General features: G+C 48.7%; 1 protein-coding gene and 1 long non-coding RNA gene across 2 annotated transcripts; one reads left to right on the forward strand and one right to left on the reverse strand.

The window, feature by feature from the left end:
- Positions 1-56070: 56070 nt before the first annotated feature.
- LOC119977566 lies at positions 56071-119777 on the forward strand. Its single transcript, XM_038818657.1, has 2 exons — positions 56071-56300; positions 119120-119777. The coding sequence occupies exons 1-2, from the start codon at positions 56250-56252 to the stop codon at positions 119753-119755; spliced, it is 687 nt and encodes a 228-aa protein (XP_038674585.1). The 5' UTR covers positions 56071-56249; the 3' UTR covers positions 119756-119777.
- LOC119977567 lies at positions 74527-78878 on the reverse strand. Its single transcript, XR_005463222.1, has 3 exons — positions 78760-78878; positions 78411-78559; positions 74527-74595 (listed from the first exon to the last, which is right to left on the reverse strand). It is a non-coding gene; the product is annotated as an uncharacterized LOC119977567 (long non-coding RNA).
- Positions 119778-121896: the final 2119 nt, after the last annotated feature.

The raw sequence follows: 121896 nt of genomic DNA on the forward strand, positions 1-121896 counted from the left end.
AAGGAGCACTCAGCATAGCGGGTGGCATCCAGATTGGGAGATGAAAAAAATAATGACCACCATTTACATGAAGCCTTGGAGAGAACGAGGAAAACTGGGATTAACTAAACACAGACAAATGCATTGTAAAGGTGACTGAATGCCATTCCTTCGAAATGAGTTAAGCCGAGTCGTGAAAATAAAATCGCAGATATCTTGGAGATGGAATCTCCAAGAGACAGGAGAGGATTGAGATGTTTCCTCGGTTTGATGAGTCCTTTCATTCCTCACATATCAGAATACACAGCAAGAATTGATGAGAGAAGATGGTGAGGACTAATGATCAGAGTCACATGAGAAGAGTTTCAACAATCTCAAAGAAGTAGTATGCAAGGAGACTGCAGCAGAGTGAAGCCTGTCACTCTGTAAGTAGATGCTTCTGCAAAAAGACTGGAAGTAGCCCTGGTACAAGAGGGCAAATACATCCAAAGCACTAACATCAGTTGGGAGAAGATATGCCAACGTAGAAAGAGAACTTTGGGCTTGTGAATGGATGTGAGTAATTCCATACTCCGTGGGAAAGAGTTCATAGTGAAGAATAATCATTGTCCACCGAGTAAGAAGTCTTACAACACCAGGTTAAAGTCCAACAGGTTTGTTTCGAATCACTAGCTTTCGGAGCTCAGCTCCTTCATCAGGTGTCTACTGAAGAAGATCTACAAGAAAAATCTGCGCAAAACATCACAAGGCCTTAGGGGGCCTCCTGAGCCATGGGGCAGGATTCTCCGCCGTCGGGATGTTCCATTTTGCCAGCAGCCCGGGGGTTTCTCGACGGCGTGCTGCCCCATAATGGGAAACCCCATTGACCAGCCACCGAAATGGAGCATCCCACCGGCGTGCTGAACCATAAATCTGGTGCGGCGAGCCGAAGAATCCAGCCCATGAAATTTTGAGCCAGGAAGAAGGTGATGTCGATTGTCACGACCTGGGAAATGCAAGATAAAAAATGTAGGCGTAAAGACCTAGGAAGCCTAACACCACCAAAACTGAATCAAATTCGATACAGGGCCAGCAAAGGTGAAGAGTTACAGATACCCTCTCCAGCAAGTGATCCAGGAAGGGCCTGATGAGATACCGTTTAACACAGCCAGCAATATGACAGGTCTATCAGAGATGCCACTTACTGGAAGATATGGTTCTGCTTGCCAGATCCAGAGACACCAAAAACACTTCAGAGTAACAGAAGATACATGAAGTGCAAGCTCAGAGCCAGATAAGATATGAACTAGAATAGCATGTGCAAAGATGTTGAAAGAATGGTATGTACATGCTGTAGCCACCGAAGTTGGCCATTCCCTCAATACAAAATGGAGGAACGCAAAGCTTGCAGGGTAAAATGGACAAAGTTTGCAGCACAAGCAGGTTGCAACAAGCCAATGTGTATTCTGTCTGCTAAGAGAGCAGACAGCACTGAAACGAACATTCCGCATACTAATGAAGCAATGTCCGGGACAGTTAGCATAGTAATGGAACGATCCCAGGGACAAAGGACACAAATAGGGAAGTGATTGCAACATTGTATGGGAAGCCAGACACCCCGGCACCAGCGGGGTTCAAAGACAAAGCACCTGAAGGCCCGCCCAGTAGTCGAGTCTTGGGGGGATTCAAACAAATCGATTGGGAAGAGACCCAATCGATCCCCAGCAGATAGAGGGTCCGCCCAAAAGGGCGCGAAGCCCTGGGACCTATAAAAGACAGGTCCCAAACTCAGTTCGTTCTTCTTGACCAGCCCTCGTCTCTTGACCAGCCCTCTCGACCAGCCTTTACCGAAGAAGACCTTGACGGAGAGAGAGGAGAGGTTCGGACAGCAGCCGCCAGCAAGTAAGTGTCTCACAACGATCGCTACCAGAGATAGACACTCCTGACCCCTTTTAACCCGTACCAACCTGAAGTCTGCGGACCCAATGCAGAGCAAGAGGCCATTGCCCCCCTGATCCGGCAGTCCCTTATTCAGATAAGTATTGGTCTATTTAGTGGTAGGAATAGTTTAGTCATCTTAGCGTGTGCATGAGTAGTTTATAATTGTATTATAATAAACTCATTTGTTTGAACTTACTAATTGGTGTATGGTTTTATTGCTTTGAACTTGATCTTGAAACTTGTGGCGGTATCTTAACGATACCTGGCGACTCCAAAGCTAAGTAATGAAACAGAGCCATATCGAGTGTTAAGCACACTCACCCAGAACGAGCAACAATGCCGTGTTGTATGGAGAAGTATAGAAATGCACAGCAGAAAGAGGAGATTATTGTTACTGAAGTACCACTCAAATCATGATGTACTGGAGAGGCCGATTATTCACACGCAATCAAGAAAGGCAACGCATAGTAGCAGACTATTATTGTAAATCCTTGCTTTAAGTTTTCCCATTTTAAGTCATTTCAATCTAACGTGTTTTTAATGGGGCCGGTTTGGCTTTAACTTTGTCGATTTGCATTAATGTTGTTCGTGCTGGGTGTGATATCAGATTGCCTGACACAATTGGCACCATTTTGGAGCAGCCTCTACTAATCGCCAATCTTCCTGTTCCCACCTCTCCCACTGGCTAACCTTGTTAATTGCTGACCCTGCTGTTCACCAACCCTCCCCGCTTGCCCACTTTCCCTTTGCCAACCTTCCCGCTTGCCGCCTCGCTAGCTTGTGACCTATCTTTGTGACCCTGAAACTCGAAGCTGTTTTCACTCCATAAGTTGCTTCCTTCCTCTCACTGCTTATGTCTTGAACCCTCACTCACAGAGAGGGTTCTGGAGAGGGAGATGGCAAGTGGGAGGGTAGAGTCGGCAGGCTAGGAAAGTCAATCAGAGATTGGGCCAATGTGAGAGTTGGCACCAACCAGGGGGTCAGTGAACAGGAGTGTTGGTCAGCAGCAGGGTCAGCAAGTGGTGGGTTGGGAAGGAGACAGCGTTTTACAGGAAGATACATCCATATGATGAAGAGAAATCTCATGAAATAGAGATAGAAAAGAAGATCCAAATCTTTTGATATTGTCACTTCGAATGAATTTAAGGTTTACATGAAATTGTCTGCAGAGCTACTTCATGGTGGAAGAAAAAGACAACTTTGCCAAGCACAATACATCTTCCAAGTGATTTGGAGGAAGCATGTCAATGACCCACTGGTGTGCAAGTGGAAGGAAGTCAACATTTCAACAAGCATACCAAATGCTTGCCTGAGTTGTTGGAGAGGACAAACTGTACATGTCTAGGATCCAAGCCTGAAAACCTGGAACCAAGAAGAAATGAATGTCGAAGCAGAAACTCAAAAGTCTTGTTTCATCAAGGGTGTTAAACAAAATCTGTTTATTTGGGTTTTCTAACAGTTTGGCAGTAGCTTTAACCCTGATGTTTTTTGAGGAAGGAGAGGACATCTTTGCACCAAAGATCCATTTATTATTATAATGTGAAGATAGTCTAAGTTACTAAGATGCTGAGAGTAGGGACTCCATCCCAGATCATCAGGAAGTTAATGTTTACTGATACTCACCATGCCTTCCTGTTGGGGAAATATACAATTGGATACATAATCACTTATCTCTGTGACAAGGTCCAGTCCTGATCATAACTTTGAAATAAATTTGACTTTGGGGAACATTGAAGAGACAACTCTATAGATGAGAGAGCACAAGCACAAGGGTTAGGAGTGTCCTTGTAATGAACTCCAATTGGCTTTATTGATTGGCCAATTGGAGTATGAGCTCCCTCAATGATAGCTCATTGAGGGGGCCCATATAATCACCTGTGTAGGCTTTGTGAGACAGTCTTAAGTTGACTGGACTGCTAGCAGCACTGTTTGTAGCTGCTCCTGTAATATCGTTATTGTAAATAAATATTGGTGTGGTGACGGAACTCCTGCCTCCCGTGGATTACTACAGTCCTCTTCAAACTTTTCCTACTTATTGGAGGTGAAGGACCAGTTAAAATCAGAGGTGACAAGGGTCATTTTAAGTTTGCTTCATGGCGTAAAACAGGCATTAATGAAGTAGCTGCATTTTACAGCCTGCCTGAATTCCCTTCCCAGTGAAATCAATGGGAAGGTAAATTGGATGTGAAATATACAGGCTGGCCAGTTCAATAATACCAGTTTTACTCCATTAACCAAGGTTAAAAAAATCACTCCCAATGATTCTTTTAAGTTCCAGAATTTCAAAAAGCCTTTGAAATTACACCATTACTTACCAATAGAAGAGTATTGACACTTGTTTTATGAGAAGTTATTTCTCCAGGATTTTAATGGCTATGTGGCAAATGGAATTCAATCCGGATACGTGTGCGGTGATGCACTTGGGCAGGACAAGCAAAGCAAGGGAAGCACCCTGGGAAGCACCGAGATTCAGAAGGACCTTGGTGTGCATGTACACTGGTCCCTTAAGGTAGCAGAGCAGGTGGATACAGTGGTTAAGAAGGCATATGGTATACTTTCCGAGGTATAGAGTTTTAGAACAGGGAACACACCCCCCATGATGGGCAACCCCGCCTGATCGCGCGTGGGTAAAAAATGCCAGCTTGGCACCTTGGCTGTGCTAACCTGGCAGTGCCCATGCCAGCTGGCAGTGCCACCTGGATATCTTAGAAGTGCCAGGCTGGCACTGCCAGGGTATCCAGTGGCACCAACAGTACCAGATAACCACCCTGCACAAAGAGCATGCAGCTGGTGACCTCCGAGCCCCTGGAAACCCCCACGTGGGAACCAGTACCAAACCGCACTTGCCAGAGGTCTCCAAGGTGAAAGGATTGAATCCCAAAGCCTCAGATACCTCGAGAATTTGCACATTAGATTAAGGCTTGCTGCCCCGTTCTAAGATGCAGATTTGCCAAAAAGTAATCCCGATATCACAGCACCTCGCGAGATTATGTTGAATCTCGGACGGGATCTCCCGGCTTTCCACGGCCACGCTGCGATGCGGCAACCTGCCTTTCCGGCGCAGTATGGCCATAGGATTGCACTCATTGTGTCTTCATATTTGGATATCCTATGGTGTAAATTCAAGGCTAGAGACTCAAACTGAAGAAAATGGCTGGGTAAAACCCAGGTGATTTATCATGCCTGTCCCATATTGCCATGTAGTAGCACCAAAGTACCATTGTGTCCCTCTGCACCCAGCCTCCAGCCCCACTTCCCATCCACCAGCCAGTCACACAATCTCCAGTTGTTAATTTTAAATCTGAAATTAACCATTTTTATTGTGCGAGGATATTATGACACTGGAGAAAAGACAGGATAGAGTGAAAGTGAAAATCACTTATTGTCACAAGTAGGCTTCAAATGAAGTTAATGTGAAAAGCCCCTAGTCGCCACATTCTGGTGCCTGTTCGGGGAGGCTGTTACGGGAATTGAACCGTGCTGCTGGCCCACTTGGTCTGCTTGGAAAACCAGCAATTTAGCCATGTGCTAAACAGTCCCTAGAGAAGGGCAGATGGTAGTATGCTGATAATGTCACTGGGCTAGCTATCCAAAGGCCCAGGCGAATGCTTTGGGGACATGGGTTCAAATCCCAATATAGCAACTAATGGAGTTTAAATTCAATAAATAAATCTGGAATTGAAAGTGTGTTTTGGTAATGATAGCAATGCCATTTTGAACAATTGCAATAAATCCACATTCACTGAGAAAAGAAAATGAACCCATCTATTCAGACATGTGGGTTCTGAAACACACAAGCAAATTATGGAATGTGAACATAACGGTTAATAAAGAAGCCAATCAGACAAAACTTGAAATTAGAAAGAGGGCTGAATACATGAAAGAAACCCTAGTCTAAATCATTTAGTCAAAATCCTGGAACTCCCTCCCTAACCGCATTGGAATTATACCTACAGCACAGGGACGGCAGCTGTCCAAGAAGGTGACTCGCCACCACCTTCCCAAGGGCAATTAGGGATGGGCAATAAATGTTGGCCTAGCCAGTGACGCCCACAACCCACAAGACAAAGAATTGGAACAAGTTTAATCGTACATTATAGAATCACACTTTACTTACAATAAAACATTTAAAAACAAGCCAGTTATTTCTTCCAGCAGTTCCCTGGCTTTGAAGAGGAGCCAATGTAGATGCCTTCAATTGACTATGGGATGTGCTTATGAGGTATTTGCCTTTTGTTATATAAACAAGTTAATTCTTTTAGGTCATTTCAAGTAGAAGACATATTAAAAGAGCCAACATAAACATTGGCATGAATGCATTATGTAATCAGACACTATTGCAAGGCATAATTTCCGGGCTACAGAATGATGCTGCGATTACATCACAAAACACATTGGGTTGAATTTAATGCCCACCCCTGTGTTGGGTGTGGTGATAGGGCCATTTAATCAGGCAGGAGGGTGGTGGATGTGAACCCTACCACATTCTCATTTCCACTCCACTATTTCTTTGATGGAAAAGCCAGTGGACAGCCTTCCTGTGCCACCACCAATTGAGGCCCTTAAGTGGGCAATTAATGCTTACTGAAGGGCCTCATTCCCCTGCCACTGGCGTTAACCCAATGGATGGTGGGAGACTCGCCATATGGGGAGGACCACAAGCAAATCCATTCTGGGATTGCTTGTCAGCTCCTGGATAGGAGGGGGCATTCAGTACCTTATCGAGAGACCCAGCATTGACAAGGAGGTAGGTGGGTGGGGGGTGGGAGGACAGTCTGAGAGTCACCCCACTGCCCTCGCTGCTAATCCCCCTTCTCCTCCCTCCCCCATGAATCCCCTCCCATCGTCACTTACGTGTGCATATGTCCATCCATGATCTTTGGTCTCAAGGTCATACTTGCAGCAGCCACCACCTCCCCAGTGCACTGCCGTTCAATAGAGCTGCCAGCCTGCCAATGTGGGGCTTCCATCCCTGGGGTCCTGGGTAAGGCCTGCCACTGGCTTGTCAAGTGCCTGATTAACATTTAATTTGGTGGGCCTTTCCTAAAAAGTGACACGGGGCTCCTGCCAGCTGGAGAGCCAGTGGGTGAGAACCCATTGCCTCCATCAAATACCATCTATTGGCCTTCTCTTAGTCTATGTTACCAGTTATTCCTGGCAATTTAATGAGTGGACACCACACTACAGCTGTATACCAAATACTCTGAATATTTTGATTAGAATCCTCCAGAGTTCAAATGTACTCCTACAGATGCCACCTTTTGTGATGTGCAATGGCATTTATCAGTGTCCGTTCTGAACAAATGTGTGCAGAAACATTGTAATGGTGCACATCAATTGACTCATTAAAACGGTTCAGAGTATTAAAATAACATGAGGGCAATGAGTCATTTCAACGGAAAACCTGACTGGCATCATATTCATAAGAACTGAAGTACAAGATAATGTACCTTCGTGCGTGAGGATCAGTAATCTTCTTGGAATTTGCATTAAATTTCTGAGGGATTAATTGCTTACTCTTTTTGAAAACTGGTGAAAGAAAGGATAATAATTATCATTTGAGTTTGTGGTGTACCTTTCAGTAAGCTTACTTTTTTCTGTGATTGAGATCACATAAAGTAGGACAACCAATTACATTAAAAAGAAAGCTCTCTATAATTTATTTAATGTTAGGTTTCATTCTCTCCTAGTTTATCGCACAAGATTGATTATCCGAGTACACTTAGTCTCTCTTTACACATCACTGAACTATCATTCGCACCGTTCTCAAGGTTACACGTTTATCTACATACGGACAAGTGTTTTAATCCTGGTGTGTTTAATGTGCATCGTACATGGTTTGGGTCAATTCAAGGTCAAACAAGCCTTAATCAAGGTGACAGCACAGGGCGAGATGGAGCAGAAAAAGATCATCTGACCAATCAAAAATCTTCATTCCTCAGAGAGAAGTTTTTTGTATTATTTTTCCATTTGATCTCCTGAAGGATGACCTGCAATGTCTCAATTTCCATTTCATATCAAAGGATACCTCAAGGAAAATTCTGGAAAGGGGGACTTCTAGACTTGCATCTCACATTATTCATTGTTAAATCAGTTACCTTTGTTTATAGAGTTTAAAAAGATACCTCCCATTTTCATAGAATTCATAGAATTTACAGTGCAGAAGGAGGCCATTTGGCCCATCGAGACTGCTCAGGCTCTTGGAAAGAGCACCCTACTTAAGCCCACACCTCCATTCTATCCCTTATCCCTATAACCCAGCAACCCCATCTAACCTAAGGGCAATTTAGCATGGCCAATCCACCTAACCGGCACATCTTTGGACTGTGGGAAGAAACCAGAGCACCCGGAGGAAACCCACGCAGACACGGGGAGAACATGCAGACTGCACAGTGACCCAAGCACGAATCAAACCTGTGAGTTTGGTGCTGCAAAGCCATAGGGCTAACCACTGTGCTACCATGCTGCCCAAAGAAGGCAGGCATTTGCATTATATTTTATAGCTTTTCTAACTACTTCACTCATAATTAATTATGATTAATGTGGTAGTATGGCTAGAGAGATCATATTACCGGAGAACCAAGCTGCCATTGGTAAAGCAGCCTCGCTGCCCATTGGCCCAGGCAAGTCATGTGTCTCTCTGCCAATTGGTTGTGGCTGGTCATGTGACTCCCCGCCGATTGGCTGAGAGGTTGGTAGCTCTGCCTACAAGGTGGGGTATAAGAGCTCGTACTGGCTGGCAGTCGGCCTTACCCTGTATGACCACTGCCAGGCTCACATCCAGCGTATTAAAGCCTGTTGTTTGGAACTTCACTACGACTCGAGTCCAATTGATGGTGCATCAATTAATTAGTGTTATTCTTACATGGTTAAGGAAGGTGACTCTTTTGGTGTCAGTTGTGCTTCAGTGGTACTTGCTGAGCCAGTAAATAGGGGGTTCAATCTCCACTCTAGGGATTTGAGAACAAAATCCAGGCTGACATTCCATGACAATACTGAAAGGGGAAAAAACGCTGTCAGATATTCCATCTTTCAGATGAGGTGTTAAAACAACATCCTGTTTGGTACTTCTGAGGTGGATGCTAAATATCGTGTAACATTATCACATTGTTATTATCACAATATTGGTTGATTGGTTGGCATGTTTCCGACATCTCAACAGTGACTACTTCAAAAGTTTGTCATTGGTTATATAGGGCGCAATTCTCCCAAAAGAGAACAAAGTCCCCTCGTGAGCGCATTTAGCCCCATGATTCCCAGTACTCGCAGTGCCAAGAAACACATGGCTGTTCAACGCAACTCGCTTTGAATAAGGGGCCTGAACAGGGACTGCGCGGCCAAGGCCGCACATTTTGTACAGTGGGGAGATCCGCTCGCCGGAACACCCCAGTGTAGCACAAGATCGGGATGACGTTTTTAAATGGCGTCCTGATCTCCAAGGCCCCCGAAACAATCCCCAATGTTTCCCCCCAGCCTGAACACACTATGGGAGGGTCCCCAGCCCCCCATACACCCCTAACAACTGCACCCACGTCAGGCACCCCTGGCCTGATCGCATGTGTGCAAAAATGCCAGCATGGCATCTTTGCAGTGCCAACATGGCACCCTGACAGTGCCCATGCCACCCTGACAGTGCCCATGCCACTCAGGCTGACACCTAGGTGGCACAGCCAAGGTACCAAGCTGGCACTGCTAGGGTACCCAGGTGGCACCAGCAGTGCCAGGACTCCACCCTGCCCAAAGGACATGCTGCTGGGGCATCTGATCCCCTGGGTACCCCCACGAGTGCCGTTCCGTCTGGTCCCCGTTTCTGCTGACCAGTGCTGAACTGTGCTCCCCCGAGGTCTCCGAGGCAAAGGGGTTGAATCCGAAAGCCTCAGGTACCTCAGGAATCTGTACATTAGAGTGAGGCTTACTGCCTCAAAATTCCTAGAGGTTTTCCCGGATGGTTTGGGCACTATCAGACAAGCCGCAGCCAAAATTTCTGTCCAGTAAGAAGTCTTACAACACCAGGTTAAAGTCCAACAGGTTTGTTTCAAACACGAGCTTTCGGAGCACGGCTCCTTCTTCAGGTGAATGGAAAGGCTTGTTCCAGAAATGTTTATATAGACACAGTCAGAGATGCCCCGGAATGCGAGCACCTGCAGGCAATCAAATCATCAAAGATGCAGAGAGAGAGGTAACTCCAGGTTAAAGAGGTGTGAATTGTCCCAAGCCAGTTCAGTCGGTAGGCCTCTGCAAGTCCAGGCTTGTTGGTGGGGGCCGAATGTAATGCGACATGAATCCCAGATCCCGGTTGAGTCCGCATTCATGCGTGCGGAACTTAGCTATAAGTTTTTGCTCAGCAATTTTGCGTTGTCGCGTCTCCTGAAGGCCTCCTTGTAGAATGCTGACCCGGAGATCAGAGGCTGAATGTCCTTGACTGCTGAAGTGTTCCCCAACTGGAAGGGAACAGTCCTGCCTGTTGATAGTCGCACGATGCCCGTTTATTCGTTGTCGCAGTGTCTGCATGGTCTCGCCAATGTACCACGCTTCGGGACATCCTTTTCTGCAGCGTATGAGGTAGACTACATTGGTCGAGTCGCACGAGTATGCGCCGCGTACCTGGTGGGTGGTGTTTCCACGTGTAATGGTGGTGTCCATGTCGATGATCTGGCATGTCTTGCAGAGATTACCCTGGCAGGGTTTTGTGGTGTTGTGGTTGCTGTTCTGAAGGCTGGGTAATTTGCTGCAAACAATGGTTTGTTTGAGGTTGCGCGGTTGTTTGAAGGCCAGTAGTGGGGGTGTGGGGATGACCTTGGCAAGATGTCCATCCTCGCTGATGATGTGTTGGAGGCTGCGAAGAAGATGTCGTAGTTTCTCCGCCCCAGGAAAGTACTGGACGACGAAGGGTACTCTGTCAGTGGTGTCCCGTGTTTGTCTTCTGAGGAGGTCGGTGCGGTTTTTTGCTGTGGCGCGGTGGAACTGTCGATCAATGAGTCGAGCGCCATATCCCGTTCGTACGAGGGCATCTTTCAGCATCTGTAGGTGTCTGTTGCGCTCCTCCTTGTCTGAGCAGATCCTGTGTATACGGAGGGCTTGTCCATAGGGGATGGCTTCTTTAATGTGTTTCGGGTGAAAGCTGGAGAAGTGGAGCATCGTGAGATTATCTGTGGGCTTGCGGTAAAGCGAGGTGCTGAGGTGACCGTCCTTGATGGAGACGAGTGTGTCCAAGAATGGAACTGAATTTGGAGAATAGTCCATGGTGAGTTTGATGGTGGGATGGAACTTATTGATGTCATCGTGTAGTCGTTTCAGTGATGTCTCGCCGTGGGTCCAAAGGAAAAAAATGTCATCGATGTATCTGGTGTATAGCATCGGTTGAAAGTCCTGTGTGGTGAGGAAGTCCTGTTCAAACTTGTGCATGAAGATGGTGTTCATCGACATGGACACCACCATTACACGTGGAAACACCACCCACCAGGTACGCGGCGCATACTCGTGCGACTCGACCAATGTAGTCTACCTCATACGCTGCAGAAAAGGATGTCCCGAAGCGTGGTACATTGGCGAGACCATGCAGACACTGCGACAACGAATAAACGGGCATCGTGCGACTATCAACAGGCAGGACTGTTCCCTTCCAGTTGGGGAACACTTCAGCAGTCAAGGACATTCAGCCTCTGATCTCCGGGTCAGCATTCTACAAGGAGGCCTTCAGGAGACGCGACAACGCAAAATTGCTGAGCAAAAACTTATAGCTAAGTTCCGCACGCATTAATGCGGACTCAACCGGGATCTGGGATTCATGTCGCATTACATTCGGCCCCCACCAACAAGCCTGGACTTGCAGAGGCCTACCGACTGAACTGGCTTGGGACAATTCACACCTCTTTAACCTGGAGTTACCTCTCTCTCTGCATCTTTGATGATTTGATTGCCTGCAGGTGCTCGCATTCCGGGGCATCTCTGACTGTGTCTATATAAACATTTCTGGAACAAGCCTTTCCATTCACCTGAAGAAGGAGCCGTGCTCCGAAAGCTCGTGTTTGAAACAAACCTGTTGGACTTTAACCTGGTGTTGTAAGACTTCTTACTGTGCTCACCCCAGTCCAACGCCGGCATCTCCACATCAAAATTTCTGTCGACATGTCAGCACAACCCCGCTTTTTCCTTGCCAGGCCGTTCTGGAACTGAAGGCCAACGCGGAACTCGACCGCTTGGAGCAACTGGACATCATCCGCCCTGTGCAGTTCATGGATTGGGCAGCTCCGGTTGTACCCATATTGAAACCCGATGGTTCACTTTGCCTTTGCGGAGACTATAAAATGACAGTCGTTGGGGTATCCCATTTGGACCATTCCCCATCCCACATATAGAGGCCATTTAAGCAAAGCTCAGCAGCAGTCGCACTTTCACAAAGTTGGATGTGAGCCACGGCTTACTTTCATCTGGTCTTGGACCCAGGATCCAGGAAGTTTGTTACGATGAACATCCACTGCGGGCTATATGAATAGACCCGTTTATCCTTCGGGGTCTTGTCGGCTTGTACTATCTTTCAGCGGATCATGAAAATTATTTATATAGTGATAATCAGTGGAAATTATACATGCATCGCGGTGTACCTCAATTATGTGTTGATTACTGGGGCCACGGAACAGGAGCATTTACAGAAATTAACTGAGGTTCTCCGATGTTTTCCAGCCCCCAGGGTTTGACTTTGCAGGGAAAAGTGCATAATCCCCGCCAACGAAATGATGTACTTGAGTTAGCACGGTACCGCCATGCCCTTTACCCATTCAAGGACAAGGGGCGGGCAATATGGCATCCCGGAAGGTCCGACGGAGCTCCGTTCTTTTTTGAGGCTCATTAATTATTATGGAAAATTAATACTGAACCTCTGGACCTTGCTAGGCCCCCTGCATTGACTGATGATGAAAGGCCTGGCGTGGGAATGGGCTCGGCCGCAATGAGAGGTTTTTTTCAGAGGTGAAGAAGCAGCTGACATCTTTGAGGTTCTTGACCCATTTTAACCCCACCAAACTGCGGCTGCTAACTTATGACACCACTGCGTAAGGATTTGGGCATTTCGGCCCACCGCATGGATGACGGGGTGGAACACCCCATCACATTCGCCTCTCAGACGCTCACCACGGCCGAGTGGAATTACGCTCGGATTGAAAAGAAGGGGCTGGCCGAGGTATTCGCAGTCAAGACATTCTACCAGTATGTTTATGGCCATGCTTTTACAGTGCTGACAGACCACAAGCCCTTGCTAGGGCTGTTTAAAGAGGACAATGTTATATTCTGTGTTGTGGCTGTGGTAAAGATGCACACAGAACATAAAGTTCTTTATTAGTAAGAAAGTTTATTCATAAAATGAACACGTGAAAGATAATCAAAGAACCATAATACAAATGGTAATGATAAGCAAATTCTCCTGCAGCGACTTCCAATGCGACACCTCCTCTGATACGACTTACTACCGACTGCCCGATCTGTGGAGTCACATGGTGGATTACGGTCCCCACCTACTGGTCGGAATTCATACATCCAAGTATATACTTTGCTGTACTTCCCTCAATAGCCTCTTGCGTACCTTATCATTTGATATCATCCGATATCCCAAACACTATCTGATTGCGGATCATCAATGACTTTAAAGTACTAAAATTGCATGACTGCGCCTTCAATCGTATGTCAGTTAGAAAACTATCGAAAGCTTCACTTGCCTTCTAAGTACGCGTGCAAAAGATATAGGGCGAGATTCTCTGCAAATGCGGAGAATCGTAAAGGCTGCCGTGGGACAGGCCGTGACCCATGGCAGCCTTCACGGCCACTTCCAGGGCCGATTCTCCCCCCCCCCGGGCGGGACTAGGAGCGCGGCCCCGTGCGTCATGGCGGCGCGGCCTTGACGATGGTCGTCAAGGCCGCACGTCAAGTGTCACGCCGGCTGACGTGGCCGATGACGTCAGTCGCGCATGCACAGGTTGGACAATGCCAACCCGCGCATGCGCAGTTGGTGACTTTCTCCTCAGCCGCCCGGCAAGATGTGGCGGCTTGATCTTGCCGGGCGGCGGAGGGGAAAGAGTGCGTCTGTTTTGGACGCTGGCCCGACGATCGGTGGGCACCGATCGCGGGCCTGTCCACTCCCGAGCACAGTCGTGGTGCTCCTGTGCCAATCGGGCCTCTAGATGCCCCAAACAGGCATCTGCCGCCCATTTCACGACGGCAGCAAGCAGGTGTGTTTGCTGCCGTGTTGAAACGGGCGTGAAGGGTCGGCCGCTCAACCCATCGGCCTCGGAGAATCGCCACTCGCCGTAAAAAACGGAGAGCGCCGATTCGTGGCGTGGGTCGGGCGTGGGGGGAGGGAGAATAGCGGGAGGGCGTGAAAAAGTCGCGAGGCCCTCCCGCTCTTCTCCCACCCGGCATGGGGGGGATAATCGCGCCCTTAATGCTTGAACGTTTCTTTTTTTTCAGGGAGCAATGTCAAACAAAGTATTTTATTACTTCATCAATGGTTTTGTTTTCTGTTGAACGCAAAGGTATTATAAATTTTGATGGTTTGAAGACCTGCTACCGTCAGCAGCAACGCAATATGCCTCTCCTCAGGTTGTGCCTGCAGGCCAAGGGCTGCAACTTAGAGTTTGAATTACTGCTTAAAAATACGCCAAATCTCATCTACATTCCTGGTGACTTGAAGCTGGTGAGGTGACTTCAGACCTTCCATCTCTAACTTCACAGTCTTTCTGTGTATTGAGTTCCAGTTCCCGGTGGACTGCACGCGGATGACAGCCAAGTACCATCCCCTGCTGAGGCGAACAAAATAACCTTCCCGATGTTCTGCTGCAATGGACGCAATTCAGGGCCTGGAGGGAGGAGCGTTGCATCGCTCACAGAAGTCATGGGATATGGATATGGTTCCCTGTGACCTCAGCAGAGTATCAACATCCCCGTTAACAAGGGACGCCTGTTGGGTATAAGAACCCCAGCCTAAATGTAAGTCAGAGCGGGAGAATCCTTTGGAGAGTGGAGAAGAGTAGTTGTATATTTATTTAAACCTTGTTTTGTCTCCAACATCTGTTTCCTTGTGGTCACTCTGCTCGGATCCAACAGTCACTGTCTTAAAGCGATAACCGCAAGAAAAAGAAACCAGCCAGCACCTGCAGAAGCAAAATGGAAATAGACCTGCTGATCCTACCATCGTTCAGGAATGTCAATCCATACGATGCCGAGGATTGGAGTCAGGGTGTCGAAAAACATGGATTTCTATTTCATTGTGAATTAAATTATTGTTGAAGATAAACGTAGAACTGTCCTGCAGAAGAAAAATGTATAATCTTGTCAGAAACATGATTGCCCCAAATTCACCCAGTACTAAGCCTCATAATGAGTTAGAGGAGCTCATGAAATTGGAATTTGAGCCAAAACTGTCTGTAATTATGCTATCCTTCAAGTTCAATACGAGAGTTTGTGCTCCAGGAGAATCTATTTCTACCTTTGTGGGGAACCTGAAACATCTCATCGAGTACTGTGAGTTTGGCGATGCCTTGAATGATATGCTGTGGGGTGGACTTGTTTGCGGGGTGAATGACAATGATATATTGCGCCATTTTTTTAACATGCAAATACAGAAATACAAATTCAATTTAAACTTAAAGCTATACCTTATTCCTAACATCCAAAAATATAAGTATAGATTACTTAAAACTATATCTATTTACTAACACAATGCAGCAGTAGTATCAATAGTTGCACACGAGTTACAATCTCCACGCAAAAAGCAAGTATTTCAAATAAACTGACCATCTCGCAAAGTGGCAGATACTCTGATGACAATGATTTTTTTTCCAGTATGATCAGCAAGGAGGAAAATCTCCACCATAGTCTCTGAGTACTATCAGGATACCAACCAAATTATGAGGATCCACCGCCTCTTTGACTTTTTTTTAAAAAGGTAGGTAATTAGCCATAATCGACAAAGGATCACAAACATCTCTCTCTCTGTTGGAGAGATTTATATAGCACCACTCTACATCAAGCATGAAGCAAGGCTAGGAGGCGCGACCTCCCTGGTCTACCACAGCGAGTACAAGGATTGATTGAACCTGTGCTGTTCACCGTGCATCATTCTGCACTGTACTCTAGCCATCTGAGCTAATGTAACATTTATTGCAACATTAAAGTGTCAGGATGTTTTTATCTACAAGGCATCAGGGGTAAGGGCCTCTATTTACAACCAGAACAGGTCTCTTCAAATCTCTGTTATATCCTTGAATCCAAATTCCCAGTGTGCACATTCACTTACACATTGACTACATAGCTTTGTAGCACACTAACAATGTATGGACTTTCATCACACTTTGAGTTAGGGTTCTGTAATATTGTGTGTGTGTTGTCTTGGGGGAAGTGAGAAAATATTGGCTTGCAGGGAAGAGGGAGGAAAAGTCATGATATTTAACACTAACAAGCGATATGATGGTGTATTGTGGTGAGACATATTTTCACACTGAGTCTGTGCAGATTTGCCAGTTTTTCATGAAATTAATACTCTTCTAATTGCTGTGTGCATATCAACAAATAACTCAGGCCTTTCAGTATTCCAAATTCACTGAGAATGTTTCTGTTCCTGCAATGTATCTAATTGTGGTAAAGCATTGTACAGAGAATAACAATGTTTGAGGCTATATGACCAATATTGTAACAAGTATTGTCAACATTCCCAGGCTTCATTCACAGAGAAAATGCATAAATGAATGAAAACTATCAGCCAGGTAAATAGTGGGCTGGATTCTCCGGTTCCCCAGCCGTGTGTTTCTTGGTGGCGCACCATTCACTAGCGGCAGGGTTCTGTCTTCCCACCGCTTGTCAATGGGATTTCCCATTGAAGCCAATTCACGCCACCGGCAAACCTGCCAGTATCCCGATGAGCAGAGAATTCCGACCGCTGTTTTTATTTGTTCGTGTCTGTGAGCATCGCTGGTAAGGCCAGCATTATTGCGATGTTAGTGTCACTTGATCACATTGTCAATGACAATTTACGTCCCTTTGTTCATGATTGAGTGTAGACTGATGGGCGGTAATTGGTCAGGTTGTATTTGCCGTGCTTTATCTGGACAGGACACACATGGGCAATCTTCCACATTGCTGGGTACATGCCCATGCTGAAGCTGTACTGGAACAACGTGGCTCATGGGGCAACTAATTCTGGAGCACACGTATTCAGTCCTATGGCTAGAATTTGTCAGGGCCTATATCCTTTTCTATAACTAATGTCTGCTGCCAGTTCTCAGTCTCACACAGAGTGAATCAATTTGGCTGAAGACTGACACCTGTGATGTTGGGGACATCTGGGCAGATGCATCTGTAACACGAAGAGTAGAAAAGTCCTCTCACATCCGCCAAAGGTAGATATGCCGTTTTGGACAGTTATGAGTCACATTTGGTAATGGATATTGAAGACCCCCACTTTGATTACATTCTATGCCATTGCCACCCACAGTATTCAACATGGAGGACTTCTGATTCATCAGCTGAAGGAGGGCGGGCATGTGATAATGAGAAAGTGATATCCTTGTTCATGTATGACCTGATGCCAGGAGAGTTCATGGGGTCTGGATTGGATGTTGATAACTCCAAAGGCCAAACCCTTTCAACTATATACCACTGTATTGCCACATCTGGGGCGAAATTCTCCGACCCCCAGCAGGGGGTCTAAAATCCCGCCCCCGCCGTGGCAGAGATTCTCCGCCACCCGGGAAGTGGCGGCGGCGGAATCTCGCCACTCCGATCGGAGAGGCCCCTGCGGTGATTCTCCGGCCTGGATGGGCCGAATTCGCGCTGCTGGGAGGCCTCTCCCGCCGCCGAGGTTTGAACCACCTCTGGAACGGCGGGATCAGCGGCGCGAGCGGGCCCCCGGGGTCCTGGGGGGGGGCAGGGGGCGATCGAACCCCGGGGGGTGCCCCCACGGTGGCCTGTCCCGCGATCGGGGCCCCCCGCTCAGACTCCGGGCCAGTGCCCTGGCGGCACTCTTTCTCCTTCCGCGTCCGCCATGGCGGAAGCGGAAGAGAACCTGACATCGCACATGCGCCGGCAGTGACGTCAGCGGCCAGCTGCCACTGATGTCACTGCCGGCGCATGCGCCGACCGGCGAAAGCCTTTCGGCCAGCCCCGCTGCCGGGGGCGCCGTTTTTTTGGGCCAGTCTTCTGGTGCCAAACGCTCCGGCGCGTGGCTGGCCCCCAAAGGTGGGGAGAATTCCCCACCTTTGGGGAGGCCCGACCCCTGAGTGGTTGGCGCTACTCCCCTACGCCGGCACCCTCCGTCACGCCGGGTAGGGGAGAATGCCACCCCTGGTTAGATTGTCCTACCAGTGGAACTGGACATACTCAGGGATGGTGATGAAGATACCTGAGACATTGGTAATAAGGTATGATTTGGTGAGTATGACTATGTCACATTGTTACTTGAGTATTTTGTAGGACAGCTTCCCAATTTTGGCACATGAGCCCAGATGTTAGTAAGGAGGATTTTACAGGGTTGGCTGGGTGTTTCGTGCCTTTGTCATTTCTACTATCTAAGTCGATACCAAGTGATCCATCTAGTTTTATTCTTATAAGTCTTCATGGGCAACGTAAGACTTAGTGGGGTAGAAATTAGCATGAGTTGCACTTTTTGGGCCTACTACTAAATTTAGAGATCCTTCTAAGACAGGCAATCGGCACTTTAAATATGTAAATTAGGGGTCAATACAGGTTGATGGATCCCATTGGAAAATTTCTTGGTGACACTTGAATGGCCCCTATGTCTGACAGCCACGTGGAGCAGGAGTAGACACATTACAGGAGTTACAATCACAGCTGCCCCCCCCCCCCCCCCCCCCACCCCACTCCAAACAACAATCCCCCTCAACTCCATTCCCACAGCCCTTCCCAAGATTTAACTGAAGGCCTCATGGTGAGGCTGGCAGTCCAACATTGATCTCTTTTCCATGGAGACTTGAAAAACAGCTTGCACCAAAACATGCTGATGAGGCCCAAGCCTGGTTTCTATTAATCCCAGTGCCTCTCAATTCAGACCTGAAAATGGGCTCAGAACAAAATGTACGTTTGTGCACCAATATCGCAGTTTAAACTGAATCTGTATATGTAACAGTACACTAGAAATATGCTGTAGTGTTATGTTATTTTATATAATTTGGCTGTTAACTGTCTATGTGGGCAGACAAAGGCACTTACAACCTGAAATCTGAATCATTTTGTTTTCTGAACTGGTAGCCTGTAAAAGCCTGAGATTAACAATTATCCCACTTGAGTGGAAGAAAATAAAGAATTTGCATTTATACAATACCTTTTGTTTCTTCAGTGAGTCCCAAAGTGTTTTAAAAATTACTTCCTGAAGTACTATTCTGCTGCAACCAATGTGCACATAGCCAAGTCTCCTGAACAACTGATCTGCCTTGGTTCACTGCTGTTCTTTGAATGGATGGGATATCTTTTACATCAGCCTGTAGAGATTGATGTGCCTTGGTTTAATGGAAAGAATGAGTAAGCATAATTTTAGAACTATGCTATTGAGTGAAATCAGTCGGCACTTAATGGAAAAATGGTATTCCCTCCCCTGAAAGGCTTGGCCCATTCACATTTTCAAGGCTGAGATCGATAGACTTTTGTTAGCTACACCAGGTAAATGGAGTTCAGGCACAGGTCTGTTGTAACCTAATTGTCCAGCAGAACATGTTTGATGGGTAAATGGCTGCCTTCTGTTTTTGCTTCTATGTTCCAACTGACAGGCTTCAATTGGACACAGTGTCGGCCTTTGTTTCAACAACCAAGGTGATGTGTGGTAACTACTAATGTAATTTAAAACCTATAAACTTTAACATTAAAAAATTATTTCTGACAAGGTCAAAATAGGACATTTATTTATTAATTGTACACCTATTAAAGGAACAGTTTGGGGATGGAAAAACTGACCATTTATCTGGAAAAGTGAAATCCATGATGGAACATTAGAATCTCATAGAATCCCTACAATGCTGAAGGAGGCCATTTGGCCCATCGAGTCTGCACCGGCCCACGGAAGATCACCCCACCCAGGCAACCCTGTCTAACCTTTAGATGCCAAGGGGTAATTTATCATGGCCAATCCACCTAACCTGCACATCTTTGGACTGTGAGAGAAACCCAAAGTACCCGGAGCAAGCCCACCTAGACACACAGGGAGCAAATTCCACATGGATAGTCACACAAGATGGGAACTGAACCCGGGTCTCTGGTGCTGTAAGGCAGCAGTGTTAACCACTGTGCCCCCTTGCCACCCTTACTACATGGTAAAAGATAAAGCAAAGCATTCCTAATAAAGTTGATTGCATTCTAGACTATTTCAGCTGGAATTGATTTAATGTGTATTTTTTGTCAAATTGCCAAGTGAAATATGTTATAAGAATTTAATCATTTGTCCAGATATCTTTTTTAGCCTTCTCCTGAAGCTTTGAAGTAAAGAAATAACTTGCATTTCTATTGTGTCTTTCAAGACATCACAAAGTCCACACAGACAATGAATTATTTTTGAGGTGCGGTCCTTGTTGCAAAGGTCACGGAAACAAAGTCAAGGTATTGATAAGATGATTTGCTTTCATGATGCCAGTGTGGAACAGGCACTGAGTTCGAATCTGCTGCTTTTCTTTCAGCTGTGTCATGGATCATTTAGCTGAACCTCAAGAGTGAAGACAAGGCCTTAGTTTGACACTGCAAAAAGATAGCACCAAGTTTCTTCTGTACGGCTGGGACTTGTTAGTCTTGATGATGTGCTCAATTATCTGAAGTAGGACGTAAACGCCTACCATGTGACTCAGAGGTGAGAGTGCTACCTCTAAGCTACTGTTGGCGGCTCATGTAGATGTCTCTTAAATCTTGCAGACTTGTCCAGATATTTTCCAGCCTGCCTTAAAGGAATACCACGTTGGTTAAGAAAACTAGCAACTTGGTTTGACATGTTCTTTGTCCTTCCAGGTGAAGGTGACCATTTTCATCAATTGCAGTGGTTGGTAGGAGTTCAGTGGTGACTGTTTATCACTCAGGCGAGTACATTCCCATGTACGCAGATGATCAATTCTGCCTACGGATAACCTTGCAGGTTGCTGCCCCTGACACTCATGACAATGATTGCTGCAAACCCCTCCTGCTTTAGTTTGTACCCTCTTACATCTTGCAACAAGCCTGCATCCTGAGTTCATGAAAAATCCCATTATTATGTGACAGTGTTTCAAGGGGAAAGATTCTGGCTTATCCCATCCTTAGATTGGTGACTGAATTTCACCCGAATGAAACAGTTTTTTAGATTTGCATTTTCAGGGGAATGTGGATACACACCCAGATATACTGGAAGACACAACTTGTAAGTCCAGGGTATGGCCAAGACAAATCATTGAAATCATTGATGATATGGTTGTGTGATCTGATTGCCTCTACCACCTCTGGGTTAGAAGTTGCTTCATTGTGACTACCTTTTGTTTCAAGGATATTTTAAAATCAAATTCCAAACCCCTGTGCAATGCTGGGTGTTGCAACCCTTGCGGAGGTCACAGGCTGTGGACCATCTACAGAGTAAGCATTTCCCCAGTAATGGGGTGGGGCTTTCTCTTTAGCAAAGGGAGCCCACACAGTATTAAAACCCCAACGTTAGTGTACGTCGAGGAATGGAGAGAGTTAGTATACGTGTCAATAAATCAGTATTTTTGCATCCTACCCTGCATTGTGTGTGTTCACTCTGTGCGGATTCTACACTGGCGGCAAGGATGGGATGTAGCTGCCTTTGACACCAAGTGCTGCTTACTTGAACCACTTTGCATAGGCCTCAGGAGGTCTCTCTTCAACCAGCAGAGATGCCTCACAATGGAAAATTAGAGCCATATGATGTTGGCGCTGATGATTGGGGACAATACATTGAATGAATGCAACACTTTTTTTGAACCAACGCTATAATCGGGGATGAACAAACAGTAACACAGCTCACAGATTGCCGTGGGCCTACCTCACCTACCCAGGTGCACTTGAGGTCTTTCATGACCTTAATGGTCCTAGTGAGGGTACATTTTAACCCAAGCCTCCGATAATCATCCGCCGGTTCCGATTTTACATGACCACCCAGGTTCAGGATGAAGCTACTCCTGACTTTTTGGTTGACCTTTGGGAACTCGCTGAGATCAGAGCGATGTTGAAAGAAGCCCTGAGAGACCATTTGGTCTGTAAAATCCACAACACAGCAATGCAATGTTGGCTCCTAGCGGAAACTCACTTGGATTTACAGCGGCCAGTTGAGATAGCCATCTCCTGCGAAACGCTGAACAGGGAGTCCAGGAACTCCAAGGCATGGCGGTCCTGAACTTAGGCCACCCGAAGAAGCACCGCATGGCCCTTTCAAGGCCCAAAGAAGTGGACCCCCGATCTTTGGATCATTACTGCAGGGATGCAAGCCACCACCAAAGAGGACTAGCGAATCATCAAGCTGTCTCCCCCGACCAAGAAGACCCAGATAATGATACGGACCAGTGACAGGTCACTGAGACTGAGGCAACAGATGGCCCCAACCCCCCATCATTCTATCAGTCGTGGCCATCCCCCTTGTGACAGGGCATACTACTTGGACGAAGAGGACAACTCGTATCAGCAGCTACACTGTGTAGCACCAATCCAGGTCACACTTCAGGTAAATGGACACTCAATACAGATGGAGCTGGATACCGGAGCGGAGGTCTCAGTGGTCAGCTTCTCAACAATGTCTGGGCCGGCATCCAGGCGTTGGCTCAGGTACCTCAGTGTTCCTGGTCACATATGGGCAGCAATCGGTAAATCTATCATTGGCAGCGGTATGCGGAGGTGGACTGGGTTTGCTGGGCAGCGACTGGTCATAGATTGGATTGGCAGCAAGTCCGCTGCATGTACCTACACAGGCCCAAAGCGATCTTCGCAAAATTCCCCAACGGCTTTCAGGAGGACCTGGGCACTATAAAAAGGGCAATGGCCAGGATTAGTGTTGATCCAGTGGCACAGCCGCACTGTTTTCATGCTCAGCCAGTTGTATGCACTGAGGTCTAAAGTGGATTGAGAACTGGATTGTTTGGGACATTATAGGCCCCATACAGTTCTCCAACTGGGCAGTCCCAGTTGGGGCCCCAGTTGTACCTGTGATGAAGTCTGATGGCTCTGTACATCTTTGCAGGGACTACCAGAGGACAGTAAACGATTCTCCATCCCGGCAGCCGGCCAATGGGGTTTCCCATTGTGACCACGCTGTCATGAAATCTGCGGGCGTGAGTATGCTGCCGGCGAAGCGGAGGATCCCGCCAATGGAAAATCCCACCCCATGTCTCTCATCTGGACGGTTATCAGGTTCCGCGCATTGAAGGTTTATATGTAAAGCTCAGTGATGGTCGCACCTTTATGAAATTAAACACGAGCCATGCATATCTCCAGCTAGCTTTGGACCCCGGATCCTGACAGGTTGTGATGATCAATGCACACTGAGGGCTAAATGAGTATATCCAGTTGCCTTTTGGGGTATCCTAGGCATGTGCTATCATCCAGTGAGTAATGGAGAACATCCTGGATGATGTACTGATTACAGGTCCATCCAACCAGGAGCATCTACTGAACCTGGCCAAAGTTTGAGGAGGCTGACAATCATCTACGCCGAGAGAAATGTGTATTCTATGCCACAGAAGTCATGTATTTAGATACCGAGTGGACCGTCATGGCCTGCACCCATTGAGGACAAGGTGCGAGCCATCCGGCAGGCCACTATATCCAATGGAACTTCATTCTTCCTTGGGATCGTAAACTATGACGGGAAATTCATCTCCAACCTGGTGAGCCTAGGAAGAAATTCCTCCTCATCTCAACCTTAAATGGAAGATCCCTTATTTTGAAACTTTTCCCTCCTGTTCTAGATTCCCCCATAAGGGGAAAAATCCTCTCAACATTTATCCTGTCAAGCCCCCTCAGAATTTAAATGTTTCAATAAGATTTTCATTCCAGTGAACATAGGCCCAGCCTCTTCAACATTTCCGCTGAACACAACATCTTCATCTCAGGAATCAACCAAGTCAACCTTCTCTGAACTACCTCCAATGCAAGTATGGCTCAACTTTAGTGAGGTGACCAAAACTGTATGCTGTGTTCTAGATGTGGTCTCACCAATAACCTGTACAGTTGTAGTGAGACTTTCTTAATTTTATACTCCATTCCCCGTTCAATAAAGGCTAACATTCCACTTACTTTCTTCATTACTTGCTGGACCTGCAAGCTAAGTTTTTGTGGTTCATGTAAAAGGTCGACCAGGTCCCTCTGTACCGTAGCATCCTGCAGTCTCTCTCCATTTAAATGATATTCAGATTTTCTATTCCTCCTGCCAAAGTGGACAATCTCAAATCCCCCCACGTTACACTCCATCTGCCAAATTGTGTCCATTCACTTAACTATCTACATGCCTTTGTAGACTCTTTGTGGCCTCTTCATGGCTTGTCTTTCCAACGATCCTTGTATCATCAGCAAATGTAGTTAAAATGCACACAGTCCCTTCATCCAAAATTGCACATAGAACATACAGTGCAGAAGGAGGCCATTCAGCCCATCGAGTCTGCACCGACCCACTTAAACCCTCACTTCCACCCTATCCCCATTAAACAATAACGCCTCCTGACCTTTTGGACACTGAGGGCAATTTAAGGACACCTAACCTGCACGTCTTTGGACCGTGGGAGGAAACTGGAGCACCCGGAGGAAACCCACACAGGCAAGGGGAGAACGTGCAGACTCCGCACAGACAGTGACCCAGCGGGGAATCGAACCTGGGGCCCTGGCACTGTGAAGCCACAGTGCTATCCACTTGTGCTACCGTGCTGCCCACGAAGTTAAGGCCCCAGCTCTGATCCCTGTGGCACCACATCAATTCCAGTTCAGAAACCTGGAAATGACTTATTTATCCCAGCTCTCTGCTTCCTGTTAGTTAGCCAATCCTCTATCCACACTAATGTATTAACCTCAAAGATGCATATGACAAATGTTGACTCATAATACAAGTGATAATAGAAAGTCCAGAGAGAAAGTTAAAAAAGAAATAAAAGAAGCAAAGAGAAAGTCTGAGAAGTGACTGGCGGGTAATATAAAAGGGAATCCAAAAGATCTTTTCACCAGTATATAAATAATAAAAGGGGAGGGTGGGTAAATTTACATGTGGAGGCAAAGGACATGGCTAAAGTACAAATGAAATCTTTTCATCTGTTTTTAAAATTCACTTATAGGATGTGGGAGTCACTGGTTCGACCAGCATTTATTGCCCATCCCTAGTTGCCCTAAAAGTTGGTAGTGAGTTGCCTTCTTCAACCACTGCAGTCACTGGTGTAGGTTCACCCACAGTGCTGCTAGGGAGGAAGTTTCATGATTTTGCCCCAGCGACAGTGAAGGAACGGTGATATATTTCCAAGTCAGTGTGGTGAGTGACTTGGAGGGGAACCTCCAGGTGTTGGGGTTCCCAGGTACCTGCTGCTCTTGTCCTTCTAGATGGTAGTGGTCGTGGGTTTGGAAGGTGCTTTTGAAGGAACCTTGGTGAGTTCCTGCCGTGCATCTTGTAGATGGTACACGCGGCTGCCACTGTTTGTTGGTGGTGGAGGGTTTGAATGTTTGTGGAACGAGGAGCAATCAAGCGGGCTGCTTTGCCCTGGATGGTGTCAAGTTTCTTGAACGTTGTTGGAGCTGCAGTCATCCAGGCAAGCGGAGAGTATTCCATTACACTCCTGACTTGTGCCCTGTAGATGGTGGACAGGCTTCCGGGGTTCAGAAGGTGAGACTCACCGTAGGATTCCTAGCCTTTGACCTGTCCTGGTAGTCACGTTATTAATGTGTCTATTCCAGCTCAGTTTCTGATCAATGGTAACCCCAGGATGTTGTTTATGGGGGATTCAGCGAAGGTGATGTCAAAGGGCAATGTTTAGATCCTCTCTTGCTGAAAATAGTCATTACCTGGCACTTGTGTGGCATGAATGTAACTTGCCACTTGTCAGCCCAAGCCTGGATATTGTCCAGGTCTTGCTGCATTTGGACATGGACTGCTTCATTATCTGAGGAATTGCGAATCGTGCTGAACATTTTGCAGTCATCCGCAAATATCCCCAGTTCTGACCTTATGATGGAAAGCAGGTCATTGATGAAGCAGCTGAACATGGTTGGGCATAGAACACTAACTTGAGGAACTCCTGCAGTGATGTCCTGGAGCTGAGATGATTGACCCCCGACCACCACAAGCATCTTCCTTTGTGCCAGGTATGACTACAACCAGGAGGGAGATTTCTCCTTGATTTCTATTGACTCCAGTTTAGCTTGGGCACCTCGATGACAGACTCGGTCAAATGCTGCCTTGATGTCAAGGGCAGTCACTCTCACCTCCTTGGGCATTTAGCACTTTGTCCATGTTTTAACCAAGGCTCTAATGAGGTCAGGAGCTGAGTGACCCTGACAGAACCCAAACTGAGCGTCTGTGAGCAGGTTATTGCCGAGTAAGTGCTGCTAGATAGCACTGTTGATGACTCCTTTCATCACTTTACTGATGATGGAGAGTAGACAGATAGGGTGGTAATTGGCTGTGTTGGAAATGTCCTGTTTCTTGTACACACGGCACACCTGGGCAATTTCCACATGGCCAGGTAGATGCCAGTGTTGTAGCTGTACTGGAACACACCCTGGCCAGGGGTGCAGCAAGTTCTGGAGCACAGGTTTGCAGTACTATTGCAGGAATATTATCAGGACATATAGCCTTTGCAGTATCCAGTGGTTAATAGGTGTTTTGCGGACTAGAGGAAGAAAGAGTATGAGGTGCCGAAGGAATCAACATGAAGAACTTTGCATTTTTTGGCCTATAATAAATAATGAGCTAAACATAAAGTTTTGGTCCCCTTATCTGCGGAGCCTGGGATATACTTGCCTTAGAAGGAGTGTAATGGGGCTTCATCAGATTAATCTCTGGGGTGGCAGGGTAGTTTTATGGGGAGAGTTTGGGGAGACTGGGTCTGTATTCTTAGAGTTTTAAAGAATAAAGGGTGATTTCATTGAAGCTTACAAAATTCTGACAGGGTCTGACAGGGTGGGTAAGATCCTTTCCTAGGCTGGTGAGTCTAAAACCAGGGCACATGAACTCAGAATAATGGGTAGTCCATTTCAGACTGAGACAGGAGGAATTTGTTCACTTGGAAGTCGGTGAATCTTTGAAATTCTCTACCCCATGGGTACTGAGCATGTTCAAGACTGAAATCAATAGATTCCTGGAGACTAATGACATCAAGGGGCATGGGATGGCACTGGAGGTAGATGAGGTAGATGATCAGCCATGATCTAATTGAATGGGGGAGCAGGTTCGAGGGGCTGAATGGCCTGCTCCTAGTTCTAGGCACAAGTTCAAAAGTTGCAGATGGCACAAAACTTGCAAATATTGTGAACTGTGAGGAAGACAGAGGTAAACTTCAAGAAGAATAGACAGGCCTTCGAGTTGGGCTGACTCATGGCAGATGAAATTTAATGCAGAGAGGTATGGTGAGGAAATGGGAGAGACAATTATATAAAGGATACAATTGGAAAGTGGGTGCAGAGCAGAGGGGCCTGGGAATATTTGCACGCAGATCATTTAAGGTGGCAGGGCAGGTTGAGAAAGCAGACTCGATGGGCCGAATGGTCTCCTGTACTTTAAATGCTATCATTCTATAGGTGGTTAGGATCTGGAATGTCCCTCCTTGCATTGTGATGAAGACAAATTCAATTGTGGCCTACAAAATAAAATTGAAGAGAAAACACTACAAAGCTATGGGGAAAAGGCAGGGAAGTGGGTGCAGCTGACTAGAGAGCCAGTATGAACATGACAGGCCAAAAGGCCTCGTTTTAGAACATAGAACAGTACAGCACAGAACAGGCCCTTCGGCCCTCGATGTTGTGCCGAGCAATGATCACCCTACTCAAACCCACGTATCCACCCTATACCCGTAACCCAACAATCCCCCCATTAACCTTACACTACGGGCAATTTAGCATGGCCAATCCACCTAACCCGCACATCTTTGGACTGTGGGAGGAAACCGGAGCACCCGGAGGAAACCCACGCACACACGGGGAGGACTTGCAGACTCCACACAGACAGTGACCCAGCCGGGAATCGAACCTGGGACCCTGGAGCTGTGAAGCATTTATGCTAACCACCATGCTACCGTGCTGCCCAGTTTTGTACTGTAACCATTCAAACTGTGATTCTATGTGGTAAAGATGGACTTCCAAAAGGCATTTGATGAAATGCCACATAATTGGCTTGTCAGTAAAGCTAAAACCCATGGGTTAGAATGGCTTGTGGCAGCATTATATTGAAAATTTGGCTGAGTGACAGGAATCAGAGAGTGACAGAAGGAAGGTGGTACTCGGACCACTGTTTTTCTTGATATATATTAATGACCTGGACTTGGGTGCACTGGGTACAATTTCAAAATTTACTGATGGGGCAAAACTTGGCAGTATTGTAGGGAGGATAGTGATGGACTTTAATGTGCATAGACTTGTTGGTGGAATGGGCAGATACATGGTTTGTGAAATTTAATTCAGAGAGTTATGAATATATACATTTTGGAGAAACAATGGGTGCGATCTACCAGCCTTGCCAGAATGGGGGTGTGACCCAGCTGGTAGATGCCTGGAGAATCCTCTTACCCGGATTTACCCGACTTCCCACGTTAGATATCGCGAGACATTGTGGGCAAAATTCTCCCCTACCCGGCATGGCGGGGGGTCCCTGTGTAGCAGAGTGGCGCCAACCACTCCGGCATCGGGCCTCCCCAAATGTGCGGAATTCTCTGCACCTTTAGGGGCTAGGCCCACGCCGGAGTGGCTCCCGCTCCGCCGACTGGCGCCAACGGCCCTTGGCGCTACACCGATCGGCGTCGGGGCTGGCCGAAAGGCCTTCGACGGTCGGCGTGAGTCCGCGCATGCGCTGGAGTGTCAACGGCCGCTGACGTCACCACCGCCGCATGCGTGGTGGAGGGGGTCTCTTCCGCCTCTGCCATGGTGGAGGCCGTGGCGGCCGCGGAAGGCAAAGACTGCCCCCATGGCACTGGCCCACCCGCCGAACAGTGGGCCCCGATCGCGGGCCAGGCCATTGTGGGGTGGTGCTTTCGAAGGAACCTTGGTGAGTTCCGATCGCCCCGCACGCCCCCCAGGACCCCGGGGGCCCGCTCGCTCCGCCAATCCCGCTGGCACAGAGGTGGTTTAAACCACGTCGGCGGGAGAGGCCTGACAGCGGCGGGACTTCGGCCCATCGCGGGCCGGAGAATCGCCGCGGAGGGGCATGCCGATCGGCGCGGGGGCTCCCGCCGATTCCCGAGTGGCGGAGAATTCCGGACACGACGGGGGTGGGATTTACGCCGACCCCTGGCGATTCCCCAACCCTCCGGGAGGTCGGAGAATTCCGCCCCGTGATCTGACTTTTGCCCATTGTGGGCGGCATTAGTATTTGGCAAATCTGAATATTAGAGTGAGTAGCTAGTCTCACTGTAATATATGGTTGCCTGATCTAACTGAGCCGTTGGGATCTAATCCCTTTGCTTCGGAGACCTTAGACGAGCACCATTATGTACTGGTCCCCACAAACATGAACCAGGCAGAGTGGCACATGGTGGGGTCTCACAAGGGATCGAAGGCACCTGGGTGGGTGGCCTATGGACAGGGTGGAGCCCTGGTACTACTGGTGCCACCTCAGTACCTTGACACAGCCAGCCTGACACCTTGGCAGTGCCACCAGGTGGCCAGGTTAGCAGTGCCAAGGTGCCAGGCTGGCATTGTGCCTGCACCAGGGATCGGGCCTGGATTGCTTTGGGGGTTGAGAGATTAGGGTGTCCCGATCTCCTCCTGCACGAGGAATTCTGGAGATTAGGGTTTCTCAGTGCAAGAAACGAGATTATGTGAGGTCTCGGTGGGGTGTTCCCCACCCGGAGTCCCGTTCGGTAGCGTGATCTTGCTCTGCGCTGCGAGTGCCGGGAAATACCCGGCTAAACGCATTCAACACTGGACTCTGTTGCAACTCAATAAGATTGCGCCCAATAGAAAATAAAGGATACAAATTGAAAAGGATTGCAGGACTAGAGAGACCTGCAGCTGTAAATGCATTAATAATTGACACCAGCATATCAGGTTGAGAAAGCAGTTAACAAGGTGAATGGGATCCTGAGCTCTACAAAAAGAGATATAGATTATAAAAGCAAAGATGTTATGGTGACCCTTTGCAAACATTGGTTCAGCCTCAACTGAAGCATTCCAAATGTGGGCAGCACACTTTAGGAAAAGGATGTGATTGCTTTAGAAAGAGAGTGTGCAGAAAAGGTATCCGAGAATAGTTACAGGAATCAGGGACTTCAATTATCTGAATAGAGAAGAAAGAGAAGCTGAGACTGGACTGAGACCCCGATAAAGAGAAAATTGAGAGAAGATTTACTGGAGGTCTTCAAAATCAGAAGAGTATAGACGGAGCAGGTAACTGATCCCATTGGTGGAAGGGCGCGAACTAGAGCTCACCAATTTGAGGAGATTTACAAAAGAAGCAACAGAGACTTGAGGAAAACCTTTTTTTAACACAGCAAGTGGTGAGAATCTGGGATGCACTGCCTGTTCAATGTGGTGGAGATAGATTCAACCATGGCCTTCAAAAGGGAATGTTTTGAAAAAGAAAAAAATATTCCGGACTACGGCGAAAAGACGGGGTAGTGCAACGAGCAAAATTGCTTTTCCAGAGTGCTAGCATGGACAGAAGGGCAGAATGGCCTCCTTCCATGCTGTGACTATTCTATGATGTTATGATTCTATGAGAGTCAAACATTCCCTAAAGAAGAAGGGACCGATTATTCCATCAGTGACAAAATAGCTGCCATTGCTGAACCTATCAACCAATCAGGCTTTTTAGAAAGCACAAACTCCTTTGTCAAACCACCAGCAGGTTCTAACGGGGTTAGTTTTCACTTTGAAGGGGCATAAAACTCATGGAAACAGGTCAGCCGCCTGTTGTACACCTCGCCTAATTTTATTTTCATGTGACTTTGATGGGAGTGGAAATCAGGCAGGATGTATGACTGGCAACCAATCCAGTATCAGCAATATCACTCCCACCCCCCCGCACCCCCCCCCCCCCCCCCCCCCCCGCCCCCAGTATCTTATTTGACCCTTTTCAGTATGCAATCTTGAAGTTGAGGCCATAGAGTTATAGATGTTTACAGCATAGAAACAGGCCCATCAGCCCAGCTAGTCCATGTCACCCAGTTTCTATCACTAAGCTAGTCCCACTTGCCTGAATTTGGCCCATATCCCTCTATACATCACCCCCACCCCCACCCCCACCCCCACCCCTCCCCACACACACACCCATGTAACTGTCTAAATGCTTTTTAAAGGACAAAATTGTACCCGCGTCTGGCAGCCTGTTCCAGATGCTCACCACCCTCTGTGTGGAACAATTTCCCCTCTGGTCTCTTTTATATCTCTCCCCTCTCACCTTAAACCTATGCCCTCTAGTTTTAGACTCGTCTACCTTTGCGAAAAGATATCGACTATCTACCTTATTGATTCTCCTCATTATTTTATACACCTCCATAAGGTCACCTCCTAAGCCTCCTAAGCTCCAGGGAAAAATGTCCCAGTCTATCCAGCCTCTCCTTATAACTCAGACCATCAAGTCCTGGTAGCATCCTCGTAAATTTCCTCAGCACTCTTTCTAGATTAAAAATATCCTTCCTATAATAGGGTCACCAGAACTGAACACAGTATTCCATGTGTGGTCTTACCAATGTCTTGTACAACTTCAACAAGACGTTCCAACTCCTGTATTCAATATTCTGACCAATAAAACCGAGCATGCTGGATGCCTTCTTCACCACCCTGTCCACTTGCGACCCCACCTTTAAGGAGCTATGAACCTGTATTCCTTGATCTCTTTTTTTCTGTAACACTCCCCAATTCTCTACTATTAACTGAGTAGGTCCTGCTCTAATTTGAACTACCAAAATGCATCACCTCACAGTTATGCAAATTAAACTCCATCTGCCATTCATCAACCCTCTGGACCAATTGGTCAAGATCCTGGTGCAATCTTATACAGCCTTCTCCACTATCCACTATGCCACCAATCTTAGTGTCATCTGCAAACTTACGAACCATGCCTCCTACATTTTCATCCAAATAATTTATACATATCACAAATAACAGTGGACATAGCACCAATCCCTGAGGCACACCGCTGGTCACAACCCTCCACAACGACCCTTTGGCTTCGGTCACCAAGCCAATTTTGTATCCAATTGGCTACTTTGCCCTAGATTCCATGAGATATAACTTTTTGCAACAACCTACCATGTGGTACCTTGTCAAAGGCCTTGCTAAAGTCCATGTAGCCAATGTCGACCACACTGCCCTCATCTACCTTCTTGTTTACCCCTTCAGAAAATTCAATCAAATTCATGAGACATGACTTTACCATAAGAAAACTCTGACAGTTTTGAAGCATTCGTAACATTCCATTGTTAAATTTACAATATATGTCACACAACACAGCCCTGTAAATTATCACCTCAAGAAGCTCAGTTCATAGAATTTACAGTCCAGAAGGAGGCTATTCGGCCCATCGAGTCTGCACCGGCCCCTGGAAAGAACACCCTACCTAGCCCATACCTCCACCCTATCCCCGTAACCCCACCTAATCTTTATTGGACACGAAGGGCCATTTAGCATAGCCAACCCACCCAACCTGCACATCTTTGGACTGTGCGAGGAAACCGGAGCACCTGGAGGAAACCCATGCACACACGGGGAGAATGTACAGACTCCACACAGTCACCCAAGCCGGAATTGAACCTGGGACGCTGGAGCTGTGAAGCGACTGTGCTAATCACTGTGCTACCGTGCTGCCCTGGTCAAAGTAGAAATATCGCAGAGTCCTAATCTGTTTTGAATGACATAGCTGTTATGGTGAAATCAGGATGTAATTGTACTGCAATTCTGAACATTCACTCCTTCATCACCTATAGATCATAATGAGCAAAGAAGCCCACCTCATAAATCAAATGAAACTGGTGTCGTCAGCTTTAGAGGTGCTAAACTTGAAACCAGACAGTAAACTGGTTACTTAAGTACTTCAATTATCTTGTAATTAATATTGATGATGAATAATTGGCATGAATATTGGTCTCGGAAGGGAGGCGTCTATTTATGTTGGAATTACCAAATCATCCCTGTGGTAAACTGAGGACTTCCAAATGGGTTTTTAAGTTGTTTTCAAATTCTTCAAATAACTGTTTCTCTTCCTGTAACTTTAAACCAGCAATTATGTAATCCTTCAATTTTATGGAATAATTTATATGTTGTCAACTGTCTGTGTTAGAAATTTAACAAACATGAATGACAGAGAAAGGGGAAGAAAGTGGGAGAAGAAAAAGATCGAGAATAATCAGTGCAGAGTACAGAACTTGAGTATTGCTGATAAAAGAGAAATGTTTTCTAAGCTGGTCATATTTCATTCATCAGGATAGCTTTCAAGAAATTACCAAATGTTAATTCGGAAACAATTTATACTGCATGGGACGAGAATGCTGATGGATTGACAAGTGCACTTTGATTGGTGGGTGCATGCTGTGGAGAATGGAGCATGGAGCAGTTAGCTGCCCAGATTTATTCAGATTCAAACCAGGTAGGTCAACTCTGATTGCTTCAGCCATTGCTCTGGGGAATGCACCAGGGAATGACTGGTCCCTAAGCTTTTGTTCAGGTGAAAGATGTGTGAAATGTGCACATGGTCAGTCTGTTTGCAAAGGTTAGTTCTTTATGTGTGAATAAACATGTCTTTCAGAATGTGTAAGTGAGCCAAACTGCAGGTCTGACTGATAATCTTAAACTAATTTTCAGGCACGATTTCCCCTTTATGAAGACATGCTGACTCTGCTTGATTATATTATGTAATTCTAAATGCTCTGCTATTACAAGGGTGGCGCTGTGAAGCAACAATGCTAACCACTGTGTGACCACTGCATAGTGGTTAGCACTGTTGCTTCACATCGCCAGGGTCCCAGGTTCCATTCCCGACTTGGGTCACTGTCTGTGCGGAGTCAGCATGTTCTCCCTGTGTCTGCCTGGGTTTCCTTCGGGTGCTCCGGTTTCCTCCCATGAGTCCCGGAACATGTGCTTGTTCGGTGAATTGGACATTCTGAATTCTCCCTCTGCGTACCCGAAGAGGCGCCAGAATTGTGCGACTAAGGGTTTTTCACAGTAACTTCAATGCAGTGTTAATGTAAGCCTACTTGTGACAATAATGATTATTATTATTATTATTTATAATGGACGCTAACATTTTCCCAATGACAGATGTTAAATTAACTGACCTATAGTTACTTGCTTTTTGTTTCCCTCGCTTTTGAATAAGAGTGTTACATTAGTAGTTTTCCAATATTCTGGGACTTTTCCAGAATTTAAGGATTCTTGGAAGATTTTTACCAGTCCATCCACTAGCTCTGTAGCTACTTCCTTTAGTATCTTAGGATGCAACCCAACAAGTCCAAGTCGGCCTTTGGCCCCATTAAGTACCCTTGTACGTTTTCCCTAGTCATGATATGGAGATGCCGGCGTTGGACTGGGGTGAGCACAGTAAGAAGTCTTACAACACCAGGTTAAAGTCCAACATATTTGTTTTGAATCACTAGCTTTCGGAGTGCAGTTCCTTCATCATTATTCACCTGAGGAAGGAGCAGTGCTCCGAAAGCAAGTGTTTGAAACAAACATGTTGGACTTTAACCCGGTGTTGTAAGACTTCTTACTGTGCTCACCCCAGTCCAACACCGGCATCTCCACATCACCACTTCATCAGGTGAGTGAAGAGATGCATTCCACAACCGCATTTATAGACAAAGTCAATGATGCAAGATGATACTTTGAAATATGTGCAGGTAATTAAGTCTTTACAGATCCAGATGGAGCAACTGGTGAGAGGGATAATCACAGGTTAAGTAGGTGTTAATTGTCTCAAGCCAGGGCAGTTGGTAGGATTTTGCAAGCCCAGGCCAGATGGTGGGGGGTAAATGTGTGAGACATGAATCCAAGGTCCCAGTTGAAGCTGTACTCATGTGTGTGGTCTTGGCTATCAGTTTCTGCTTGGCGATTCTGCGTTGTCACGCGTCCTGAAGGCTGCCTTGGAGAATGCTTACCTGGAGATCAGAGGCTGAATGCCCTTGACTGCTGAAGTGTTCCCCGACTGGAAGGGAACATTCCTGTCTGGCGATTATCGCGCGATGTCCATTTATCCGTTGTCGCAGCGTCCCTAGTGATAGATATTGTATTTATTTCCTCCCTATCCCCACTTTTTCCCCTGTTTATTTAGTATTTTTGGAATGGTATTAATGTCTTGCACCATGAATACTGATGCATAGTATGTATTTATCTCCTCTGCCATTTTCTGCTTCCCCATTCTTACTTCCCCAGTCTCATTCTCTAAGGGGCCTCTGTTCACTTTGGCCTCTTTCTTCCTTTTTAGATACTTAAAGATGTTCTTACCGTCATTTTTATATTGCTTGCTAGTTTACCCTGTATTTTATCTTCTCCCTCTTTATTAGATTTGACATCTTTTGTTTGGTTTTAAAACTTTCCCAATCCTCTGGTTTACCACGAATCTTGGCCACATTGTTTTTTTTCTTTCAGTTTAATACTATCTTCAACTTCCTTGGTTAACCATGGTTGATTTATCCCCTTCCGAGAATCCTTCTTCTTTACTGGGAGATATTTTTGTTTTGAGTCATGAACTATTTTCATAATTGTCTGCCATTGCTGATCAACCATCTTTTCTGCATAACTCCTTTCCCAGTCCACTCCAACCAACTCTGCCCTCATTCCTTCATCTGATCCCACTCCAGTCCTACCCCCACTGGCTCTAGAATCATTGAACCATATACTCCCTACAGTGCAGAAGGAGGCCATTCAGCCCATCGAGTCTACATGGAGCAACCCTACCTAGGCCCACTTCCCTGCCCAACCCCAGTAATCCCACCTAACTTGCACATCTTTAGACACTAAGGAGCAATTTAAGCATCCACCTAAACCTGCACATCTTTGGACTGTGGGAAGAAACTGGAGCACCCAGAGGAAACCCACGCACAATTGGGGAGAACGTGCAAACTCCACACAAACGGTCACCCAAGGTCAGAATTGAACCCGGCTCCCTGGCTGTGAGGCAGCAGTGCTAACCACTGTACTGTCCTTCTAGGTAGACAGAAAACCCACCTCCGTAACTGCTGAGTGCTTGTGCAAATCTGTACTTTAATCAGTTTCCTACTGGAGGCAGGTTTCTGACCTGGCCCCAGTTTCCTGACTCCATGGTAAAAATTCACCCCAATGATCCTGGCAAACCTCCACCTGTTACATGGTCTAGCAGGACAAGCCCTGAGAAAATTCATCCCCAGCAGGAGTAAAATTACACAAGGTTACACTGCTGCTTCACCCTCCCCTACCTTCTTTAAGCTCTTTACTCTGACAATTTGCGGGATCGTCTTCTCTAACAAGCAATGATCTTAAATGGCTGGGCTCGTTCTCATGTCGACTTTAATTATTTGTTATCTTGTCTTGCATGCAATGAAACAATGTTGAGATCCTGAAAATATCAAGAACCCACAGAAGAACCCATTAGCCACCCTGCCCACCTCAGGTTATGGCAAAACAACCTTTGCGTAGAATCCATTTTTAGATGCCAGGGGAACATGGACATCAGTTGCGAGTTGTATTTAGAATCCGTGCTGTGCTGGGTAGTGTATCCATGCATGGTTGGCAGTCACAGAACTGGAAGGATGTCTACATGCTTGGCACAGGCACAGCATTCCTCTGGGTCCCACAAGGAAACCATGAACTTCCCTTGTGCCACTCCTTTCCCGCCCACCATCCACTGCAGGCAACAGGGGAATGGAGTGCTGGAAATGGATGGGGAGGGGCAAAGAGAAGATATATGCCCAAACATGCCATGGGAGCCAGTTAGAGAGAGTTAAGGCACCAAGGAGGCTATTGGTTATGCAGCCTGCACTTTGACAGCACAACACAACATTATTGACAAAACAAGGGACAAACACACAAACAAAGAAAGACTACCCAGATATAATCAAAGAGAGAAACTATCAACAAGCCTGTTAAAATATATTTTTTAAAAGTTGGGCTTCAGAGCCTAAAGATCAAAGTAGCATCATGGGAGCAAAGTCATGCCACAAAACACTGGCTACATTGAAGGATAAATTGCAAACATTTTTGCTCCAGAAACAGATGTTTGGTAAATTTAAGTTATGCGTTATCATTCCAGCACAGTAAGAGAAATTACTTGGAAAGCAGTCAGTGTATCAACAGTCTTTGTAGCAGGCTACCAACAGGAAATCTTCCAGATGAATAGGAAACATCTTTCGAACAATAGGTCTTTGTTACATTCCCTAGATTGATACCAAGCAGCCTAATTGGAAAGAGCTTATTCCAGTTTTAAATTGTGGTATGTTTTGATGCATCTCACTTCCGAAAAATAAATACAGCTTCACATATTTATGCCCTTCACATGAAAGCTTGTTTTTAAGATCATAAGTTGAACAATTATTCTCATATTGTGCATGTGAGTTTTCTAAACTTTCTTACATTCACAGAAATATTTTCCAAATTCAATCACAAAGGACCCATGGAAAATGCTTTGGAGCAGATAGTAGTGGTTTGAGAAAAATGCTTTGAAGTGACTTTTGATCAGATTTCACTGTTATTTTGTCTCTCGCAAGCAGGTCTGGATGAAAACGCACATAAGCAAAAAACAATAGCCTGGCACACTTTTGTTCAGGGCTGAAGAAAAGTCATATGGACTCAAAACAATAACTCTGTTTCTCTTTTCATAGGTGCTACCAGACCTGCTGAGTTTCTCCAGCATATTATGTAGTAAAAACATGGTGGTTTTATTCAGAGGTTCTAGCTTCATATAGAGTAGGATAAGAGGACTAGCTCATGTCAGAAAGGTAGTGAATTTCTTGAGTATGTTCATAGTAGTGGTCTGCAATATTTACTAAAGCCTACAAGAGAAAGACTTCGATTTAGTAATGAGTAATGAGCCAGATTCAGTTAACGGCCTAACGAATGTGAACTCTTGTACTACAGCTTAATATGATCAAGTTCAATCTATTTTTGCAAGGGAGAAACATGAAACAACTATGAAGAGGCTTGATTTGGGCAGAGATAACCTCAGTGCAATGAGACAAAGATTGTTCACAGAAAACAGTAACAGCAAATTTGTTAATGTGCAAAACACTGGAAGGTCAACGTGAGGCATTCAGGAACATTTAATCTAATAAGGAACCAGTTTATACTGGTAAGGGACAAGACCTCTGTGGTGAATGAGATTCACACGGTATTATAGTTACCAATGTCACTCTGTTCCAAGTATATACATGTATCAATATTGTATGTGCAGCTGCACTACCTGACCACCAGGGGGAGTAGCTCTGGGAGTACTTGAGAGTTTGTACTGGGCTCCCCCCTTGGCTCCGCCCAGAACTCCTCCCCCTGGAGCTGCTGTATAAAGATCCGTGTCACAGAGTCAGCCAGCCAGTTCACCGAAAGTTCAACGGCTAACAGGCTGGCTCTGTTGTAAGTATATTAAAACCGCTATTCTAATCCTACAAGCACGTGTCCGTAGAATTGTTGGTTCCATCAACCTCTACTTACCAAAGAAAGGCATCAACCATTAAAGAGGCAGAGAACAATTTAAATCTATAAGAAGCAGCATTCAGAAATGCGAAAACTAGCATGGACCCTGGCTTCTGTGAGAGGTACAAAGAACAATAAAAGATGATGAAACAGATAGTAAGAGCTACAAAAAGGAAGCATGAAAACAAGTTTGATGTTAAAATCAACACGGTAATTTTTACAATTCAACAGGAAGAAGATGAGTCAGGGATATTGTGAGCCCTTTGTAAACTGATACTGTTGATGCTGTTAATGAAAAGGAGGAAAGGATGATCCGGCGAAATCATTAGTTTGTGTCAGTATTGACAATGAAGGAAGACAATAGCATGCTGGACATTCCAAGAAAACTAATATTGAATCAGGGCCAGGAACTCACCAAAATTAACATAAACAAAATAACAGAAATGAAATAAAAAGTTACACTAATGGGTAACAAATCCTCAGGGCAAGATAGTTTCATCACACCATTTCAAAGGAAGTATGTGACTACACTGCCGAAGCACTGACTGTAATCTTCCGAAGTTCTCTCAATTTGGGAACTGTTCCTTCCAAGTCGAAATTTGGGCATTTCGCTCTGCTATTTAATTTCTTTTAACAAATTTAGAGTACCCAATTATTTTTTTCCAATTAAGGGGCAATTTACCATAGCCAATCCACCTACCCTGCACATCTTTGGGTTGTGGGGGTGAAACCCATGCAGACATGAGGAGAATGTGCAAACTCCACACGGACAGTGACCCAGGGCCAGGATTTGAACTCTCAGTGCTGTAGGCAGCAATGCTAATCACTGTGCCACCATGCCGCCCCGCTCTGCTATTTAAGAGAGGGAAATAAGAGAACTATGAACCAGTTACATCTGTTTTCAGGAAAATGCTACAGTTTATAATTAATGATAGGAAAATTGAACAACTTGAAAACTTTCAGCTGATCAGATAGAATACACATGGAATTGTAACGGGTAGGTGATTTCTGACAAAACTGACTGACTTTTCTGATGGATGAGGTGACCTAAGTAATTGACAGGGGAATGTTTATGGGTGTTTTTTACATGGATCTCAAAAAGGTGTTTGATAACTTCCCTCATGATAGTGAAGTGGAAGCTCATGACAGCTAGTCTCACTTTAATGTCCAGATTCCTGATGTTCCTGAGGTGCTGGGATCTATTCCCTTCTCATCGGAGACCTCGGGTGAGTGCTGTTCAGTACTGGTCTCTACAACCTGTCAGAGTCATCTGGCAGAACACCTCATCACCAGAACTTACAAACAAGCACCAAGACCTAGCTTGGCTGGTGGTGAGAAGGGCCCTCCCCGTCAGAGTTTTCATGTACACCTGAAGGCTCAGCACCATTGCACGCTGCCCTCGGAGTGGCTGTGGGGGAAATGAGACGGTCACCCACCTCCTTGTGGAATGTGCCTTTGCACAGAAGGCCTGGGGAATAAGAGAAGGTTATTTGTCAAGGTTCATCCCGAGCAGCTCTGTGACACAGGACTCTGTGCTCTATGGACTGTTTCCAGGGACACACACCGAGACAAACATCAACTGCTGCTGGAAGGTCATCAACTCGGTGAAAGACGCTCTTTGGTCTGCCCGAAACTTGCTGATCTTCCAGTGCAAAGAATTGTCCTCGACCGAGTGTTGCAGACTGGCACATTCCAAGGTCCAGGACTACGTGCTGAGGGACGCACTCAAGCTTGGGGCAGCTGCCGCCAAGGCGCAATGGGGAAAGGTCCTCCAACAAATGTACACCGAGGGGCTGTCAACTATGTAACACCCCTCGGTCTGTGCCATTAACACTCCAATGTACAAAAGAAACATGACAATGTAAATATTTAAGAAAGAATTGTAACGTAAAGAGGGATATGTGTGTAATGTCATCCCAATTGAATGGAAGAAAGTCAAGGGAATGTGTAACTTTGATGGAAATGTACAGGCACAATTTGAAATGTTCTGTAATGTTTATTAGAGATTTTATGAATAAAGTGTATTTTTTGGAAAAAAAAACTGGTCTCTACAAGCAGGACCAAATGGAACTGTGCTCGTGAGGGTCTCCCAGGGCATCAGAGGCCCCCAGGTGCATGACCTTTGGGCAGGGTATACCTGGCATTATTGGTGCCACCTGAGCACCATGGTACTGCCAGCCTGGCACCATGGCAGTGCCACTTGGGGGTCAGCCTGGCAGCGCCCAGATGGCACTACCTGCTGGCAGGGGCACTGCCAGGGTGCAAGATTGGCACTGCCCAGATGACATTTTGTGCGTGGTGATGATCAGGCTGGGGTGCCCTGCTTGAATGTTGGGGAGGGTGCCTGAAGTCCCTCCCATAGTGCATTGGGCCTTGATGGGGTTTGGGATCACTTCAGGAGGTCCAGAGATTGGGATGCCATTTACAAATGGCTTCCCGATCTCTCACTGCACTGTAAGGAGCTCCTCAGTGCACATAAAGGGGCTACATCATGGAACCTAGGCCACAAGTTCCCTGCTGAGGCCCATATCTAACCCGGTTGCCATTTTATAGTGTTGTACCAGGAAACGCGTGGCTAAATGCGCTCGCTATGGGACTTTGTTCCCATTTAGTAAAATCCCACCCAGTATTTTCTATGACGTAGGTGATGGAATAGAAAATAACATATCCAAATTTATTAATGTCACAAAGACTGATGGCATTGTAAGCAGTGTAGATAGAAGCCAATAATTACAAAGGAATATTAATAGATTAAACAAGTGGACAAAACTGTGCCAAATGGACTTCCGTGTAGGCAAATGTGGGGCCATCCACTTTGGATCTAAAAAGAATAACACTGAATACTTTCTATCAGTCAAAAGGCTAGAACCATTGACTTGGGGATTTCCTGCAGATGGATGGCCTGAAATCCCAGAGAATAATCCAAAAGGCTACTGGCAAGCTAACCTTTATACCCAGAGTACGTGAATACAAAGCACTACTGCAGCTAAACCAGAATAATGTAAGTAGTTATGGGCACTAAACTCATTATACTTTAAAAATAGTGGACGGGATTCTCCGTTGGCTGACACTGAAATCGGGAAGCGTGATTGGACGCCAAATCGCAATTCTCCGTCACCTCAACAGCAGTGTCAATGCATTCCGGAACACATGTATAGTAAACACCATTTGAATATCGTTAGCGGGACCGACCCAGTACTCTCTGGAGCCGCTGCAATTCTCCTCCTCCGATGGGCCGAGTTCCCGATGGCGCAGTTCACTTGTGCTTTTAAAAATCGTGAAAGTGGTGTAGTGGCTGATGAGGGAAGAGAGAGCAGGTAGGGCACAGAGTGGAGCGGCTGTGGGCATCCTGGCATGACACTGGCCGGGCTGGCTGGGATTGGGGGTGACCCTGCCAGGGCCGGAGTAGTGCGAGGTGACAGGGGAACAGACCGAGTCACCAGGATGCCCTCCCGCGGCGATTCTCCGGCCTGCAATGGGCCGAAGTCCCGCCGCTGACAGGCCAATCCCGCCGACGGGAGTCAAAACACCTTTGGTGCCGGCGGGATTGGCAGCGCGGGCGGGCTCCGGGGTCCTGGGGGGGGCGCCATGGTGGGGCGGAAGAGAACCCCCTCCGCTGCGCATGCACCAGTATGACATCAGCAGCCGCTGACGCACCGGCGCATGCGCGGACTTCCGCCGCTCGGCGAAGACCTTTCAGCCCCAGCTTGCGGGGCGCCAAAGGCCGTTCGCGCCGGTCGGTGGAGCGGCAACCACTCCGGCATGGGCCTAACCCCTCAATGTGAGGGCTTGGCCTCTAAAGGTGCGGAGAATTCCGCAACTTCGGGGAGGCCCGACGCCACTCCAATACGCCGGGAACCCCCGCCCCGCCGGGTGAGGGAGAATCCCGGCCCTGGTTTTATAGAAACTTTTAATGGAGAGAGAGGGCGAGAGAGATAGCAAAGACGAGTATTTGGGGGGAAGATTGTGAAGTATGAAGCAAAGGAGGATCAGAAAGGGTGAAAGTGGAAAGGAAATCAGAGTCAACAGGAAATGGAAGTGTGTTGAAACAGAGAATCAAGTTGAGACAGCACGATGTGCAGACAAGAAGCACAGTAAAATTAATAACTTGCATTTATAAAACTCTGTTGAATCCGCGATAAGTAGAACGCATAGACGATAGAAGAAATTTACAAACAAGATTTATTTCAATACAATTCCAATACTCTTCCACTGCTCTAAGGGTCTCCTTCCTCGACCTGCAACCAGGTTGGGGTTTTTATGCAGCTGAGGCTTTCTTTGTTAAGGGGAAGCCCTTAAAGGGGAAGTCCCACCCTCTTAAAGGGGAAGTTCATATTCCATGGAGGTCATGGGAAACCGTGTCATCCTGATCCCGGGACCTCCATTTGGGTTATAACACTGCTCCCCCTAAGCCCGGAGCAACGTCCACATTTATGGGCAAGTGTGCTGGGTCCTTCGACTGTTTCACCTGTGTACGGCGTTCAGGCAAAGAGCTCGTGGTGTCAGGGGGCCTATATCGGATCAGGAAGTGGTGTTTGCGCGATGAGTGACTGGTCAGTGGCAGCATTGCTGGTGCGGTCACGAGAGCTGGCACGGGCGCCTCCTGCAGCAGAATGTCCATCCCGGTTTCGGAATGTCCATCTCGGGGCAACGGTGAAGATTAGTCGCTGATCCTTGATCTTCATTGGGGTTATAACATTTTCAATATATTATAACATCCAAAGATGCTTCACAGAAAATGAAACAGGTAGCGAGGTATAGGATGGAGTTCCAAAATGTAGCGCTAGGCCAGCTGAAGACTTTCATATTTTGCAGACATGAGTAATGGGAAATGTCAGATGAGATAAATAAGGTTGAAGGTGGTGGCAGACAGTTGAGGTCATGGTGAGATCTATCGACAAAGACATGTACTACAAATTCAATGTACCTCCACCTAAAAGTTCCAAGCCACCCACCGTCTCCACTTGGAAAATTATTGCTGTTCCTTCAGTGTCGTTGGGCCAAATTTCAGGGGCTCTCTCTGTAATAGCACTGTGGATGTACCTACAATACATGGACTGCAACAGTTCAAGGAGGCAGCTCAACACCACTTTCTCCAGGGCAATTAGGGATGGGTAATAAATGCTGGTCAGTCAGTGACACCCACATCCCATGAATGAATTAAAAAATGTATTTTGCTTTTCTCCTGGTAACCTGTGAATAAATCATCAGCATCTAACCGTCAAAAGGCCAACCATCTGAAAACACATTGCTCTATGATGTTGCAAAGAAAAAATATAAATATGTAACACAAAATATTTCATACCTACAGGAACATAGGGTGCGATTCTCCGACCCCCACGCCGGATGGGAGAATCGCGGGAGTGCCGGGCAATTCCCGCCACGTCGCCCTGGCACCCGCACGCGATTCTCCCCCCCCCCAAACGGCGTGCCGTGTTTTACGACAGGCCGCTCGGAGAATCGCCGCTCGCCGTGTCAAGCGGTAATTCTCTGGCCTGGATGGGCCGAGCGGCCTGCCCAATACGACCGGTTCACACCGGCGACACCTGGTCGCTGCCGGCGTGAACAGCGTGTGAACGCTGCATGTGCGGCCTGTGGGGGGGGGGGGGGGGGAGGGAGGATCAAGCACCAGGGGAGTACTCAGCGGGGTTCTGGCCCGCGATCGGTGCCCATCGATTGTCAGGCCGGTGTCGCTAAAAGATGCACTCTTTTCCCTCTGCCACCCCGCAAGATCCATCCGACATGTCTTGCGGGGAAGACGGCAACTGCGTATGCACGGGTTGGTGCCGGCCAACCTGCGCATGCACGGGTGACGTCATTTAAGCGTCGCCGGCCACGTCATTTATGAGGCGCCGCTCCTAGCCCCCTGGGGGTGGGAGAATCTGGGGCGAGGAGCGGCCTCCGACGCCGGAGTGAAACACTCCGGTTTTCACTCCGGCATCGGCACTTTGTCTCCCTTTGGGAGAATTTTGCCCATAGTGTAGTAGTCTTACAGGATTTTAACATATTTATTATACTCCCAAACCTAAACACAAAAAAATGCTTATAAATTGATGGAGATTAACTGAATTCAATTTGAAACATGTTTATCTTAGTATGCACCAGTTAGAGAAACTAAAATGTCAGCTTTTGCTTCCTTGATACCTTTCTACCTGAGGTGCTGACCTATGCAGCATTTAATTGTGTGACATTTTACAGTTAGATAGAGCCTAGCAATCCATGTTCTGTTTACTTACTTTGGAATATGGAAGGTTAATGTTGCCTGTATTTAGAATGCCACAGTGAATTTTGTGACAGATGGGAACAAGTCCTCTGCCAATAAGCAAATTCCAACAGTCTACACCAGTTGAGCTGTTTAATTGTTGCCTTCAGCCTGCTCAGTGGGTTTGCCTTTTTGATTGCATAATGGATTAAGAGGCCCTTCAACCTAAGTTACTTTTCCCAGGTGGAGTTGAAAAACCTTTGCAACTTGAGAAGATTCCGTAACCCAAGTAGAAATGTTTTATGCTTTCTAAAATCTTTCCTCGTATAAAGCAACATTTCATCAGCCGCAATCCACACAACAGAATACGGGGATCTTGTTATAACAAGCTTTTTGTCTACTCTGCAGGGAACTGAATCAGAAGGCGAATTACTCAGTTACAAATGCCGCACACATCATGGTGTTTGGTGGGAAAACACCCTGTTCATTTCACATTCCCAACCTAAAACTTATGAAATTACCAAACGTTAAAGAGATGATACTTTGTGAACTGAAACATGCATCAAAAGAATTAATGGACTGCAAGTTAATAGCAACCAATATGCATCGTCATCTGGTTGGACAGAACTTGAGTATTGCTGAACAAAAGAGACATTTTTCGGCAAGGCTTTTTGTCTTACAATTATCAGGACAACTTGCAAGAATACCAAATGTAAAAGGAAAAGCAATGTATACTACATGAGAAAGAAGTGCCAATTGGTTGGCAAGAAAAAAACTGATTGGTAGAACCATTGCCATGGAGAATGCACCAGTTGATGGTGACTTACAGTTAACTGCCAAGCATTATTTGAATTTTAAACTAGGCAGCTTGTCTCTGATTAGTCAATGTATTGTCCTAAGGAATGAACCAGTGAATATCTGTCATTTATTTTGTTTAGCTGAATCTTGATTGCTGCCAAGATAATGGGCATTCACTAGGATGCCATTCTGGGCGTGATCGCACACCAATTGTATGTTTATGGAATGGTAGCCCTTACGGGCAGTTCATCTTAACAGCTATTTTTGGTCTGCAGTCAATGACACCCTGCATCACTAGGCATCATGTTGGTCTGGCAACGCCATAAGCTCACTCCTCTTACTTCTCACCAGTAAGAGAGAAAATAAAGAGATCCATTCTCCTGAACCGGCCCTCAGTCAACTCCCTGGTAGAGCAATGCACAGCAAGCTGTGAAAGGTTAGAAATGCCACTTGCTTCTACCTTCATCGCAATTGACATTGCCACCTTTTCCCTGTTGTGCAGGTTCAGATTGCATTACAGGAGATGGCTTGGTTCAGTCACCATTTCCACCGTGAAACACAAACAGTGCAGACATTGTGTTGATGTCTTATTAATTACATTGTTAATGTTTAATGGAAAACACAGCATTAAACAGGTGGTGGGTATTTGTACACTTATATATCGGGACAGCTAGGACACTGGGAAGCTTATAGTGCTGACACTAAACCAAGCCATTGATCTCTCTCCAGTAAAGAAAGTGGCTGTGTCTTAGTTTTAACTACATCACCTGTTGTGGATCTGGTTAACACATTGCTCCTGAGTGATGTGAAATTAAGTGAAGTTCTCTTTGAAGATCTTTGGTGGCTGTTCCATTCTACCACAGAAAGAAAGCCTTCTCCTGACAGATATTCAAGCTGCTCGAATCTCTTTGTCCTAGTCCAACACCACTGCCTTATAAATCCAAAACACTTTTCCCAACTCCTCCGTTAACGCTCAACACAGTGGACAGGGGTTTTCTGCACCCCCCTCACTCTCCCCCCACCCCAGCAACATATGTCCTGCCCTGGGCCGGCAGTGGGATCTTCCGGTCCCTCCAATGTCTATAGGGGTTTGTGTGCCCTGCACTCTCAGTCGCTGGGGAACACTCCATGGTCGGGGGGGGGGGGGGGGGGGGGGGGGGGGGGGGGGGGGGCACCATTGATGCAACCACCAGTGGGTCGGGTCTGAAAATTTTGGCCATTAATTCAATTAAATCTGCTCCATCAGAAGAGAGTCAAAAGTACCGCACCTGAAAATTGAACGGTAGTTTTTTAAATGCCACTAGTGGGAGTTGGGAGAATGGTTCGCTCATGAATCTGAACATGCCCAGCTCTGAGTGACTGACGGACGGCATTAACAGGTTAGCAACAATCCAAAACACCAGATTTGTTGTCAAATCATGATTCGGTTTGGATATGATGGCACCTTTGCAGTCACCATGTATTGCACAGATTATGACTAAAAGTGGTCTAGCCGGTATTTCTAGACTTTCCGGGTTTCATAGCATCAGCACCAGTTTGTAACCGTAGGCCCATAAAACTGACCCAATTATCTGCATAAATCAGAACATCCCAAACATTGGCCTTTTTACCATGAGTGGGAACTTAGATTGTTACAATCTCAAATGAGAACCCAACAATTTTGCAATTTGTAAAGTTGTGAGGAAAGGATACTTCAGCCCCGCAATGGTAACACTGACCATTTTTAATGTTAAAACAAACTTTAATTTAAACACTGAATTAATCGCGTGAGCAATAAAGTAATAGCTTCACAGTTAACAGTTAAAAGAGTTCTCAATTAAAAGGAAAAACTTTAACTTACTCCCTACACCTGCAACTATATGAATATTCCAATTAAGCAATCCAATATAGTTCAAAGAACACTAATAAATAAAGTTAACAGTCAGGTTTACTTGCCTTTCTCTGTACAAGGACCTTGGAGAGAACCATTCAAGAGCCAGCTGAAGACCCGTCTTGCCAGACTAAAATCCTCTGGCAAACTGCAAATCTACAGACAGACCTGGCTCCACTCCTTAATTACATCAAAAGGCATTCTGCGGTCTCCTCCCCCGAAGATGTCCCATGACATATTTATCCGGGACTAAGCAACATCCCTCAAAAATTATCTACACCTGAGGGATCTTCCAAAATCAAAACAATGTTCCATGAGCCATCTTTCTGTAGACAGGTAAATGGTTAAAATCAATGATCTAAGGACACAGCGTCATCTTTGCATTGCTACAACGCATTGATAAACCTGCCAGTACATCTTCCTTAAAACCCAACTGCCTGACCAAGCTTTTAGTCACCCTTTTGATTGATTTTCCCCTGGATTAGTATTCATTTTTGCCTGATAACACTACTAAGAGGCACATTAGGAATATTTTTTACTCTTCCACTAGGTGTTGGTGTTGCTGCCTGGCCAAGCATTTTATTACCCATCCTTAATTTCCTTTCAGGCTGTAGTGGTGAGCTGCCTTCTGAACCACTACAGTCCATGTGATGCAGGTACACCAACAGTGCTGTTAGGGAGGGTGTTCCAATTTTGATCCAGTGATAGTGAAGGAACAGCAATATAGCAATTCTCCCGCCAGCGGAGAATCGGGACTTGTCTCCAATGGCGCTTGTAAGGGCGCTCAAGGACGAATCTCACTCCTTAACCATGCAAATTTATGCATGGTGGAGAACTCGCCAAAATCCATTGGGACCCGGTATCGGGCTGCAATTTTTCTTTTTTTTTAATTTAGAGTACCCAATTATGTTTTTCCAATTAAGGGGCAATTTAGCATGGCCAATCCACCTAACACGCACATCTTTGGGTTGTGGGGGTGAAACCCACGCACACATGGGGAGAATGTGCAAACTCCACACGGACAGTGACCCAGGGCCAGGATTCGAACCCGGGTCCTCAGCACCGCAGTCCCGGTGCTAACCACTGCGCCACATGCCACTATTTCGGGCGGCAATTTTGAAAAGCAGTCAAGTGTCCTCCTGCCGGTGGGCGGCGGGTAGCGCCAACAAGGTGGCAACCCGAAGTGCGGCACCCTGATTCACAGATGCAAAGCTCGAGACCCTGCTGCATGCTGTGGAGGAAAGGAGGGGCACCCTGTACCCCGGTGTGGGAAGGAGGTTGCCACCTGCCATGACGGACTGGGCATGAGTGCAGGTGGTAGAGGCCACGAGTGCCATGGTCTACAAGGTTAGGACCGGCCAGCAGTGCCAGAAGAAGTTGCACAACCTCCTCAGGATGGTAAGGGTGAGTAGCCAGTACCATGCCGATAGCACTAATTCAGTCCCACAGACCCGTAATCCATGCTCCCCACCTTTCCCGGAGGGCAACCAAACCCACACCTACATCATGTCTTAGCGATGAGGCAGGCCTTCTGGTGGTCCCAGCCCCGGCCACAACAACAAGAAAAGTCGAGTGACAAGGCAACAATGGGCAGTGATGCAAGCCCCCAAATGCCAGCCTGCGACACCCGGAGCACAAGCCTGAGAACATCAACAATTTCCCATCACAGCCTTCTCCAACACCCTCCACCATCCCAGAGACACTCACCTCAGCTGGGCACTGCAGTGAAGAGTTTCCTGTGGCATTATCTGGTGCGCACCACACACGTGCAGGGGTACATCAGGTGGAGGTTGGAACCACTGAGGGGGTGGACAGTGGAGGGCGGCCTGACGTGTTGTCCAGATGTCAGGACGTACCTGAACACTACCTGGGCTATCTGCAGAGTTTTTTTTTAATTTTTTTTTAATAAATTTAGATTACCCAATTATTTTTTCCAATTAAGGGGCAATTTTGCGTGGCCAATCCACCTACTCTGCACATTTTTGGGTTGTGGGGGCGAAACCCACGCAGACACGGGGAGAATGTGCAAACTCCACACAGACAGTGACCCAGAGCCGGGATCGAACCTGGGACCTCAGCGCCGTGAGGCGGTTATGCTAACCACTTGGCCACCGTGCTGCCCGGCTATCTGCAGAGTTGAGGATGGAGGCCACTCACAACGCTGGATCCCAGAACACCACAGCAGTGGGTGAGTAGAGTATCTACAGGTGGACATTCCAGTTTCATGAAGGAGGTCTATGTTCCAGCCTCTGAGTGTTCCTGGAGATCTATCTACAGTTTTGGGAGGTCAATATTCTTTCTTCAATAGTGGGTTGATGTTGGGCATCTTTTCAATATGACGTCCAGATAAGATGGCGGACTAAGAATCATCACACGAATTCAGGGTACAACACCCTGTTGCAAGATTCATGCGATCGGGGCCAGAAGATATGGCGTGTGTTCCCAGTGACCTCCACAGTGGGAAAAACTCCACCATGTTCCCATCCCTGCCACAGGACTTAGTCCCTGGATGGGAGAATTCCTCCCCGCATGCCTATTTGTGTTCAAGTTTGCATTTAACAGTTAAGTACCCCGGGGTTGTATGAAGCAGTTAAGGACATTCCCTGTACACATTCCTAATTGATATTTAAAAGCTGAAACCTCCAGTGGTTGCACTTGTGGTTTTAACAGTGTGTTGGATTTCTGGAGTACCTCAGAAAAATAAATTTCTTCGTGGTTTGAACATCTCTGTGCTTCGAAGTTAAAAACATTAGGATTTATTTTCAAATAGACACGAAGAAAAAGTCCAAAGATGAGTTAGTGGCACATTATAACACGAGTCACAACTACAGGGTATAGTCTGGTCTCCCTGATACCATTCTTTAGTTCTTCATTCCCTCAAATAAGGGTGGCACAGTTGAATGTCTAAAATGAATCCATCATGAAAGTTCTGAGAGAGCAGACATTCACCGTTATGCTAGTGATGGTGTGCTTTCTGAACATTTAAGACTGTCAGATAGATCATACAAAGTGGTTTGCAGAGGTGCTTAAATGACAAAATGAGTGCGATCACTGATGTCTGACTCTGGGAAAATCAACAGATCCATAGAATTTGTGTTGCATAGAACATACAATGCAGAAGGAGGCCATTCGGTCCATCGAGTCTGCACCGACCCATTTAAGCTCTCACTTTCACCCTATCCCCATAACCCAGCCTAACCTTTTTGGTCACTAAGGGTAAATTTAGCATGGCCAATCCACCTAACCTGCATGTCTTTCGACTGTGGGAGGAAACCAGAGCACCCGGAGGAAACCCATGCAGACACAGGGAGTACGTGCAGACTCCGCACAGACAGTGACCCAGTGGGGAATTGAACCAGGGACCCTGGCGCTGTGAAGCCGCAGTGCTATCCACTTGTGCTACCGTGCATTGCGACATTGAAGAACTTGTTAGCTCTGATGGATAATGCATTCATAATCCCCTTTGATACAGCTGTGTACAGCACACTGGCCAACACATGAGATGCATCGTGTCTGCTTTCATCACTATTTCATGTTCAGAGTAAGTCAGTGGAAATATAATTCTGTCAATTTCATGCTGTAGAAATAATGATTTTTCTGAGCAGTCAACCTGAAGTCATAGCAGAAACTTTTCATATTTCTCCAGCTTTTAATCTGCAGGTATCCATGCAGTATCCCACCTTTGTACCAGAAGAGATTTCTTTTTCATGTTGATTGGATGATTGGAGTTGCTGGGATTTATTTTCATTCTATTTCACAAAGAGAGCTGCGAACCTGAAAAACCTGACGTGTGCATAATGGAGAGAATTTGAAACTGGACAATAGGGAAACAGATGAGATACGTTACCATGCTCTGCAATTTCAGATGGAAATATATACAGCTATGTGCAATAGAGGAAAGAACAGGGAAAATAGGGCCTCAGTCTGCAAACGTTGGATTAATAATATGTAAAAGAACAAAAGTTGCAGGTAGAGCAATGGCCCGGTGTTTAAGACTCAATGCTTGGAAAATGCTCTCGTCCAGCATGACTTCATAACTGCTTTTATTCAGATGTTTGCTCACAGCTGAAATTTCACCCCAGGATAAAGAAGGAAATTGGTGTCGATATTCAAAATAGCATTCAAATTTACTAAAATTGGAATGGAAGTTGTGCTCTTTTGCCAAAATGTTTGGAAGCATTGGAGACAAACCAAAGCAGAGGGCAATAAATCACAGTGCAGTTAGCTCATGCCATAACTTCTGCCGTAGTACTGAATTCAACGGGCCTACGGGGAATTTACCTCACTCTTCACCTCATGAGGTGTTTGAAAAATGTTTTTTTTAAAAGCCTGCTGCACAAATTGCATTAGAAATATGTTCTAATGAATATATTTGAAACCCTTTGTGGATTGATTCTGGCACTACTGCATTCTGCAATTGTACTCTCCGGTATCTTGTCATACCTTATTCTTTCTGTGTATGATTCAACCTGCAGACAAATCTGAAATAAAAACAAAATACTGCAGATTCTGGGAAGTGTTGGAAAAGCTCAGCAGGTCTCACGTTACCTGTGGAGCAAGAAACAGAGTTAATGTTCTGGGTCCAAACGGTTCGCCTTTCAAACCAGTTTAGATTCAAAACGCTTTGTTTTTCTCTTCACTAATGCTGCCAGACCTGATGGGTTTTTCCAGTACTTACTATTTAATATTGTAAATAAATTTTACTTAATCTTGTCGCTATATGTTGCTCCAATGACATGACAATTTTTTATGTGTCCAACAAAAGAGATTTATTTAATTTAATTCAGGGTTAATTTGTGTATGCAAACATAAATTTGAAACTTCTATATGAAAGTGTCTTTGTCCAATTTTCCGGACAATAACTGGAGTTCAAAACATTCAAGTGGGCACCAAGTGTATGTTCATTAAGAGTTTGAAGTGTGAGCCACCCACCACATTGGCAAAGGCAAAAATAAGTGGTGTCCTGTGCCCACATCTCAAACAGGCTTAGACTCTTTGAATATGAAAATAAGAGGACAAACACTTCAAATATTGGTTTCCACTGAGGCATTTGGAACCAGCAACATTCAGATAAAACAAATCTACAAGGAGGACTGCTGGTCACAACAAACAAAGGTAAGAATTTAAAATATTCACAATTGAAAGTGAAGCCCTCTGCACCCTAACCCAGTCACAACCCCGTACCTCCTTTCTGGTTTCCCCTATCCCTGTTCCCAGTTACCCCACTTATGGGCAGCACGGTAGCACAGTGGTTAGCACAGTTGCTTCACAACGCCAGTGTCCCAGGTTTGCTTTCTGGCTTGGGTCACAGTCTGTGCGGAGTCTGCACGTTCTCCCCGTGTCTGCCTGGGTTTCCTCCGGGTGCTACAGTTTCCTCCCGAAAGACGTGCTTGTTCGGTGAATTGGACATTCTGAATTCTCCCTCACTATACCCGAACAGACGCCGGAATGTGGAGACTAGGGGATTTTCACAGTAACTTCATTGCAGTGTTAATGTAAGCCTACTTGTGACACCAATAAAGATAAAGATTATTATCATTCAAGGGCTGCTGCCAATATTGCAGCTGCCCAAATGTTCATTCTTCTTCATTGGTGAGGTTTATTAGGTTGCAGCTCCCAAGTTCAATAATAGTGAGATCGAGACCCAATATCATATCTATTTCAGGCACAGGAACACTCTGCGTGCCCATTTTTGGACACATAACCTAATCCCTAAAGAAGTATTTGCACGGAAGGACCTACTCAAGTTAAGGTGTTATTGTTACGCATACTGGTTGTACTGGATCTGGTGGAATGAGTGAACTTGTTCCAATAATTTGCAGATAAAGATGCGGCTAATCGCTGGGTAATTTCCAAGAGAAATGAAAATCAGTCAGACACATTGGCATCAGGTGATGAAGCATTAGATATGAATAATACTTTCCGGAATAATTATCTTTAATTGCCAGTTTCAGGAAAGGCAAACTACTCACAAATAGTTCAAAATCAATAAAGCTGGATTCGTCTTAAGTACAGGGTTAAGACTACTTTAGCAGTAACCATAGATACATTAAGCTGTTAGTTCAGCTTAGGGGTTCCTTTCTTGCATGATAATTTACCAGTGGCAGTAATTTAAATAATATAAAGAAATATAATACAGAGTAATATAAGCTAAGCACCTTAATGTAGTGAACAATCTGTTTTAACACTGCAAACTACTGAGACTTTGGGATTAATTTTGACTTCCTGATGGCAACCCAGCAAGAGGAAATGAGGGCCGCACGGTAGCACAGTGGATAGCACTGTTGCTTCACCGCGCCAGGGTCCCTGGTTCGATTCCCAATTGGGTCACTGCGTGTGCGGAGTCTGCACGTTCTCCCCGTGTCTGCGTGGGTTTCGTCCGGGTGCTCCGGTTTCCTCCCAAAAGTCTCGAAAGATGTGCAGGTTAGGTGGATTGGCCATGCTAAATTGCCCTTCGTGTCCAAAAAGGTTGAGAGATGTTACTGGGTTAGGAGGGTAGGGTGGAAGTGTGGGCTTAGGTAGAGTGCTCTTTCCAAGGGCCGGTGCAGTCTTGATGGGCCGAATGGCCTCCTTCTGCACTGTAAATTCCATGATTATTATTATAAAATCAGGTGGCAGGAGGCTATCATCAAGAGTATAATTCCTGGCACAATGCAAGTGGTCCAAGAGAGGAATCTCAATTGGAGGAAGGGAGGGAAACTCAAGCAAGGGTATCAAAAGGACACCAGAGCAGGGAGGAGAGAATCCTACTTCACCTGGTCCACAGGAAACTAAAAGTCAAAATTCACCTCTTCTGGCATAGGGTATTATTCCCTGAAGGATTTTCCTGACAGGGAAGTGATTAACCCTCCCCTGTTCAGGTCTGAGGTTAGAATAGCAGATTAAGTCTCGATGATGCAAACAAAGTGCAATTTGCATGTTTAAAGAGGAATTGACAGACTTGGGTATAGGTGGCCTTGTCAGCTGCAATTTAAAGTTGAAATCAACCAGATTACAGCAGAACAGAATGAACAAGACCCCCATTCTACTTTAACTGTCCCCTATCTGGTTTTCATTCATGGGAGGAGCTAAAATTGAAACCAAAATTTTAACTGGGGCAATGCATATTTCAAGCTGAAGCTTCACATTTCATTGAAGCTACTTTGTAGGATCAATATTTTTAAGACACTAACTGTTTGGGTTTTGAAATGAAACCATTACCAAGTCTTCTAACTGGCTTGTAATAAGTCATCTGAGGGCAGCACATTGGCACAGTGGTTAGCACTGCTGCCTCACAACTCCAGGGTCCCGGGTTCAATTCCAGCCTCGGGTGACAGTCTGTGTGGAGTTTGCACTTTCTCCCCGTGTCTGCGTGGGTTTCTTTGGGGTGCTCCGGTTTCTAACCACATACCAAAGATGTTCAGGTTCGGTGGATTGACCATGCTAAATTGCCCCTTAGTGCCAAAAACGGTGGGTGGGGTTACTGGGTTACGGGGATAGGGTGACGGTGTGCGTTTAAGTCAGGTGCTCTTTTCAAGGGCCGGTGCAGATGTAATGGGCCGAATGGCCTCCTTCTGCACTGTAAATTCTATGATTCTATGATATGACCTCTACCATGAGGCATTCTCTGGGGGCAGCCATGACACATTTAATTAAGTAAATACACTGCACTCGGAAAACTGTAGCCTTTGAACGTGTAACATGGGGCGGGATTCTCCGACATCCAGCCAGGTCGGAGAATCGCCCGGGGCCGGCGTCAATCCCGCCCCCGCCGTGTCCCGAATTCTCCGACACCCGAGATTCAGCGGGGGTGGGAATTGCGCCGCGCCGGTCAGCGGGCCCCCCGTGGCGATTCTCCGGCCCATGATGGGCCGAAGTCCCGCCACTGACAGGCCTCTCCCGCTGGCGTGGATTAAACCACCTACCTGACCGGCGGGATTGGCGGCGCGGGTGGGCGCCGGGGTCCTGGGGGGGGGGGCGATCTGACCCCGGGGGGCTGCCCCCATGGTGGCCTGGCCCGCAATCGGGGGCCCACCGATCAGCGGGCGGGCCTGTGCCATTGGGGGCACTCTTTTTCTTCCGCCTTCGCCATGGTCTTCACCATGGCGGAGGCGGAAGTGACCCCCTCCCCTGGGCATGCGCCGGTATGACGTCAGCAGCCACTGACGCTCCGGCCTATGCGCGGACTTATGCCGGCCGACGAAGTCCTTTCGGCCCCGGCTGGCGTGGCGCAAAAGGCCAGTCACGCCAGCCGGCGGAGCGGGAACCACTCTGGCGTGGGCCTAGCCCCTCGGTAACCATTGTGCCAGGTTCCCACTTTTGAAAAGAAATACTAAATGACACTTGTCAGACTTCCCGCTAGGGAGTCGGGTAATTCCTGGGAGGCCGCAGCATTCGGCTTCAATCTCGTTCATAAAATTGAAATGTATGCAAATGAGGGTTAATGATATCCTTGCCATTTTTGGGCGTGATCCTGAAGTCGTCATCGGCAGCTGGCAGGTGAATCACAATATGGTTTGTGTCTGCCACGAATCCTGTTACTGCACTCTCCCGCTATTCACCCGGCGCCCCCTGATGGCTGAATCGCGCCAGATATGATTTAATACCTATATAGTCCATCTAATATGCTCAAAATTAAGGGCATGTTCGACTGTTTACACTAGAGCTCTCACTACCTGGCTAGAACAAGCAACTTTCTAATGGCATATTGTATAACGTAGCTCACATGTCAGGAGTATGCACCTTAACAAGATTGGTTAGTCAATGGGGATGTCATATCAGGTGGAATTCCTGCTGCTCATCGTGTTTATAATGGTGAGCTTAAGATTTGATTCATAGTTTTATTTAGTTAAAGGCCTATTATCAGACTGTTTGGTTTTTGTTCTAGTGGTTTGGGAGTGTGATGATTGTTCTGAAGATGGAGTGGGGTGGGAGGGATTTTCTACATTGATAGTAATCCAAAATCTTTTTACATTTGGCCCATTTTCATTATGTAATGGGTTCTCTTGGCTTTGCTTTCTTTTCTATTCAATTTACTGATCCTTTTATAAAGTCTTCCTTTACGTATGACTAGCTCAGGCAGTCAGGGTGGTGCAGGGCTCTCGATCAGATTAGTCACATGGAATGTTCGGGGGTCAAATGGCCCAGTAAAATGTTCCAAAGTCTTTTCACATCTCAAGAGCCTTAACACCAATGTTGCAGTCCTTCAAGAAACACATCCTCATGTTAGAGATCACACCAGATTACGTAAAGCATGGGTTGGCCATGTGTTTCACTCTAGTTGTAATAGAAGAGCTCGGGGAATGGAAATTTTGATTAACAAAAGAATACAATTCTCTCCATTAAATGTAATTTTAGTCCCTGATGGACATTATACAACAGTTAGTGGCATACTTTTTCAAACCCTTGTAGTTTTGGTAATTATCTATGCCCCTAACTGTAACGATACAAAATTAATCACATCACTTCTATCTTCCCGTCCTAATCTAGACATCCACCATCTAATTTTCAGAGGGGAGCTGTGTTATAGATCCAAAGCTGGATTGCTCAAGACTAAAGACTTTTGGGGCAGCGTGGTGGCACAGTGGTAGCCCTACTGCCTCACAGCGCCGAGGTCCCAAGTTCAATCCTGGCTCTGGGTCACTGTCCGTGTGGAGTTTGCACATTCTCCCCGTGTTTGTGTGGGTTTCGACCCCACAACCCAAAGATTTGCAGGGTAGGTGGATTGAACATACTAAATTGCCCCTTAATCGGAAAAAATGAAGTGGGCACTCAATATTTAAAAAAAGCTAGACTTTCACCCTCTCTGGCGTTTCCGAGTCTCTTTATGACTCAAATGGGTTGTGTGGACTCTTGGCGTTTCCTCTATCCAGTCACAAGGAACTGTTCCAAATTCTCTCATGTCCACCAAGCTTATTCACACATTGATTATTTTTAAATGGTCAGAGCTCTTCTCCACGCAGTTAAAACTGCCGAGTATTCTGCCATAGTTGTGGGTGCGAAACCCACGCAAACACGGGGAGAATGTGTAAACTCCACACGGACAGTGACCCAGAGCTGGGATCGAACCTGGGACCACGGTGCCGTGAGGCTGCAGGGCTAACCCACTGCGCCACCGTGCTGCCCCCTATATCCTCACTCCTAACCGTCCAAGATTACAAACACGCCTTTCAGGTAAAGAAGCATTTCACTTGAATCTCCTTCAATTTGGTCTATGGTATTCACTGCTTCCAATGCCATCTCCTCCACATTGGGGAGACAATGATATAATGGCCCGTAACTTCCTATTATCGGCGGAAAGCTACAGGACACCAATTCTGAGATAGAAAAATGCGCACTTACCTGCCCTCAGAAATTGCAGTGAACCTTCCTCTTCCAGCGGCGGCCTTGGGCCTCCAGCACGACAGTTTGCATACGCTCCAGCGCAGTGCAGTTTCGATGTAGCCACACCCCCTTGTGACGCAGCGACCATGGGAACGCCCATTGAGGGCAGGCATTTAAACTGCAGTTTTATATTGGAGACTACAGGCAACAAGTGTTTTAAAGGTATGTAGACATTTTTTTAACAGTTTTATGATGCTCTTTCTTTTATCATGCATTGCTGTTATTGGTCATTCTAAAGTAATTTTTAATTTTATTTTTTATGATTAACAGTGATTATTTATAAGTGAACATAAATTTTGTTATTTGTTTTAAATCTGTGATACTATTTAAATCTGCACTATATTATTATATAGCTGTAAATGTGGCATGCTTAAAAAGCTTATGTTTTGGGCAGTACGGTGGCGCAGTGGGTTAGCCCTGCTGCCTCACGCCGCCAAGGTCCCAGGTTCGATCCCGGCTCTGGGTCACTGTCCATGTGGAGTTTGCACATTCTCCCAGTTTCTGCGTGGGTTTCGCCCCCACAACCCAAAAGATCTGCAGGGTAGGTGGATGGCCACGCTAAATTGCCCCTTTATTGGAAAAAAAATAATTGGGTACTCTAAATTTTTTTTAAAAGAAAAGTTTATATGTTTTTAATTTACAAACTCCCCAGGGCTTTTTGCTGTCACTGCCCTAGTGACATCAGATATTTTTTGACTTGTGTTTATAGAGTCATAGAATCACTGCAATGCAGAAGTAAGCCATTCAGCCCATTGAGTTTGCACCGACGCTCTAAAAGAGCATCCTACCCAGGCCCCAGCTCTCATCCTATCCCTTAACTCCATCTAACCTTTGGACACTAAAGGGCAATTTAGCATGGCCAATCCACCTAATTTGCATATCTTTGGATTGTGGGAGGAAACTGACACACCCGGAGGAAACAGCAGCAGCATGGTGGTGCAGCGATTAACGCTGCTGCCTCACAGCGCCAGGGACCTGAGTTCAATTCCGGCCTTGCGTGACTGTCTGTATGTATTTCCTCCAGGTCCAAAGGTATGCAGGTTAGGCGGATTGGCCATGCTAAATTGCTCCTTAATGTCTTGGGATGTACAGGTTAGGTTCCCCCAGGATAGGGCGGGGGAGTAGGCCGAGGTAGGGTGCTCTTTCAGAGGGTCAGTGCAGACTCAATGGGCTGAATGGCTCATTCTGCACTGTAGGGATTCTATGACTCTATGAACAAAAATCAAAATAAATCATGTTCTAATCTAGGCACGGGGAGAATGTTTGAACACCAGACAATCACCCAAGGCCTGAGTTAAACATGGGTCGCTAGTGTTGTGAGGCAGCAGTGCTAACTAGTGTTATCCGTGTTATTATATTTCTGCCTTGTTTGCTTCAATGATCTTATTCATTTATAATTATCTCATAATTAAATGCTCTGTTTTGATGTTTCAGTATGACATTTGTAGAAGCTTGTAAAGTTTAATGGAAAACATTTATCACCAAAAATAATTTTATAAATACAAAACTTTCAAACCGGTTAGCATTTAACTTAACGTTTAATTTTATCAGCTGAATAATGACATTTTGTGTAATAACCTCAATTTTTACAAATTACTTGCAATAAAATATATATTCTCACTTAAACAGAATGGCCAATAAAATATATATTTCCACATGAACACAATTCTGTCTATTTGTAAAGGGGAAGGGAGGGGAGGGAAGAGGGAAAGGGGAGGGAGGGTGGAATGGGAGAGGGGAGAAAGGCAGGAAGGGGAGAGAGGGGGGGAAGGGGAGAGAGGGAGAGGAAGGGGAGAGAGGAAAGAAAGAGAGAATTTAAACATATAAATTGCTAATTTTACAAGCTCAAACTGCAAAAGCAGCAGCTGCTGGAGCACAGTATCCTGGCACACATCTCCTCTGACATCATTTTTGGATGTCCTTTGTCTGTATACTCTTCGGGGTGGGTAATTGATTTGCTTCCTCGTCAGGCGGAGATGATGCCTGACTCTCCTCTCAAGATCCCTGGGCGGGATTCTCCGATGATGAGTCAGAGTGTCCGAGCCATCGTGAACGCCGTCGCGTTCCACCACGGCGCTAACAGACCACTGACACCATCGATTCGGGCCCCGAAAAGGGGCCAGCAGCGGGGCCGCGAGAAACGCGGTGGGCGTGGCGCCAGAGCAGCGCTGTCATCGCGTCATGCCCGGATGACGCAGCGCCACGTCATTTTATGTGCGTGATCTGCGCACACGCCCCGACACAGAGAGATGGCTAGGCCCCGCCGTGCTGCTCCTAGGTTCCGGAACAATGACCTGGAGACAGTGCTGGACACAGTGGAAGAGCGGAGGGCGATCCTGTGCCCAAGACGTGGCCGCCGGCACCCGGCCAGCACAGTCAGGCGCAGCTGGTGTGATGTGGGCATCGCCGTTAGCGCTGTGGGACACACCCCACGCTCGGGAGAGCAGTGCCGCAAGAAGCTCCACGAGGGCAGCCAGGGTAAGTACCCCGAGAGTTCCCCCGGGCCACACCCCACCCCTCCCTCCACCCAACCATGTGACATGCATACCCCCCTGCCCACGCAGGAGGGGGGCACCATGTACCACCCGACCTACGTGGGCACTACACCGCTCTTGCGAGCTGCCATGGCGTGGTGCCCAGTGTCCCGTCCCCCCCCAGTCATAATGTTGCCAACATCTGCGCGTCTTGCTGTTGACCGCCTAACTCTAATGGTTCCCCCCTTCCCCCACAGGATAAGACAGCCCAGAACCATCGTGAGTGTGCAAGAACCAGAGGGGGAATCACCTGTTCTGCACCCCTCACCGTTCATGAGCAGAGGGCTCTGGACCTCGCTGGGAAAGCTGCCACCTGGGAGGTAGCGCCATGCCAGCTCAGAGGCGCAGTACCAAGTGAGATACCCCTGTCTGGCTACACTCCCTCAGCCCCTCATCTCCTCCCTCCCCCTCATACTCCACCCCCTCGCACTGCCCCCTCCACCTCTAAAGCCCCCCCTCACACTCCACCCCTCACACAGCCCCCTCCATCCCTAAAGCCCCCCTCACACTCCACCCCTCTCACAGCCCCCTCCACCTCTAAAGCCCCCCTCACACTCCACCCCTCTCACAGCCACCTCCACCCCTAAAGCCCCCCTCACACTCCACCCCCTCACACTGCCACCTCCACCCCCTAACCCCCCCCTCACTCTCCACCCTCACACATCCCCCTCCACCCCCTCACACCTGACTCCACGTGTCTAACGATAGATGCTTTATTATGCATTCCAGGGCCAGCTGCCGAACGTCCCAGAACGTCTCAGACAAGCCACCGCCGTCCAGGTCCACGTCCATCTGCCCACAGGGACGCACGCCAGGGAGGGAAAGGAAGATGGACAGGAGGGCTCTCTTCCGAGGATGGGGCACAGTAAGTGGACGCACAGAGGACCGACAGAAACGACACTGATGAACATAGGGCGGACAGTCAGGACACTGACGGCCATGAGGCGGACCTAGAGAGGACGGAGAGCCAGGACAGTGACGCACAGAGGACGGCCAAACAGATGATGGACAGACTGGACACGGCACCTCACCTGGGCCGGGGACAACGTCCATCGGTTCAAGGTTCGACCCAGGAGACCCCAGACCTGGGCTCCGATGAGGACATGGACCTTGAGTCACAGCTGCCACCCACACCCTCCACCATCGCAGATACCCTCGCCTCGGTTGGGCATATTAGTAATGAGGCTTCTGGGACACTGACTGGTGTGCACCACACAGCCGAACCGGTACAGCAGGTGGAGGTAGGTGCAGCCGAGGGGCTGGACGGTCAGAAGGCAGCCCAGCAGCCAGCTGCCACCCAGACGGTTCCCGGGTTCCTGGACTTACTAGACCCACCCACAGACCCGATGCGTTTGAAAACCCAGGGAGTGGACAACGGGATGACGGCCGCCTTCCAGCATCTGCAGACGCAGTTGGAGGAGTCCATCCATGTCCAGCAGCAGGGCGTGGTGCCGGTCATGGCTACCACCCAGGCCGACACCGCACAAGTGGCGTCCGCGGTGGAGGCAATGGGGGCTACAGTTTTGGCCATGGGTCAGGTTCTGCAAAGCGTGGTGCTTCAGGTGCACCCGTCATCTATGGCCCAGTGCAGGGCTGCCTTCTCACAGGCAGCCATGTCCCAGAGCCAGCTGGACATTGCCGCCGCGCTCCGTGGTCTGGCCGAGTCTCAGAAGGCCATGGCCCAGTCTCTGCAGGCCATGGCCCAGTCTCAGCAGGCCGTGGCCCAGTCTCAGCAGGCAGTGGCCCAGTCTCTGCAGGCCATGGCCCAGTCTCAGCAGGCAGTGGCCCAGTCTCTGCAGGCCATGGCCCAGTCTCAGCAGGCCGTGGCCCAGTCTCAGCAGGCCGTGGCACAGTCTCAGCAGGTAATGGCCCAGTCTCTGCAGGCCATGGCCCAGTCTCAGCAGGCCGTGGCCCAGTCTCAGCAGGCCGTGGCACAGTCTCAGCAGGTAATGGCCCAGTCTCTGCAGGCCATGGCCCAGTCTCAGCAGGCCGTGGCCCAGTCTCAGCAGGCCGTGGCCCAGTCTCAGCAGGCCGTGGCCCAGTCTCAGCAGGCCGTGGCCCAGACTCAGCAGGCCGTGGCACAGTCTCAGCAGGCCGTGGCCCAGTCTCAGCAGGCAATGGCCCAGTCTCTGCAGGCCATGGCCCAGTCTCAGCAGGCAGTGGCCCAGTCTCTGCAGGCCATGGCCCAGTCTCTGCAGGCCATGGCCCAGTCTCAGCAGGCCGTGGCCCAGTCTCAGCAGGCCGTGGCCCAGACTCAGCAGGCAATGGCCCAGTCTCTGCAGGCCATGGCCCAGTCTCAGCAGGCCGTGGCACAGTCTCAACAGGCCGTGGCCCAGTCTCAGCAGGCAATGGCCCAGTCTCTGCAGGCCATGGCCCAGTCCCAGCAGGCCATGGCCCAGTCTCTGCAGCACGTGGCCCAGTCTCAGCAGGCAATGGCCCAGTCTCTGCAGGCCATGGCCCAGTCTCAGCAGGCCGTAGCCCAGTCTCAGCAGGCCATGGCCCAGTCTCTGCAGGCCATGGCCCAGTCTCTGCAGGACGTGGCCCAGTCTCAGCAGGCAGTGGCCCAGTCTCTGCAGGCCGTGGCCCAGTCTCAGCAGGCCGTGGCCCAGTCTCAGCAGGCCATGGCCCAGTCTCAGCAGGACGTGGCCCAGTCTCGGCAGGACGTGGCCCAGTCTCAGCAGGACGTGGCCCAGTCTCAGCAGGCCGTGGCCCAGTCTCAGCAGGCCGTGGCCCAGTCTCTTCAGGCCGTGGCCCAGTCTCAGCAGGACGTGGCCTAGTCTCAGCAGGACGTGGCCCAGTCTCAGCAGGACGTGGCCCAGTCTCAGCAGGCCGTGGCCCAGTCTCAGCAGGCCGTGGCCCAGTCTCTTCAGGCCGTGGCCCAGTCTCAGCAGGACGTGGCCCAGTCCCAGCAGTACGTGGCCCAGTCTCAGCAGGCCTTGGCCCAGTCTCTTCAGGCCGTGGCCCAGTCGCAGCAGGACGTGGCCCAGTCCCAGCAGGACGTGGCCCAGTCTCAGCAGGCCTTGGCCCAGTCTCTTCAGGCCGTGGCCCAGTCTCAGCAGGACGTGGCCCAGTCCCAGCAGGACGTGGCCCAGTCTCAGCAGGCCTTGGCCCAGTCTCAGCAGGCCGTGGCCCAGTCTCAGCAGGCCGTGGCCCAGTCTCTGCAGGCCGTGGCCCAGTCTCAGCAGGACGTGGCCCAGTCTCAGCAGGACGTGGCCCAGTCTCAGCAGGACGTGGCCCAGTCTCAGCAGGCCGTGGCCCAGTCTCAGCAGGCCGTGGCCCAGTCTCTTCAGACCGTGGCCCAGTCTCAGCAGGCCATGGCCCAGTCTCAGCAGGCAATGGCCCAGTCTCTGCAGGCCATGGCCCAGTCTCAGCAGGCCGTGGCCCAGTCTCAGCAGGCCGTGGCCCAGACTCAGCAGGCAATGGCCCAGTCTCAGCAGGCCGTGGCCCAGTCTAAGCAGGCAATGGCCCAGTCTCTGCAGGCCATGGCCCAGTCCCAGCAGGCCATGGCCCAGTCTCTGCAGGCCATGGCCCAGTCTCAGCAGGCAATGGCCCAGTCTCTGCAGGCCATGGCCCAGTCTCAGCAGGCCGTGGCCCAGTCTCAGCAGGCCGTGGCCCAGTCTCAGCAGGCAATGGCCCAGTCTCTGCAGGCCATGGCCCAGTCCCAGCAGGCCATGGCCCAGTCTCTGCAGGCCATGGCCCAGTCTCTGCAGGACGTGGCCCAGTCTCAGCAGGCAATGGCCCAGTCTCTGCAGGCCATGGCCCAGTCTCAGCAGGCCGTGGCCCAGTCTCAGCAGGCCGTGGCCCAGTCTCAGCAGGCCGTGGCCCAGTCTCAGCAGGACGTGGCCCAGTCTCAGCAGGATGTGGCCCAGTCTCAGCAGGACGTGGCCCAGTCTCAGCAGGCCGTGGCCCAGTCTCAGCAGGCCGTGGCCCAGTCTCTTCAGGCCATGGCCCAGTCTCAGCAGGACGTGGCCCAGTCTCAGCAGGACGTGGCCCAGTCTCAGCAGGACGTGGCCCAGTCTCAGCAGGCCGTGGCCCAGTCTCAGCAGGCCGTGGCCCAGTCTCTTCAGGCCGTGGCCCAGTCTCAGCAGGACGTGGCCCAGTCCCAGCAGGACGTGGCCCAGTCTCAGCAGGCCTTGGCCCAGTCTCTTCAGGCCGTGGCCCAGTCGCAGCAGGACGTGGCCCAGTCCCAGCAGGACGTGGCCCAGTCTCAGCAGGCCTTGGCCCAGTCTCTTCAGGCCGTGGCCCAGTCTCAGCAGGACGTGGCCCAGTCCCAGCAGGACGTGGCCCAGTCTCAGCAGGCCTTGGCCCAGTCTCAGCAGGCCGTGGCCCAGTCCCAGCAGGACGTGGCCCAGTCTCAGCAGGCCTTGGCCCAGTCTCAGCAGGCCGTGGCCCAGTCTCAGCAGGCCGTGGCCCAGTCTCTGCAGGCCGTGGCCCAGTCTCAGCAGGACGTGGCCCAGTCTCAGCAGGACGTGGCCCAGTCTCAGCAGGACGTGGCCCAGTCCCAGCAGGCCTTGGCCCAGTCCCAGCAGGCAGTGGCCCAGTCTCAGCAGGCCCTGGCCCAGTCTCAGCAGGCCATAGCCCAGTCTCAGCAGGCCATGGCATGGATGGCGCACTCCCTAAGCTCCATCGCTGCGAATGTTCAGACCCTGGTCGATTCGACAGCGGGCATCCAGGACTGGCAGCGCCAGTTGTCGGTGGTGCCACGGCGCTTGTTTCCGCTCGCACCACCGTCCCATAGTGAGGCCCAGGGGCCACCGGGCTCCCCGAGGGAGGAGGAGGTTTCTAGTGACCGTCCCGGTGACCCATGCAAGGGAGGTTCCGGTACACTCGGTCTCCCCCCGTTCCGTCCTTGGTGCATCTGGTGGGCAGCGGGCAGAACAGGGTGGCACCACACCATCCAGCACGCCCACCAAGCAGCCTGGCTCATCCAAGCCCCGCCACCTCAGGAAACATGCGCTGACGGGGAGCCAAGTCACAAGGCAAGAGTGTCAGCAGTCCGCCTCCATTCCTGCTGTACCATCTGGGGACACTCCAAGGCGTAGTGGTAGGGCCCGTAAGGCAAAGAAGTTCAACAGTAGTAAGTTGGCAAGGGTGCAGGGCACAGCTTATTTATAGGGGCTAGGGCACTTTTCTGCGAATGTCACTATTAAAATCACTGTTACACCAAACCTCGATGCCTCTGTGTTATGTCCAGTGCCTGAGGGGTCGTGAAGGGGACCGAGTGGCATTGGGGTTCAAGTTCGTTACAACGGTGAGGCTGGGTGTGTGTTCCCCCCCCCCCCCCCCAACCATCCATTGTCCTCAGAACACCGACGCCAGCTACCCCACATGGCCATGTGGTGGGTTGTCTGTGACGCATACAGGGCCCACCGAGTTGGAGGGTGCAGCTGTGGCCATGAGTCAGACATTGTCTGACGTTCCGGAGCTCACAGCTCATCGCAGAGCGGGTTGTCATCACACCCGCTTACACAAGCAATTGAGACCATCCCGTTGTGCCGCAGGTGTAAGGTGCTGTGAAAGTGGTGGTGTGAGGGCTAGGGTTGTCTGATGGTGCGGGAGGTGGGGGGTGCTGGGTGGTGCGTTTGGGTGGAATGGTGGTGCAAGTGCATTGCTCAGCGATGCCCTCCCCCTAGTTGGTGAAACGTTCAGCGATCAACGCCTCGCATGCTCGCTTGCCAAGCCGGTGGCGTCGTGCAGCGTCCCAGCCATATCCAGCCCCCATGTCGCGTCTGTGCCCCCCTCCCCCCCCCCCTCCCCATCCTCCTCCTCATGTACAGATGCATCGCCCTCATCGGGCTCCCCCTGTGCCTCCTCCTCCAGGACATCGCCCCTCTGTTGGGCTATGTTGTGCAGGATACAGCAGACAACAACTATGCGGCCGACCCTCTCTGAATGGTACTGGAGGGCCCCTCCAGAGTGGTCCAGGCATCTGAAGCACATCTTCAAGAGGCCAAAGCACCTCTCGACAACACCGCTGGTGGCTGCATGGGCCTCATTGTAGCGGGTCTCCACATTGATCTGTGGACTCCGTATAGGTGTTATTAGCCACGACTGCAGCAGGTAACCCCTGTCGCCCAGCAACCAGCCCCTCAGCCGGGGGGTGGATGTCCCTCAAACATGGCGGGGATGAAGGATTGCACCACTATAAAGGCATCATGTATACTGCCGGGGTACTGGGCGCACACGTGCATGATCTTCATCCGGTAGTCGCAGGCCACCTGAATGTTCATGGAGTTTCCATTCATGAACATGTCCCTGTTCTCCGATGGTGGGCGCATGCCAACGTGCATCAATCGCCCCCTGGACCATTGGTATCCTGGCTACGGAGGCAAATCCCGCTGCCCGGGCATCCTGGTGTGCGCGGTCCTCTGGAAACTGGATGTGCCGGTCGGCGATGGCATACAGGGCGTCGGTGACTGCTCGGTTGCACCAGTGCACCGATGCCTGGGAGATACCGGACATGCCCCCGATCGGCACCTGGAACGGCCCCGTCGCGTAGAAGTTGAGGGCAACCGCCACCTTGACGGCCACCGGGATAGCATGTCCTTCCTCACTTCCACGTGGTGCCAGGTGTGCCATGAGGTGGCATATATGTGCCACGGTCTCCTCCTGCATGCCCTATCCAGCAGGTCCTCGAAGGACATGAGGTGATGGTACACTCGAGACCTCATGGGGCGCCTCCGATGCCTTGGCACCACCACCTGCTCCTCCTCCTCCCCCTGCGCCCCATCAAGATCAGAATCCCAGAATCCTCATCCTGTGCATCCCCAATGATGTGGTGGTCATCCTCCCCTTCTGCCTCCTCCTGCACCTGGAGGGCAGGCGGGCCTGCAGCCTGAGCGGGTGGCACGGGGCCCTCTGCAGCCAGTCCCTCTGCTGCAGCCGCCACTGCCGCAGCTGCCCTGAGCCTCCTGCGTCGACGCTGCCAAAGCGCCACCTGCAGGGCAGCGGCTCCCGCCACGGCGGCAAACATCGCTGTCTGGTGCCCAAACATTACGATCTGCATGGGGGGGGGGGGGGGTGATACAACATGTTTAACGATGGTGCATTGACAACTTGACAGCCAGGTGCCATGGGATACATGTGTGCCCCGGTTGACTGGTGTCGCTACAGACATGCAGGCACCCTGACCCCTGCCCACAGTATCCGTCCAGTCCACCGCCCAGTTTTGCCCATCCCCCCTCAATGCGCCACTGTGGGCTGGTCATGCCCTCACGGGGGTGGCATGTGTGTCGCCTTGGCCCTTCCCAGAGATGGTCTCCGTCAGCTGGGTGTTGCGGCACCTGTGTGTGTGTGTGGGGGGGGGGGGGGGGGGGGGGGGGCTGGGCGCACCCAAGGTCAAGATTTGTGGCCGCGTGGGATGGAGGCACCAGTGGCCTTTGACCATCAGCATGACCTCAACTTTCAGACGTGGCTTTGCCACCGTCCTGCTTGTGCTAGCAATTCTTTTTTTTTTTTTTTAAATAATTTTTATTGAAAGAGTTTTTCCATACAAACATTTACCCCTACTAATTTTTAAATTATTTACAACACAATCCCTCTAGGCAAATGTCCCTCCCTCGCCCGCCCTCTCGCGCGCACCAGTCCTCCCCCCCCCCCAGGCAACCTTAACAAACAAGGCAGCCTACAGTTTCAGACATGAGCAGCGAGCAGACTTGCCCGCGTTACAGTCGTGCATGTCCCCCCACGACCCTTGCTGCCCTCCCCTCCCCCTCCCCCTCCCCCCCCCCCTCCCCCTCCCCCCCCCCCCCCTCCCCTCCCCCCTCCCCCCCCCCTCCCCCCCCCCCCTCCCCCCCCCCCTCCCTCCCCCCCTCCCCCCCCCCCGGGTTGCTGCTGCCACGACCCCGAACGTCTATCTCTGATCTAAAAAGTCAAGGAAAGGTTGCCACCGCCTGGAGAATCCCTGTACCGACCCTCTCAGGGCAAATTTGATCCTTTCTAGCTGAATATAGCTAGCCATATCGTTAATCCAAGTTTCAAAGCTTGGAGGCCTCGCGTCCTTCCATTGAATTAATATCCTTCGTCGAGCCACTAGGGACGCAAAGGCCAGTATTCCGGCCTCCCTAGCCTCCTGTACCCCCGGTTCTACCCCGACCCCAAAGATCGCAAGCCCCCATCCTGGTTTGACCCTGGACCCCACCACCTTCGACACCGTCCTTGCCACCCCCTTCCAGAACCCTTCCAGCACCGGACATGCCCAGAACATATGCACATGGTTCGCTGGGCTTCCCAGACATCTGACACACCTGTCCTCACCCCCAAAGAACCGGCTCATCCTTGTCCCCGTCATGTGAGCTCTATGCAGCACCTTAAATTGAATGAGGCTCAGCCTCGCACACGAGGAGGAAGAATTGACCTTCTCCAGTGCATCCGCCCACGTCCCGTCTTCTATCTGCTCTCCCAGCTCCCCTTCCCACTTGGCTTTCAGCTCCTCCCCTGATGCTTCTTCCGCCTCCTGCATTATCTTGTAGATGTCTGATATCTTCCCCCCTCCGACCCAGACCCCCGAGAGCACCCTATCACTCGCCCCCTTACTGGGGAGCAGGGGGAACCCCTCCACCTGCCGTCTAGCAAATGCCTTCACTTGTAAATATCTGAACATGTTTCCCGGGGGGAGCTCAAACTTCTCCTCCAGCCCTCCCAGGCTCGCAAACCTCCCCTCTATAAACAGGTCCTTCAGCTGCCGTATGCCCACCCTGTACCAGCTCTGAAATCCCCCGTCGATGTTCCCCGGGATGAATCTATGGTTCCCTCTTATTGGCGCCGCCAACAGACCTCCCATTTCCCCCCTATGTCGCCTCCACTGCCCCCATATCTTGAGGGTGGCCGCCACCACCGGGCTCGTGGTGTACCTCGTTGGGGGGAGCGGCCATGGTGCCGTTACTAGGGCCCCCAGGCTTGTGTTGCCACAGGACGCCCTCTCCATTCGTTTCCAAGCTGCCCCCTCCCCTTCCATCATCCACTTGCGCACCATTGACACATTTGCCGCCCAGTAGTACCCCGAAAGATTGGGTAGTGCCAGCCCTCCACTGTCCCTACTCCGCTCCAAAAAGACCCTCCTCACCCTTGGGGTGCCATGCGCCCACACGTAGCTCATGATGCTACTCGTCACCTTTTTGAAGAAGGCCCTAGGGAGGAAGATGGGCAAGCACTGAAATAAAAACAAGAACCTTGGGAGGACCGTCATTTTGATTGACTGCACCCTCCCCGCCAGCGACAACGGTACCATGTCCCACCTCTTAAATTCCTCCTCCATCTGTTCCACCAGCCTGGAAAAGTTCAACTTGTGGAGGGTCCCCCAGTTCCTTGCCACCTGCACCCCTAAGTACCTAAAGCTCTTTCCTGCTCGCTTGAAGGGGAGTCTCCCAATACCCTCTCCCTGGTCCCCCGGGTGTATCACAAAAACCTCGCTTTTGCCCAAATTTAGTTTGTACCCCGAAAAGTCCCCAAACTCTGCTAATAGTTCCATTATCTCCGGCATTCCCCCTTCTGGGTCTGCCACGTACAGCAGTAGATCATCCGCATACAGCGATACTCGATGTTCCTCCCCTCCCCTAGTCAGTCCTCTCCACCCCCCTGAACCCCTCAGTGCCATCGCCAACGGTTCAATCGCCAGTGCGAAAAGTAGGGGGGATAGGGGACATCCCTGCCTGGTCCCTCGGTGGAGCCCGAAATACTCCGACCTCCTCCCGTTTGTCACTACACTCGCCGTCGGGGCCGAGTAGAGCAGCTTCACCCACTTAATAAAGCCTTCCCCAAACCCAAACCGTTCCAACGTCTCCCACAGGTACTCCCACTCCACCCTATCGAATGCCTTCTCCGCGTCCAGCGCTACCACTATCTCAGCCTCCCCCTCCACTGCCGGCATCATAATTACATTCAGCAATCTCCGCACGTTCGTGTTGAGCTGCCGCCCCTTCACGAACCCCGTCTGGTCCTCATGGATTACCCCTGGCACACAATCCTCTATTCTAGCTGCCAGGATCTTTGCCAGCAACTTGGCATCCACGTTCAGAAGCGAGATAGGCCTGTAGGACCCACACTGCACGGGGTCTTTATCCCGCTTCAATATCAGGGAGATCAGAGCCTGCGACATTGTCGGGGGCAGAACCCCCCCCTCTCGCGCCTCATTAAAGGCTCGTACCAGTACCGGTCCCACCAAGTCCACATTTTTCTTATAGAATTCCACCGGGAACCCATCTGGCCCCGGCGCCTTCCCCGCCTGCATCTGACCTATTCCCTTGACTAGCTCCTCTAGCCCTATTGGCGCCCCCAGCCCTTCTACCAGCCCCTCCTGGACCCTTGGGAACCTCAATTTGTTTAGGAAGTCCTCCATTCCCCCTCTCCTCGTCGGCGGCTCAGACCGATACAACTCCTTGTAAAAATCCCTGAAGACCCCGTTCACTTCTTGCCCCTTCTGCACTACCTTCCCGCCCCTCTCCTTCACTCCCCCAATCTCCCTAGCCGCATCTCGTTTGCGAAGCTGGTGTGCCAGCATCCTGCTCGCCTTTTCCCCATACTCATAAACCGCGCCCTGTGCCCTTCTCCACTGCGTCTCTGCCTTCCTGGTGGTCAGCAGGTCGAACTTGACCTGCAGGCTGCGCTGTTCTCCCAGCAGCCCCTCCTCTGGTGCCTCCGCATATCTCCTATCCACTTCCAATAGCTCCCCCACCAGCCTCTCCCTCTCCTGCCTCTCCTTTCTTTCTCTGTGCGCCCTTATGGAGATCAGCTCTCCCCTGATCACTGTCTTCAGGGCCTCCCAGACCATCCCCACCTGCACCTCACCCGTGTCATTCAAGTCCAGATAGCTCTCAATGCTCTTCCGGACCCTTTTACACACCTCGTCGTCCGCTAACAGCCCCACATCCAGCCGCCACAGCGGGCGCTGGTCCCGCGCCTCCCCCATTTCCACATCCACCCAATGTGGTGCATGATCAGAGATCGCAATGGCCGAGTACTCAGCTTCCCGTACCCTCGGGATCAGCCCCCTGCTCAACACGAAGAAATCGATTCTGGAGTACACTCTATGGACGTGGGAGAAAAAGGAATACTCCCTCGCCCTCGGCCTACCAAACCTCCATGGGTCTACTCCTCCCATCTGCTCCATGTACCCCCTCAGCACTTCTGCCGCTGCCGGCCTCCTATTGGTCCTTGAGCTCGATCTGTCTAGCCCGGGGTCCAGCACTGTGTTAAAGTCCCCCCCCATGATCAAGCCCCCTGCCTCCAGTCCCGGAATGAGGCCCAATAGGCGCCTCATAAAACCCGCGTCATCCCAGTTCGGGGCATATACGTTGACCATCACCACTTTCTCCCCCTGCAGCTTACCCTTCACCATCACATACCTACCCTCCTTATCCGCCACCACCTCCTCCGCCACGAACGACACCCTCTTTCCCACCAGAATCGCCACCCCCTGGTTCTTTGCGTCCAATCCAGAGTGGAACACCTGTCCCACCCACCCCCTTCTCAGGCGAACCTGGTCCACTACCTTCAAATGGGTCTCCTGTAACATTGCTACATCAGCCTTCAGTCCCTTCAGGTGTGAGAATACCCTTGATCTCTTGACCGGCCCATTCAACCCCCTCACGTTCCAAGTGATCAGCCGGGTCGCGGGACGACCCGCCCCCCTCCCCTGCCGATTAGCCATGTCCTGTTCCCTGCTCGCCCCGGGTCGACCCTCCCCTTCTGACCCGCTCCCCATGGCGATGTCCCCCTCCCCCCACCTCTCCAGTCCTCCACTTCTCGTTTCTGGTCTTTTCAGCAGCAACCCGGTGTCCCTCCCTAACCCCCCTCCCCCCCAGGCTAGGACCCCTCCTAGCCGCGATGTACCCTCCATCGTACTCCCGTAAGTCAGCTGGTTCACGCTGACCCGGCTGCTCCTGCCACACTCCGACTCCCCCCGGCTCGGGGGGGGGGGCCTCCCCCCCCTTGCCACTCCTCCCTGGCCCCGCTCCAGCGCGGGAAAGGTCGCCATTGCTAGCCACGCCCCGCACTCCTCCCCTCCCCCCTCCTCTGCCCCGCGCGCGGGAAAACGGAGGAAAGCCCGCGCTTTCGCCCTGCCACACCCCACCCCGCCATCTTCAGTTCCACCCCCGTCCCCGTCCATGCCTGTAAAGAACCCCCCCTAGGAGCCCATATCCCCGATCTGCTCTCCCCCCCCGTCCCGCCTCCCCAACTTAACATTATAAATAACAGATAAATAACAAATAACATTGTACTTAACAGTCGCCCTCTACCAAACAGCATAAATAACCATAAATAACCATGAATAACCACAATAACAATAACTAAGGGAAGTTGGCAAAGGGGGAAAAAACATCAGAAGAAAAACCACAGCAAGAGTTCAAAATCCAAACAAAGAATTCAGCTGAAAGTACCCGAGTGGCTACGGCCGCCAAGTATCCCCTGGGTCTAATTCGAGTCCAGTTTCTCTTCCTGTACAAAGGCCCACGCCTCCTCTGGGGACTCAAAATAGTGGTGTTGGTTCCTGTAGGTGACCCACAAGCGCGCTGGCTGCAGCATTCCGAACCTGATCCGTTTTGCATGTAGCACCGCCTTCGTCCGGTTGTACCGGGCCCGCCGCTTTGCCACCTCCGCACTCCAGTCCTGGTAGACCCTCACCGTCGAATTCTCCCACTTGCTGCTCCTTTCCCTCTTGGCCCACTCCAGCACTCTTTCACGGTCGCTGAGTCGCTGGAACCGCACCAGCACCGCCCTCGGGGGCTCATTTGCTCTTGGCCTCCTAGCCATGACCCTGTAGGCCTCTTCCAGCTCCAGGGGCGAAGGGACGGCCCCTGCCCCCATCAGGGAGCTCAGCATTTCTGCTACATATCCCGGGAGGTCTGACCCCTCCAGGCCTTCTGCCAGGCCCAAGATCCTCAGGTTCTTCCGCCTCATTCGGGTATCCAGCTCCTCAAAACGGCTCTGCCATTTCAGGTGGAGTGCCTCGTGCACCTCTACCTTTCCCACGAGGACCGTGGCCTCCTCCTCCCTCGCAGTCATCTCCTGTTGCAGCTCCCGAATCAACGCCTCTTGGGTCGCCTGGGCTCCCATCAGCCTGGTGGTCGTCGCATTCATTGACTCCAAGAGCTCCATTTTCAGCTCCGTAAAGAAGCGCAGGAGAGCGGCCTGCTGCTCCTCCGCCCATTTCCTCCATTCCTCGGGTGCACCACCGGCCGCCATTTTGGTCTTCTTCCCCCGCTTTTTTTTGGGAGCTGCTGTTGCTCTCTTTACCACCCCACTCCGGGTACCGACCATAAAGTTGGTCTGGTTCTCTTCAGGGAGCCTTCCCCCACCGGGATTTGTCCTTACAGCGCCGTTGGGGCCCTCCAATCGGCCCGAAAACACCTTTGTAGCAGGAGCAGCCAAACGTGCGACTTAGCTGGTCATAGCCGCAACCGGAAGTCCCTGCTAGCAATTCTTGATGACATCTTTCCTGAAAGCAGGTTTGCTCGTCTGTAGTGTAGCAAACATGCATTGGTAAGATGCATTAACATGTCATGGTATGTTTGCACTCTCTCCATTGCTCTGAGCTGAGCAGTAACATTGTCCTTCATAGGCAGAGTTGTACCATGTCGTACCAGTTGTTGTTCTATTGTTGTTGTCATTGTTGTTATTGACGTGCTTGTTGTTGTGTTTGTCACGCTCAATGACCACACCGAGTGGATAAGTCGAGTCCTTCACAAAGTTACTTGTGTCAGTGTCGTTTGTGGCATCTGCTGTTGCATTGAGCGTGCCGTCTCTGATTCCTCGGCGCTCCCCCTCTGGAATCCGGTTCAACGTGTTTTCTAACCCTGCCTCTTTATTCCATTTGAGCAAACCCACATATATTAAAATACCACTGGTGAATAATGTTAACAATCAGGTTTTACTTGCTTATCTTGAGACTGTCTTTGAGAGAGAGATTTCTTTCGAACCAAACTGAACCCTGTCTGTCCAGCTTGGTGCTCCAGAAGCAAACCTGGCCCCTCCCTTAAACGATACAATCTAAAAACACATCACATCCTTGTGTCTTGTTACAAAAGGTTCCATTGCCCCAGCAAAAACCAATGATTCTCTCCATTTACTATATCAAAGGTACTAAATAAACTTTAAAATATGAAAATTTATCATATTTGTCGCACCTATGAAAGACTCAGTTCTTTGAGGAATCGCTGTCACCTTCACTGCCTTCTGCCGCACATCGGAAAGCTCTGTCAGAGATTAACATGAATGAATCCAGGTAAGGTTACAATATTGCAAGTTATCATTATGAAGATGATCACATCTTATTCACTATTGAAAGCAAATTAACATGACATAGAATGTAGGAGTTAGTGGGTCTTTTTCAAAGTGGCAGGCAGTGACTAGTGGAGACCCACAAGAATCAATGCTTGGGTCCCAGCTATTCACAATATACATCAATGATTTGGATGAGGCAACCAAAAGCAATGTTTCCAAGTTTGCTGATGACACGAAACTGGTGGGAATGTGGATGGTGAGGAGAATGTTAAGAGGCTTAAAGGTGATTTAGAAAGGTTAAGAGTCAGTGGGAATATACATGGCAGATGCAGTATAATGTGGATACATGTGAAATTATCCTCTTTGAATGGAGAAACAGAATGGCAGAGTATTATATCAATGATGACAAATTGGGAAATGTTGATTGTCAAAGGGATCTGGGTCTAGTAGTACACAAGTGACTGAAAGCAAGCATGCAGGTACAGCAAGCAGTTATGAAGGCAAAGAGTATGTTGGCCTTCATTGCAAGAGGACTTGAGTACAGGAGCCAATATGTCTTACTGCAGCTGTTTAGGGCCTTGGTGATACCATACCTGGAGTATTAGAACAAAGAACAAAGAACAAAGAAAATTACAGCACAGGAACAGGCCCTTCGGCCCTCCCAGCCTGCGCCGATCCAGATCCTTTATCTAAACCTGTCGCCTATTTCCAAGGATCTACTTCCCTCTGTTCCCCGCCCATTCATATATCTGTCTAGATGCATCTTAAATGATGCTATCGTGCCCGCCTCTACCACCTCCGCTGGCAAAGAGTTCCAGGCACCCACCACCCTCTGCGTAAAACACTTTCCATGCACATCTCCTTTAAACTTTCCCCCTCTCACCTTGAAATCGTGACCCCTTGTAATTGACACCCCACTCTTGGAAAAAGCTTGTTGCTATCCACCCTGTCATACCTCTCATAATTTTGTAGACCTCAATCAGATCCCCCCTCAACCTCCGTCTTTCCAACGAATACAATCCTAATCTACTCAACCTTTCTTCATAGCTAGCACCCTCCATAACAGGCAACATCCTGGTGAACCTCCTCTGCACCCTCTCTAAAGCATCTACATCCTTCTGGTAATGTGGCGACCAGAACTGCATGCCGAAACCAAAGTCCTATACAACTGTAACATGACCTGCCGACTCTTGTACTCAATACCCCGTCCGATGAAGGCAAGCATGCCGTATGCCTTCTTGACCACTCTATCGACCTGCGTTGCCACCTTCAGGGTACAATGGACCTGAACTCCCAGATCTCTCTGTACATCAATTTTCTCCAGGACTTTTCCATTGACCATATAGTCCGCTCTTGAATTAGATATTCCAAAATGCATCACTTCGCATTTGCCTGGATTGAACTCCATCTGCCATTTTTCTGCCCAACTCTACAATCTATCTATATTTTGCTGTATTCTCTGACAGTTCCCCTCACTATCTGCAACTCCACCAATCTTAGTATCATCTGCAAACTCACTAATCAGACCGCCTATACCTTCGTCCAGATCATTTATGTATATCACAAACAACAGTGGTCCGAGCACGGATCCCTGTGGAACACCACTAGTCACCTTTCTCCATTTTGAGACACTCCCTTCCACCACTACTCTCTGTCTCCTGTTGTCCAGCCAGTTCTTTATCCATCTAGCTAGTACACCCTGAACCCCATACGACTTCACTTTTTCCATCAACCTGCCATGGGAAACTTTATCAAATGCCTTACTGAAGTCCATGTGTATGACATCTACAGCCCCTCCCTCATCAATTAACTTTGTCACTTCTTCAAAGAATTCTATTAGGTTTGTAAGACATGACCTTCCCTGCACAAAACCATGCTGCCTATCACTGATAAGTCTATTTTCTTCCAAATATGAATAGATCCTATCCCTCAGTATCTTCTCCAACAGTTTGCCTACCATTGATGTCAAGCTCACAGGTCTATAATTCCCTGGATTACCCCTGCTACCCTTCTTAAACAAAGGGACAACATTAGCAATTCTCCAGTCCTCCGGGACCTCACCCATGCTCAAGGATGCTGCAAAGATATCTGTTAAGGCCCCAGCTATTTTGTCCCTCGCTTCCCTCAGTAATCCCATGATAGATCCCATCCGGTCCTGGGGACATGTCCACCTTAATGCCTTTTAGAATACCCAAAACCTCCCCCTTCCTTGTGCCGACTTGACCTAGAGTATTTAAACATCCATCCCTAGCCTCAACATCCATCATGTCCCTCTCCTTGGTGAATACCAATGCAAAGTACTCATTAAGAATCTCACCCATTTCCTCTGACTCCATGCATAAATTCCCTCTTTTGTCTTTGAGTCGGCCAATCCTTTCTCTAGTTACCCTCCTTCATCACAGCTGTGATATCATCTCTGACCAGTAATGCAACTCCTCCACCCCTTTTACCTCCCTATCTATCCTTCCTGAAGCATCTATACCCTGGGATATTTAGTTGCCAGTCTTGCCCTTCCCTCAAACAAGTCTCAGTAATACGAATAACATCATTTTCCCAGGTACTAATCCAAGCCCTAAATTCATCTGCCTTACCTGCTATACTTCTCGCACTAAAACAAATGCACCTCAGACCACCTGTCCCTTTGTGTTCATCATCTCTTCCCTGTCTACTCTTCCCCTTAGTCACATTGAGTTTATTATCTAGTACCTTACTGGCTTTAGTTGCTGCCTCTTTACTGACCTCTAACTTCCTAATCTGGTTCCCATCCCTCTGCCACATTACTTTAAAACCTCCCCAACAGTGTTCGCAAAAGCACCCCCTAGGACATTGGTTCCAGTCCTGCCCAGGTGTAGACCATCCAATTGTAATGGTCCCACCGCCCCCAGAACCGGTTCCAATGTCCCAAAAAGCTGAACCCCTCCCTCCTGCACCATCTCTCAAGCCACGTATTCATTCTGACTATTCTTGAATTTCTACTCTGACCGTCGCGTGGCACTGGTAGCAATCCTTAGATTACTACCTTTGAGGTCCTACTTTTTAACTTATCTCCTTTCATTTTCATTTCATTTCCTAACTCCCTAAATTCTGATTGTAGGATCTCATCCCGTTTTTTTACCTATATCATTGGTGCCTATATGCACCACGACAACTGGCTGGTCACCCTCCCCCTTCAGTATGTCCTGCAGCCGATCTGAGACATCCCTGACCCGTGCACCCGGGAGGCAACATACCATTCGGGAGTCTCGTTTGGGTGCAGCTTTAGTCTCCTTATTGAAGAATGGATATATTAGCAGTGCTGGCTCACAGCTCCAGGGTCCCAGATTCAATAGGTCGGGTTACTGGGTTACTGGGGTAGGGTGGAGGCGTAGGCTTAAGTAGAGCGCTCTTTCCAAGGGTCAATGCAGACCTGGCGGGCCAAATAGCCTTTCTTTGTACTGTAGATTCTATGATTGCCACAGAGGGGGACTTCCGGTGACATCATGTGAAAGCAAGTCGCACGAAAGGTGGCTCCCAAGAGATTTTGATCCCCTTTGCCCATTTCCAGGGGATTTTGATATCCAAACCCAGTTAGTTGATTACGAGAACTTTTCCCAACTGAGACATGTTGAGAATGCCGAAGAAGAAACCCAATGTGAAAAAGGCCCAGGAGGATAGCCCATCTAAAGAAGGAGGGAAGATGGCTGCCGTGCCCATTACATTGGACACTCTGGCTGTGGTGATGGCGCAGGAGCTGGAAAAATCTATCAAGCAGATGGATAAGCAGATGTCTTTTATTTACTTGACCTACCAGGTAGCTGACAGCTCCACATCTCTTCATCTTTGACAGTCAAGGATGACAAAGCTCCATTGATTTCCAGTGCCTTCCCCTCTGCACTTGTCAGTTGGGAATTATGTTGGGACCGTTCTTCTGTCCCTCATGTTCTGTTCTATCTACTCCTGAAAGGATAAAAGAACAGACCTGTAAGCGTTGCTGCACCAAGACAAGGAGTCAAAACCTCCCCTCTTTGTCCTCTCCTCATTTGACTACAACAGTTTTTTTTTGGAAAAGGATATATTTGCCACTTCAGTGAAAACGTAGCTGGTTACACATTGTGATCTTTATTAAACAATTAGATATTCTATCTTGGAGACATTACTGTGGAGCTGAGTCCTTTCTTTAAAACCTCTGTCTGCTGCACATGGAGAGAGAATCAATCAACGGCAGACTATGAGGTTGGGTGGAGAGAGAGGGGACGAATCGCTCTCAGCTTCTCAGCTACTTGTCTTCTGCTCCACTGAGAAATACAAAGGGTTGACTTGTCACATGATCACCCTCTCCAACTGACCAGTAATTCAAATGTGAGTGTGTATTCCAATTCCAACTTGATTAGATCAGGTCTGGGAATGGCCCCTTTTTACCCTGGGGCCCATTGTTCAAATGATTAAGTTTGGTGGTTTGTCTCCACCAAGCAGTAGAGCTAATGGAATAAGAAAAATAATTTATTCACATCCCTTTGAGATCAATGTCTTTGATGGGCTCTGCAGACATGGGGCGGAGAGGCAGCTCACCATTGGCTGCCAGTGGTATCCGGGGAACCCGTGGCAGGGGTCAATTTCGACAGGACAGAAGATCCTGCCAGTGGGAAGGGCCAGAAAATCATGCCTATGTGCCTCCATCTCAGTGAGGTTGGAATGTGAAATGTGCAGTAAAGCAAATTAGGTAGCCATCTTGGCTGTGAGTTAGAGCCACTTTTGTATGTGTTTTAAAATAGTCTGTTTTTTTTAAAGGTCCAATTCTTGTTTCCAGCAAGTCTTTATGACAGCATAGCATGTGTTCAGCTGATACAAATGAATATACAAATTAGGAGCAGGTGGAAGCCATTTAGCTCCTTTAGTCAGCTCCGCCATTCAATAATTGTAGGAGCCACCACTGATGTATATATTGTATATAGAGGATGTCGGTGTAGGTGTTTTGTGGTTAGGCCCTGTACTACAGGTACGGGGGTAGTTCCCTGCCTGCTGGCTCCGCCAGTAGGAGGAGTATAAATATGTGTGCTTCCCGTACAGCAGCCATTTTGCCAGCTGCTGTAGGAGGCCACGCATCTTAGTGTAATAAAGCCTCAATTACATCCAACTCTCGCCTTTGTGTAATTGATCGTGCATCAATTTATTACATTAAGTTTTTAGAAGATGGACCTCTGCATCAAGCCGGATCGCCTGCAGCTGGATCCGCAATCAGACAATGCCAAAAAGGATTTGAACATTGGGTAGCCTGTTGCGAAGCATACATCCGGTCTGCACCCGACCCAATTCCTGAAGCTATGAAGATTCAGATCCTCTACATGCGGCTAAGCTCCAACGTCTTTCCACTTATCCAGGACATGCCGACTTACACAGGTGCCATGGCGCTACTGAAGGAAAACTGCACTCATCGGACAAACACGCTCTACGCCAGGCACATCCTCTCCATCGTCGTCAACTTCCTGAACACTCGAACTTGCTCATGAGAGACGCTTTTGTCACAGGGATAGGGTCCGATTACATCCAACGCGCCTCTTAGAAGGGGCCACACTCGACCTCGTGGAGACAAAAAAGCTAGCGCTCTCGCTTACGGTCATCCAGGCCTACGCCCCCGGCTGCGCGGCCCACCCCTCCTGCGCATAGTGGATTCCGCAGACGGCTGCCCATCCTGGACCTCACCAGCGACCCCCCTCAGCCAACCCCACGCCTGTGCCGCGCGGCAGCCAACCAACCCCAGGGGTCCCAAATGTTACTTCTGTGGGCAGCCTAAACACCCCCGTCAGCGCTGCCCGGCCCGGAGTGCCCTTTACAAGGCCTGTGGCAAAAAGGGACACTTTGTTGTGGTGTACCAGGCCCGCGCAGTTGCCGCTATTGTTCCGACTCCCCCCACATGCGACCAGTGGGCACCGCCATCTTCCCCTCCTCAGACCACGTGCGGCCTGTGGCACCGCCATCTTGTTTGACCCCGACCACCTGCAGCCCATGGGCGCCGCTATCTTGTTCTCCCCAGTGTCATCAGGCCGCCATCTTGTCTTCCCCACGACACGTGCGGCCCGTGGGCGCTGCCACCTTACAAGGACCCATGCCCCCCCCCCCAGGAACCACATCACCTGCCACCATCGACGACCAGCCACGTCTCGCCTCGGTCACGATTGACCAGTCTCGCCCACACAACCTGTCAACTGCTTCCACCAACGTGAAGATCGATGGGCACGAGATCTCCTGTCTGCTGGACTCCAGGAGCACCGAGAGCTTCATTCATCCCGATACGGTAAGGCGCTGCTCCCTTCCGGTACACCCCACCAACCAGAGAATCTCCCTGGCCTCCGGGTCCCACTCCGTGGCGATCCGGGAGTACTGCACCGCCACCCTCACCATCCAGGGCGTGGAGTTCAGCGGCTTCCACCTCTATGTCCTTCCCAACCTCTGCGCTGCCTTGCTACTCGGCCTGGACTTCCAGTGCAACCTCCAAAGCCTAACACTGAAATTCAGCGGGCCCCTACCACCCCTTACTGTTTGTGGCCTCGCGACCCTAAAGGTCGACCCACCTTCCCTATTTGCAAACTTAACTCTGGATTGCAAACCCGTCGCCACCAGGAGCAGACGGTACAGCGCCCAGGACAGGACCTTCATCAGGTCCGAAGTCCAGCGGCTGCTTCAGGAAGGCATTATCGAGACCAACAGCCCCTGGAGAGCCCAAGTGGTAGTGGTGAAAACTGGGGAGAAACACAGGATGGTCGTTGACTACAGCCAGACCATCAACAGGTAAACGCAGCTCGATGTGTACCCCCTCCCACGCATATCTGATATGGTCAATCAGATTGCACAGTACCGGGTCTTCTCAACTGTGGACCTGAAATCCGCGTACCAGCAGCTCCCCACCCATAAGGCGGACCGCCCATACACTGCCTTCAAAGCAGATGGCTGCCTTTACCACTTCCTCAGGGTTCCCTTTGTCGTCACCAACGGGGTCTCAGTTTTCCAATGGGAAATGGACCGAATGGTCGACCGGTACGGGCTGTGGGCCACTTTCCCGTACCTGGACAATGTCACCATCTGCGGCCATGATCAGCAGGACCATGACGCCAACCTTGCCAAATTTCTCCACACCGCCACTCTCCTCAACCTAACTTATAACAAGGAGAAGTGCGTATTCAGCACAAACCGCTTAGCCATCCTCAGCTATGTGATCCAGAACGGAGTTCTGGGGCCCGATCCAGACAGCGTGCGACCCCTCATGGAACTCCCCCTTCCCCACTGCCCCAAGGCCCTCAAATGATGCCTGGGGTTCTTCTCTCATTACGCCCAGTGGGTCCCAAACTATGCGGACAAGGCTTGTCCACTCATTCAATCCACTCTGTTTCCCCTGACAGCCGAGACTCACCAGGCCTTCAATCGTATTAAGGCTGACATCGCCAAGGCCGCGATGCATGCAGTCGACGAGGCGTTACCATTTCAAGTCAAGAGCGATGCATCAGACGTCGCTCTAGCTGCCACCCTCAACCAGGCAGGCAGACCCATGGCATTTTTCTCACGAACCTTAACACGCCTCTGAAATTCGGCATTCCTCTGTCGAAAAAGAGGCCCAAGCCATCGTTGAAGCTGTGCGGCAGCAGGAGATTCACTCTCCTCACTGACCAACGATCGGTAGCCTTCATGTTCAACAACACACAGCGGGGCAAGATCAAAACGATAAAATCTTGAGGTGGAGGATCGAGCTCTCCACCTACAACTACGAGATTTTGTATCGCCCCGGTAAGCTCAACGAGCCCCCCAATGCCCTGTCCCGAGGTACATGTGCCAGCGCACAAGTGGACTGACTCCGGACTCTGCACGACAACCTCTGTCACCTGGGCGTCACACATTTTTACCATTTCATCAAAGCTCACAATCTACCCTACTCCATCGAGGAAGTCAGGGCCATCACCAGAGACTGCCAGGTCTGCGAGGAGTGCAAACTGCATTTCTACCGGCCAGACCGTGCGCGCCTGGTGAAGGCATCCTGCCCCCTTGAATGCCTCAGTGTGGACTTCAAAAGGCCCCTCCCCTCCATCGACCGTAACGTGTACTTCCTCAGTGTGGTCGATGAGTATTCCAGATTCCCCTTCGCCATCCCATGCCCCGACATGACGTCTGCCACCGTCATCAAGGCCCTCAACACCATCTTCACTCTGTTCGGCTTCCCCACCTACGTCCACAGCGACAAGGAATCCTCATTCATGAGCGATGAGCTGCGTCAGTTCCTGCTCAACAAGGGTATCGCCTCGGGCAGGACGACCAGCTATAACCCCCGGGGAAACGGACAGGTGGAGAGGGAGAATGGGACAGTCTGGAGGGCCGTCCAGCTGGCCCTATGGTCCAGACATCTCCGGGCCTCCTGCTGGCAGGAGGTCCTTCCAGACGCCCTGCACTCCACTCGGTCGCTCCTGTGCACTGCAACTAATGAAACCCCCCATGAACGTCTCTTTGCCTTCCCTAGGAAGTCCACCTCCGGGGTGTCGCTCCCGACTTGGCTCGCAGCTCCAGGACCCGTACTCCTCCGTAAACACGTACGACTCCACAAGGCAGACCCGTTGGTTGAGAGGATACAGCTACTTCACGCCAACCCACAGTACGCCTACGTAGCATAACCCGATGGCCGCCAAGATAGTGTCTCCCTCAGGGACCTGGCACCAGCTGGTTCCCCACACACACCCCCTCCGACCCGGCACCACCCTCCCCTCCCCCGGCGCACCCCACCGCAGCCCCCGCCCCGGGACAACCCGTCCCCTGCCCCTGGACAATCCGTCCTCCCCTTGCCCACACCCGAGGATGAAGAGGATTTCGACACACTCCCGGAGTCACTGAAGACCAAACCGACACCGGAATCACCGCCAGCACTGCGGCGCTCCAGATGGCAGATCAAGGCTCCGGACCGACTGAATCTGTAACATGACCTGGACTTTTAAAACACCATCCCTCTGTACATAATTTTCCCCTCCGCCCCGCTGGACTCAATTTGTTTTTGCTCTCTGTACTTTGAAAAGTCTACCTGTACATAGTTCTCCACCACACCCGCCGGCCTCAATCTTAACAGGGGTGAATGTGGTAGTCACCATTGATGTATATATTGTATATAGAGGATGTCAGTGTAGGTGTTTTGTGGTAAGACCCTGTACTACAGGTACGGGGTAGTTCCCTGCCTGCTGGCTCCATCCAGTATAAATATGTGTGCTCCCCGTACAGCAGCCATTTTACCAGCTGCTGTAGGCCACACATCTTAGTGTAATAAAGCCTCGATTACATCCAACTCTGGTCTTTGTGTAATTGATCGTGCATCAACAATATCATGGCTGATCTGATTGTGACCTCAATGCCACATTCCCACCTGCCCTAGATGTACTTTGACTCTCTTGTTAGTCCAGAATCTATTTACTTCTGCCTTAAAAATATTTAATGTGCATGCCTCTGCCGGTCTCTAAGAGAGTTCCACAGACTCATTACCCTCTGAGAGAAAAATATTCTCCTTATCTGATTCTTAAATAAGAATCCCTTCATTTTTAAACATCCTTTCAGCATCCACTCTGTCAGGTCTCTCAAGATCTTATGTGTTTCCTAAGATCATCTATCAATCTTCTAAGCACCTCTGGGGACCCAAAATGTCCAACCTTTGCACAAGATGAAATGAAATGAAATGAAAATCGCTTATTGTCACAAGTAGGCCTCAATTGAAGTTACAGTGAGAAGCCCCTAGTCACCACATTCTGGCACCTGTTCGGGGAGGCTGGTATGGGAATTGAAGCGTGCTGCTGGCCTGCCTTGGTCTGCTTTAAAAGCCAGCAATTTAGTCCTGTGCTAAACCAGCCCCTGATAACCCCTTCATCCCAGGAATAAATCAAGTGAACTTTCTCTGAACTGTGGTTAGCACTGCTACCTCACAGCGCCAGGGACCAAGATTTAATTCTGGCCTTGGGTGAATGTCAAGGCAGAGTTTGCATTTTCTCCTCGTGTCTGAATGGGGTTTCCTCCGGGTGCTCCAGTTTTCTCCCACAGTCCAAAGATGTGCAGGTTAGGTGGACGGCCCATGCTAAATTGCCCCTTGGTGTCCAAAGATGTGCAGGTTAGGTGGGGTTATGGGGTTATGGGGATAGGGTGAGAGAGTGGGCCCAGGTCAGGTATTCTTTCAGGAGGTCAGTGCAGAAGCGATCAGCCGAATGGACTCATTCTGCATTGTAGGAATTCTATGTTGTTTGAACTGCTTCTATTGCAATTCTATCCTTTCTTAAATATGGAGACAAAAACTGTATACAACACTCCAAATGTAGCCTCAGCACATCCTGCACAACTGGAGCAAAACATCCACAATTTGTATATTCCTTTTCCCTTGTAATACACAACAACATTCTAGGTGGGAGTTTACTGCGCCCCCTACGAGTTTCTCAGCGGGCGGGGGGGGGGGGGGGGGGGGGGGGGGGGGAGGAGGCAGCCCACCATTGGTCGGTGGCACAATCTTCTGGACTCGCCAACGTCAATGGCATTTCCCACTTAATCCACCCCTTGCTGCGACTGCACGGTAGCATAGTGGTTAGCACAAATGCTTCACAGCTCCAGGGTCCCAGGTTCGAATCCCGGCTTGGGTCACTGTCTGTGCGGAGTCTGCACGTCCTCCCCGTGTGTGCGTGGGTTTCCTCCGGGTGCTCCGGTTTCCTCCCACAGTCACAAAGATGTGCAGGTTAGATGAATTGGCCATGCTAAATTGCCCTCAGGGTCCAAATTGCCCTTAGTGTTAGGTGGGGTTACTGGGTTATGGGGATAGGGTGGAGGTATGGGCTTGGGTAGGGTGCTCTTTCCAAGAGACGGTGCAGACTCGATGGGCTGAATGGCCTCCTTCTGCAGTGCAAATTCTATGTAATGTTGGCAAGGCCAGAAGATCCAGCTGGAATAGCGAGAAAATCCTCTCTGTCTTTGTATCATTTGTTGTACCTGCATAATAACTGTTTGTGATTCCACATGGATGCAGTTCATTTGTAGCAGGTGACCACGAGAGAGATGCTTGAAATTGCATGAGGGTGATTGGGCGAGGTGGATGGATATTTGGGGCTGTGAGAAAGTGCATAGACACAGAAACATGGTTCCACCTGCAGGGTAAAAGGATGTGAGTTGGAGAAGACGGAGTGGGATGGTGTGACAATCTGCACAGCAGGATGCAGGTGAGTGCACGACTTTACTCACTGTGGAATCCGCTAAAGAAGCTCACAAGTAGAAAACAAAGGTTAGGTTTATTTATGATATACAGGGGGCAGGGTTCACCTTTGGCTGCGCCAAAATCAGGAAACACGATTGGGTGGAGGATCGGTTTTGACTCAGACATCATGGCCGGTGCGAGTTTCACACCAAATCACAATTCTCTGGTGCCTCGATAGCAGCGTCAATGCGTTCCATTCCGTATATCATTAGCAGGCCTGACCCGGTATTCTCCGAGGCCTCCGCGATTCTCCGCCCCCACTGGGGGGGATTTCCCGAAGGCGAGGTACACTTGTGCTTTTAAAAATCATGAAATAGGCGCTGTGGCGGCTGATGGAGAGAGAGGGGGTACGGAAAGTTTCCAACACTGCCATAGTTTTCTGACAATCGTGCCTCTGGCCGGGAGCTTCTGGCAGGGCCGGTGGAGAGTGGGGGGGGGGGGGGGGGGGGGGCAGGAGCTGGGCTGTGGGGTCCAGGTTGACAGGCACGGAACATCATTGCCACAACCTGCAAGGCAGCCATGAAGCCGTGCATACCGCTGACTGCCCAGTGTGAATTTAGGGCCATGGGTCGTATGGGTGTCCCCTCAGCCCACCTCCCCAGGTGCTATCTGGTCCCAGCCGACCCATCAGCGGTATGGGCGCGCTTCAGCACTACCAGTGCCATCTTGTTGGCTGTGATGGTGTGAATGTGGAGTGAAGAGTCTATATGCGGCTGCACCTTGTCAGCGTGCTGAGTGTCAATTATGAAACCGGCGAATCCCATGCCATTTCGAATTGGAATCGATTATGTTCCATGAGGCGCTGGTGCTAGGCCCTCAGCAGTCACTGAATCAGTCCAGGTGCAGTGCCAGTTTTCTTGTCATGGAAGTCCACGAATCCTGCTCCGGTATCCACACTTTGGTCTGGATTATCCGATTCTGCAGCTATGTCCGCAGGATCCGTCTGATTTAATGATCAAAAAGTCGGCGCTGTCCCGCACTTATCCTCCGGCCGGTGGGGGCTAGCAGCCATGCAACATAAAGACCTTGGCTTTACCTGTGGATAAGGCCACAGACCGTCTGGGTCCATGACCACGCATGTTCACAGTGCCGGCCTGCGGCGGCCGAACCGTACAATATGGCGGAGGCTGCGCATGGACCTGGCGTTCGAAACACTGCCCCCCGTAAGCTCCCTCGTCAACACTGGACCAACCCCCACCAGTCCCCCCAGCCCACGCCGAAACCCTCCCTGCAAGCGGAATGGCTCCTCCCCTCCCCGCCCCACGACTGTGGCGGCGCTGGACACAGTCCTCAGCCGCCATGCGAGGTCAGCGAAAGTTGTTAGGGCACGCCCCCCCACGCCATCGGGGGCTCAGCCCTTTAGGGGTGGAGCATCGGGGGAGGGCATCAGGTGACGTCCTGAGGCCTTCCCGACTGCGTGCAGTATGCCGTTTTTGAGGGGGCGGAGCATCAGAAAAACGGTGCCGCCCCCGATTGAAGAATAAAAACATATTCTCCAGGATTTCCCAAACGCAATTTCGGCATCGCCAATTGGGAAATCGAGCCCTTAGTCTGAGAATGGAGAATCCCGCCCATGATCTCTACTCCTCGAAGGGCCTTTATACTGGTGATCTAATTCCCTGTTAAGGAGAATCTCCGCTCCCTCACTACCGGGAAGCTGGTATTCAGTGGACGTCACGGGAATCTGATAGTCCTGATGGAGTTACCTCCATGAGGGTGAGAACTCACCATTTCTCATTCGCTCTAAATCACTTCCAGTGCTGAATCCAAGTGTCTGTTTTCATGCTCCTGCTGTTGATGACCGCAACTACATTCAACTGCCTTCAACTGCCCCTTCCAAGCACATCTCCTTGTTTCAGCTGCCAGATTCTTCCTCCCATGGCTGGGGAAGAATATCTGTCTCCATGCTCTTTAGCACATCAAGGAAAGCATCAGTGAAGCAGGACACATCTTTTGAGCATCCATACACATTGGGAGACATCCTGCCAACTCCAACTTGCATGTTTGGATTGTTTCTTTAAATACCGATGTTGAGGTTGTGACATGCAGCACACATCATACCTGCTGCCACTGATTGGACAGAAACCCAGGAGTAAACTGATAATGGGACGTGGACGGCTGAATTAAAAAGACAGTGAGAGACTGACTGAGCTTACTTCTGCATTTCCCACACGTTGAATGGCCCTGCATACCCCTCCCAACCAGACCCCCACTTAATCTCGGTGCCAAAGTGTCAGTTTATGATACAACGTTTGCCAGGTTCAAGTCCACTCTAGGAACATAATCTCGGCAATGCAGTAATGAGGGAGTTATTGTTCAGGTGAAACATTAAAGTGAGGCCCTGATATCCCTCTCAGGGTGTAAAAGATCCCTTTGCACTAGTCAAAGAAGTGCAAATGATTTCTCCTTGTGTCCTGGACAGCAATTATCCTTCAACCAACACTTCAACCAGATGTTACACTCAGTTATTTCATTGCAGTTTGTGGGACCTTGATTTGCTCACATTGGCTATGACAGTACCCTCATGGTAACAGGATCTCTGATTCAAAATTGCCGAATTTAAGCCCTTTTAAGATGTCCTGAAGTCTTGAAAGGAAATTTATGAATGCAACATTTCATTTTTAGGCATCGATTGATCCTATTTGCCAATAAATTGATATCTTTTGCAGAGAAGTAATTTACTTACAAGATTCATTTCAGAAAATTGGTTCGGAATATCGTCAAGTATATTTTTGAAGTGGTGGTGTCCACACAGTAGCTTTTCATGTTAAGGTGAAAACACACTGAAATGACAGCTAGTATGTAAGAAAGAGGAACAGTAAATAATTCTAAGATGTTTCTACTTCTCTACCTGTGTGCATGTTTGGTGGGGGGTGGGAGGAAGGGTTAAATAAAATGAGCATCACAAATACTGAAAGAGAATCACTTCAAGGCATATTTCCACAGCTCACAATGAGCGAAAGTCAGCAGTGAAACATGAAGTCTGATAAAAGAAGCAAGATGTGACTAGTACCTACATTTCTCTGCAACATTTCAGCTGTTTGCTCAACTTTGCCCAATACTCACCGAATCAAAACAAACCTATCGCTGATAAAAATGCAAATGCAGAAATATTATCATGTGTGAGGTACAATTATTTTTAAACCTGATATTTTTCATAGTAGCTGCTCCAGGTCTTTAGACCTAAACTCTTTGTTCTACATTCAAACGTGATTTTATAAAGAAACCCCTTTGATAGCAGTTGTGGGATTGTTGTACTAATTGCTTGGCCTGTCAACTGTTCTCTATTATGACGAAAGTCGCTACTTTCTCATTCTACTCTCAACAAAAGTTCATTAGATGACAAACTATGCCTAGTTCATGCTTATCATACACAGTTCCCATCCTTCAGCAACGCTTTCTACAAAAAACTTTTCTTTTATTCCTGCTAATCATCAGATATTGAAAGCCACAGAAGAAAATTTTTTCCACCTACTTTCAGTTTCCTTTCATTGTGAACTATTTTAAAATGTCCAGCATCACCACATAGTGTTCACATAGTACTGCTACTCATACCTCTCTCAATTCCCCAGAGTTAGGCTCTCAGAGCAGCCCACTCAGCATTGTCCATGCAAATTCACAAGAAACTTTCTCCCCAATGTCTAGTCGGCATAAGGAGTCAGCATAACCAAGTGACTTATCATCAAACAATTTCTAGCAAATATTTCAGTATTTTAACGATGTGTAAATCAGCTTGTTGAAGGAAATATGCACTCATGAACAAATGCATCTTAGAGATCATTAACCAGCTGCTCAGATCTCAACATGGGAACAGTAAGTGACACAGAATGGTTACGGCACGGAAATGCCTTTGCAAAGAGGGTCCAGAGAGAGATTAGGTAGGTTTTGTTGAGGTTCATCTCGAGCAGCTCTGTGACGTTGCAATCTATGTTCTACAGGTTGTTCCCAGGGATGTAAACCAAGACAAACATCAGCTGCTGCTAGAGGATCATTAATTCAGTGAAAAACGTTCTTTGGTCTGCCTGAAACTCCTTAGTTTTCCAGAGGAGTTGTCCATGACCGAGTGTTGCAGACTGGCACATTCCAAAGCCCAGGACTATGTGCTGAAGGATGTACTAAAGTTGGGGCAACCATTGTAGAGGCACAATGGGGAAAGGTCACTGTCTAAGACCTTCCAGCCATAGTGCACCAGGGGGAGTGGAATTGTACAGAACCTCTCTAACTCTATGAATCAAGTTGAATGTAAATGGTGAATATCGCATGTATCATAATTTTATTGAAGCACCTCAGAGTGCAACTTGATCTATGTAGAAAACTTAAATAGCATTGCACCTATTGTAATGGCCATTTTGAAATGTCTGTAATATTCCTTTGATTATATTGAAGTACCTCAGAGTGCAACATGAACTATGTTGAAAACATGAACACCACTGCACGTTCTACAATGGCCATTTTGAAATGTTTGTAATGTTCTTTCGGATATTTTACAAATAAAGTTTATTTTTGCAACTGTGGTGGTATGGATATGAGCACTGCCATTGGTGCAGAGCACTGGCTTCCCATTGGCTCTGGCTGGTGTGATTGGTTGGGACTAGTCATGTGACTGCTCTCCAATTGGTCGAGAGGCAAGTAGGCCCCGCCTCCGAGGTGGGGTATAAGTACCCAGAGTTCCCGGCGGCCGGCCATTCTCTGTAGTCGACCACCGGGCTAACAACTAGCTGATTAAAGCCACAGTTCGGATCCTAAATGTGTCTTGAGTCGAATTGATGGTACATCAGCAACATTATGGCACAGAGAGAGGCCATTTGGTCCATTGTGTCTGTACTGATCATCCAAATGAGCATTATGACTTAGTGCCATTCCACTGTCTTTTCCCATTACCGCTGCACATTCAAATAATTCCATTCAAATAATCATCTAATGCCCTATTGAATACCTCAATTGAACCTGCCTCCACCACATTTCACGGCAGTGCATTCCAGACCCGGACCGCCCATTGTGTGAAAAAGATTTGGGAATGAAACATCCTTGCATTCCTCACTGCTAGTGACCGCAACATGATTAAGTCCTACATGATCTTGGATTCAGTAACCAATGGACTGACATAGTTTTAAAAAGGCTAAAAATGATCAAAGAAATAAAACAAATTCAGCGGAGGAGGTGTTGTCACCCTCAACAGCATTCAACATTGAAGACTGGTCCAAAAGTACCGCATTCCTGGAGGATTCCCGCACCACCTTCTTCTTTCTGACCTGCTATCCTCTCTATGCAGCCGGAATGTGCACACCAGGAAATGTTTAGCCTTCCCTGTGCCCTGCACTGACTTCAACTGCTTCTCAAGCTCAAAACCCTGAGCTTAAGTTCAAGCAGCTGGCTGGAGAGACTCGCAAATAATCAGGAGACACGTAGCATTATGGAGTTCCCACATGACACAGGAATCACAGGCAATAGGTTTCAGGTGTCCCTTCATTTTACTTGAAGGTTTATCTAGTTTTATATATTTTTAGCTTGGCAGCCCTTTGCTCCTATTTATTATTCAATCATTTGTGCATACCGGATTTTTATTTAATGCAGCTCAGTTTAATTCTAATCCTTTGTATACAATTAATTACACACACAAGCACATATATTTTTAAATATTCATATATTTACTGTTGTCCCTTAGTCAAAAGTGTTTCGGGGTGGCAGAGTGACACAGTGGTTAGCTCTACTGCCTCATAGCTCCAGTGACCAGGTTCAATTCCGGCCTCAGGTGACTGTCTGTGTGGAGTTTGCGCGTTCTCCCCGTGTCTGCGTGGGTTTCCTCCGGGTGCACCGTTTTCTTCTCATAGTCCAAAGATGTACAGGTTAGGTGGATTGGCCATGCTAAATTGCCCTTAGTGTTCAAAAGGTTAGGTGGGGTTACGGGGTTACAGGGATAGAGTGGAGGCATAGGCTTAGGTAGGGTGCTCTTTCCAAGGGCCAGTGCAGACCTGATGGGCCGAATGGCCTCGTTCTGCACTGTAAATTCTATGAATTTCCTTCCACTCTGCACCAAATTCCCATTGCTGGGACATATTTTAAAGTGTGAAATGGGTTTAAACATCTTTTAGTACCTCAAAAATGTTTCTTCATTAATAATTGACTCAACAGTAGTAATATGTTGTACACAATTAAGATATTTTATTCTGTAATCAAACATGGGTATAAAATACAGTTGTGAATAATTCAGTGAATCATTTATGATTTCTCAAGCTAAACAAAAGTCCCCTTCTAAAGTAAGTTGAGAAGAAACTTTGGAAATCATCCAGATGGTACTACAACTATGGTGAGAACCAGAACTCACTTTGGTGAAGTATGATTGAAAATATCATCTTGCAACAAGCAGCTGAATCATTTCTCTGCCACAGACGGTTGTGGAGGCCAAATCACTGAATACATGTTAGAAGGAAATAGATTTCTAGGGTGCGTTTACTGCACAAAAAACAGAGTCCTGTTTTTGGTGTGTATGGTAGACTCTTTCTCGGTGCCTGCTGCACCGAGAACAATCCCACTATCAAATGGGATTCTGACATTTTTTCTGGCCTCTGCGAGGAATGCCCCACCAAGGCCGCACTCACCTAATTTTTAAATGCTGCCCGAACTTTCGATCACCCTCTGACACCCTGCCACAGTCTCCATAACCACTCCCCCACTGCCCCAACTTATCTCTTCAGGGTTCTTGAGCCTCCCCCCACCTCACCCCACCTATTAAGGGTAAGACACCCCTGGGTTCAATCTCTGGCATGGCTATTCTGGCACCTAGATATCTTGGCACTGCCAGCCTGGCATCCTGGCAGTGCCACCCAGGCACCCTGTCAGTGGCGGGGTTGCACTGCCAGGTTGCCTGTGTGGCAGGGCCAGGATGGCAGTGCCAAGGTGTCCGGTTGCCAGCAGGAGTGCCAGGATACCATCCTACCCTAAGCCCAACCACCCGGAGACCTCCAATGGCCTTGGAGACCCCTGCCAGGTGCTGTTACACCCGGCCCACATTTGTGTGGACCAGTGCTAAACGGTGCCATGAAGAGTTCTCCCAGGCGAGACCATTAGTTCCCGGACCTCAGATGAATCAGACGCAGACACAATTGAATTAACCTAATGGCTCATTTAAATATGTTAATATGGATCTTGCCCAGCGAGAGCAAAATCCAGATCCCAACATCTCACAAGATCCCTTGAGATTTAACGGCCTCGTCGCATCACCAGGTCGGGCGTGACAAGGCATTCAATCCTCCCTAGACTCTAAAGAGGTCAAGGGCTATAGGTTATGGTGTTGCGAAAGAGGATCGTCCATGATCATGTTGAATGGCGGATCAAGTTCCAAGAGCCAAATGACCTATGCCTGTTCCTGTTTTTTCTATGTTTTTATGTTTCCCACAAGTATCCTTCTTTTACTGGTTGGTCCAAGATATTTTCAACTCTCACCAATGGGTGGAGGTTAAATTGAAAATCTGTTACTTCCAGAGACCTGAAAAGATTTTCCCAGAAGTGTGGAGCTTTCCTCTCATGAACAGTGCCTCATAATAATATAATGAATGCATAGGGCTTAAACTTCAGACAGAATTGCAATATAATTGAGTGCTATGGTAATTGTAGTATTTTATGGTCCAATATATAATTTGCACTTGTGTTTTAGAAATAGCCTGAAGTAATTATCACTCAGTTCTATGTAATTTGATAACTTCTATACATTGGATAATGAGCAAGAAAGTCACTTCCCTTAAAGCAGATTGATGCTGTTGTCATGCAATGAATTGGCTTGTAATTCTCTCAGGTATTAGCATAAATTCAATGCCAAAGGGCAAATTTTCCAGTCAGCGTTATTGGTCCCACTGGCATTCAATGTGCAAGCAGGAGCCAGGAAATTGGGTGAGGAATTCTATTTCCCAGATTCCCACTAGTCCACTGTGGTAATAAAATCATCAAAGATTAATTTAGTTATTGCACGCATTGTAGTGGAATACTAATGAATGCTAATACAATTCCTTGATTCTCCTGCAGGAGAACGTGCTTTGTGCACAGTGGGAGATGAAGGTTAACCACATTAGCAAGTGAGTTCTTAAAACGTGAATTTTTCATGAGGGCACTTCTGCTTTTGGAGATTGAATGTTTGAGATCTGAATTGTAATTCTTGCTTTGTCTCATTTATAAGAAAGAAAGAAAAACTTGCATTTATGTAACATTTTTCATGACCACTAGACATCTCAAAGTGTGCTCCAGCCAATAAGTATTTTTGTCAAGTGTAGTCACTGTTGTAATGTAAGGAAATGCAGCAGCCAATTTGTGCATAATGATATTCCACAGACATCAATGTGGTAATAAAAAGATCATCTTTTTTGGTGGTATTGATTGAGAGTTAACTGTTGGCCAGGACACGAGGGATAACTCCCGCTCAAGATGGTGCATGGATATCAGCAGGCAGATAGGGCCTCAATTTAATGTCTCATTGAAAGCCAGTCCCTTCAATGCCATGCTCGCTCAGCACTGCACTGGAGTGTAGAGCCTTAATTTCTAATTTTTTTTATTGCAAAATTATACTTAATTAATTTTTTTAAATTCTGAAAGGATATTATGAACATTTCATACAAAGTGCAATGGTAGTCACATTTTCTATATAGATCATGTTGGATTCTGAGATGCTTCAATACAATAAAAGGAACATGGCAGGCCTTTCAAAATGGTCATTACAAAAAGTGCAATGGCATTTAAGTTATCGACATAGATCATGTTGCACTCTGAGGTGCTTCAATAGAATTGTGATACATGTAATTTTCACTGTCTGCAATCATTGTGAGTCATAGAGCTCAAGGGGTTCTGTAAAATTCTCCTCCCCTTGGTGCACTATGGCTGAAAGATCTTAGATAGTGACCTTTCCCCTTTGTGCCTCTGCCCCAAGCTTTAGTGCATCCCCTATCAGCACATAGTTCTGGGCTTTGGAACGTGCCCAGCTGCAATAATTAGCACTGGAAGACCACCAAGTTCCAGGCAGACTAAAGAGTGTCTTTCACCGAGTTCATGATCCTCCAACAGCAGCTGACGTTTGCATTGATGTGCGTCAGCATTGATTTTTAATGCTCAGGTCCTGAAGGGGGACTTGAACCTGGGATTTTGCGATTCGAGTGTGAGTCTGCTACCAACTGGGCCACAGCAGATACACACTCTGCTGTCAGATCTAATCATGGAGCAGTTGCAAGTTCAAGAGGATCAAGCTGCATCAAAGTCAAAAGAAGTCAAAGACCCTGGCATTGGCATTTATTTCGCAATTTATTCAGAGCAAGAATTTTGTTCTGCAATTAAAACCTCTGGAGGATCGGGCAGGATTCCAGGTTGAGAGGTTGTTGTAATTCGAAACATAAGAATAGTAGTTGACCATTAAGCCCTTGAACCTGTTCCAGCATTCAATTTGATCACAGCTCCCTACCTACAACTCTCTACTTCTTTATCTTGTTTTCCTCCTTGAAGACACTTGTTAATACATTCCTCTTTAACCAAATTTTGGTCATCTCCCCAAATATCTTAGTACGGTTCGGTGTCATACTTTGTTTTATAATGTTGAATCATAGAACCAAAGAATCCCTACATTGCAGAAGGAGGCTATTTGGCCCATCGAGTCTGCACCGACCCTTCGAAAGACCACCCTAACTAGGCCCAATCCCCCATCCTATTCCTACAAACCCACCCTAAGGGGCAATTTAGCGTGGCCAATCCACCTGACCTGCACATCTTTGGATTTTGGGAGGAAACCCACGCAGACACGGGGAGAACGTGCAAACTCCACACAGACAGTCACCCGAGGTCGGAATTGGATACCATAAGACATTGGAGCAGAATTAGGCCACTTGGCCCATCGAGTCTGCTCCGCCATTTAACCATGGCTGGTATTTTTCTCATCCCCATTCTCATGCCTTTTCCCCATAACCCCTGATCCCCTTATTAATCAGAACCTGTCTATCTATCTATCCCTGGCACTGTGAGGTAGCAGTGCTAACCACTGTGCCACCATGCCACAGTTCCTGTGAAGTCTTGAGTCATTTCAATAAGTTAACGGCGCTATGTAAGTATATGTTGTTGTTGTTGCTCAATCATTCAGCTCAGTGCAGAACACTCGGGCTGGGATTTTAACAGTATAAGGCTGCCAGGTGCAGAGGAGGGCTGGGCGAAAGGTCTGCCTCTGCCCTCTGCCACTTCGTTGAATTATATTTTATAAAAGATTAAACTAAAAAACAGCCTTTCAGCCCTCACCCCTCAGCCCCCTCCTCATCCTGTGCACTCCCCATGCCCCATCCATGCAAATGTATGCCTTCTCATGTCATGTGGTCCACCCCCCAATGTTAGTGTTGATTTTGCTATCACATGTCCAATTGCTGGTGATTCTGGAGTCTAGCTATGTGAAGCTAGCAACAACTGCCATTATCACATTGTCGGTGCTGACAGATGACATTATGGCAACATCCTGGACTATGACATTTGTGCCCCTGAGTCTGGTGGTCAAACTAAACTCTTTACAGGCACTTGCCCCCCCCCCCCCCCCCCAAACACCCACGCAGGGCTCCCTGGTCTGATAGCCACTGTGCAAAAAATGCCAGCTTGGCACCTTGACAGTGCCAGGCTGGCACCCAGGTGGCACTGCCAGGCTGGTACCCAGGTGGCACTGCCAGGCTGGTACCCAGGTGGCATTGCCAGGCTGGCGCCCAGGTGGCACTGCCAGGATGCCCAGGTGACACCAAAAGTGAGCAGTGCCAAGGTACCACCCTTCCCAAAGGACATGCATCTGGGGGCCTCCAATCCCCTTGGGAGACCTCCATGAGTGAGCGGGATTTAAATCTCAACGCCTTGCAAGATCGCGTTAGATCCCGCGAGGCGTTTTGAGCTGGGTAGATCCCAGGAGCAGGGTCTCCCAGTTTCAATTAGCCACACTGTGTCGAGCTGCTTTTCGAGCGCAGCGTGGCAGTAGAACTGCGCCCCAGTGTGCGTTCATGTGGCTTCTAGCAAGCATAAGTGAGCCTTACTGCGAGCCCAACTGGCAATCATAGATTGGTTTTCAGTGTAATTCTTAGCATAGTCAGGATTGTTTCATCCTGTTAAACAGCCCTGATTGTGCTCAGAATTACACTGAAAACCAAATGAAGACTGTCAGCAGGGCTGTTAACTGTTCAATGCTACATTTTCCATGGCAGTGCCTCCACCAGAGTTCACTCTCTTCTCGAGCAGTATAAATTCCCGTTCCCCTTTTACAGTTTGTAATTTCTTGCGATCTGACCCGATGAGTGCAAGATGAAAAGCTTTGATAGCCTGTCTTTTTTAAAGCAATATTCATGAATGCAGGTGTTGTTGGATTTTGTTAATAACCTCAATGAACCTCTGCTAATCTCTTCTATGCCTCTTAATACAGATTTTCTCTTTGTCCAGTTGTATGCGCAATTCAGGTGTTCCTCCAGAACCAAGCCATTATTCCTATCTCCCTTCCCCATTTCTCTCCTGTTTCTGTCACTTGGTTATTGTTACCTTTAATTTTTCCTCCCTCAGTAACTTTACCCCTCCTTCAATCTAAACTAGCATTAGAGATGGTGCTTTGGCATTCTGAGAGCCTATGGTCTAGGATTTGTTTTAAATTTATGTGCGTGTACTTTGCTTTACAAATCCAATGTTTAACAGTAATTCTCTTTTTTTCAAATTGTTTTTTGTGCATAGTCCAAAACTTCCTAAAATATGACATGTCATGATAAATTGCATCTAGTATTGGGGATAGAGTGGAGGCATGGGCTTAGGTGGGGTGCTCTTTCCAAGGGCCGGTGCAGACTCGATGGGCCGAATGGCCTCCTTCTGCACTGTAAATTCTATGATTCATCCCACGGCCTCTCATACCAAACCATGACCTTTCATCCACCTCCATGTCTCCTCTGCTAATCCATAAACTACTAACCACCCACCTTGGCTACTCATACTCCTTATGCCAGCCCATGCCCCTCTACCCAATGGCCCAATACCACATGCTAACTCATGCCTTTCTATCCATCCCACCCCATGGCCTCCCATACTCCTATGCCCCTACATCCCCATGGCACTTTATAGCCCTTTGCAAATTTAGTGCCAAACTATGCCAATTCATGGCCACATCACCACTTTTTCCCCTTACCCCTTCCATACCAAATCACCTACTATACTTTGATGGTTCTTTGACAATTTGCCAGTTTTATAACTGCTTTGACAGATTTGACAGTCCTTTGACAGCTTGAAATGAATGAAATGAAAATCGCTTATTGTCACAAGTAGGCTTCAAATGAAGTTACTGTGAAAACCCCCTAATCGCCACATTCCGGCACCTGTTCGGGGAGGCTGGTACGGGAAATGAACCGTGCTGCTGGCCTGCCTTGGTCTGCTTTCAAAGCCAGCGATTTAGCCCTGTGCAAAACCAGCCCCTGTATAATAGTTCTTTAACAGTTTTGACAGCTCTTTGACAGTTTTCACAGGTCTAATACGTTTATGCATTTATTACGCACACTCATGTTTAAGTTTAACAAACCCAAAGCGTGCCTTACCTCTTCTAAAGGGTGCTTTACCTCTCTCATAGGCTGTCTTACTTCTGGCAAAGGTGACCTGGGACCATATCCAAAGTACTACCTTACCTCTCCAAAGAGTACTCTGGCTATCCAAATGAATCCATTACTTGGTCTAATCTGCACACTCCGGATTCACACCCCTGGTCTATGAAAATCCTACTTCAGCAGAGGTAGCTGAGGATTTAAATGACCAGCTCCCTCCATAAGGCATACATGTGCAAACCTCGGCCCAACTTCAGGCCCGCTCCCAAGCAAATAGGAAGTGCCAGTTCAGGGTGGAGTTTTGAATTTCCAAGCTTGTCTGCTATCTTTGCCATGATGGAGAGTCGATGCAGACATGTTGAATTTCTTTAGCTTCCATAGGAAGTAGAGACGTTGTTGGGCTTTCTTAACTGTTGCATCAACGTGAGTGGACCAGGACAGATTGTTGGTCATGGTCACTCCAGGAACTTAGTATTGATGCTATCTGCTTCAATCGCTCCATGTAGCAGCAACTTCCATGTTCTCAGAATGCTCTGAATCAATCAAGAAATTCCTCTCAGGTTCTTTCTCAAACATGTTAGTAGCTGGCTTACATTTATTATCCCTTGATTTAGACTCACCTACATGTGGAAACAGTGCCTCTTCATAACCCATTCAAAACCTATAACTTTAAATATCTCAAACAGTTCTCTTCTTTGTCTTCTCTTTCCCAGAGAGAAGCGCCCAGATTGTTCAATCTTTCCTGATAATTGAATCCTCTCACTGAATGTCAAGGATGGATAGGAGGAATCATTCTTGGTAGAGATAGTCATGACCCTAGTCTTAATGATGTCCAGGATTGCTTCATTTTCTGTAGATTTGTAAATTTTCATTGAATTTACAGTGCAGAAGGAGGCCATTCGGTCCATCGAGTTTGCACCAGCTCTTACAAAGAGCACCCGACTTAAACCCACTCCTCTACCCTATCCCTGTCACCCAGTAACACCACCTAATCTTTTGGACATGAAGGGGCAATTTAGTGTGGCCAATCCACCAAACCTGCACATCTTTGGACTGTGGGAGCAAACCGGAGCACCTGCAGGAAATCCACGCAGACACGAGATGAAAGTGCAAACTCCACATAAACAGTCACCCGAGGCCGGAATTGAACCCAGGTCTCTTGTGTTGTGAGGCGGCAGTGCTAACCACTGTGCTATCGTTCTGCTCCTATAGCTGAACACTGTGCATTCATCAGTGAGCATCCCCACTTCTGAGTTTATGATGGAGGTTAAGTTCTTGATGAAGTAACTGAAGATGGTGAGGCCCAGGACACTGACAACATCCTAGGGCTGAGATGATTGGCCAGCCCAGTCGAATATTTTATGTCCTCTTCCCTAATCTGGGTCCGATTGCCAAAGTTAGGATGAGCTGTCACACAGGCCAGTCAAGCAACAGGTAGACATGGTCAGACCCACAGAATCATCATCATCAGGCAACATTCTGGAGTCCTCCATAACCCTCCCACATATATCCTGCTCCACCGGCAGGACATACCAACCAGAGGTGGGGGTACGGTGGAACACAGTCAATGTGAAGGAGGAGTGCAAGAGGAGTGGCCCTAGGCATTTGCAACATTAATGTCTCATGATTCTAAGTCAAACATTGGCAAGGAAACCTGTTGATTACCTGTTGATTACTTGGATGAGGGAGTTGAAGGGTGGGTCAGTAAATTTGCAGATGATACGAAGATTGGTGGAGTTGTCGATAGTGAGGAGTGCTGTTGTCAGCTGCAAAGAGACATAGATAGGATGCAGAGCTGGGCTGAGAAGTGGCAGATGGAGTTTAACCCTGACAAGTGTGAGGTTGTCCATTTTGGAAGGACAAACATGAATGCGGAATACAGGGTTAACGGTAGGGTTCTTGGCAATGTGGAGGAGCAGAGAGATCTTGGGGTCTATGTTCATAGATCTTTGAAAGTTGCCACTCAAGTGGATAGAGCTGTGAAGAAGGCCCATGGTGTGCTAGCGTTCAGTAGCAGAGGGATTGAATTTAAGAGCCATGAGGTGATGATGCAGCTGTACAAAACCTTGGTCAGGCCACATTTGGAGTACTGTGTGCAGTTCTGGTCACCTCATTTTAGGAAGGATGTGGAAGCTTTGGAAAAGGTGCAAAGGAGATTTACCAGGATGTTGCCTGGAATGGAGAGTAGGTCTTACGAGGAAAGGTTGAGGGTGCTTTTCTCATTAGAACGGGGAAGGATGAGGGGCGACTTGATAGAGGTTTATAAGGCGATCAGGGGAATAGATAGAGTAGACAGTCAGAGACTTCTTCCCCGGGTGGAACAAACCATTACAAGGGGGACATAAATTTAAGGTAAATGGTGGAAGATATAGAGGGGATGTCAGAGGTAGGTTCTTTACCCAGAAAGTAGTGGGGGCATGGAATGCACTGCCTGTGGAAGTAGTTGAGTCGGAAATGTTAGGGACGTTCAAGCGGCTATTGGATAGGTACATGGATTACAGTCGAATAATGGAGTGTAGATTAATTTGTTCTTTAGGGTAGCATTGTGGACAGCACAATTGCTTCACAGCTCCAGGGTCCCAGGTTCGATTTCGGCTTGGGTCACTGTCTGTGTGGAGTCTGCACATCCTTCCCGTTTGTGCGTGGGTTTCCTCCGGGTACTCTGGTTTCCTCCCACAGTTCAAAGATGTGCAGGTTGGGTGGATTGGCCATGATAAATTTCCCTTAGTGTCCAAAATTCTATGATCTATGATTAACCTAGGACAAAAGATCGGCACAACATCGTGGGCCGAAGGGCCTGTTCTGTGCTGTATTTCTCTATCTCCCGCTCTCCCTGGACTGATGAATTAGTACTCCACCATATCAAACACCACTATGAGAACAAACCAAGGATTGTAACGGTACAGGATGTAGTCTATATGGGAGATTTCAATGTCCATTATAAATAAGGGCATGATACTGTCACTGAACTGATAATCCTCAAGGACTTTGTTGCCAGACTGGGCTTGCAGTTGGAGGTGAGGGCATCAGTATGAGAGTATAAAATATTTGATCTCATCCTCGTCTACCTTCTGCAAATGCTTCTGTCCATGGAAATATTAATAGGATTGATCACCACACAATCCTCATGCAGCCATGTCCTGTTATCACACTGTGGGCACTCAGATACCCTCCAGTGTGTTGTATGACACTACCACCATGCTCAGTGGAATAGATTATAAACTGTTTCAGCATCTCAAAACTGAACATCCAAGAGGTGCTGTCAATCAGCATCTGCAGCAGAAATTCACATCACCGACATCTGGAAGCTGGTGGTCTCTCATTTACTTACTCCTCCACCACAGTCAATCCAGGTGGCCAACCCAGGTTCAACTAACCATACAGAAGCGCATTTATCAAGCGTATCTGATAACAAAGAGCTCAAGATCCTGCACATTTGGTAGCAAGGAAGATGGTCCAACAGCAGCATCCTCTCCCAAGGCAACGCACCCTGCAACGAGAGTCAATCATTCAAAATCAGCTTTGCTGAGCAGGACATGTCACTTGTAAGCCCAATTCCTGTTGCGACTGCTCTACCCGGGGCTCCTGTGAGGATAATGGAAATTCTTTAGTGGTGTCCTCAGAGACTCCCTAATGATGCCAAACGTCCATCATGTAAGTCCCTGGCCTCATGGCCAAGCAAAATGGAGAAGGTTCACTAGAGGCCCAGACCGAGGCTGTGATGGACCAGGGAGCTCTCCTCTTCCCCCATCTGGAAGGAGAGTTCCAGTGAGTTAGATGAAGCAGCCATGGCTGGAGGCGGACACAGAGGCCAGCAGCTTCATATTCCTCTCAGAAGTTCAGGCACTCTCTCCTCACTAAATCAAGCCTTTCAGCTGTAGCCATGGCAACTTTGTGCCACTGCATGAGCAGTTGAGTTTAAATGTCCCCTTTTAGACATACACTCGGGAGCACTTCCTGACAACTATGCTCAAATGTGTCCCAGACCCTCAGTATTCCCATGTTCGCCAATCCTGTTGCTCCCCATAGTCTTAATGAATTCTTCAACAAGCTCATCAACTAATTAATTGGTAGCATACAGATTGCTGGCTCCCCATCCCCACCCCTCCCTTTGAAAATGTACAGTATGAAGTCTTACAACACCAAGTTAAAGTACAACAGGTTTATTTGGAATCACAAGGTTTCGGAGAGTAGCTCCTTCATCAGGCGATTCACACTCACCTGATGAAGGAGCTGCGTTCTGAAAGCTAGTGATTCCAAACAAACATGTTGGACTTTAACCTGGTGTTGTAAGACTTCTTACTGTGCTCACCCCAGTCCAACACCGGCATCTCCATATCTAGAAAATCTAATCGCATCACTGAGGTGCCAGGACCAGTGACGCCTTCCAAGTGCACAGTTTCCCAGGCCATCTCACACACTAACTCACCCCCACAGCTGAACAAAAACTCAACCCCAGCTAACTACAACAAGTGTTTTGTTCTCAATCAGAGAAATCAAAATCTTGATTTCTATTCCATTTTTAAAATAACACCTGATAAGCTTACCATAGGCCAGATGAAACTTTTGATGACACTGAATACTACAAAATTCTTGTTTTCAAACATATCTTTCTGATCTAATCACACCCACATAGAACTGGGAACCCTGATGCCAGAGATCTGCTCAACCCTCATGTCATCTGGTTTCTAACAGTCGGGAGCTGACCAACCAGAACTGGAAGAGGGGTTGGACCATGGCGGCAGTGGATAGCATTGTCTCCTCTAAGTCAAAATGTTGTGGGTTCAAGTCCCGCTCCAGAGACATGAACTCAAAAACCTGGACTGACACTGCTGTGCAGTACTGAGGGACAAAGATCAGACTGAGGCTCCAGCTGCCCTCTCACGTGAATGTAAACGATGACAGACACTATTTCGAAAGAGAGCAGGGAGTTATCCCTGGAGGCCTGGCCAATATTTCGCCCTGAAACAACATCACCCACAGTAGACGAGCTGCTCTGCCCTCTGTGGAGTCCGCTGCCGTCAGCTGCCTCATTTCCTACCCTATAAAAATGGCTGTGCTCCAAACATATTTCATTGACTAAAAATGTACTTCGGGACATCCTGCGGTCATGAAAGGAGTTGTGTAAATGCCAGTCTTTCCTTATCATGTGATGCACGGGTGCAAGGTGTGTATTAGCTACAGATTCCAGAACTTCATTTTAACTCTGATTTAATGAGCTGAATTATAGGGAATCGGATCGGGCAACTCTCCCCACACTTCCTCAGTAAATGCTTAAATCCAGCAGCGTAATGTCAGATTGGGATCCTGGAGTCTTGATGAATGACCGATCACTCTGGTTTCACTGTGGGCAGATTTCCTTCAAAAGATACACCAGGGCATGGACCCAATCGCCATCTGGTGGCCAGGTATCTGCAAAGCATCAGAGGAGACCGTCGTGAATTACCAGGGCCAAAGGGAGCCACTCAAACCCATGCAATTCCCCAGCAGGCCATGGGGAAGGCTGGCCGGATACCCGCTTGTCTAAAATGGTAAAGTCTCCCTAATCATCACGGACTACTCTTCTAGATGTGTGGGGGTAACACAACTTCACATAACCATCATGGATATGATCATCAAAACACTTAAAGAGATGCTTGCAAACCATGGGATTATAGACGATCTCATGTCAAATAACGGCCCACAATTCTCTAATTAATGCTTTGGAAACTTCACAGCTATCGCCGGCTTCTGACTCAACACCAGTTCCTGAAGAAACCCTCAGTCAATGGGCATCAGACAATGAGGAGTCCATCTGGTGAAGGCCTTCCTGAAGAAAAATAAGGACTTCCTCACCACAATGTTCACTCACAGGTCCATCCCCTTACAGTGTAGCCTACTCCCTTCTGACTTCCTGATGAACAGGAAACTCCATATAAATTCCCGATCCTGTCAAAAATCCTGCCAGGGTTGGTAACCAAGGGCTAAGAAGCTGTATAAGAAAGACAGCAACCCCTACAGAGGCATCTGGTGCCTGCAAGAGACACACCGCACCAGACATCTGCCACAGCTGCCTCTGACCTCAGGTGACAAAGAACAGTCCGCCAATGGAAAAAGGACCAACCCCGGTCCCACTAGATTGACACACCAGAAGGTACAATCAGAGGTTCACAAAAGGAGGAGTCCCTTTTGCAAGACAAGCTCTCTCCATTGCACGGTGGAGGACCATTAATTAGGATGCCAAACATCAGGCCAACCTCTGAGCTGACAACAAGAACAAGAGCCAAGAGCCTACCATTCTCCTGACAGAAAGGCGAATTTGGTGTGGAAACGTTAAAAGGCCTCCAGGCTGCCTGAACCTCTAACTTCGAGGACTTGATGGGGCGGGAGATGGGCAAGTGAGAATGTTTTAAATGCTAATACTGTAATAGCAATAATGCTGGAAAAGCATTAAGATTGTTACAATAAGGAACTTCCGGTGACGGCGGGCGGGAGGCAGCCGCGCAACGGAGGCCTCCCAATCAGGAACGGCATTTGGGGGCTTTAAGCCCGGTCCCAGGGTCCACGGAGGCGTCAAAGGCAGGGAGAAGGCACGGAGGAGGCACAGTGAAGGCACAGAGGAGGCACAGAGGAGGCACGGAGGAGGCACGGAGGAGGCACAGTAGAAGAAGATGTCCAGGATCAGCAAGAAAACGTCCGGTAAAAGAACAGCTGAGGGCCCGTCGGGAGGTCACCACGGGGTCACCAAGGAAAAAGGAGGCTGGAGCACCAGGGGAGGCCGCATTGCTTAAGGCTGAAGAAATAACCAATGTGATGGCTGCAGAATTTGAAAGGCAGTTTCCAAAACACTTGGAGGCGATGAGGAAGGAGATAAGGAAGGTTTTGAGTGTGCTGGTGGAGGAGGCTATTTCCCCGGTGACGACGGCGGTGGCGAGTACAATGGCGGAGGTGCGGGCACAAGGGGAGGCGCTGAAGGTAGTGGAGGAGACGGTGGCGCAGCACGGTAATCAACTTACCTCGATGGGGAAGGAGATGCGGAAAGCGATGGAGGTGAACAAGGATCTGCGAGGAAAATTGGAAGACTTGGACAACAGATCCAGGCGACAGAATTTGAGGATTGTGGGGCTGCCCGAAGGAGTTGAAGGGCCGAGGCCGACGGAGTATTTTGCCGCGATGCTGGCGAAACTATTGGGAGAGGGGGAGGATCCCTCCCGATATGAACTGGATCGGGCTTATCAGTCGGGGAGGCCTGTACCAAAGGCGGGTGATCCACCAAGAGTAGTGACTTTGTGCTTCCATAGGTACAGTGTGAAGGAGAAGGTCCTGTGCTGGGCCAGCAGAAGCGGATGGTGCAGTGGGCTGGAGCTGGTATATGTGTAAACCAGGACTTTACGGTGGAGCTGGCGAGGAGGCGGGCTGCTTTCAACCGGGTGAAGAGAGGACTGTATATCAGCAAGGTGCAGTGCAGCATTGTATATCCAGCGAAGCTGAGGGTGACTTATAAGCTCAAGGACTTTTATTTTGGAACGGCGGAAGCAGCGGAGGAGTTTGCGAAGGCAGAAGGACTGCGGCAGAACTGAGAAATTGAGAAATGGCCATGTGCCGATGTAACCTCATGACTGTATTTTCTTCTTTTTTTTTTTCCTTTTTTGTTTCACTGCGTCCAGGTGTATGGGCTAAAGGAGCCAATGTTGTATATATTTGGAAAAGGGAAGTGATGGGACTTACATTCGAAGTGAGGGTTCTTTGGGGTGTAGGTGGATATGCGGGGTTTGTGTGCTAAAAGGGGATTTCTGGGCTTTCCTAGGGCCGGGCAATGGGGAAAGGGATCCGGGCGGGGGCCTCCGCGCTGGCCGGTTTAAACCGGCCAGTGAACGGGAGTGAGGTGGGGGAAGGGGCTGCGGCCATTGGAGCCTGGCAGAACAGGGTCCAAGTGGTCTAGCCAGGGTGGAAAGTTGGGGGGAAGGAACCGAGGTTGGGGGAAGGAGTTTTACAAGAGGCAGTGGGCGGGAGGAGTTGGAGGGGGGGGGGAGGAGTTTACAACTCTTGGGTATCACATACGGTACTCTTTCGGAGGTTGGACGGCGCTGAGTGTGGGGGGGGGGGGTGGAATGGATTCTAGGGTGACCAGGGTCGGGGGGGGGGGGGGGGGGGTTGGACTCTAGGGTGACCATGGGCGGTCCCGGACTCCTTTCTTTATTCTCCTTTGTTTTTTGTTTCCACCGTGGGAGGGTTTGTTTTATTGGATGCATATATTGACAGGTGGGGTGTTGTTTGGGGTGTTGGGTGGATGGGATCGTTGTTATTGTTAAGGGGATTGACTTTGTATTTGTTACCGTTTACTGTTGGGGGGGAATTTTGGAGGAAAATGTGAAAATGGAGAATAAAAACATTTTAAAAAAAATATTGTTACAATAAGGTAAATGTATAATACCTATAACAGCGTAAGACTTGAAGTAAACTACGATAATTCTATAAACATGGGATAAAGTCTTGGGGGAGGGGCACAGTTCTGGAATATAGAGGGTTAATGTGGGACTGAACACAGTTCCACCCACACAGTGATGTAAGAAGGCAAATGACCTAGTCCTCGGGTCTGTATGGTAAGATTTGGACATGGAGCACTTCACCTATACTTCAAGGACTGCAGCGGTTCAAGGCGGCAACTCATCACCACCTTTTGCAGAGCAACAAGGGATGGGCAATAAATGCTGGCCGAACCAGCGATGCCCACATCCTGTAAATAACTAAAAAAAAGAACGTTCCTTGCCTTGTACCTTTTACTGTGTATATGTACGTAATTACAGGTAGTTAATAAAAACTTGTTTTTGATATACAGAAAATACAAAGACTTTTTGAACAGACACATTCTGTAACCAACACCTTCCCAATAGTGGAGAGTCCAGCCGGTGTCTCCATTGCCTCCCAGCATGCTGCTGGCTCCTTGAGCTCAGTGTGACAAGGCAATGGCACACAGATCAGCACACATCTCCAGCAGCCACTGACCGCTCTGCTGGATGTGGTTCTCCAGGACAGTTGTCAATCTCCTCAATGGAGGAGGCCATGCGTGCACAGGAGAGGGGGATTGCTGTGCTCATAGCCTGGACGGCCTCTTCCATTGTCCTCATCAGAGCACACATTCCCTTTGGGAACTTTGCCACACTGTCATACACCTCCCTCTGAACATCCAGCAGCTGACGCCTCATGAATGATTCCAGAGGCTTGTCATCTTCCTGGGAGTCAGCATTAACCTCCACTCCTCCACTCAGGGTCCTGGTCCGCCACAGCCTCCAGCATCTGCTTTAGCAATTGTGCAGTGTTCAAACCAAGTCATCCACATTCCCACTGAGGTGCCAGTATGTGAGCTGGCATCTGGCGTGGAGAGAGGATGGGATGGTACTCAGTCTGATGACCCTTCCAACTCCTCAGAGGTCACCGCAGGTCCTTTGGGGATGACGGCTGCTGATGACTAACTCGCCACTCAAAACAGAAAGTTAGTCAAAGAATCGGAAGACACATTGCCTATCAGCACAAATTGACACATCTGCCTGGTAGCTGAATCCGGTCCTGTGTTTTATACAAAATGATGCCATCCCATCTATCCTTCTTAGTCCAAGCTCCCACAAGCACTGAAAATCTGAAACCCCATTACCTAAAACCTGAAACCCCATTACCTAAAACCTGAAACCCCATTACCTATCACACAGTCATTCTTCTCTCTGCACCAGCATGAGCTCCAGTCTCTCCACATCCCACGGTTCTATAATTCACCCTGGCTGAGCAGTGAAGGTCATTGGCCTTTTGTGACAGAATAATCATGTCTGCCGGACAGCCCCACAGCTGCATACAAGGCTGTCACTGAGCACCAGGATAGAGGGAGTGAATGTTGGATGTGGTAAATGGAGTGCCAATCAAGTGCACTGCTTTTGCCTGGGTGGTGTCGAGCTTCCTCCCTGTTGTTGGAGCTGCACCCATCTAGCAACAGGACAGTATTCCATCACACTCCTGAATTGTACCTCCTAGATGGTGAACAGGCTTTGGAGAGTCAGGAGGTTATCTTCTCATCACAGAATTCCCAGTCTCTGACCTGCTCTTGTAGGCAGTATCTCTATGGATGTTCCTGCTCTGTTTCTGGTCAATGGTAAACCCCAGGATGTAGATAGAAGAGGATACAGTGATGGAAATACAATTGAATATCAAGAAAAGATGGTTATATCCTCTCTTGTTGGAGATGGTAATTACCTAATACTTGTGTGGTGCAAATATTACTTTTCGCATGTCAGCCCAAGCCTGGGTATTGTCCAGGTCTTGTCGCATATGGACATAGACTGCTTCAATATCTGAGGAGACACACATGGTACTGAACAGTGTGCAATCATCAGCAAACATTTCAACTCTTCACCTTATGGTGGAGGGACTGTCACTGATGAAGCAGCTGAAGACGGTTGGGCCTAGGACACTACCCTGAGGAATTTCTGCAGCAATATACTGAGGCTGTAATAATTGGCCTTCAAGAACCAGAGATATCTTCCTTTGTGCCAGGTATGAAACCAACGTGGGAAGGTTTTCCACCTAATTTCCATTGACTTCAATTTTGCTGGGGCTCTTTCATGCCACATTGTGCCAAATGCTGCCTTGATATCAAGGGCAGTTACTCTCACCTTTTACATTTAGCTCTATTTTCCATTGTTGGACCATGGCTGCAATGAGATCAAGAGATAAGTGGCCCTGTTGTAAACCAAAAAAATCTTCCATAGTAATCTCAGTAGGTAACTGAGCAAATGTTCCAGGATATCAATCTATCTTTCCACTCATCATTCAACCCTGACAGACTACATTCCACAGATGAGACAAGGTGTTCCAACTACATGCTGCTATGCATATAGAATAAAGCACAATAGTATGCAGGTATATTAGTTTGCAAGATAAACAAGGAGATTATATAAGAAAAACTATATTCTGCCAAAAAAAAAACTACAGTGCAGCTAAAAATACCCAGGCAAATAAAAATTTATGTTTTAAAGCACCGACAGAAATAAAAAAAAAATTAAACTCAAATGTGACACTTCTAGAAGCTTCAATTCAGTCTTTTTGATGTCTATATATAACCATATACAGTAAGCTCTCTGTAACTACAGTATTCAGTACTGCTAATTCACATGTGTTCTGCAAAAAAATGAAGGCTATTATTATGAAAGACACTGTTAAATGGTGAATTCATATTCTCACCCCTTTCCACCAGCATGTGGGACAATGAAAATAGTAACTGGTATTAGCATTTGTCATCTATTTTCACATTGATTCGCAGGTGCAGTATTATTCGATTCAACTTAACCAGACCAACCAAAGCTGTACAATATTTAAAACTCGCACCAGACTTTAAGAGGGTTTTGAATTGAAATAATGCTTGAATCTGATTGACTGGCCAGTCTTTGGTCGAAGGAGAACAACCCCAGTTTTTCAGTCTATCCGCACAGCTGTACTTCTTCATCCCTGGAACCATTCTTCAATAACCTCTCCTAAACATCTTTTTTAGAAGTGTGATGCCCAGATTTAGACACAATGCTGAAGTTGGGGCTGAACTGTTCTATGTATGATTAGTACAACTTCTCGGTGTCAATATTAGCAACACTTTTCTCTACACCTTGCTGTAACTGTAACATTATATTCTGCAGCCTCTCCTTCCTTCCCTATGTACATAGGCAGGGCCGGCCCAAGGCACCGGCAACTCGGGCAGTCGCCCGGGGCGCCATGTGCTAGGGGGCGCCACTCGGGTCCCGCGCATGCGCAGTTGGGCCGGTGCCAAATGCGCATGCGCGGTGGCCGCCCTCCCCCGGGGCGGGCCCGAGGCGAGGGGGGCGGGCCCGAGGGAGGGGGGCGGGCCCGAGGGGGGGGGCGGGCCCGAGGGGGGGGCGGGCGGAGGGCGGCCCCCTCCGCCCGCCCCCCCCTCGGGCCCGCCACCCTCGCCTCGGGCCCGCCCCCCTCGCCACCGGGCCCGCCTTGGGCCCGCCTCGGGCCCGCCCCGGGCCCCCCCCTGCCTCGGGCTCGGCCCCCCCCCGCCTCGGGCTCGGCTCCCCCCCCCCCCCGCCTCGGGCTCGGCCCCCCCCCCCCGCCTCGGGCTCGGCCCCCCCCCCCGCCTCGGGCTCGGCCCCCCCCCGCCTCGGGCTTGGCCCGGCCCCCCCCGCCTCGGGCTCGGCCCCTGCCCCCCGGCCCCGCCCCCCCTCGGCCCCACCCCCCCCCCCCCTCCCTGCCCCCCCCCCCCCCCCCGAAGGGCGCCGAAGTTCAGCTTGCCCGGGGCGCCAGCAACCCTAGGGCCGGCGCTGTACATAGGGATTGCATTGTTTGTCCAACGTGCAAGAAACAATACTTTTCACTGTATACTAATACATGTGACAATAATAAATCAAATCAAATTAAATCAAAAGGAATAAGAATGGAATGCTTTCAAAATCACCCTTTTGCAAAGAATAGTCATGTATGATGTAGAGTTTAAATAAAGATACACGGTGAATATCAAATTAGTTCAAAGGCAATAAGACACGCAGAATTTTTTTGGTTCTTGGGGAAGAGGGTGAGGTATCAATCTCAACTATAGGTAAAATGATATTGGAAAAGGTGACAAATGGAAAGCTGTGGTAGTTACAGCAAGGTTATTTTCAGCTTTACCAGGAATCAGGTAATTTGTAAAGGCAGTATGGGCTATTAAAGTGTTCCTCTGGTAAGATGTAGGAGGACATAAGTGTTGCGAGCTGGGCCAGCATTTCTTGCCCATCCCTAATTGCCCCGGAGAAGGTAGTCATGAGCTGCATTCTACAGCTCACTACACAACCTCAGTGGCTGAACAGCTGGAACCAGCAGGCATCACCCAGCGTTCCTGCAGCGGAGTGGGAACAGAGGAAGCTGGGAGGGAGGGGGAACCCCCAAAGTACTGATCGAGTCCTGAAGACAACCTCCTGCTGTTGACAACGAAGCTACCTCATTGGTGGAGAAGCCGGTTGGAGGACTTGGGCACTCCACCAGGCCTAGGAAGTCCACTGACAGATTAATGCTTTGAAGGACTGTTATGGACTCACTGTTTTTATTGTTTCAATTTGTCCTTTTACATAGTTGACTGAAAATAGCCCATGTTGTATGTATGTCACTAAGGGACTTAAGGGGGAGGGATGTGGCAGCATGCCTGCTTTAAGGGGCAATTTCTCACGGTCCTAGCGACCGATTTGAGGCCTGTCATGCGTGAGCACGCGAGCCCTGACCAATGGGGAAAAAGCATGGGGCCCTAAGAGCAGGTGCGTCGACTATATGGACCCAGGAGTGGGAGATTGAACACCAGTTTCAGAGATCTCAATGCGTGTCAGTAGTTAACCTTTCTCTTGTTTTCAATAAGCCTCCACAGCATTTCCTCAAGCCACAGCACCTTCCTAAGTACTTGTATCTGCATAACAACTTTTTTGTGATTTATGTATAAGCACACTGTTATGGATTAGAGAATACATCCGTGCTGGTGGAACATCACGGACGGGGTTCTCCGAGCATCCGTGCCGCAATTGCTCTCGGCACAGGGGCAGAGAATGGGCATCAGACCCGCGATTGGGCCCGACGACGCTCCCGCAATTATCTGGGGACCGGAGAATCGCCGCCAATCACGTGGACGCAGTCGGCGATTCTCTGCCGACAACTGGCCGAGTTTCCGCTGGTGTGGTTCACTCATGATTCCACCCGGCAGTAGCTCGGACTCAGTCCGCAGCTGACCTGGCGGGGGACGGGGGTATCCATCACCGGGGAGGGCGGGGGGGTGCCTCCAGGAGGGCCAGGCTCGCGATCGGGGACGGCCAATCGGCAGGCGCGCACAATCTGGGGGGTGCCTATATTTACGGGGCCGGCCCGTTGTGTGAGTCCGCCATGTCGCGCGGGGCTTGCGACACAGCCGGAGGTACAGGGCCCAGTATCAGCAGCCAGAGCTGCGTGGAGCACTCCAGGGCCCTGCTAGCCCCCTGCAAAACGGAGAATCACCCTGGACTTACTCCAGGAAAGTCCAGAGTGATTTGCACCCGTTTCCTCGGGGGCGTGGGACATAGCCCCATTATCAGAGAATTCTGCCTGCCCCACATATTCTGTAGCAACTTCAGCAGAGTATTTTGCGTGAGCTTGCAGTTCTCCATTTTAGATTATATGAGTAACATCTCCGAATAAACTTCTCGTCGTGTTTGTACAAACTCCAAGTGTGTGGCACCTCAATACCTTTTCTCTTTGCGGCACTTAAAGAACATAACCGATACCCTGATCCCTCTGGAAGATTATTAGATTACAAAAAATCTAACTTTATGAGAAACTAATACTTGATTTTATTAGATACCTTTTTTGGTCGCATATTAAAGCGGGAAGCCTTAAAAAATAGGGCACAGTTTAGAAACAATGCCAAAATCATGGGATCATTGGAAATGTATATCAAGTTTCATAAAGAGCTTACTTGCAGCAAAATGATGAGACTTTGAGACTGTCGGTGGGGATTGCTTATGCATGTAAAAACACAGGATTGGAATGTCTGGACCCTTGAGGAGATAACACTTTGGAGCCTTGAGATAAACAACAGCCAAACACAGATGATGTGAAACGCATTAAGGAATGGTACGATGCACACATAGAAAATGGCTGGTTGGTCACGGAAGCTTTGCTCATAAATGAAGCTGAAGGCATTAGGATAAAGGAAGGGTTTATTGAATAAAGCCAGGATAAACGAGACCCTGGGCGTGATTCTCCGTCCTGCCAGCCCCGTTTTGCAGTGCGGCGCGCTCCCGCCGGCAGCAGGATGGTCCGTTCCAGCAGCCGGCCAATGTGGTTTCCCATTGTCACCAACCCTCACCGTCGGGAAACCCGCTGGCGTGAGTGTGTGACAGTGAAGCAGGCCATCCTGCTGAAGGAGAATCTCACAGCCTGACTTTGTCTTTTGTTGTTGAAAACTCACCACTATTCTTAGAAGGGCCGATATTCTAAATGGTGAACAGGGATTTGCACTCCTTGACTCCGATGCAGGCTTCGGTGGGTGCTATTCAGGTCAAACTATATTTTCAAGTTATCCCCCGGTATAACCCACACCTTCACCGAAGATTTCATCTACTTACCACTTAGTAGCATTGATCCTGGGTCCCGCATTGCTAAGTAAGTAAAGTAGACATAGGAATAACCACTGTTTCAGGTTAAATTAAGTTATTTTATTATTATATTTTTTCTTTTAAAAGCTGCAATCACTTTCTTTACAGAAAAGTAAAAAGATCTTGCTTCTGGTTGGTTGAAGGGACCTTCAGGCCCAACTTGACAATCTTCTTTAAAGTCTGTTCTTCTTTAGATATATTCGCTGGTTAGCTCGGTTGCTATGTCTTGTTGATCCCATGTACTGAGCTATGAGAGCTGGCTCTGCTGGCTATCACTGAGCTGACTCTGAGCTGACTCTGCCTCCTCTTTAAATTCTAGTCTTCCTTAGATGTATTAGCTGTTTTAGCTCGGCTGCTATGTCTTATCTTTCCCATGAACGAGCTGACTGTCAGCTGACTCTGCTTGCTTCTCTTGTTCCTTCTCTGCTTCTCTCTGAGTTCTGGTAGTTCCTGCTCTGGGCTCTGGGTTTATATTCTCTTTCTAACAGTTATTAAGTTTTTATGACCTTATTGTAAAGTAATTATTATTTGAAAAATGAAAATGAAAATCGCTTATTGTCACAAGTCGGCTTCAAATGAAGTTACTGTGAAAAGCCCCTAGTCGCCACATTCCGGCGCCTGTTACGGGAATTGAACCATGCTGCTGGCCTGCCTTTGTCTGCTTTCAAAGCCAGCGAGTTAGCCCTGTGCTAAACAGACCTATTTCATTTTGATTGTAAAAAGTATCTTTGATCTAAACATTCTAATACAACTAAGTATTCATTTTGACATGACCTCACCTCCTCAGGTCCCTGATTACATTGTTTCCTTTGTGATGTTCAAAGTTCCTTTGTGATATTCAAAAATGCTTTGTTTTCAATAGAGGTGTGAATTTTGGTTTGGTTCCTGTCATTTATATAGTTTTATTTTTTAATTGTGTCCTCAGCTCATAATTTTGACTTTGATTTTGGCTTTAAATTATGTTTCTCGTAGACTGATAGTCTCCAGTTTTCTTTAATTTGCCTGATATCGGCAGAACTTCACACCTAGAATTGTCACCAAATTCAACTGAACCTCATCCTTTCCTTTCCAGCTGCTTACTAAGATAGTTACTTTCAATGAAGGTGTGAAACATTGCTTTTAGCTGTATGCTAAAATCCACTTGGTTATAACTTGAAAGGTTTACGTTTATCACCTAACTCAAGTGAAACCCTCATCCATGCTTTTCCAGATGGTTACTAAGATAGTTACTTTCAATGAAGGCGTGAACCATTGTTTTTAGCTTCATACTGTGTGTTTGTTTGGTAGAAGGAATCTGCATTTTATAATCCTGCTCTTTGCAGCTGCTATTAACCCTTTGTGGGATCTTTCCCTACATTCTTTCATGTTTCTCTCAGACCAGATATTGGCAGACTTCCATGTTTCAAATGACACATCTTTCCATATTTTCAATAACACTTTGTACAGAGAGATCAGGGGGGTGATTCTCCGGCCTTGTTACGCTCTCGCTCAAACAAAACGAGGCTGGTGATAGGCCGAAAACAAGAACCGAGCCAGGTGTAAAACCGTTTGCGATACAACCGGCCCGCTCCCGTAGGCAAAATTGGGATCTCGCCGTAATGTGGCGAGAAACCAATCATCACCACTTAAGCCCTATTTCCATACAATTAATGGGAGCCACCCTATATCCAGCGGCATCCTGTCATTCATTGGCCTCCCCAGCAAGTGGTCACACTGGCACCAATTACTACTCATTTTGAAAAACATGAACTTGGCGGAAGGGCTTCTGCGGGGAACCAAGGAGGTGAGTCGCAATCTTTGGTCTCCGGCAAAGAGCCTCTGGCCATGCGGCTGAAGGCTATCGCTAATCGGGAATTGGTAATCGTGGGTTAAGTCAGCACTTCACACATCCCAAGTGGATTCCCGTGGGTGGGCGGGCCATGTAGCATGTGAGAGTCATAGCCCAATCACACCTTGATACATGGACACTGCGCTTCAATGCTGCAGGAGGCAACACCACATACGCAACAGCCAACATCCAAACACCCAGGGAATGGGACACAGCTCCGGGGACATGTCTCTGGCCGGTGGGTGGGTGAGTGCTACGAGAAGGGTGAGATGCCTGGAGAGGTGGGCCAAGGGTTCGGAGGTCGGCCTGCATTATGGAAGAGGGTGGCAGAGGCGTCATACTGGTTGTGTTCAAGGGTGTTTAATGTGTAATACAATTTCCCATTCTCTCGATGATGCTGCCCCACTCTCCCCACCACACCCTCCCCCCCTCACCTCCTTCATCTCCTTCACTCCCTACCTACCCCCACCACACTCTGCCCCTACCCCTGGTGGCCTCAGTGATCCTCAATGTGCTTGACCCTCCCAGCTGTACCACTACATTTAAGTGCGTCCCCATGATGCACATCTGAGGTGGTAAGCCAGCTGCTTACCTCGTCCCGTGGCCTTCGATGCCCCTGGCAGGTGTCCTCTGGGTTCTGTGGGACGGGAGGGCCCCCAGTGCACTTGTCGATGGCACATGCACAGCCGTGCCACCCTGTCCCATGGTCCAGCTGTCTCAAAGCCCTCCGCTAATCCCCTCAATTCAAACTTAATCTTCTCCAGCCGGAGGAAGTTGTACAGGTCCCCCAGTCACCCCCAGTGGAGCTGTCGATCGTCATTCCAGCAAAATCCTTCACCAGGCAATTAGAGAGATGAAGGCCACCACATCGGCCTTTCTTCCCTCCATCAGCTCAGGCATTTCCGATACCCCAAAAATCGCTGCCACAGGGCCTGGCCACTCCCCTCACAACCTTTGCCAGCGGCCCAAACATTTCCCGTCCAACTTCTCACAACCCCAGAACATATCTAGGTGGTTCGCTGGTCCTCGCCCACACTTCTCACATTTGCCTGCCACGCCCTGGAAGAACCTACTCATCCTCACCTGAGTCATATATATCACCTTAAACTGTACCAAATTCACAAGGAGATCGAATTCATCCTGCGCAGCAGCTCACTCCACACACCCCCATCCTATTACCCCCACAACTCCTCCTCCCATTTCGCCTTCATCCTCACCACCTGCGTGCCCCCCAGCTCTCCCAGCCACCCGAGTATGTCCCCAATCCTACCCTCCTTCCACGTCGGGAAGCAGCAACCGTTCCAATAGGGCACATTTTGGCAGCCTGGGAAACCCTCTCCATACCTTCCGTGAAAAATCCCTCACTTGCATATACCTAAATTCTCTTCCCTTCGGAAGCTCTACCCTCTCCCGCAGCTCTCCCAGACTTGCAAACCTCTTCTCCAGGTATCGATCCCTCAACCTCACCAGCCTCACCTCTCTCCATCTCTTATACTTACCATCCATCTCCCCCGGCTTGAACCCGTGGTTCTCACACAACGGTGTTAACACCGACATTCACTCCATCCTAAAGCGTCTCAAAGAACAAAAGAACAAAGAAAAGTACAGCACAGGAACAGGCCCTTTGGCCCTCCAAGCCTGCACCGACCATGCTGCCCGTCAAAACTAAAATTTTCGACCCTTCCGGGGTCCGTATCCCTCTATTCCCGTCCTATTCATGTATTTGTCAAGATGCCCTTAAACGTCACTATCGTCCCTGCTTCCACCACCTCCTCCGGCAGCGAGTTCCAGGCACCCACTACCCTTTGTGTAAAAAACTTGCCTCATACATCTCCTTTAAACCTCGCCCCTCACACCTTAAACCTATATCCCCTAGTAATTGACCCCTCTACCCTGGGGAAAAGCCTCTGACTATCCACTCTGCCTATGCCCCTCATAATTTTGTAGACTTCTATCAGGTCGCCCCTCAACCTCTTTCGTTCCAGTGAGAACAAACCAAGTTTATTCAACCTCTCCTCATAGCTAATGCCCTCCATACCAGGCAACATCCTGATAAATCTCTTCTGCGCCCTCTCTAAAGCCTCCACATCCTTCTGGTAGTGTGGCGACCAGAATTGAACACTATACTCTAAGTGTAGCCTAATTAAGGTTCTATACAGCTGCAACATGACTTGCCAATGTCTCCTCAGCTGGTTCCCCACCTTAATAGTGGACTGTACGACTGGGCTCTCAGTATATCTCCTCAGTGCCAGCGGTAGGTCCGCCGTCTCTATGGCCCTCAGACTGACCCCCTACAGAACTCCTGCTCCATCCTTACCCATTCTAACTGCTCTCCTTCCCTTCACCACCTCACTTTCTCCACATTCGCTGCCCAATAATAGTGCAGTAGATTCAGTAACGCCAACCCCCTTTCTGCCTCTGCCTCTGTAGCAAAGCCCTCTTCACCCTCGGTACCTTCCCCGCCCATAATAACTCCGAGATCGCTGCATTCAGTTTCCGGAAAAAGGCCTTCGGGATGAATTTGGGAGGGTCTGGACTATAAATAGGATCCTTGGCAGGATATTCATTTTCTCCACTTGGACCACCCCCTCCCCCTCCTCTGCCAGTGTCAGGTGTAGAGTGTCCCATCTCCTAAAATCGTCCTTTATATCCTCCACCAATTTTGTTAAGTTCCATTTGTGCATCGTCGCCCACTCCCCTGACACCTGGATCCCCAGATACCTGAACCTATCCCTGGCTACCCTAAATGGCAACACCCCTTATTTGACTCCCAATCTGCCTCATTCACGGGAGACACCTCATTTTTCCCCACATTCAACTTACAGCCCGAGAAGGCCCCGAACCTCTCTAATAAGCCCATCATTCTTCCCATACTTCCCAGAGGGTCTGACAAGGACAGCAGCAGATTGTCTGCATACAGCAACACTTGATGTTCCCTACTCCCCCTCGTAATCCCCTGCCACTCTTCTGACCCTCTAAGGAGAATCGCCAAGGGCTCTATCTCCAGCGTGAGTGGCAGCAGCGACAGCGGATACTCTTGCCTCTTTCCCCTGTGCAACCCAAAGCTCTGTGAACTCATCTCGTTTGTCCGTACACTCGCTATCAGGGCCACGTACAGCAGACGCGCCACGCCATAAACTTTGGCCCGAACCCAAACCTTCCCAGAGCCTTGAACAGGTACCGCCACTCCACTGTGTCCATAGATACCTATACCTCTGGTACCTGTCTAAGATGGCAGCCCTCAAATTTACCAACATCTCATTGGAATGCCGTTTGGATATCGTTGAGACCTGGTGTGATGTGCTCTACCACGATGTGCTCTGGCCATAGGAGGTTCATCAGAATCAACAATTCAGCCTGGGAGGCAGTGGCAGTGACGGGCAGTGCCACTGGAGCACAATGGAGGTCAGCCAGGCAGAGCAAGCAGAGGATGAATAATCTCATCTATTCTGCCAAGGTAAATTAACCACCTCATAACTCCTCGCTCACAATCCCAAACCAACAAGCTGTCGCCCAACAGGAGGAAGCAGTCCCAGACTGGGAGTGGAGTGGCCAATTTTAGGCCCTTCGCTCACTTTGAGGATTATACCATCGTGCCAACTGGTGAGGAGGTGAACCATTCCTGCAGCAATGGTGAGACCAGCAGCAAACATCCACGTGAGGACCCTGTACCCGTCCATCCCTCTCTCAACACAAGTGGCAGTGCTGTCTTTCACTCCGCTGCCATGCACTAATTATGTCTACTTTGGTTTACAGAAATCTCTGACACGCGACCAGTGCCTTCAGCCAGCCAATCCGTCAGGTCCATCCAGGTCCTCACCTCCAGTGAAGAGGGCCTCATTCAAGTGCTCACCTCCAGCCAAAGAAGACAGGGGAACATCACACAGATCTGTTGGAAACCCTCAACAGAGCGCACGCAAGTTGGAGGAATGTGTCCGTCTGCTCTCTGATGAAGTGCTGTACATAGGCATGCATGGAGGTCGGAACGATGGCAGACGCCACAGCGACCCTGGTCCAACAGAATGCAGATACATGTGCAGATTGTTGGGTCCTTACGGTAGCAACCCAAGAGGGAAGTACCCCACCAGGTGCCCCTTCCTCTCAAGGATTCAGGCCAGGACCCTCGAGCAATTGAAGGGAGGAGAAGCAGTAGCCGGCCACGCCTGGATCATTTACCCAGGAACCTCAGAGACTGTCCACTCCCTCCAACTCCCTTTTGTTTGTGATCCTTCTCATCCTCGTCTTCCACCACAGAGGGAACGATTGGTGGTCAGGAAGACAGCCAAAGCAAGGTGGGAGGCTCCAGGCTCAGTTCTCCAGAGGACGGACAATGACATCATCAAAGGCAACAGGGCCAACAAACGTACAGGCTGCCTTCACCCCTGTTGCTGATGTCAGGGCAGCACCTAGAAGAAGTGGGAGGCCTAGAAAACTCAATAAACTTTGATCGTAACTGGGTGCATGGGTGAATATATTTTGTCACGTTATAATCTGAAAGTATTTTCACTTTTACTGAATAATTTGTAATGTTGTCTTTGAGCTTCATTTACAGGCTCTGTGGATCTTTCCCCTGCACCCAAATGCTTTTCCTCCATTTTACCTTTCTAAATACTTTCCCAATCCACTTAAGCTAAATCCAGCTTTATACCCTTGTAATTGTCTTTATTTAAGTTGAAGACATTAGTTCCAGACCCACATTTCCCGCCCTCAAACTGAATGTGAAATTTGATCATATTATATTAATTCCTGTCTAGATGATTCTCTATAATGAGGTCATTAATTTATCATGTCTCATTACCAGCTTGAAAATAGTCTGTACCTTGGTTGCTACCAGAACATATTGTTCGAAGAAACTGAACTGAATACACTCTATGAGCTGGACCGGATTGGCTACTTAGCCAATTGATTCATTCAATCTAGATGAAGACTAAAATCTGCCACAATTATTGTAGTACTTTTCTTATAAGCCCTCATTATTTTTTTATTTATACTCTGTCCAATGGAGGGGTGGGGGGTGGGGTTAGGGGTGTGTGCAGGAGTGGGAAAGGGATACAGAGGAGGACAGAGAATGAGGTTCAGGGCATAGAGGAGTGAAATGTGAAGGACCTGACCTGACATTCTCGGTGTGGTGGGGTGGTGGGAACAGTCATCGAAGGCAGCAAAATGAGGAGCCTAACGGGCAGTGCACAAGAACCTAAGAAAAAGGAGCATTAGCAGACCGCGCAGCACATTAAGCCTGCATTGTCATTCATTATGATCATGGCTGATCTTGGGATTCAACTCCATTTTTCTGCTTGCCCCCTTAACCCTGAGTTCCCTGAGAGTATTGTCCAAATGTGGGTCCACCTCAGGGTGTTGGTTCCCAGAGTTCTTATAGGGCTTTGAGATCAGAGCATTTCAATTATCCCTGCTGAGTACTCTCAGATAATGACCTTTACAATACATAGAAGGAAGGACTAGCTAAGCCTACAGAGTGGCAAAAATAACACTGGACAACATGAATATTCTAGAAAGAGGGAACAAAAAAAAACATAGGCCAGGATTCTCCGACCCGGTGCCGGTCGGGTGCCGTTGATAGCGGCTCCCCGGCGATTCTTCGGGCCCCGATGGACCGAGTGGCTGACGAGTTTGGCCGAGTCGTGCCGGCATGGATCATTCACCTCCCACACGGAGGGACCTGGAAGGCGAGTGTGCGGGAGCCGCCCTGGAGGGGGGGGGGGCTGGGGGATCTGACCCCAAGGGGGGGCCCCCCACAGTGGTCTGGCCGGCGATCAGGGTCTACCGATCGGCGGGCGGGCTGGTTCCGTGGGGGCCTAATTTACACCGTGTCAGGCCCCTGTAGGGCTCAGCGGGGAGAAGGGTACCCCTACGCATGCACGGAAATACGCCGGCCATTCCGCGCATGCATGGGAATACACGGCCATTCTGCGCATGCGCGGGAATACACCGGCAATTCCGCGCATGTGCGGACTCGTGTGGGCCATTCCCCACCGGCTGGAGCTGCGGGGCCGACTCCGGCAGCAACCTACCCCCTAGAAAGGTCAAAATAAATAAAATTACTTAGATGCCCACATCCCGTAAATGAATGGAATACCTGTTATTAAGGGCAACTTTAATCTGCATATGGATTGGCCAAATCAAATTAATAACAATACCGGAGAGGAGGAATTCCTGAAGTGTGTACACAATGGGTTTCTGGACAAATACATTGAGGAACCAATTAGAGAATACTTCCATCCTAGACTGGGTACGTTGCAATGAGAACGGAATCATTGGCAATCCAGTTGTGTGAGGCCCCTTGGGGATGAGTGACCATAATATGTAGAATTCGTTATCAAGATGGAGAGTAAAGTAGTTGATTCTGAGACTAGGGTCCCAAATCTAAATAAAGGAAACCACGATGGTATGAGGTGTGAGTTGGTTATGATGGTTTGGGGAACGTTAAGGAATGATGGTCAATAGGCAATTGAAAATATTCAAACAGGACTTGGGTGAGGTGCAACAATAGTTAATTTCTGTCTGACACAGAAATA

This window comes from Scyliorhinus canicula, chromosome 14, assembly GCF_902713615.1.
Source record: "Scyliorhinus canicula chromosome 14, sScyCan1.1, whole genome shotgun sequence".
NCBI classification, from domain to species: Eukaryota; Metazoa; Chordata; class Chondrichthyes; order Carcharhiniformes; family Scyliorhinidae; genus Scyliorhinus; species Scyliorhinus canicula.

Coding starts and splice junctions, on each gene's coding strand:
- LOC119977566 (XM_038818657.1), top strand. CDS start 56,250: ATGGGGATGTCATATCAGGTGGAATTCCTGCTGCTCATCGTGTTTATA. Junction 56,301..119,119: donor TGCTCATCGTGTTTATAATG/GTGAGCTTAAGA, acceptor TTTGGTTTACAG/AAATCTCTGACACGCGACCA.